The sequence below is a fragment of the Bubalus kerabau genome, chromosome 23 (assembly GCF_029407905.1).
Source record: "Bubalus kerabau isolate K-KA32 ecotype Philippines breed swamp buffalo chromosome 23, PCC_UOA_SB_1v2, whole genome shotgun sequence".
NCBI classification, from domain to species: Eukaryota; Metazoa; Chordata; class Mammalia; order Artiodactyla; family Bovidae; genus Bubalus; species Bubalus kerabau.
Genome location: NC_073646.1, coordinates 3719741 through 3822793, shown reverse-complemented (window position 1 = coordinate 3822793; position 103053 = coordinate 3719741). Strand labels below are relative to the sequence as shown.

The following is a 103053-nucleotide window of genomic DNA, read 5'->3' as shown; positions in this document are numbered from 1 at the left end:
CCCAATTGTTTAAAAATTAATTTTTAATTGGAGGATAATTGCTTTGCAACGTTGTGTTGGCTTCTGCTTTTCCTATTTTTGACTTTGTTTCATGCCCACCATTGAGAATGGAGGACGAACACGTGTGCACCTTGATGGTGGTGTATGTTGTCCCCATGATGCATTCACGTCTCAAGCTTTTTCTCCTCCCTCTAACTCTGTCTTACCATGCCCCTAACTGCAAGTTAGATTTAAACTGTCCTGTATTTTCCATAGGGAGACTCTGCAGAATCTAAAGTGTTTGAAGAATGCCTATTTATTTTCTTTATATTTCCCCCCAAGTAAGTTTGCAGTGGCTAAGCAGGTAAAGAATCTTCCCTGCAATGCAGGAGGCACAGGAAACACTTGTTTGATCACTGGGTCAGGAAGATGCCCTGGAGGAGGAAATGGCAATCCACTCCACTCCAGTATTCTTGTCTGAAAAATCTCATGGACAGAGGAGCCTGGTGGGCTACAGTGCAAAGGGTTGCAAAGAGTCAGACAAAACTGAACAACTGAACATACACGTATCTCCTTGGAAAGTACTGTTCTCATAAATTAACCAGCTGGCATTCTGGTTTATATATCACCTTTAGGAGCTTGGTCATTGTGATTCTGCCTCCTGAGAAGTGCATCTTATCTGAGTGTGCTGATGAATAGAAATTTTGAGTTTGCAAGACTCCAGACTTTAATGAGTTGACCAAGATAATGTTGGTAAGTGGTAAGTCCTGGAGACATAGCTCAGTATTACTGTGTAAGGAACTGAAAAAATAGGTCATGGCCCTGATTTGAAACTGGAAAAACAGATTCAGGCCGGGACAATATAATTAGATGTCTTTGGGAGGCATTATGGAAATGTGGAAAGAGGGGAAATCTGTCATTGTTCGTTCAGCATTGTCCAATTGACCGGATGACCCCAAAGTGGCAAATGTGAAAATGGTTCACTTGATGTATTTAGCTCCTAGTGTGAAAAAGGAAGACTCATGAGCCTTGTTAATTAACTCACAAAAGTATTTAGAGCATCTACTATGTATAAAGCATGTGTTTAGGCGCTGTGGGAGAAACAAGACTCTAGAAAATAGCCCTAAAACCAACTGATTTCCTTTTCTCTGGTAATGTTTTGTCAAGCAACTTTCTCATATCAACCCAGCTTTCCTCCCTGGGGAAAGAACACATGGACTGTAGTGGCAGGAGTGGATTTCCTTGGCAATTCTAGTGATGTGAAGGATCACAAACTGGCATTCTGATTCCAGTACCTGAGTTCTTTGCTGAGTTATGGTGTGCAGGACTGATTACTGAATTCCAGAAACTTAAGGGGTGAAGGACTAGATCATGAGACAGAGGAGATGCTTTACAGATGGACAGTCTTTCCTGGGCTCTTAAACTTGCTTAAGGAATCTCAGAGCATTCCATAACCACTGACCACACTAGCATATCCAAATGCTGGTAGCAAACCTGATGGCTGGGACTTTGGTGAAGAAATGATTTATTTTTATTTATTCATTTTTGGCCACAGAGGATGCAGGATCTTAGTTCTCTGACCAGGGATTGAACCCCTGCCCCCTACAGTGGAAGCACATAGTCTTAACCACTGGACCCAGGGAAGGTCCAGCGAGAAAATGATTTAAATGAAACTATTTAATTGAAAGAAAAATGGTCTTGGGAATTCCCTGGTGGTCCAGTGGTTAGGATTCCATGCTTCCACTCCAGAGAGCATGGGTTCCATCCCTGGTAGGGGAATTAAGTTTCCACAAGTTTCAGGGCCTAGCCAAAAAAAGAAAAATGGTCTTCCCTCAGGATTGGATGAGGCAAAAGGGAAAGTGGGATATAGACATAAAGGACAGGGTAAACAATGGCAGAGGCATGTGGGTAGGGAGTGAGGGCAGACAGACTGAAATATTAAGAAGAGACAGAGATGGAAAAAGATGATGGATGGATCAGGTGCAAAGATGAAGTTCTTGGGTTCTGGCCTGATTTTATGGAACTATATAAGATACTGCAAGTGGAGAATTAGGAAAAGTAGAATTTAGAAATGTACAAAATTCTCTAAAATACAATACTACACATGCAATATTTATTACACATAATGAATATGTAAAAATAACATGTGGACAGAAGTAACTGTGAGCTAAGTCAACAACCTCTGAGCCTCGATGGCAGCCTCTGCTCTGTTATCTGTGGTCCACAGGAGGATATTTGGTAAATAAGTGTAGAACCTAAGAAATAACACTAGCCATGGGCCAACAGCTTAGTGCTGTGGAGAATAAGCTTGTACTGGGGTTAGCACTCCTCATGTTCCCCTGGCCAGAGAGAGAATGAGAAAAAGCATGTAGAGATGAAAAGGTGGTAAATGATGAAGGCATTTTCCCTTCGTTCAGCTGACTTCTCTTCCCTTCCCCAGCAGCCTCCTCAGTGCCCCCTTCACCTCCTTGTTCCTCAGAGTGTAAATGAGAGGGTTCACCATGGGTGTAACCACAGAGTAGAAGAGGGAGATGAATTTGCCCTGGTCCTGCTTGCTAGTCTTGGCTGGAAGCAGATACCCATAGATAGCGGAGCCATAGAAGAGGAGCACCACCACCAAATGGGAGAGGCACGTGTTAAAGGCCTTCCTCCGTCCCTCAGCTGAGCGGATCTTCAGCACTGCCTGAGCTACGTAGCAATAGGAGATCAGGATGACGCTCAGCGGGACAGCAGTGAAGAACGTGCAGATGCTGTTGAGCACAGCCTCATTGAGACTCGTGTCAACACATGCCAGTTTGATCATAGCGGGCACCTCACACAGGAAGCTATCCACCCTCCGGTGCCCACACAAAGGAAGCTGCAGAGTGAATGTGGACTGGACCACAGAGTTGCCCAAGCCACCCAACCAAGCAATGGCAGCCAGCAGCCAGCAGAGCCGAATATTCATAATGGTGGTGTAGAGCAGGGGTCGGCACACCGCAACGAAGCGGTCAAATGCCATCACCACCAACAGGATGCACTCGGTGGCTCCTAGCCAGAGGAAAACATAGAGCTGGGTCACACAGCCACCATAGCTGATGGTCTTGTCTGCTCCCCACAAGTTGGTCAGCATTTGGGGGACTGAGCTAGTAGTAAAGGCAAGGTCCAGGGCGGAGAGGTTGCTGAGGAAGAAGTACATGGGTGTGTGGAGCCGGGCATCCAGGCTGGAAAGCAGGATGATGGCTGAGTTCCCAAACAAGGTCAGCAAGTAGGAGAAAAGGATGACTACAAAAAAGATCGTCTCCAGCTGGGGATGGTCAGACACACCCATCAGAATGAAGCCCTCCAAGGAGCTGCTATTGGCCCTTTCCATCTTTGGTTGCCTTCAGTCACTTGGGGAATCTGTCCAGGGAAAACCAGGAGTAAAGCAAGTGAAGAGGAAGCTGCTGGATTAGGTGGATCTGTATCGATGTGGTTCTGATGTCATTGAGCTTCGTAGTTAAGTACCAGTTTAAACTTTATGATTGCAAGCGTTCATGCAATCCTCAAATACTGCCAGTCCTACAATGAATGGAAACTTTATTCCATGTGAATATCAAATGTGAGTTATTACAGGAATGAAGAAAGTGCCTTATAAAGAACAAAAAGATTGGATCTTCAGTTCAACACAGTGATGACAACAGGATAGAAGGAGTTGACCATTGGAGCTAAATGTGGAAATTCTCAAAATACAGATTTACCCAGCCAAAGTTTTGGTGTACTCAGGGAAAGGTCGCGCAGACTTGCTGTATTTGGAAAAGATCCCCAGAAGGTTCTAGTAATTTTTTTTCCTGTCTTTTCTATATCCCTAACCAGCCCCCAAGTGAAAACTCCTAGTCTAGAAAGATGAAGTTTGAGGGAGAAGGTGATAAGTTTATAAAATCATGCAAAGAATGGGCAGCATGGGCAGACTTACTCACCAAATACAGAAGATACAAATATGTGAGTTTAAAAGAGGTAAATGTAGGACAAAACTTCACTTGAGCCCAAGCATGTGCAGGTGGAACAGGCTAAAGATAGAAACAAGGTTTACTCCAAAGGCAGTTAAACCAGTTATCGGGTGTCCATAATTAGTAAAGGATAATAGAAGATTTCAGAGGCGATCTCTGAAACTTTGAGGTATATAACCACTGTACCCACCTTAAACGATGGAGTAATTCTTAATATCTCATAAACAAAAATTACCTATTGTTAATAATGGACCAGTTGCCATCTCCTTTCATTGGGCAAGACCTAGGCTTTTCTGAAAATCATGAACCAAAGCCCTTCCCCCTTCTTTGACTAATAAATAAAAGGATCTGAGAAGAAAACAAAAACAGTATCGGGTGAGCTGTCCTCATCCGGACACTGAGGACTGGCAGTAAACGCTCTGCCTCTTCCTCTGGACCATAACTTGTCCACAGGAACCTTGGCTGCCACACCCGAAGAGTAGCTTTATGGGAGATGTTCCTCAAGGGATATGTGCAAGTGTGCCATCTGGTCCTGGTGCTCCACACAGGGATCACTTAGCCACATCTCTTGGCCAAAACCTGACGAACTGTCCTTTCCATCAGTAAGCAGCAGAAACACTGGAGATTCTGATGCTAGATTCCACCCAGAAGTGAGGCAGGAAACCTCTTCTAATTGTCTGTTTCTTTAGATCAGCAATGTAGTCCTTCTACTGAGTCAGGGATGATATTGATTTCAGAACACTTTTCAACCCTCCTTCCTTTCTCTACCTAATACCTTAAGAAGAAGTGACTGCCTATTCTATTCATTTGGGTCTTAAGGGAGCTGAGTTACTAATCTGATAGCTCATATTTCTGTTCTTCCTAACATCCATCTCCCTACTTCCTCCTACAAGTTCCTGTCCCCTTGTGTCCCTTGAGGAGAAAGACAGTCAGACAGACATGGCCTGTCTTCTTCCATAAGTTATCTGGTCTCCAGGTGGCTGATGCTTTGTGGCTGCTCAGTGATCCCCAAATTTCTTTTGGTCCCCACTCTGTGCATAACAAGGAATAAACCAGTCAGCACGGGGAAAGGACAGGGCATACCTGGAGTGGGAGGTTGCTGACCCCTGCCACTCAGCAAATTCAGGAGGGAACACCATACCAGCTGGATTCTTGGCCTGATCTGCACATGCTCCCCAAGCAAACATGACTGTAATAACTTCAAGTTTGAATTCAGCAACTTGATGCTCTTCAGGATGTTTTCCTCCCTTAAAGGGTCTCTCAACTTGTAATTGAGAGTTCTTGTTCTCAATTACAATAGTTCCCTTGTAAGCTGGAATGTTAAACTGATCTGGCACTATTCGCATTTTAAGATGAGCTCAGAGAGGACAACACTGAACTCAGAGCATGTGCCATTTATGGTGTAATTTAGGAGCACCTACATGGAGTTTGTTTGGGTACAGAAGGATTTTTAGGAATCGCTCGTGTGTGCATAGATGGTTCCCATCTTGGCCTGTCTGTAAATTTGTTTTGAACTTTCAAGATACTGAGAAAAGCAACCAAGACTTGCTTCTTAGTTAATCCGGGATGCTGTAGTTGCCCACCTTCGCCCAGGCTTCTGCCCATTCTTCCCCTAAATCTCACCACAATTCTCAGTTGGCCACTTGCAGATTAGCCTCAACAAATATGGAATTTGGAGTTGGCTTTCTCCTATTACGGAAATTGCTCCTGAGCTGTTGGCACTCCCCATATGTGGGTACAAGTTCTCAGAATTCAAGCCTTTCTTTAACATCAGCTTCAGCAATAAACAGAAAGGGAATCATAAAAAAAAAAAAAACAAATAAGGAAACCTAATCCTGAATTCCTTATCCTTGCAGAGAAGTTTTTATATATGATTTATTTTTAAATATTTAATTTGTCTGGAGACACTTGACAGTGATACTCCTGAGGGCTCAGTTTGTGCCTATCTTGCATCTAAGTTCTAAGTTCATCTTTTCATGGTGACCTGGTCAAGACTGGAGATAAGGTTTTCAATGTAGGATAACATTGTGGCAGTATGGTACGCAACGGCCACACAGCAGAATAAACTTTGCCTAGAAGGATGAAGATTGCATGTATGGATGTGAGAGTTGGACTGTGAAGAAAGCTGAGCACTGAAGAATTGATGCTTTTGAACTGTGGTGTTGGAGAAGACTCTTGAGAGTCCCTTGGACTGCAAGGATATCCAACCAGTCCATCCTAAAGGAGATCAGTCCTGGGTGTTCATTGGAAGGACTGATGCTGAAGCTGAAACTCCAATACTTGGGCCACCTGATGTGAAGAATTGACTCATTGGAAAAGACCCTGATGCTGGGAGGGATTGGGGGCAGGAGGAGAAGGGGACGACAGAGGATGAGATGGCTGGATGGCATCACCGACTTGATGGACATGAATTTGGGTGAACTCCGGGAGTTGGTGGTGGACAGGGAGGCCTGGCGTGCTGCGATTCATGGGGTCACAAAGAATCGGGCACGACTGAGCAACTGAACTGAACTGAACTGAGAAGGATGAAGTCAAGGGTGGATTTGAAGTGTTTGATGGAGTGAACAGGAATTCCACCCCCAAATCTCAGAATTCAAGAATTAGAAAAGAGGAGTATGAATCTTAAAGGAGGTAAGTATAGGATCAATAAAAGAAAAAATGGCATAGTTCATAGTAAAACTATGGAAACTATTACTCTTTAGAGGCATCACAGTATATATTAAAATTTAAGGAACATAAAGGGAGATGAAGGGAATCAATGATGTCTAGAGGGGATTCTACATCTGATGTTTGCATCAGGGAATACAACCAAGCTCCCTTAAATCGATTTCTGATGCTACTGTTGGAAAAAGAATGCTGGATGCAGGATGGCTCAGAGGGCAATTCTAATGAGCGTAGGATCTTACAAAATTAAAAGAGGGTTAAATGGCAGTACATCAAATATGTATGAAAACTCCCCACCACAAACTCAGACTGGAAAAAGCTGGAGAAGCATGGTGTTCCAGGAATAGCTCTCCGTGGTACAATCCTCTGCAAACTGAGGGCAGTTTGCAGCAGGTTTTCAAAAGGAAAACTGGACAGAGGAGTGCTTGATGTGAGGGCCAGGAAGTAAGCTTTCTGCCTTGTCTTGCATAGGCAGTTCCTTACTGGAGGGTCTTACCTGACTTGCCTGACATTTTAGAAAGGACACGGAGCATGTGCAGATTTTTAGGGAAGAAAAAGCAAGAGAAAATAGGTATTATGGAAAATGTCCAAGACATTAACTTGTTTAGGAAGAAGTGATTAAGGAGAGTTTTTTCTTTTTTTTTCTTCCAGTTAATGTTCTTGCTATATAGTGGGATTTCAAAGACAGCTGCTCGTACAGCAGGTGCTCTCCCTATCTATGAAAAGCAAAAACAGGCTTAAATTAAAAGCAAGAGAAATTGTGCTTTGACATTCTGAGATTTTGGCATGAAAAAAATATAGGCAAATTCTTTGGCAAGAGAAAAAGGAATTAAAGATTTTGCTTAGAAATTTGTCTAAGTTTAGAGATTTGTCTGACCAGGGGCACTGGGCTATCCCAAAGTCTGCCTTTTCAGCTGCGGGATTCTGTTCCTAGGACACATATGTGCACACAAAAGCGTCTTTATTTGGGGGTGGTGTGATCAGGACAAGAATTTTCCAGTTTCTCTCCTAGACATCCTAGAAATGAATTTTATCCCGTAGAAGTTCTTAATTTATAGTTTTATAATTCCCCTGTGAAGTTTAAATATCTCCCTTTCCTATCTCTTTTCTTAGCTGGTATGTGTCTCTGTGTCAGTCGTGTCTAACTCTTTTGTGACCCCATGGACTGTAGCCCGCCAGGCTCCTCTGTCCATGGAATTTTCCAGGCAAGAACACTGAAGAGAGTTGCCATTTCCTACTCAAGGGGATCTTCCTGACCCAGGGATGGAACCCGCGTCTCAGGTATTGAACCCATAACATCTCCAGCATTGGCAGGCAGGTTCTTTACCCCTATGCCACCAAGGAAGCGCTCTCAGCTGATAGAGGAGGTCACAAATGCACTTGGGGACCCACACCATGTCCTCCAAACTTTCTCCAGGAAGTAAGAACACAAAGTCAGCGCTTGTAAAAGGTCATTTCATCTGCTCCCTCTCCTCTCTTTAATTCCCCTGACTGCTCTTTCCTTATCCATCTTCTCCTCTTATACCCTGGATTCTCATTAGTAGAAATCTATGAATCTTCTACGGAAACATACCTTTGGCTTCAAGAGCCCATGTGACTGTCTCACTGTCACTGGTGCTTGCTGGATCGAGCAGGGGGGAAAGTGCGAAATTAGGAAGGAAGCTGTGCTGCGTGGCTACTCGCCTACCCTCGAGGAGGGGGCTTTTAACCATGGGGTTGGCCCTGGCCCTCTGAGGAGTTCTGGCTCTGACACCTGGAAGCCCAGCTCACTCCTGCTCATTCTGCAGAGCCCAAGGGGGGACCTCTGTCCCCCACAGGCAATTAGCACAAAGCACTTGCATGGCCAGGACGCAGGAACAAGGCAGTCCCTGAAGAACCGACTGGTTCTTTCACCTGAACTCCATCCCCAAACACAGATTACTAATTGAAATAGCAGTGAGAATAACTGCATTCCTTAAATTATTACTAGTTACATAATTTTATCCTTTTCCAGGTACTTTCACAAGATCCAGCTTAGTTCATACAATGCTTTCTATGGCAGGTGGTCTTATCCTCACTTGGTAGACAAGTAAACCAAGCATAAAATGGGAATAAAATGACTCTTTAGTGTTAAACAGTGTTTTCTCATTAGGCATAAACATACCACTCTATGCAGAAGCTAGTATTTTTTAAGTATGATTGATTTACAATATTATGTTAGTTTCAGGGGTACAACATGTTGTTGTTCCATCGCTATGTCATGTCCAACTCTTTGTGACCCCATGGACCATAGCAAGCCAGGCTCCTCTGTCCTCCACTACCTCCCAGGGTTTGCTCACATTCATGTCCATTGAGTCAGTAATGCTATCTAACCATCTCATCTCATCCTCTGCCGCCTGCTTCTGCTCCTGCTCTCAATCATTCCCAGCATCAGAGTCCTTTCCAATGAGTCGGCCCTTGGCATCAGGTGGACAAAATACTGGAGCTGCAACTTCAGCAACAATCCTCCCAATGAACACTCAGAGTTTATTTCCTTTAGGATTGACTGGTTTGATCTCCTTGCAGTCCAAGGGACTCTCATAGCATAGTGACTAGATATTTTTTATAGATTATGCTCCATTTAAAGTTATTACAAAATAATGGCTGTATTTCCCTGTGCTGTACAATATATGCTTATTGTTTATTTTACATATAGCCATTTATCTTAATTCGTTACCTCTATCTTACAGTTCCCCTTTCCTTCTCCCACTGGTAACCACTAGTTTCTTCTCTATGTCTATGAGTCTATTTCTGTTTTGATATATTCATTCATTTTATTTTTTAGATCCAACATCTAAGTGATAACAAAGAGTATTTGTCTTTCTCTGTCTGACATTTCACTAGACATAATGCTCTTTAGATCATCCATGTTGTTGCAAATGGAAGAATTTCATTATATTTTATGACTAAGTTACATAGGCATTATAAAAATATACCATACCTTCATCCATTCATCTGTTGATGGACAGTTAGGTTGTTTCTATATCTTAGCTATTATAAAGAATGTTCCTGTGAACATTGAAGTGCATACATCTTTTCAAATTAATGTTTTCATTTTGTTTTGATATATACCTGGGAGCAGAATTGCTGATCATATGATAGTTCTGTTTTTAGTTTTTTGAGGAATCTCCATACTGTTTTCCACAATTCCTGCACCAATTTACATTTCTAACAACAGTGTACTAGGGGTCCCTTTTCTCCACACCCTCATCAACATTTGTTATTTGTAGACTTTTTTATATTAATAATAGCCATTCTGACAGGTATGAGGTGATTACCTTGTGCTTTGGATTTGCATTTCTTTATGAAATGGCAACCCACTCCGGTGTTCTTGCCTGGAGAATCCCAGGGATGGGGAAGCCTGGTGGGCTGCCGTCTATGGGGTCGCACAGAGTCGGACACGACTGAAGCGACTTAGCAATGATTAGAGGCAATGCCAAAGAATGCTCAAACTACTGCACAATTGCACTCATCTCACATGCTAGTAAAGTAATGCTCAAAATTCTCCAAGCCAGGTTTCTGCAATATGTGAACCGTGAACTTCCTGATGTTCACGCTGGTTTTAGAAAAGGCAGAGGAACCAGAGATCAAATTGCCAACATCCGCTGGATCATGGAAAAAGCAAGAGAGTTCCAGAAAAACATCTACTTCTGCTTTATTGGCTATGCCAAACCCTTTGACTGTGTGGATCACAATAAACTGTGGAAAATTCTTTAAGAGATGGGAATACCAGACCACCTGATCTGCCTCTTGAGAAACCTATATGCAGGTCAGGAAGCAACAGTTAGAACTGGACATGGAACAACAGTCTGGTTCCAAATAGGAAAAGGAGTACGTCAAGGCTGTATATTGTCACCCTGCTTATTTAACTTATATGCAGAGTACATCATGAGAAACGCTGGACCGGAAGAAACACAAGCTGGAATCAAGATTGCCGGGAGAAATATCAATAACCTCTGATCTGCAGATGACACCACCCTTATGGCAGAAAGTGAAGAGGAACTCAAAAGCCTCTTGATGAAAGTGAAAGTGGAGAGTGAAAAAGTTGGCTTAAAGCTCAACATTCAGAAAACGAAGATCATGGCATCTGGTCCCATCACTTCATGGGAAATAGATGGGGAAACAGTGGAAACCATGCCAGACTTTATTTTGGGGGGCTCCAAAATCACTACAGATGGTGACTGCAGCCATGAAATTAAAAGACGCTTACTCCTTGGAAGGAAAGTTATGACCAACCTAGATAGCATATTCAAAAGCAGAGACATTACTTTGCCAACAAAGGTCCGTCTAGTCAAGGCTATGGTTTTTCCTGTGGTAATGTATGGATGTGAGAGTTGGACTGTGAAGAAGGCTGAGCGCTGAAGAATTGATGCTTTTGAACTGTGGTGTTGGAGAAGACTCTTGAGAGTCCCTTGGACTGCAAGGAGATCCAACCAGTCCATCCTAAAGGAGATCAGTCCTGGGCGTTCATTGGAAGGACTGATGCTGAGGCTGAAACTCCAATACTTTGGCCACCTCATGCAAAGAGTTGACTCATTGGAAAAGACTCTGATGCTGGGAGGGATTGGGGGCAGGAGGAGAAGGGGACGACAGAGGATGAGATGGCTGGATGGCATCACTGACTCGATGGATGTGGGTTTGAGTGAACTCCGGGAGTTGGTGATGGACAGGGAGGCCTGGCGTGCTGTGATTCATGGGGTCGCAAAGAGTCGGACATGACTCAGCGACTGAACTGAACTGAATGATTAGTGATGTTGAGCATTTTTTTCATGTTTGTTGGCTATGTGTATATCTACTTTTAAAAATGTCTGTTTGGGGCTTCCCTGATGTTCCAGTGGTTCAAAATCCACCTGCCAATGCAGGGGACATGGGTTTGATCCCTGGTCCAAAAGATCCCACATGCTGTCAGGCAACTAAGCCCATGTGCCAAAACCACTGAAGCCTGTGCTTAGAGCCTGTATTCTGCAACAGAAGCCCACACACCAACTAGAGAAAGACCACGTGCAACAGCAAAAACCCAGTGCAACCAGAAGTAACAAATCATTTTTAAAAATTAAGAAGAATGTATCAGTGATAAAAATAGTCATCCCTGAAAAAAAAAGTCTATTCATGGCGTCTGCCCATTTTTAAATTGGGTTGTTTGTTTTTTTAAATTGAGTTGTTTGAGCTGTTTATATATGATGGATATAAACCCCTTACCAGTCATGTAATTTGCAACTATTTTCCCCAATAGATTGTCTTTTCATTTTGTCAATGGTTTCCTTTGCTGCACAAAAACTTCTAAGTTTAATTAGGTCCCATTTATTTATTTTTGCTTTTTTTTAACCTTTGTTTTAGGAGACAAATCAAAAAAAATATTGCTATGATTTATATAAAGGAGTATTCTGCTACACTCTTCTATGAATTTTATGGCTTGAGGTTTTAAGTCCTTAATCTTTTGAGTTCATTTTTGTATATAGTGTGAGAAAATGTTCTAATTTCATTTTTTATACATGTAGCTGCCCAGTTTTCCCCGCACCACTTGTTAATGAAAGTCTTTTCTCCATTGTATAGTCTTCCCTCCTTTGTCATATATTAATTGATCATAAGTGCATGGATTTCTTCCTGAGCTATTTTGTTCCATTGATCTATATGTCTGTTTTTGTGCCAGAACTATGCTGTTTTCATTACTGTAGCTTTTTAGTATAGTCTGAACTCAAGGAGTGTGATACCTCCAGCTTTGTTCTTTTATCTCAAGATTGCTTTAGTAATTCAGGATCTTTGTGGTTCCATATAAATCTCAGGATTATTTGTTCCAGTTCTATGAAAAATATCATGGGTATTTTGATAGGGATTGCATTAAATCTGTAGATTGCTTTGGGTAGTACAGACATTTTAACAATATGATTTCTTCCAATCCATGAACACAAGGTATCTTTCCATTTCTTTATAGCATCTTCATTTTCCTTCATCTATATTTTATAGTTCTGAGAGTATGCATCTTTCACCTCCTTGGTTAAGTTTATTATTAGATCTTTTATTCTTTTTGATGAGAAGGTTAGTATTTTTAACTCATCATCAGGAAGTTGTTGGCTTTGAGTGTTTATTTGTGAGGGAATAGAGTAAAAGGGATTGCCACTATCTCTGGACTTAAGAGGATCATAAGTCTCAGCCTTAGACATTCACCTCATTCTATATGAAGAGGCATAATCTACAAATGATGCTAAATAAACACTTAAAGGCTAACTGGCAACCTGATTAGGCCATTAAATGTCATTGAAGATAAATTACTCCCCAAACTGCTGACTTAGAAACCATGTCACTCAACTGAGGGTAGACAGTGTCCCAGGTGCTGCTGGGGTATGGAGGCAAGCAGGATGGGCATGGTCCCTGCCCAGGGTGGCTCCCTGCCCTGTGGGCCTATCCCCAACATGACTGCGGTAACCACAAGCACCGCAGGTTTGCTGTGTGCCAGATGCTCTGCTCAGGAGTCTACACTACCATGATGACCACACTACTTCCTGTTTTACAAGAGAGGAACTAAGGCTCAGAAGTAGTAGATAATTGTCCAGGGCACATGGACTAGTTGGTACATGGCAGAGCCCCTTAAACTTTATCTCTATTTTGACTATAAAGTCCACACTCATGAAAAACTGGAGAAGGCAATGGCAACCCACTCCAGTACTCTTGCCTGGAAAATCCCATGGACAAAAGAGCCTGGTAGGCTGCAGTCCATGGGGTCGCTAAGAGTTGGACACGACTGAACGACTTCACTTTCACATTTCATTTTCATGGATTAGAGAAGGAAATGGCAACCCACTCCAGTGTTCTTGCCTGGAGAATCCCAGGGACGGGGGAGCCTGGTGGGCTGCCATCTATGGGGTCGCACAGAGTCGGACCCGACTGAAGTGACTTAGCAGCAGCAGCAGCATGAATAACTAGAGAATCTCAATGTCCATCGGTGGGGAATTCAGCAAATTATCTACCTCTGTGGAATACTGTATAAAATGTGATTACAGATCTCTGTAAGACCACTCTTTTGCTAATTCTTATTTTATTTACTTTTCCATTTTATTGCCAATCCCACTCTCATTCCCTTTCACTCTCTCATAGGCACTTCCTCTGTCTCATATGTTTGACAAGTAAGTGTTTTGGTATGCATTGTTATCCTTGTAAAACATGTAATGTTGTTTTGTGTGTGTGATGTTTTAAATTTGCTTGATGTTATTATGGTATACCTCCCATTCTGCTTCTTATCTTTTAACTCCTTTTCCCCACAATGTTATCACTTATGTTTCAAAAGATATATCCATGTTGTAATGTGGACATTTAGTTTAGTGAGTTTTCTAAAAAAATATGTATTTATTTTTATTTATTTTTTTTTGCCTGTGCCAGGTCTTAGTTGCAGCATGTGGGATCTAGTTCCCCTGACCACAGATTAATCCTGGGCCTCCTGCATTGGGAGCATGGAGTCTCCAGCCACTGGACCACCAGGGAAGTCCTTAGTTTAGTGTTTGTAATGCTTAATATGCCTTTATTCATCCATTCTATTAGGGATGAACATATAGATTACCTTAATTTCCTGCAACCACAGACAATGCTACAGTGAATGTTCATACACAGGTCCCTTTATGGACATGAGCCTCTATCACAGAGGCTCCATATATCCACAAAAACTGCCGAACTCTTCCAAAGGATGTAACAGCATACAACTCCCAAAGCTATAAATTAAGGGTCCTGATTCCCACAACCCCATCCTAGCTAACACCTACTACCACCAAATCTTCTAATTTATGCTAATTTTATGGGTATAAAATGCTACCTCAGATTAGTTTGCATTTCTCTGATTACTAGTGAGATTGACCATTCTTTATAAACATTTTGGCAGTTTTTATTTCTCCTTATATAAACTGCATTTTCACATCCTCTGCCCACTTTATTTTTATTTATTTATTTTTTTTTCTCTGCCCACTTTAATTCTAGTTCTTATATGTTTTTCTGGTTTATTTGCAGTAGATCTTAGAATGGTCTAGATAAACTTTGCCAGGTAGATATATTGTAAATACTTCCCCCTAGGTTAGTCTATGCTGACCTCTGAAGATAAATCCTTAATTTTGATATAATCTGATTAATACATCATATGACATCACATCACATCAGATAGCCCCAACAACATAGGTCCTTTTTGTATTCAGTTCAGTTCAGTTGCTCAGTCATGTCTGACTCTTTGCGACCTCATGGACTGCAGCATGCCAGGCTTCCCTGGGCATCACCAACTCCCAGAGCTTACTAAAACTCATGTCCATTGAGTCTGTAATGCCATTCAACCATCTCATCCTCTGTCGTCCCCTTCTCCTCCAGCTCTCAATCTTTCCCAGAGGCAGGGTCTTTTCAAATGAGTCAGTTCTTCACATCAGGTGGTCAAAGTATTGGCGTTTCAGCTTCAACATTGGTCTTTCCAATGAATATTCAGGACTGATTTCCTTAGGGTTGACCAGTTGGATCTCCTTGCAGTCCAGGGGACTCTCAAGAGTCTTCTCCAACACTACAGTTCAAAAGCATCAATTCTTTGGTGCTCAGCTTTCTTTATAGTCCAACTCTCACATCCATGCATGACTACTGGAAAAACCATAGCTTTGGCTAGATGGACCTTTGCTGGTAAAGTAATGCCTCTGCTTTTTAATATGCTTTCTAGGTTGGTCGTAGCTTTTCTTCTAAGGAGCAAGCATCTTTTAATTTTGACTGAAGTCACCATCTGCAGTGATTTTGGAGCCCCCCAAAACAAAATCTCTCTCTGTTTCCATTGTTTTCTCATCTATTTGCCATGAAGTGATGGGACCAGATGCCATGATCTTAGTTTTCTGATAGTTGAGTTTTAAGCCAGCTTTTTCACTCTCCTGTTTCACTTTCATCAAGAGGCTCTTTAGTTCCTCTTCACTTTCTGCCATAAGAGTGGTGTCCTCTGCAGATCAGAGATTATTGATATTTCTCCCAGCAATCTTGATTCCAGATTGTACTTCATCCAGTCCAGCATTTCTCATGATGTACTCTGAATATAAGTTAAATAAGCAGGGTGACAATATACAGCCTTGATGTACTTCTTTCCCAACCAGTCTGTTGTTCCATGTCCGGTACTAACTGTTGCTTCTTGACCTACATACAGATTTCTCAGGAGGCAGGTAAGGTGGTCTGGGATTCCCATCTCTTGAAGAATTTTCTAGTTTGTTGTGATCCATACAGTCAAAGGCTTTGGCATAGTCAATAAAGCAGAAATAGATGTTTTTCTGGAACTCTCTTGCTTTTTTGATGATCCAACAGCTGTTGGTAATTTGATCTCTGGTTCCTTTGCCTTTTCTAAAACCAGCTTGAACATCTGGAAGTTCACAGTTCACGTACTGTTGAAACCTGGTTTGGAGAATGTTGAGCATTACTTTGCTAGCATGTGAGATGAATGCAATTGTACGGTAGTTTGAACATTCTTTGGCATTGCCTTTCTTTGGGATTGGAATGAAAACTGATCTTTTCCAGTCCTGTGGCCACTGCTGAGTTTTCCAAATTTGCTGGCATATTGAGTGCAGCAGTTTCACAGCATCATCTTTTGGGATTTGAAATGGCTCAACTGGAATTCCATCACCTCCACTAGTTTTGTTTTTAGTGAGGCATCCTAAGGCCCACTTGACTTTACATTCCAGGATGTCTGGCTCTAGGTGAATGATCACACCATCATGGTTATCTGGGTCATGAAGATCTTTTCTGTATAGTTCTTCTGTGTATTCTTGCCACCTCTTCTTAATATCTTCTGCTTCTGTTAGGTCCATACCATTTCTTTCCTTTATTGTGCTCATCTTTGCATGAAATGTTCCCTTGGTATCTCAAATTTTCTTGAAGAGATCTCTAGTCTTTCCCATTCTATTGTTTTCCTCTATTTCTTTGCGTTGATCACTGAGGAAGGCTTTCTTATCTCTCCTTTCGATTCTTTGGAACTTTGCATTCAAATGGGTATATCTTTCCTTTTCTCCTTTGCCTTTAGCTTCTCTTCTTTTCTCAGCTATTTGTAAGGCCTCCTCAGAGAGCCATTTTGCTTTTTTGCATTTCTTTTCCTTGGGGATAGTCTTTGTCACTGCCTCCTGTACAATGCCACAAATCTCAGTCCATAGTTCTTCAGGCACTCTATCAGATCTAATCCCTTGAATCTATTTCTCACTTCCACTGTATAATTGTAAGGGATTTGATTTAGGTCACACCTGAATGGTCTAGTGGTTTCCCCTACTTTCTTCAATTTAAGTCTGAATTTGGCAATAAGCAGTTCATGATCTGAGCCACAGTCAGCTCCTGGTCTTGTTTTTGCTGACTGTATAGAGCTTCTCCATCTTTGGCTGCAAAGAATATAATCAATATGATTTCAGTATGACCATTTGGTGATGTCCATGTGTAGAGTCGTCTCTTGTGTTGTTGGAAGATGGTGTTTGCTATGATCAGTGTGTTCTCATGGCAAAACTCTGTTAACCTTTGACCTGCTTCATTTTGTACTCCAAGGCCAAATTTGCCTGTTACTCCAGGTAACTCTTGACTTCCTACTTTTGCATTCTACTCCCCTATAATGAAGAGGATATCCTTTATTGGGTGTTAGTTCTAGAAGGTCTTGTAGGCCTTCATAGAACCGTTCAGCTTCTTCAGCATTACTGGTCAGGGCATAGACTTGGATTACTGTGATATTGAATGGTTTGCCTTGGAAACAAACAGAGATCATTCTGTTGTTTTTGAGATTGCATCCAAGTACTGCATTTCAGAATCTTCTGTTGACTATGATGGCTACTCCATTTCTTCTAAGGGATTCTTGCCCACAGTAGTAGATATAATGGTCATCTGAGTTAAATTCACCCATTCCAGTCCATTTTAGTTCACTGATTCCTAAAATGTCAATGTTCACTCTTGCCATCTCCTGTTTGACCACCTCCAGTTTTCCTTGAATCATGGAACTAACATTCCAGGTTCCTATGCAATATTGCTCTTTATAGCATCGGACTTTACTTCCATCACCCGTCACATCCACAATTGGGTGTTCTTTTTGCTTTGGCTCTGTCTCTTCATTCTTTCTGGAGTTATTTCTCCACTGATCTCCAGTAGCATATTGGCCACCTACCGACCTGGGGAGTTCATCTTTCAGTGTCATACCTTTTTGCCTTTTCATACTGTTCATGGGGTTCTCAAGGGAAGAATACTGAAGTGGTTTGCCATTCCCTTCTCCAGTGGACCACGTTTTGTCAGAACTCTCTGCTTTTTATATTACTAAGAAAGAAATAGGAAGGAGGCACAGAACAGCCAAACAAAAGTCCCTGCCCCCAAGAAGTATGATTAACTTCTTCTGAAATAGACTTCTGTATTGTTTGGCTAAATACAATAAGAATGTATTCCTTTACAATTAGAAAAATCCAATTAGGAAAAGTTTTTAGTGTCTTTTAAATTTTTTATTAAATTAAAAAATTTTTATTTCTTTACTTTTGGCTGTGCCAGGTCCTCATTGCTGCACGGGCTTTTTTCTAGCTGTGGTGAGCTACTCTTTAGTTATGGTGAGCAGGCTTCTCATAGAGGTGGGTTTTCATTGAGGTGGCTTCTCTTGTGGGCATGGACTCTAGAGCACAGGCTCAGTAGTTGTGGCACACACACAGGCTTAAGTTGCCCTGCGGCATGTGGGATTTTCCCGGACCAGGGATGGAACCTGTGTCTCCTGCATTGGCAGGCAGGTTCTTTACCACTGAGTCACCAGGGAAGCCCCCAGTGTCTTTTAAATTTTTATTAAGATAAAATTCACATAACAAAATTCACATTTTTAACCATTTCAAATGTTCATTCCAGTGACTTTTAGTATATTCAGAAGATTGTCCAATAATTACCCCTGTTTACTTCCACTATTTTCATTATCACAAAACTCTCCACCCATTAAGTAGTTACTCCCCATTCTCCCTTGTTCCATCCTCTGGCAACCACTAGTCTCCCTTCTGTCTCTATGGAATTGCCACTTTCAGGTATTTCATATATATGGAATCATATAATCTGTGACCTTTTGGGACCTGCGTTTTTTCACTTAGCACACTGTTTTCAAGCTTCATCCATGCTGTCGTATGTATGTATCAGTACTAAATTCATTCTGTTCATTCAATCTTCAGTTGATGAACACTTGGGTAATTTAACCTTTAGATTGTTGAGAATCGTGCTCCTGTGAGCCTTGATGTGCAAGTTTATGTTTGAAAATATGTCTTCAGTTCTTTCTAGTATATACGTAGGAGTGGAATTATGGGTTCATATAGTAATTCTGTGTTTAACTTTTTGAGAAACTTTATAAGAAACTACCAAACTGTCTCCCAGAGTAGTTGTATCATTTTATTACCTCCACCAATGGATGAGTTGATCCAGTTTTTCCACATTCTTGTTACCAATTGATGTTGTCAATATTTTCTTTTTTGCTCGTTCTGTGTATCATGATATCTCACTGTGGTTTTAATTTCATTTCTCTGATAGCTATGATATTGATAACTACCATTTGCTAATTTTCCATCTGTATATCCTCTTTGTTGAAATGTCTGTTAACATTTTTTGCCCACTTTAAAACCGGGTTTTGAGATTGCTTCATATACTCTGGATACAAGTCCTTTGTCAGATAGGTGATATGCAAATATATTTTCCCTGTCAACAGCTCGTCTTTTTATTCTTATTTTTTATAACAGATTTAGTGATATAATTAACATACTATACAATTCACCTATTTATACAATGGATAGATTTGGGGATATTTATAGAGTTATGGGATTTCTTTGGAAGGAATGATGCTAAAGCTGAAACTCCAGTACTTTGGCCACCTCATGTGAAGAGCTGACTCATTGGAAAAGACTCTGATGCTGGGAGGGATTGGGGGCAGGAGGAGAAGGGGATGCCAGAGGATGAGATGGCTGGATGGCATCACTGAATCGATGGACGTGAGTCTGAGTGAACTCCGGGAGTTGGTGATGGACAGGGAGGCCTGGCGTGCTGCGATTCATGGGGTCGCAAAGAGTCAGACACGACTGAGCGACTGATCTGATCTGATCTGATAGAGTTATGCAAACCATCTGCATAATAAATTTTAGAACCTTTTCATCATCCTCAAATGAAACTTCATATCTATTACCTTTCTTGCTCAATATTCCTCCCTCTCCCTCAGCTCAAGATAACAACCAGTCTATTTTCTGCCCACAGAAATTTATCCATTCTGGACATTTCATGTAAAAATATTCATATTGTATATGATCCTGTGTGATTGGCTTCTTTGCATTATCATAATGTTTTCAAGGCTTGTTCATTTTAAGGCATAACTTAGTACTCTACTCCTTTATTTCTGAATGATATTTGGGTTGTTTCCACTTCTGAGTATTATAAAAAATGTTGCTAATGAACATTTGTCAGTGGCTTTTTGTGTAGATATGTTTTCATTCCTTTGTATACATACATAGTTATGGAACTGCTAGGTCATATAGATGCTTAGTCTTTTGAGGAACTACCAGACTCTTTTCAAAGCAGGCTTCTCATTATTCTAAGTGTCTTTCATATGAAATTTTAAAAATTTTAACAAAGTTTTTTCTTTTATGTATTATGCTTTGGTGTCATGTCAAGGAACTCGTGGCTTAATGGCAGAGTCACAAAGATTTTTACCTGTGTGCATCTAGAAGTTGTATTATTTTAGATTTTAGATTTGGGACTATGAGCCATTATGAGTTACTTTTGTATAAGGTGTGGGGTTTATTTATTTTTATATGTATATTTATTTATTTGGCCACGCCAGGTCTTTAGCTGCAGTGTGTGGGATCTGTAGTTGCAGCACGTGAACTCTTCCTGTGGCATATGGGATCTAGCTCCCTGACCAGGGATCCAACCCAGGGCCCCTGCGTTGGGAGCTCAGAGTCTTAGCCATTGAATCACCAGGGAAGTCTCTGTTTTATTTTTTAACATTCATTCATTTGTGGCAAGAGGGACCTTTGTTGCAGCATGCAGATCTTTCATTGTAATGTGTGGGCTTCTCTAGTTACCACCTGCAGCTTCTCTCTAGCTGTGGCACACTAACTCAGTAGTTGTGGCTCGTTGGCATAGCTGCCCCATGCATGTCACTGGAAGGTGGATAGATGCTTAAGCACTGGGCCACCAGGAAAGTTCCTAATGTGTGAGGTTTAGACAGAGATTCATTTTTTGCATATGGATGTCCAAACATAATTTATTGAAGTCTAACCTTTCTCTACTGACTTGCTTTTGCATCTTTGTCAAAAATAAACTGGCTACAAAGATACCACCAGGAAAGAAAACTACCAGCTGATATCTCTTCTGCATCCAGATACAAGAATTCTCAACAAAATACTAACAAACCAGATCCAACAGCTCATTAAGAAGATGATTAGGAGACCTGGCAGTCCAGTGGTTAAAAGTCTGAGCCCACAATTCAGGGGGCACAGAATCAATACCTGGTCAGAGAACTAAAGTTTCTACTATCATAATGACATGATACTGACCTAAGGGGAGACATAGACATCTAGAATAGAATTCAGTTCAGTGGCTCAGTCATGTCTGATTCTTTGCAACCCATGGAAGGCAGCATGCCAGGCTTCCCTGTCCATCACCAGCTCCTGGAGCTTGTTCAAACTCTTGTCCATCAAGTCGGTATTGCCATCCAGCCATCTCATCTTCTGTTGTCTGCTTCGCCTCCTGCTTTCATCCTTTTCCAGCATCAGGGTCTTTTCAAATGAGTCAGTTTTTGAATCAGGTGGCCAAAGTATTGGAGTTTCAGCTTCAACATCAGTCCTTCCAATGAATATTCAGGACTGATTTCCTTTAGGATTGACTGGTTTGATTTCCTTGCAGTCCAAGGGACTCAAGAGTCTTCTCCAACACCATAATTCAAAAGCATCAATTCTTTGGCACTCAGCTTTCTTTATACTCCAACTCTCACATCCATACATGACTACTGGAAAAACCATAGCTCAGACTATATGGACTTATGTTGGCAAAGTAATCTCTCTGGTTTTTAATATGCTGTCTAGGTTGGCCATAACTCTTCTTTAAAGGAGCAAGCGTCTTTTAATTTCATGACTGTAGTCACCATCTGCAGTGATTTTGGAGCCCCCAAAATAAAGTCTCTCACTGTTTCCATTGTTTTCTCATCTATTTGCCATTAAGTGATGGAACCAGATGCCATGATCTTAGCTTTTTGAATGTTGAGTTTTAAGCCAGCTTTTTCACGTTCCTCTTTCACTTTCATCAAGAGGCTCTTTAGCTCCTCTTCGCTTTCTGCCAAAAGGGTCATGTCATCTGCATATCTGAGGTTATTGATATTTCTCCCAGCAGTCTTGATTCCAGCTGTGCTTCATCCCTCCCAGCATTTCACATGATGTACTCTGCATATAAGTTAAATAAATAGGGTGACAATATATAGCCTTGATGTACTCCTTTCCCAATTTGGAACCAGTCTGTTGTTCCATATCTGGTTCTAAGGGTTGCTTCTGGACCTGCATACAGATTTCTCAGGAGGCAGGTAAGGTAGTCTGGGATTCCCATCTCTTGAAGAATTTTCCAGTTTGTTGTGATCCACACAGTCAAAGGCTTTGGCACAGTCAATAAAGCAGAAGTAGATGTTTTTCTGGAACTCTCTTGCTTTTTTGATGATCCAGGGGATGTTGGCAATTTGATCTCTGGTTCCTCTGCCTTTTCTAAAAACCAGCTTGAGCATCTGGAAGTTCACGGTTCACGTACTATTGAAACCTGGCTTGGAGAACGTTGAGCATTACTTTGCTAGCATGTGAGATGAGTGCAATTGTGCGGTTTGAACATTCTTTGGCATTGCCTTTCTTTGGGATTGGAGTGAAAACTGATCTTTTCCAGTCCTGTGGCCACTGCTGAGTTTTCCAGATTTGCTGGCATATTGTCCCATGTCCAGTTCTAACTTGTTTCTTGACCTGCATACAGATTTCTCAGGAGGCAGGTAAGGAGATATGGTATTCCCATCTCTTTGAGAATTTTCCACAGTTTGTTGTGATCCACACAGTCAAAGGATTTGGCATAGTCAATCAAGCAGAAGTAGATGTCTTTCTGGAACTCTCCTGCTTTTACTATGATCCAACAGATGTTGGCATGACCCCAGAAATAAACTCATACCATGGCCAACTGATTTTCAATAAGGGTTACAAGATTATTCAATGAGGGAAAGAAGAGGTTCTTCAACTAATGATGTTGGGTCAACTGCATAGCCATATGCAAAAGAAGCAAGTTGGACCAGTACCTCATACTATACACAAAAATTAATGAAGATGGATCCATGACCTAAATATAAGAGTTAAAACTGTAAAACTTTTAGAAAAAAACATACAGGTATATCATCATCAACTTGGATTTGACAATGGATTTTTAGATATAACACCAAAGCTACAGCAACAAAATTAAAAAAAGATAAACTGGACCTCATCAACATTTTGAAATTTTGTGCACAACAGGGCATTGTCAAGAAAATGAAAAGAAAATCTACAGAAAAGGAAAAAATATTTAAAAATCATACATTGTATAAGGGTTAATATTCAGAAAATATAATGAATTTCTTCTGCTTCTATTAGGTCCAGACCATTTCTTGTCCTTTATCAAGCTCATCTTTGCATGAAATGTTCCTTTGGTATCTCTGATTTTCTTGACGACATCCCTAGTCTTTCCCATTCTGTTGTTTTCCTCTATTTCTTTGCATTGATCACTGAAGAAAGCTTTCTTATCTCTTCTTGCTATTCTTTGGAACTCTGCATTCAGATGCTTATATCTTTCCTTTTCTCCTTTGCTTTTCGCTTCTCTTCTTTTCACAGCTATTTGTAAGGCCTCCCCAGACAGCCATTTTGCTTTTTTGCATTTCTTTCCTATGGGAATGGTCTTGATCCCTGTCTCCTGTACAATGTCACGAACCTCATTCCACAGTTCATCAGGCACTCTATCTATCAGATCTAGGCCCTTAAATCCATTTCTCACTTCCCCTGTATAATCATAAGGGATTTGATCTAGGTCATACCTGAATGGTCTAGTGGTTTTCCCTACTTTCTTCAGTTTAAGTCTGAATTTGGCAATAAGGAGTTCATGGTCTGAGCCACAGTCAGTTCCTGGTCTTGTTTTTGCTGACTGTATAGAGCTTCTCCATCTTTGGCTGCAAAGAATATAACCAATCTGATTTCGGTGTTGACCATCTGGTGATGTCCATGTATAGAGTCTTCTCTTGTGTTGTTGGAAGAGGGTGTTTGTTATGACCAGTGCATTTTCTTGGCAAAACTCTATTAGTCTTTGCCCTGCTTCATTCCATATTCCAAGGCCAAATTTGCCTGTTACTCCAGGTGTTTCTTGACTTCCTACTTTTGCATTCCAGTCCCCTATAATGAAAAGGACATCTTTTGGGGGTGTTAGTTCTAAAAGGTCTTGTAGGTCTTCACAGAACCGTTCCACTTCAGCTTCTTCAGCGTTACTGGTTGGGGCATAGACTTGGATTACTGTGATATTGAATGGTTTGCCTTGGAAATGAACAGAGATCATTCTGTCATTTTTGAGATTGCATCCAAGTACTGCATTTTGGACTCTTTTCTTGACCATGATGGCCACTCCATTTCTTCTGAGGGATTCATGCCTGCAGTAGTAGATATAATGGTCATCTGAGTTAAATTCACCCATTCCAGTCCATTTCAGTTTGCTGATTCCTAGAATGTCAACATTCACACTTGCCATCTCTTGTTTGACCACTTCCAATTTGCCTTGATTCATGGACCTGACATTCCAGGTTCCTATGCAATATTGCTGTTTACAGCACTGGACATTGCTTCTATCACCAGTCACATCCACAGCTGGGTATTGTTTTTGCTTTGGCTCCATCCCTTCATTCTTTCTGGAGTTATTTCTCCACTGATCTCCAGTAGCATACTGGGCACCTACTGACCTGGGGAGTTTCTCTTTCAGTATCCTATCATTTTGCCTTTTCATACTGTTCATGGGGTTCTCAAGTGAAGAATACTGAAATGGTTTGCCATTCCCTTCTACAGTGGACCATATTCTGTCAAATTGATAAAGGACAGAAATGGTATGGACCTAACAGAAGCACAAGATATTAAGAAGAGATGGCAAGAATACACAGAAGAACTGTACAAAAAAGACCTTCACGACCCAGATAATCACGATGGTGTGATCACTGACCTAGAGCCAGACATCCTGGAATGTAAAGTCAAGTGGGCCTTAGAAAGCATCACTAAGAACAAAGCTAGTGGAGGTGATGGAATTCCAGTTGAGCTATTCCAAATCCTGAAAGATGATGCTGTGAAAGTGCTGCACTCAATCTGCCAGCAAATTTGGAAAACTCAGCAGTGGCCACAGGACTCGAAAAGGTCAGTTTTCATTCCAATCCCAAAGAAAGGCAATGCCAACGAATGCTCAAACTACTGCACAATTGCACTCATCTCACATGCTAGTAAAGTAATGCTCAAAATTCTCCAAGCCAGGCTTCAGCAATATGTGAACCGTGAACTTCCTGATTTCAAGCTGGTTTTAGAAAAGGCAGAGGAACCAGAGATCAAATTGCCAACATCCGCTGGATCATGGAAAAAGCAAGAGAGTTCCAGAAAAACATCTATTTCTGCTTTATTGACTAGGCCAAAGCCTTTGACTGTGTGGATCACAATAAACTGTGGAAAATTCTTTAAGAGATGGGAATACCAGACCACCTGATCTGCCTCTTGAGAAATTTGTATGCAGGTCAGGAAGCAACAGTTAGAACTGGACATGGAACAACAGACTGGTTCCAAATAGGAAAAGGAGTACATCAAGGCTGTATATTGTCACCCTGTTTATTTAACTTATATGCAGAGTACATCATGAGAAACGCTGGACTGGAAGAAACACAAGCTGGAATCAAGATTGCCGGGAGAAATATCAATAACCTCAGATATGCAGATGACACCACCCTTATGGCAGAAAGTGAAGAGGAACTCAAAAGCCTCTTGATGAAAGTGAAAGTGGAGAGTGAAAAAGTTGGCTTAAAGTTCAACATTCAGAAAACGAAGATCATGGCATCCGGTCCCATCACTTCATGGGAAATAGATGGGGAAACAGTGGAAACAGTGTCAGACTTTATTTTTCTGGGCTCCAAAATCACTGCAGATGGTGACTGTAGCCATGAAATTAAAAGACGCTTACTCCTTGGAAGAAGTTATGACCAACCAAGATAGCATATTCAAAAGCAGAAACATTACTTTGCCAACAAAGGTCCGTCTAGTCAAGGCTATGGTTTTTCCTGTGGTCATGTATGGATGTGAGAGTTGGACTGTGAAGAAGGCTGAGCGCCGAAGAATTGATGCTTTTGAAGTGTGGTGTTGGAGAAGACTCTTGAGAGTCCCTTGGACTGCAAGGAGATCCAACCAGCCCATTCTGGAGATCAGCCCTGGGATTTCTTTGGAAGGAATGATGCTAAAGCTGAAACTCCAGTACTTTGGCCACCTCATGTGAAGAGTTGACTCATTGGAAAAGACTCTGATGCTGGGAGGGATTGGGGGCAGGAGGAGAAGGGGACGACAGAGGATGAGATGGCTGGATGGCATCACTGACTCGATGGACGTGAGTCTCAGTGAACTCCGGGAATTGGTGATGGACAGGGAGGCCTGGCGTGCTGCGATTCATGGGGTCACAAAGAGTCGGACACAACTAAGCGACTGATCTGATCTAATGAATTTCTACAACTCAAAAAGACAAACAACCCAATTTTAAAATGACCAAAGAGGACTTCTCTGATGGTCCAGTGGTTGAGAGTCTGCCTCCAAGGTAGAGGACACAAGCTGGATCCCTTGTCCGGGAAGATGCCACAGGCCGTGAAGCAACTAAGTCTGTGCACCGCAACTGCTGAGCCCGTGCTCTAGAGTCTGTGCTCAGAAACAAGAAATGACATCGCAATGAGAAGCCCAAGCACCACACCTAGAGAGTAGCCCTGCTCACTGCAACTAGAGAAAGCCCACAAGTAGCAACATAGACCCACTGCAGCCAATCAATCAATCAATCAATAAATATAAAACTATATAAAATAAAATGGCCAAAGGACTCAAAGAGACATTTCTTCAAAGAAGAGAACAAACATATAAAAAGCTGCTTACATCATTAGTCACTGGGGGAATGAAGATCAAAAACTTAATGAAAAAGCACTTTATACTCATTTAAATAGCTACAATAATGCAAAATAGAAAAATAGCTAGTGTTGGCAAGAAGAAAGAAAAAAAAGGAACCCCTGATGAGAACATATAGGCATACCCTGGAGATACTGAGGGTTCAGTTCCAGACCCTGCAACAAAGCAAACATCACAGCAGAGAAAGTGACAGAATTTTCTTGTTTTCCCAGTACATATAAAAGTTATAGTTACACAATACTGCAATCTTTTTTTTTTTTTTGGATCTTAGTTCCCTGACCAGGAATTGAACCCGTGCTCCCTGCGGTGGAATTGTGAAGTCTTAGCCAGTGGGCCACCAGGGAAGACCCATTAGGTATGCAATAGCATTATATCTAAAAAATGCTGTAACAATTACAACAGTACCAGCTGTAATAGATCACTGATCATAGATCACCATAACAAATATAATAATGTAACAGCTTAAAATGCTGTGAGAATTGTCAAAATGTGACACGGAAACAAAAAGTGAGAAAATGTTGTTGGGATAATGGTGCTGTTAGATTTGCTGACACAGGGTTGTGACAAACTTTCAATTTGTAAAAATGCATTATCTATGATGGGCAATAAAACAAAGTGTAATAAAAACAAGGTATGTTTATAAAATAGTTAGACCCAATAGAAAAGTTTTTTGCTCAAAAATTAAACATAAAACTGGGAATTTCCTAACCTTTTCTCCAGTGGTTCAGCAGTAAAAGAATCTGCCTGCAATGCAGGAGATACAGGAGACATGGGTTTGATTCCTGTATCAGGAGAATCCCCTGGAGGAGGGGATGGCAACCCATTCCAATATTCTTACCTAGAGAATCCCATGGACAGAGACTGGCAGGCTACAGTCCATAGAGTTGCAAAGAGTGGGACGTGACTAAAGTGACTGAGCATGCATGGGAATTCTCTGGAGGGCTAGTAATTAGGACTGGATGCTTTCACTGCCATGGCCCAGGTCCAAGACCTGGTCGGAGAACTGGAATCCTGCAAGCCACTTGGTGGTACAGCAAAAAAAATAAGTTAAACATAAAACTAAAATATGTCCCCACAGTACCCCTTCTGGGTATATACCCAGGAGAACTGAAACAAATACTCAAACAAATACTTGTATATGTACATTTACAGCAGGACTATCACAATAGCCAAAAAGCAGAAACAAATGTCTATCAACAGATGAGTGGATAAACACATTGTGTTATTCAGCCAGAAAGGAATGAAGTGCTGATTGATACATGCTACAATGTGGATCAACTTCAATAGCATTATTCTAGTGAAAGAAAATCAGGCCCAATGTGTCACATATAAGATTATGTTTAAATTAAATACTCAGATTAGAGAAATCCAGAGGGACAACAAGCAGGTTTATGATTTGCCAGGCACTATGCGGAAACAAGAATGAAGTTTTCTTTGGGTGTAATGAAAATATTCTTGAGCTAGACAGAAGTGGCAGCTGCACAAAATTATGTATGTACTAAATGCCACTTGACTGTTCACTTTAAAATGCTTAATTTTGCTTTATGTGACTGTCACCTCATTAAATATTTGCCTATAAAAATCAACTTGCATCAAAACCACAATGAGGTACCATCTCACACTGGTCAGAATGGCTGCTATCAAAAAGTCTACAAACAATAAATGCTGGAGAGGGTGTGGAGAAAAGGGAACCGTCTTACACTGTTGGTGGGAATGCAAACTAGTACAGCCACTATGGAGAACAGTGTGGAGATTCCTTAAAAAACTGGAAATAGAACTGCCATACAACCCAGCAATCCCACTGCTGGGCATACACACTGAGGAAACCAGAATTGAAAGAGACACGTGTACCCCAATGTTCATTGCAGCACTGTTTACAATAGCCAGGACATGGAAGCAACCCCGATGTCCATAGGCAGACAAATGGATAAGAAAGTTGTGGTACATATACACAATGGAATATTACTCAGCTATTAAAAAGAACACATTTGAGGCAGTTCTAATAAGGTGGATGAAACTGAAGCCTATTTTACAGAATGAAGTAAGTCAGAAAGAAAAACACCAATACAGTATATTAACACATATATATGGAATTTAGAAAGATGGTAATGATGACCCTATATGCTAGACAGCAAAACAGACACAGATATAAAGAACAGACTTTTGGACTCCATGGGAGAAGGCGAGGGTAGGATGACTTGAGAGAATAGCATTGAAATATGTATATTACCATATGCGAAATAGATGACCAGTCCAAGTTCGATGCATGAAATAGGGCACTCAAAGCCAAACTGGGACAATGCTGAGGGATGGTATGGGGATGGAGTAGAAGGGGGTTCAGGACAGGGGGACACATGAACACCCGTGGCTGATTCATGTCAATGTATGGCAAGAACCACCACAATATTGTAAAGTAATTAGCCTTTAAGTATAATAAAGAAATTAATTTTAAAAATCAACTTGCCATATTTATGTGGGTCTATTTCTGGACTCTTCATTCTATGCCATTGATCTGTGTGTCTTCCCCTTTACCAAGACCACGCTTTTCATTAGCATAACTTTAGAGGAAAGTCTTATAATCAAGTGATGTCATTTCTTCAGTTTCTTTCTTATTTTTCAAACTATTTAGGCTATTCTAGTTCTTTTATCTTTCCACATTGTATTAAATCTATTGACTGGTTTGGGGAGAACTTACATCTTTGTTATGTTGAGCTTTTTCAGTTTATGAATGTGATTTGTTTTCCTATTTATTTAGGACTCCTTTGATTTATATATTTCACCAGTGGTTTATGGTTCTCAGTATATCTAACCTGCACATGTTTCGTTAGATTTATGTCTAAACATTTATTTTTTGAAGCTATTGTAAATTACATTGTTTCCAGTGTACAGAAATAGAATGTTTTGTTTACTGATCTTGCATTCTGTGATCTTACTAAATTTACTTATTCTACTCCAGAAATTTTCGCAGGGTTAGGATTTTCCACATTTAGTCATGTCATCTGTGAATAAACACAGCTTTGTTTTTCCTTTTCAACCTGGATGTTTTTTAATTTCCTTTTCTTTCATTATTGTACTGGCCATGTCTTCCAGTACAATGCTAAACAGGGGTGGCAGGAGTGGGTATTCTTCTCTTGTTCCTTATCTCAAAAGGGAAAGCATTTGATCTTTGATAATTATGTGTGATATGAGCTATAGGCGGAGAAGGCAATGGCACCCCACTCCAATACTCTTGCCTGGAAAACCCCATGGATGGAGGAGCCTGGAAGGCTGCAGTCCATGGGGTCGCTGAGAGTCGGACATGACTGAGCGACTTCACTTTCACTTTTCACTTTCACGCATTGGAGAAGGAAATGGCAACCCACTCCAGTGTTCTTGCCTAGAGAATCCCAGGGACGGGGGAGCCTGGTGGGCTGCCGTCTATAGGGTTGCACAGAGTCGGACATGACTGAAGTGACTTAGCAGCAGCAGCAGCATGAGCTATAGGGATTTTGGTCTTTTTTTGTGTGTGTGGGAGGGGGGTATGTGGCATGCAGAGTATTAGTTCTGTGACCAAAAATTGAACCTGTGCCTCCTGCACAAAACCACAGAGTTCTAACCACTGGACTGCCAGGGAAGTCCTACGTTTTTTCTAGCAGATGATCTTTTACAGGTTTAAAAAGTTCCATTTTATTCCTAGTTTCCTGGGAATTTTGGTCATAAATGTATTTTGTCTCCATTTTCACTAAAGTGCTCCCTTTCAGTTTCTAGTTGTGCTGCACTGAAGTAAAAGGGTATCAGAGAACATAAACAGTAAACTCACTATCAATTCAGTAGTAGTTTGAATTCTGGTATTCTTCTACAAATCACCTACTGCTATTAACGGTTTGAAGTTCTCAAACAGTTGCTCCATGCATTATACCCAGGTTTTAGAGTTTGTGTCTAGGCAAGAGAAAAAGTGAAGCATGCTTACTTCTTACCTAGAAATGGAACCCAAATAATATTCATAATGGTTTGTCTCGTGCCTTTCCAATCTCTATTCATTTTATTTCTTTTACTATATTATAGGTTTTCTACTCTGATACCTAATCCCTGACTCCACAGAAGCCTTCCCAAATGTTTACTTCTTTTCAAAGCCTTCCCTTAGTCTGTCTTTCTTCTTGTCCACAATCTTCTTCCCTGTCCTACCTGTTACTATTTGTTATCTGGAAGCTGACTTGTCACCCTCTGCTTTAGTCCCTTCTTAGTTTTTAAATTGAGATATGTCACATATCATAAAATTCACCATTTTGAAGTATTTAAGTCAGTGGTTTTATTAGCATATTTACATTTCATCATCACTATTTAATACCTGAACAAGAACAATATAATTAGCAGAGGAATTTCTGGGTAAAACAGTAAGTCTATGTTTAACTTTTGAAGTTACTGCCAAAATGTTTTCTACAGTGGCTGTACAATTTAAATTTCCACCCGCAGTGTATGAGGGTTCTAATTTCTTCACATCCTTGAAAACACATCTTATTATCTTTTACAATTATAACCATGTTAGTGGATATAAGTGGTATCTCATTGTGGATTTGATATGCATTTTCATGGTGGCTAATGACGTTGAGTCCCTTTTTATGTGCTGATTGGCCATTTGTGTATCTTATTGTGAGAAATGTCTATTTAAATCTTTGCCCTTTTCAAGATTTCCCTGGTGGTCCAGGAAATGTAGATTTGATCCCTAAGCCCATGTGCCTCAACTAGAGACCATGTGCTCTGGATGCTGTGCCATTGCTAGAGAGAAGCCTGTACAACAAAGAGCCCACATGCCCCCAACTAAAACTTGATGCAGCCATAAATAAATAAATATAATAAAAACCACTTATTTTCCCTTTTCAATATTAAATTCTCGACCACTGCATTGCTTTCATATAGTATTAAATAATGCTGCTTAAGATGAAGTTTCTGACCACTTGGTGTTGATGGCTGTGAAAATTTGAGACACAGACCCAAACAAAAGCCAAACAAACAAAAAAACCTTATAGCAAGTAGAATTGCTTGTATATTAAAGTGCCTAAATTTTTGTAGCCTTCTCTGCATTTACTGAAAATGCATCTAGAACTTCTTGCCTCTGCCTTTAATGCTCTAGTCACGTTATCCATAAGAAGTTAAAAACTTAAAAATATCAAAGATACTCTCCAAATGTGAATGCTAAAGTCCACTCTCAAAAAAGTAGAGTGCCTAAGCCAATTTAAAATCTTTTAAAATTAAAATTAAGTTTTGTAAGACAGTAGAGTTGAGTGTTTCCTATTCTAGTTTGGGGAAGCTGCGATTGGTCTTGAAAATAAGGCAGAGTGATAAACTGACCACGGAAAGCCAATCTGTCAAACAAATGAATGGTTTAAATATCATACATATTGTTTTAACCATATAAAGAAACCTAGAAAATGCCCATTTTATCCCCAACCTAGCATTCTTTAGAAACAAAAATGCAAAACCCGAAATGTTTGTGAACATAAAATCCTACCACCAAAAACAATGCCCGGCACACAGAAAGTGCCCAATAAACATCTGCCTGATGTTGAATGAATAAATGAACATTCACAGTGCACATCTCTCTAAAAGTTTTCAGGAGCAAACATTTATAGGCAGAGATAAAAGAAGAACCCGTTTTTGGCAGCAGGTTTACGTAAGTGTTAATTTGGGAGCTGCAGGTGACAAACACTAGTTCAGGGAAAACTCTGAGAGATAGTGAAGGACAAGGAACCCTGGCGTGCTATAGTTCATGGGGTCGCAAAGAATCAGACACAACTTAACAACTGAACAACAACACGGGCACCAGGAATGCTGGTTACAAATAACACTTGGTTTGTTGATTTTTATAAATGTTAGATTACAGCAAGTATTATTTGGCCATGGAATGATCTTTCAAAGCATTTTCCACACACAATTCTTAACTATCAGAGCACTGGGTATTGAAGCACATTGTAACTACTTTAACTCCAGAAAGAGAATCAAGGGAAGGAATGGACACTAACCAAGAAAAAAGAGAAAATTCCTCATTTTGAGGAAGTGTGGTGCCAAATGGGGACAAAAATAGAATAGGAATATTTAATTTCCATTTCACTTTTCATCTTAGCTGTTACCAACATGTTATAGTTAAATACTAATAAAAATACAATCAAGCAGGAATGGTTAGAGGGAATTATAATAAATTCTAATGTTTTTAGTATTCATTTACACATTATTTCAATTAAAAAAGAAAACCAATTAAAGTAGGTAAATGAGGGTACTTTGAGCTCCAGGGGAAATGTCTCATGTGAATATGTTAGAGAGTTCTTGCTATTATTATTTTCTGCCACTTAATGAATCACTCTGGGGCTTGTTAAAAGTTAGCAGTTGATCATGAAGTTTCAACTTTTAATAAGTTGCTCTAGTGATCACTACAGGCATCTAGTATTCCTTGTGGACCACCCTCATTATGAGGCATATGGGTTGCCTGTGGTTCTCATAAATGAATATCCTTGGGAGGGGGAGCGTATCAGGAGGGGCCTCTTACAAAGTCATCTTGACAACTTGTTGGTCAAGCTCTGGTTGCCCTCTGAGGGAGGGAAACACAGCTCCCTTGTTCTTAATTAAGCTTGCCTCTTGTGGAGACAGGGCCTCTGTTGAGTGGGAATACTTTCTCATAGACGGATTAGGGTATGGTTGTCAAGATTTATTGATCTCTTTTAAAAGGAACTATTTATTCATGGAATGTCATACGTTTTTGCTTTAAAATATTCCAAAACAAAATAAAAACAAAAACTGGATAGGATAAGTGAAACAAAATAGGCAAAATGTTGATAACTGGTGAAGTCTACATAGGGGTTCATCATATAATTACTATGTTTGATAACTTCCATAATGAAAATTGTAAAATATATATCTATAAAAGGATTATTAATCTCCAACATTTATTATCTTAAATCAGCTACTGCTCTATGTATTAGAACTCTTTGCAGTTACAATTCACACTGGCTTAAAAAATAAAATGAAGTTATAGATTTATGTATTAGCAGCTGAAAAGTCCAGGGCAATTCTAGGTGTCAGGTGATGCTTGATCTGACAGCTCAACGGTGTCACCAAAACCTGCATCATATATATCACTGCTCTGCCTTCTGTGGTATTGTTTTCATCCTAAGGCTCACATCTCCTGTTTCAAGGAGACTGAACATCTGCTGGGTTATATGTGTCATCCTGCAAGTGTTGGATCTGCTCTAGTGTTTCCAACAAGTCGTGATGGGATCGGCTTAAGGTCACAGGCCTAATCCTGAGCCATCTTTCTAACCAAGGACAGAGAAACTCCTGGGGAGTAAATGAGTTCTGAAGTTGAAAGATCTTATACTGGACTTCAACCCACTGTTACGATTTACTTGGGTGCATAACACATCCTTCACGGAATAGCTCTGCACATCTCAGTGTTCTCTGCCTACCAGCTCGGAACCCACTGACAGAACAGATTTCCAAGGCCCTTCCAGGTCCTTTTACACACCTCAGTGTTGAGAGTCCTGGGGAAGAGACGTGCCAAGGATCTGAAGGGCCCCCTAGGACTGTGTATGCACTCAGGCCCTTGCTGAATTGCAGGCATTTGGGTCCAGCGCAAGCACTGAAGAGCAGATGTGGTGGGGGAACGTGCTGGGAGGAGAGGCAACCTGAGTGGAGGTGCTTTCCCTGGGGTGCACATGGAATCCAGTCTTCCTACCCCTGGGTGAAGCTCCCTGAGCTCCAAGCTAGAGTATTCAGGCAGCTGGAATGACAGCCTTAAGACATTCCAAGGTACCCAATGTAGGTCACCTCTGTGCGTTCCTTGACAGGACCTACAAGCTCTTTGCTTCCATCTCTTCTGAAAAAGAACAAGATGAGAACTCACAGCCATCACACATCTGTCAAACAGTCAATACCTAAAGAAGAGAGCACACTGGGACAGGGGTGCTCTGAGTGACCAAAGCTAATGTTTGGTGCCTATGGTAGCTTTTTTCTGTTTGATGTAAGTTGATCCTTGAAGGACACAGGTTTGAACTGTGAGGCCCCACTCACATGGGGAGCCTACTGAATAACTCAGTACTAAAGTACATGACAGAGAAGGCAATGGCACCCCACTCCAGTACTTTTCCCTAGAAAATCCCATGGATGGAGGAGCCTGGTAGGCTGCAGTCCATGGGGTCACTAGAGTCGGACACGACCGAGTGACTTCACTTTCACTTTTCACTTTCATGCACTGGAGAAGGAAATGGCAACCCACTCCAGTGTTCTTGCCTGGAGAATCCCAGGGACGGGAAGCCTGGTGGGCTGTCTATGGGGTCGCACAGAGTCGGACATGACTGAAGCAACTTAGCAGCAGCAGCAGCAAAGTACATGATCCATGCCTGGTTGAAGTTGCAGAACCACAGATCCAGAGGGCCAGTGGTAAAATCATACACAAATTTTAAACAGTCCAGCAGCTGGCACCCCCAACCTACTCCATGTGTTGCTCAAGAATCAACTGTATTTTCATTCTTATATTCATTATAAGTCAGTTTTGTGCCCAACACTGAAGATTCAAGGCTACACAGGACAAAGCCACTGCCCTCTTGATGCTTATATTCTAATCGATGCAGATAGACAAAAACAACAAACCAAGTAACTCTACTTTGTGATACATGCTGTGAAGCACAGCACTCAGAATGGTGAGGGCAGACAGGACTGACTGAACAAGAGTGAAGGTCAAGAGAAGATAAAGCCCTTGTGCAAGCTTGGGTTTCAAAATGTGGGAGCTGTGGAGAGATTCAAGAGGAGAATATTGTACAAGCGCCTCTTAATTCAAAGAGTAAGGACTCGGGAACTCTCTGACAGTCCAGTGGTTAGAACTCCAGTCTTTCATTGCCAAAGGCGCAGGTTCAATCCCTGGTTGGGGAACTAAGATACCACAAGCCACGTGGTGCAGCCAAACAGATAAAAGACCGGAAATGAGCCTCTCCTTTAAGGAGGATAAATAGCTTTGATGTTGGGTAATGCTTATCATAGTTACGGGATGAAGGAAACATTTAAAAAACATTTCCCTAACTACACATAAGAAACTAAATTTAAAAAAAACAGAAAAGAAAAAAAAAAGTGGTGGGGGACTTCCCTGGAGTCCATGGGTTAAGAGTCCTTGCTTCTACTGCAGGGGGTAGGGAGGCAAGTTTGATCCTGGGTTGGGGAACTAAGATCCTGCAAGCTGCACAATGCAGTCAAAAAAGAAACTATTGTTCCTTACTCTACTAATATTAAAAATATGCATATTTATTTATTTGGCTGCGCCAAGTCTTAGTTGCAGCATGCAGGATCTTTCCGTTGCAGCATGTGAACTCAGTTTTGGTATGTGCGATCGAGTTCCCTGATCAGAGATTGAACTCAGGCCCCCAGCCTTGGGAGTGCAGAGTCCTAGCCACTGAATTACCAGGGAAGTCCCAATCTGCTAACATTTTTTTAAAGTTTGCTTTAAAGCTTAAGATATCTAACTCTTCTCTTCATGAACATTAAATATCCGTCACTTTTACATTTTTTTCAGATGCTCTGAAACTGTTTGGTGTACAAGTCATTGTTGTTCAGTCGTTAAGTCATGTCCAACTCTTTGCAACCCCATGAACTGCAGCACACCAGGCTTCCCTGTCCAAGTCATAGACAAATACTTAGTGTGGGAATCATGATGTTGGAAATGTTACATTTATTGGCTTAAAAACTCCACAGAAAGTCTTCTTACTAAGTTCTTCCTTGAAGGTGCAGGGTATTCAAATACAATAAACCTTTACATTTTTGTGCTAGTGCTTAGACCTGAGCAGTTTGAGATTCATCATCCTACAGTGGTGGAAATGAGAAGTGATTCTGATAGCTTTCCTACATCTGAAACTGAGTGAAAGACAAGAGCTGGCTTACATAATTCCTCTCACAAGAGCCAGACGGGAAAACAGCTTTAAGTGAAGCGCAGGCACTATCATCATGGATGAATTATACAGGAGGAAAGCCTGACAAGATGCCTGACTGTGGAAAGAAATTCAGTGCAGCCCAGTACCCTTGTCTGCTGGAGAATTCATACACAAAGAAACCCTACATGTACATTGGGTTTGGTTGATGCTTTGAACAGTGCTCCAGCCTTGCTCCCCACTGAACCCACACAGGGAAGAAACTATAAAAGCGCCAAGTGTGGAAGAGATTCAGCAACAATATGCTTTTGTAACTTGTTTGAAAAGAAACCTAGAAATAGTGTGTGGCTAAAGCTTCAACCGGAGAAGGCAATGGCACCCCACTCCAGTACTCTTGCCTGGAAAATCCCATGGATGGAGCCTGGTAGGCTGCAGTCCATGGGGTCGCTGAGAGTCGGACAGGACTGAGTGACTTCACTTTCACTTTTCACTTTTATGCATTGGAGGAGGAAATGGCAACCCATTCCAGTGTTCTAGCCTGGAGAATCCCAGGGATGGCAGGGCCTGGTGGGCTGCCATCTATGGGGTCGCACAGAGTTGGACACGACTGAAGTGACTTAGCAGCAGCAGCAGCAAAGCTTCAACACTTTCTACTGAGGCACTTTAAAGACTACACAGGAGAGAACCCACAGAATGTTGAGGAAGCCTTCAGCAAATAATCAGTGAGCCCTGTAGGGAACACTCCTGAGATAAAAGCAATGGGCAGCCTTGATCCATTACATGTGAACAGGAATGAGTCAGAGAATGCACAAGGTGCTCAGTAAACACTGGTCTGTGGTGTGAAATGGTTCAGTGAACATCTGAAAAACCCTTTACAGTGTTCAAATCTTCTGCATTACTCCCAACTGTCCAGATGGATAGAAAAGAAAGAAAAGTGAAGTCCCTCAGTCATGTCCAATTCTTTGTGACCCCACGGACTGTAGCCTACCAGGCTCCTCCACCCATGGGATCTTCCAGGTAAGAATACTGGAGTGCATTGCCATTTCCTTCTCCAGATCTTCCTGACCCAGGGATTGAACCCAGGTACTCTTGGTAGGCAACACTTTATCATCTAAGCCACCAGGGAAGTCCATTGGCAGATCGGTTTAAACCCCTGACGGGATTTCTGCCATAAGTCATAAGAGGTCACTGTGGAACCAAAGAGCAGGGCTCCTCACTTGCCTCGCGCAGGGCATGTCATTCATTCACGTAAGCACACTGTAGAGTTAAGTAAAGTACAGCAGAAAACATGTTCGCTAGGAGAACAAAGAACTAGAGCTCCAAGCATCCTTACCTTGTTCTGAAGAATCGAAAAGGCCACTTAGGATTGTCTCAAGTTCTCCAGCAGAATTAAACACTGTTCTGTTTCAAAAGCTGATCGAAACACCAGAGTTTTCGTTTCCAAGCTCTCCTCCTGTACTTCCCCTCTAGTCAAGACAGTGGAAGTTCTCAAGATCAGCTTGAGGTTACAGTCAGCTTAATGGCCAGAACTCTGGGTATGCAATGGTCCCAGGACTGTGACCACTGGGATGCACCAGTGCAGAGAAGGTGTCAAAGATCTAGGGGCTAGACTAGATCAGTGATCTACTTCTCAGAAGCAACCCTGGAGCCACCTGTAAGGCTGTTAACTGAACACACAAAAAATTAAGCACCTTCTGGTTTGTCCTAGAAATCATCTGGTTACAAAGGTCACATTAGCGAGACTGAACCCAGGGTCAAGTCTGAATTCATTTTTGAACCAAGGTTCAATAGTTTTAGTTTTATATTGTTGTTTTAGTAATCAGCTCTCATTCCTGTGATGAGGTATCGAAATGCCTTCTAACTTGCACATATCCAACCCAAATTCCAAACATAAGGAATAAGACACCGTGCTGCTAACTAGTGGCTAGGACTTTCCCACTGGAGGTTTCTCATTCCCCAACTGGACTGGACTGCTCCTGTGATCCTGTCCAAGTTTCTTCCCAACTGTCACCTTTCAGTCCAGGGAGAGAAGCCACATTCCTCTTTATACTGTGGGAAAATTTGGTGACTTGTGTCCTGGTTCTCTGAGGCACAACTCACAAAAGGCACAAGAGGTATTTAACAAACAATCACTTGAAGTCTACTACATTCACATGAAGAATGGAAGGAAATCCCTACCCCATCTCAAGCCCACTGATGGACAGAAACCCTTCCAGTGCATGAGGGGCTAATGGAGCAGTGGTGCAGTGGAGGACAAAGACAAAGTGGAATAAGGTCAGGGAGAGGGAGAGATGGTTGCCTCATTCACTTCAACAACTGACCTCTTATTTGTTTTGGGTAAGCAATCCAGTCTTTCTTTCCCATCACCTACAATCTTGTAAGCTCCTATGTGTTTCCACTGGTGTTACAGTTACATCGTCTCAGTGGAGCATCAAGAGGAAACTAGATCTCTTCCGAGGACCAAAGACCAGGCAGAATGACAAAAGTTTCTGAGCTCTACCAGAACAGCCAGCCCAATTAAGACAGGTCACGTTATGCTGTAGAAACACACAGCACCAACATCCCAGTGATTTAACACAACAAAAGTTTATTTATTGTTCCTACAAAGTGCATTACAGGTCTGGCAGACCATCTAGAACAGATACCTCTCCCCAGTGTGGGAGGTCAGCATTCCAGACTGTTCTGATCTCGTAGCTCCTATGTGCTTACATGACTGAGGCAGAAGACAGCACAAGAGTCCTGTACCAACAAATAAGTGCTTCAGTCAAGAAGTGAGACTTCTATACAACCCACTGCTCAAAACTATCTCAGGACCCTTTCGAACCAAAAGGAGCAGAAAAGGATAACCACTCCCACCCCCACCCCCCTCTTTTTTTTGGCTGTCCCACATTAGCTTACAGGATTCCAGTTCCCCAACCAAGGACTGGACCCAGGCCCTCAGCAGTGAAAGTGAGGAGTCCTACTGGACCGCCAGGAAGTCCCAACCACCCCATTCTTACTGTTCACTGGGATACAAGCTCCACAGCAATAAGCATTTTGCTTATTGTGGACAAGTCTCCTTGTCCACTATCATATTCTAAGCTTAGAAGAGTACGTGGGAACTTCCCTGGTGGTCCAGTGGTTAAGAATCTGCCTTCAAATGCAAGGGACGTGGGTTCAATCCCTGGTTGGGGAACCAAGATTCCACATGCTTTGGGGTAACTAAGCCCGCTCACCACAAGAGAAGCCTGCACACTGCAACAAAGACCCACTGAGGGGGAAAAAAACAAAAAGGCTTGTTGAAAGTCTGCTCTTCAAAAAAACAAGTACCTGGACACATAATGGGACCTCATTAAAACAAAGGCATGAATGCAGTGCCAGCAACTAATCCATAGGTGTATCCTGGGAGAAGAGACAAGAGTTCCAGGGGTGTTAAGACCAAGGGTGTTGGGTAAGATCTATGCAGAGCTGCCTGTGCTTAGCAAATAATTCTTGACAGAGTTCATCTTGGGGAAGGAAATGAAATCTTGCTGACAGCAACACACCAACAGATCAGGTGACTAACACCATAAAGCACTGAAGCCAAGGGACAAATCAACTGAGCAAACCACCACGAGTGCTCACCTCCTGGGAGCTCCAACAGCCACAGATGCACTGGCTCCTTCAGTGCGGTCAGTCCACCCAACACACCACTGCGGATCAGAGAAAAGGAAAGGACGTGGACACTGTCTGAGACCCCACTACCAGCATGGCCGTTAGATACTTTTCCTTCATCAATCCCTCTAATCCTCAGAAAACCCTGAGTTGAGCTTTATCTCTATTTCATAGAGAAAATGAAGACTTATGCGTGTTTCAGTAACCAAGAAATTAGAGTTTTATAAACTTGAAACAGATCCAATGTCATCCAGGCTGACTGGGCAGGGACAACACACAGATCAGTCCAACTGATCCTGTCTTCAGGCCTGACTAGTTACAGCTAAGTGACAGCCAAAGGATCTGCTAGTTATGGGGTCTTAACAAGTCCCTAAATCTCTCTGAGCCTTAACTTCCTTGTTTCTAAGAGATATGTTAGAGACATTATTTAACTCCTTTCCTAACACTACCCGAAAGCTCTAGAAGGAACACATCTGAATCAGGGCTGTAGATAAAAAGGTATTATAAGAAAACCCAGGATCCAGAGAGATTCTCAGCAGTCTATGGTGTGCTGAAGTAAACAGAAACAGAAGATCCCATGTGTTTAACAGTTTATTGTCAGCCAAGGGAGGTGCGGGTTCACCCACCTTCATCTACCACTTAGCATCAGCTCCCAAACCTTTGAACTTGGTCTCCTGCTCCCTGGATTCACAGACCACCATGCCCAGTGACCCACAGGATCCTCCCTACTGCACACACTCCAGTTCCCAGACAAGCATAACCCTCTCCTTGTTCTTAATAACAAACAAAAACCAAATTAAAAAGCAAACAGACAAAAAACTGAGAAATTGTTCCTGAATTCCCATTAATATCCATTTAGGCCTCAGAAAAGTACTCATGTTCATGGCTCTTTTATCCTATTGGCATTGTGAGGTAAGGAGTCTAGTTTATTACAGAAAATTCTTTACATCTATTATGTTGTTGTTGTTTAGTTGCTAAGTCGTGTCCAACTCTTTGCAACCCCATGCACTATAGCCTGCCATCTAATATACACTGAATGGTAAAAATTCCAATTCATGTCCACATGACCTCATTAGAGATATTCTCCTTTTTTCAAACATCACCAATGAGAGGTATGATGGTGCATCAGTTCACCTGGCAGATTCTCCACCAATAAAGTAAATTATTTCATCACAGTAAAAATTGTGCTAAAAGGATTCCAGAGGTATAGAAATAAAAATTCATAAAGGAAGTCAAAACCGTGTCAATTTTGCAAACACTGTCCAATGACAAGAGTAAGAAAATTCAACTTGGTTTCTGGAAAACTTCATGTTAAAATTCATTTCTGTCCCAAAAGACTATTGAAACTGCTAAGTCGGCTACCTGAAAGACAATGTATGTCATCAAACACGTATATTACTGCTTTTTATTTTGGAAAACTATGCTACAAATGTTTCTATCATATGTGCTAAACAGTGGCTGGAAGATCAATGAAAAACAATATTTACCTCTGTGACCACAGAAGACTGGTGATCATGACTGCATCTGCTATTTGAAGCTGGTGTTGCTATTCTGTCAGCTACAATCCCAAAGCTTTTTCCCTTACTCGGGTTCTTAGAACACCTATTTTCCTAAGGAATTCAGTGATAGTTCTGTGTAAAAACAGTAAGTACTACTACTAACTACTACTGTTTCCTCTCACAGTCAACCCTAACTTCTTTCTGTGAAACATGATGTTTATATCACCAAATTTTCCACTGGTAAAAAATTCTTCATGCTTCTTAATTTTGAAATTTTTCATAAACTTTAGGGTTAAACTCTGGTTGGTAAATTTTTTAGACTAAGAACACTGGATAAGCTTTTCTTCATTGGTGTCAATCCTGGTGTCAAAGTTTTGAGCATTCACTGATGCTTGCATGTGTTATAGATGGGTTCTCCGGTGTTTAATAAGGTGGGAATTTTGACTGAATTTTTTTCCACATTCATGACATGTAAAGGGCTTCTCTCCTGTGTGAATTCTTTGATGTGTGTGGAGATGTGAATTTTGACTGAAGCTTTTCCCACACCAGGAGCATTTATACGGTTTTACTCCTTGGTGTGTGGTTAAGTGCTTATTAAGATCTGACCTCCATCTAAACCTCTTATCACACTGCTGACATTTATATGGTTTCTCTTCAGTGTGAATTCTTTGGTGCTTAATAAGGTCAGAACTAACTCTGAAGCTTTTCCCACATTCCTGACATTTAAAAGGCTTCTCTGCTGCACGTTCTTTCTTATGAAGCTCCATAAGTTTCAGCAGCTCTTCCTCCCACCAGTTGGAAAGTTTATTTCTTTCCTTCACTGGGAAATCTTGGTGCCATTTCCCCAGCCTATGCACATCACCATGATTTTCTTTGCCCGTTGTTTTCTGATGAACATTCACACTGGCTTTTTTTGATACTATGTCTCCCGGTGCTTGTATTTCTAAGTCAGAAAGACACATGAGCTGATGATTTTCCATGTCATTTTTCAGCTTTATCTCTGTTGGAAATAAACATAAGAATCAGTCTACTGTATGTCAGAGCAAGATAAATATGGGGATAGAAAAAAAGCACAACATTCACTGATTTTAAAATATATATATAGGGAAGCAGAATCTTAAAATGTTAAGCCCTTGGAAAGGTTCCTAATCCAGGTGCATTTTTCCTCTTACCATGGTATTATTTACCTGAAAGCAGCTCTCCAGGATTGTCTTTGAACATTGGAGATCCTTGAATATATGGCTCTTCCCCTTGCTCTAAATAGGAGATCACTTTAGGTTTGGGGAGCACAAATAATGCTGTGAAATAAAAAACTGAGGTCAACGACCAGAACTAATAATGGTTCACTAATTTCAGACTACTTCAGGAAAAGCAAAAGATACTTTAACCGTTTGTTACCCTGAATGGTTAAATGGATACTCTCATATCCAATATTAAGTTTACAATATACTGCATTTGTGAGTGGGCATGAAAAACAAAGACTGAGAAAGGAACCTAAGCTAGATCGACAGGAATCCAGTGCAAATTCCACATCTTCTTTTTTTTTTTTTTTTTTTAATTCCACATCTTCTGACACCAATTCTCCATATTCAACTAAGGAGTAATCAAACTCCAGAGCCTGCAGGAAACACAGACTGGTGCTATTACATCTTCAGGAAGACTTATACTGGATAAGACCAGGTTTAGGGGAGTTGATGTGAAGGTCAATGGGCATTTATCATGCACAAATGATACATGCCATCATTATACTAACTTTTTATTTAGTTCTCAAGCACCAAACACTGGACTAGAAAAGATTTCTACCACTCCCATGGCTCACTGGTTCACATTCAGGTGCAGAAACAGGCAAGAATTACTTAGTGAACTTACTTCAAATTGTACTGCCAAGTATGGAAAGTATTCATTACTTAGTCATTCCAAAAATACGCACTGAGTGGTTATGGTGCACCAGGCACCCTCTATGTACCAGGGACATAGTGGAGAATAAGCCAAATCCCCTGCTACCACAGAGCTTATCATCTCATGCAGAGTCAGACACTCTAACATCAACAGACAAACAAATGTCAGGAAGTGATCAATGTTTTAAAGGAAACTAAGGAAGGGTAAGAGAACATTTAAGATTCTGTTTCTGTGATGCTATTTTAGATAAGACTGTAAAAAAAGCTTCTTTTAGAAAATGATATCTGAGCAGAACCCTAAGGTGAGTTTTGTCATGTGACAGAAAAGTGTACCAGGCAGAGGGTAAGAGAAAGAAATCAGCATTTCAAGTCCATGAAGCAGCAAGATGACAAGAGTGAAGAATGAAGCAAGAGCACAAGTGGCAAGAGATGACAGCAGATGAGAAGCCAGACCTTGGAGGATCCTGGGGGCTGTGGTAAGGAATTTGGTTCTAATACTGAATATATTGAGAAGTTATCATAGGTTGTTCTTTTTTTTTCTTTAAAGTTCTACCAGCTTATTACTACCAACCCATCTCCCTCCACCCTCATGCATGTGTGCTCAGTCATATAACCCCATGGACTGCAGCCTGCCAGGCTCCTCTGTCCATGGACTTTTCCAGGCAAGACTACTGGAGTGGATTGCCATTTCCTTCTCCTATGACAGGTTTTTAAGCAGAAAATGTCGTGATCTGATTAGGCTTTTTTTTTGGCCAGGTCATGCAGCTTTTGGGATATTAGTTCTGCAACCAGGGATTGAATCCACACTCTTGGCATTGAAAATGAAAAGCCCTAACCAATGGACCAAGCCAGGAAATACCCCATGATTAGGTTTTTAAAAGACTCCGGTGCTCGCTTCGGCAGCACATATACTAAAACTGGAACGATACAGAGAAGATTAGCATGGCCCCTGAGCAAGGATGACACGCAAATTCGTGAAGCATTCCATATTTTAAAAAAATAAATAAATAAAAGACTCTGGCTGCTGTGTGGAAAACTGAGGGTGGGAGAGCAGTAGTGGTGGCAATGGGTGCCAGTAAGAAAGTACTGAGGTGAACCTTGTGGCTGAGATGAGGATGTGAACAGCGCAAGAGGCTGAGACATGATCCAATTCAAACTACACTGTGATTGTGGAGCCAAGATGATCAGTGATGTGTTAGTAGTAGGGCATGATGGCAACATCACAGTAAAAAATGATCCAGGGGTTTTCTGGCCTGAACTTTAGGTTAATGGTTGTGTCTTTCAGGGAGACAGGAGAGAGTAGAGCAAAGCAGATTTGAAGGGAACAAAAATTTTGGATAAGGAATGAACATGTGAACTTGGCAGAAGCTCCAGGGTTTCCAGATACACCTTTCCTGTGGTGAACCACTATCTGAGAATCAACGAGCTACTGAAACAGAGATTCTCTCACGGGGGTAAAAGTAAACCAAGAATGTGACAGATTAGTCCATTCCTGTGCAAAGGGAAGAGGAGAATTTTTACCTAGAGAGATGACAGTCTCATAGTTCTCATGCATTACGTCATTGTAGAGGGCCTTCTGAGTGGGATTCAGTAGTTCCCATTCTTCCTGGGAAAAGTATATGGCCACTTCCTCAAATGTCAACAAACCCTAAAGAAGAGAATGGCTTTAACTCAGAACTTGCCACTTGAAAGACAGCCCAACCATCTGGCCCATGATTCGTATGTTAGCCAGATATTAAAGGAACAACACATGATACTTTTTAAAGTGAGAAGGCAGAAAAGAAAGAGGGAAGGGATCAGTAATCCCAGGAGGTACCCAGTTCCCCTGGGAGATCATCTGAGTTAACATGCTTTTGAACACCTGCTGGGCAGGGTGGGTCACAGACAGCAGGGAGAAGCAGCCCCAAGAAGCTGGAAAGCACAGCTCACCTGGGACTCAGGCAAGATGAACTCAGGTGCCACTGTCCAGTGTTTAGTGTTTGTTTCCTCAGGACCGGCTAGGATCTGGTAGGTAGGTACCACTGTGGGTGAAAAAGCACCACAGAAATTTCTCCTCTGTTTTTAAACATACTAGGCTTATTTCTCGGAGAAGACAATGGCAACCCACTCCAGTACTCTTGCCTGGAAAATCCCATGGATGGAAGAACCTGGTAGGCTACAGTCCATGGGGTCGCTAAGAGTCGGGCATGACAGAGCGACTTCACTTTCACTTTTCACTTTCATGCATTAGAGAAAGAAATGGCAACCCACTCCAGTGTTCTTGCCTGGAGAATCCCAGGGACGGGGGAGCCTGGTGGGCTGCCGTCTATGGGGTCGCACAGAGTCGGACATGACTGAAGCGACTTAGCAGCAGCAGCAGCAGGCTCATTTCTAAAATGTAAAAGATTCCCATGTTTTCAGGATTGATGAGATACCTTTACAAGTGTGTGTGGTATCTAGAAATGGCTCTCTCCTTGTGAATAAAAACCACTGAATCTACCAGCCCCTAAAACAGGTTCCCTAATCTTCCTGAGCAAATTTATGAAAGGAAAAAACCTGTTATCCAGTCATGACATGAATTGAGAACAAAATACTCAGGGAATCTAGTGTACAGTAAGAAAAGCTGCTTTAGCTTTTTTAAATTTTTTATTGTTACTTTTTGCCTGTATACAATTTTATTCACATTTTGTCACTGATAACCCCTTAATTCCTTCTGTTTTTACAAGGACAGGTGGGCCCAATCCTCTTTACTTTTCTAAAGAACTGAGTTCCCAGTATCATTACCAGGGTTCTGCGGTTGGGAGATTTCTGTGTCTTAGACCAACCCCCACCCTCAACCCCACATGACCTATTCTACCGCCACCTGGGGGGCATCCTGATTGCTAATGTAGCTGCATTAGTAGATCCACAGGGCAGGGTAACCAGAAAGTGCACACACATTCTGGCTTAAATTATATTCCACCTCCTAGGAGAAGAAAAGTAGCATGAAGATCCTTACCCCTCTCACATACGGGCTCAGGTTCTTTGTGGGTATTCCTGCTCAGTGGTTCTTGTAGACCCTGGTGTATATTCCAAACTTCTTCCTCCAGGGACATGCCCACTGGCTGGGACTCTGCTGGCTTCAGCTGGAAGCCTGGGGCCTCTGCTGCTTCTCCCAAGAGCACTGCCTCCTTTCCCAGCTCCTGGACTGCAACCTAGAAATAACCCCCATACTTGTTACCACAGAACTGACTTTTGGTTTGGGCTTGATGGGAGAGGGAGGAAAAAGCAGAGTGCAGACTGCAGGGAAAGAGGGAGACGCTGAAGGAAATAACACAAAGACCTAGAGATACCAGCCACCAATTTTCCACAAGAACGATCCATACACAACATGGGAAAACTGGGAGAAACCAGTAAAGGGTGTGGTTACTGCAAGCTCTCCAAGACAGCAGTCCCACTCCCTGAATTCAGGGCAGTTCAGCCCACTAACAGGGTTGCACAGGCCACCTGTTCTCATGCTGCCTTGACAGGCTTTCTCTCCCAACTTAGATCCTTGCCTTAGTGGTTTCCTGTCTTCTCTCAGAAGATTAAGGAATTGAATTTAAAAGTTGTCCTGTCAGCCACATTTCCCACATAGTCAGGAAAGATTCTCACAGACAATGGGGATGAAATGGAGAAAAAAGCAGGTAAGAGTAATGGCTCTGTCCTATCCCCAAATGATTCTGATACAAAACATGTGCCCTCCCAGTATTCACAGCGGGCCTGAGGCCAGCTGGTGAGCTGTCACCTGCCCAAGGGCATGTCCTGGATCCCCACTCAGAGCAGAGTCAGGACCAACCACTGAGAGAGGGCAGTGGAGGCTCTCGCCTGTGGTACAGAGGACACTATCCCTCAGGGTCTTTCTTCTCTCAGCTACTCTGCTGGGATTTCAAATCTTTCTTGCCCTGTGTTCTTTCTTTTTCCCCTTCCTGGGCAGTCGTTCCCTAGTCGTTTGGTTTGTTCCTTCTCTATCGTATCTTCACTCTCTTTTGGTCTCTCAGAGTCCTTTCTTTTCTGATCTGCCCTGAACTCTCCAGCTCCTTAGTGCTTTTTGTATGTTTCTAAGAATTTGAGGTCCATCTCCGTGGCCAAGCCAGACTAGGCTCATTACCCTTAATACACCCTGGCTCCAAAGACAGGAAAACTCAACTCTGTCCCTAAGGCCAGGGAAGTCTCTGCCAGGATCTCTGAATCCTATGGGCTGACTAAGGCTGCGGTCTGTGCTTTCAGGTCCTGTTTCACAAGTGTTAAAGGAGCAATACAATAGTGACTTAATCCATTTTTTATCCCAATTAATTGCCCCAATATATCCACCTTCACTCTATTCCACTGCACATCAAGAATCTTTCTCCTAACCCATTCCTTGTTTGGCCAGTTTCCCTTTGCAAGTGTTCTATGAGGACCACAGCCTCCTTGATGCTCTGTGGATGTTGCTTCTTTATGAGTGTCTGGGTGTTCCCAGGCACAATGGTCAGGAACTGCTCTAGCACCACAAGTTCCAAGATCTGCTCTTTTGAATGAAGGCGATGGCATCCCACTCCAGTACTTTTGCCTGTAAAATCCCATGGATGGAGAAGCCTAGTGGGCTGCAGTTCATGGGGTTGAGAAGAGTTGGACACGACTGAGCAACTTCACTTTCACTTTTCACTTTCATGCACTGGAGAAGGAAATGGCAACCCATTCCAGTGTTCTTGTCTGGAGAATTCCAGGGACGGGGGAGCCTGGTGGGCTGCCGTCTATGGGGTCGCCCAGAGTCGGACACGACTGAAGCGACTTAGCAGCAGCAGCAGCTAGCCTCAGCCACCAATGGCATAATTCCTGGAGCTGGTCACCAGCATCCCAGGGTCCAGCTGCTTCATGACAGAGGAAGTTCCCGAAGTGCTGGTGAGACCTCTCAGGAGTGAGACCATCTGTCTGTGGGGCATGTTTCTTATGCTGACTGGAGTTCTCTGCCACGAGTCCCTTGGTCTCCCACAGAGCCCTGAAATGAGCATTCAAGTACTTACACACCTTCAGATCTACTGTCTTCATTTTGATCTAGGAACAATTCTGCTCCTGTGCCAGATACACCACCAGCTCCAGATCTGACAACTGAAGCCCAGTCTGGTCTGGAACAAAATCAATAAAACAATCTTCTTCCTAAGGCATTCAGGGCAGAAAAAAGTGCATGTCAGTAAGATGCTGTCACATGAACTTTACTATCTGCTAGTTATAATGAGAAAGATGAACTTTAAAAATCAACTGCCAGGGCCATGTTTTTCTACTTTCTATTATTCAACTTAATACAGCATAGCTTACTGAAGACAAATTCCAATAAATCACTTTGCCTTTAAAAAAACAATCAGGAAAAGTATATGGATGAGAAAACTAATACCCACTGGCTGCAGGGAGTTCAGGGATTATCCAAAGATTTAACTGAAAAACTTCCTATGTCATTCTCTATTGTTAAGGAAAGATGAGGAGAATATTCTGAGTTTGTCTTAAATTTTAACATATTGTCCTAGTCTGTCTTTAGTAAGAGGATACAACTTCTATAACCTTTGTCCTTTTGGGAAGATGAAAGCCTTCACTTCCTGGACCTTTTGAGGTGCTCCTTTCCATTGTATCAAAACTTGTAGGAGAGCTGCAACAATGAGACCAGAGCGGAAAGAAAGTAATTAGGAAAATGGAGCCTTATTCTTCTGAAAAAGCATCCCTCAATAACTAGTTGTTCAACATTTATTTTGGCATTTCTTTGCAAGACATATAAAAAACACTATGTAGAAGATTTATATCCGTATTTTAAATTTCTCTTGACCTACGAAAAAACTACAACTGACCCTTGTTCACAAACTGTTTATTCAAATGTCAAGTGGTGAGACTTCCCTGTGGTCCAGGGGTTAAGAATCCTCCTCCCACTGCAGGGGGCCTGGATTTGATCCCTGGTCAGGGAACTAACGGAGAAGGCAATGGCACCCCACTCCAGTACTCTTGCCTGGAAAATCCCAGGGACGGGGGAGCCTGGTAGGCTGCAGTCCATGGGGTCGCTAAGAGCCGGACACGACTGAGCGACTTCACTTTCACTTTTCACTTTCATGCATTGGAGAAGGAAATGGCAACCCACTCCAGTGTTCTTGCCTGGAGAATCCCAGGGACGGGGGAGCCTGGTGGGCTGCCATCTATGGGGTCGCACAGAGTCCGATACGACTGAAGCGACTTAGCAGTAGCAGCAGGGAACCAAGATACCACACTCCCCAGAGCAAGTGAGTCTAGTAGGTAACTAGGGAAAGCCCACCGGCTAAAAAGCCCGCACGCTGCAAAGACCCAGCACAGTCAAGAGATGAAAAAAAAAAGGGAGCCCACGTGAGTGGCCATTACATTCAACTGCTACTGATTCCTTTCAGATTCTCCAAGGGTCCTTTAGACCTCTAAGCGATGCTGGTGGGGGTGGGAGGAAAGAGCTGTCTGTCTCACTTTCCCTGAGATAACCAGAAGAAAAGGCACAGATTCTGCCCAGGAAGCCGCGGTATCCACAAACGACCGGCTCCTGATGGCCGGCCCGCTAAGGGGGCGCACGGGACACTAAACAGGCTTTCGCAACACGGAAGCTGATCTCTGAGCCTGGGCCTCTTGTTTCTCCTGCGGTCACATCAGCCAGTAAAGGAAACACCGGTGGAGGCAGCAAAGTGGACACGACGCGGGGCGCGCCCGCGAGCACTGGGCCTACGGGCAGTATCCGAGAGGCCTCCAGCTGCGCGGCACGGGGCACGACCCGCGCAAAAAGTGCAGAAAGCAGCCTCAGGAGCCTGACGGCGGGCCTAGCCCGGGTCAATCCGGCTGCCCGGCTCCGAAACGCCCCCGGCTGCCCAGCAGCGGCGGGGGTCTCTCGGCGGCTTCAGAGCTGGTGCCGAACTGGAAGCCGCCTCTAAGTTACCTCAGACGGACTGGCTTCACGGAAGCCGCTCCCTCTTCCCAGGGCTCAACCGCAAGTCGCCTCCAGTCTAACAGAGGTTCTGAGGAGGACTGCCCCCGCCTCGCCGCCTAGCGTGCCACTCAGAGGCTAGAGGCGGGGGGAAGAGGGGAACGCCGGGTTCCTCTTAGATTCCCCGGGGCCGGAAAAAAAAAAAAAAAAAAAAAAACAACAACAACAACAACAACAAAAAAAACCCAGCGAACCGGAAGGGGAAGTGACGTACTTCCGGAGAGGGCTCCGCAACGCCCATTGCTTTATCAAGGCTGCAACAGAGGGAGCAGCCTGTCAGCGGGAAAGAATTGATGCCGCGAAATCTCAGGCCCTTGGAGCCTGGGGTCCCTGCATGGGCGCCGCCCTCTCGCGGCCATTTCTTCCTCCATCGCTGCAGGTGGCGGGCGGTAACCCATCGTCCCGCCGGGTGCAGCCCCCGTCCCTGCCGGTACCCGAGCTGGGCTCCCGCCGCTTCTCACAGCCTCCTCCAGTACCTGGTGTTTACCTAAAACAATAAAATAGCCTGTTATTTTTGTCAGAAAAATTAATTTGGGGACAATTTAGGGCTGGAATATGTAAACTCGCAACTGTTAGCAAGTCTGGCGAACGTGACTCAAGAATCCAAAGGAGCAAAATGGGAGGAGTATAGTGGGTTTTCATTGGCTGAGTTTTGACAATCTCCCATTAGCAGGTATTTTGCTGGGCCAGTAGAAATTCTTCTGGTGGGTAGAAAAGTAAACCTTCTTCCTGTTGCTGATGCAATTGATGTCTAGAGGTGGGGCATGATATCTGCTCCTTTGAGCTCTGATTCCATTTTAAATAAGATAGTAATTTTCGCAAAGGCAGTTTTGTCTTATTAATCTGCTTTGTGAGAGGTGCAAACTAGACACTGAGATGCAATCAAAGTTCCCACAGCTGACTGAGCACTGCAATCCCTCTGTCTTACAAGATACATCAAGAACCAGAAGATTCTCACGTACAGAGATGACTTGGATCATTATAATGTGTGGGGAGAAAGCTTGAGTTCTACAGGGACAGATACCTCCCTTCCTTTGTTCTCTGCAGCCAAGATCTATTGAGAACTCTCCCTCCTTCCTTCAAAGGGGAAAAAGAAATCTGTTCTCCTAAAATCGGGAATCAAAAATTCCCTGGCAATCCAGTGGTTAGGACTCTGCGCTTCCACTGCAGGGGGCACAGGTTTGCTCCCTGGTTGGGGAACCAAGATCCCACATACTGCACAGCGTGGAGAAACAAAAATAAAAAACTGGCATGGACACTGATGAGGAAAACAAGTGCTTAAGCAGAAGCTAAATTAAGCTTCTCCACCTTTTTTCAACTGCCTGTCCCCTCACCGAGGCCATCTCCAATATGATTTCCATTCTCTTTCCATGCTCCCTTTCTCACCATGCCTTCCTCTGCTGGGTTCTCACTCCAGATGCTGCACCAAGCTCACTGCCTTCTCAATGCTTCATTTCTCACCCAGGTTTGGATCTCCCTGTGCAGACCATCAAAAATTACTTTCAGCTCCAGGATCCTATACCTGAATGCAGCTTGGGGTCCAACCATCATGACCAAGGTTCCCAGAGCTGGCTCAAAGCTTGTGAGGCCCAGCAGTTGCTGAAATGGGAGAGTCCGAAGAGCTGGTGGGAGCTCTCCAAGTTGCCAAATTCAATCCCCACAATGTGGATATAATCAGGCTGACAGACGAGTTACCTAATGGAAATCAAACAGGCCTTGACCATCAACTAGATACAGTTTCCAGTCCCAGCTCAACCCATACTAATGATGTTGGGGAAAATACTGAACTTCTCTATGCCTCTATTTCTCATCTGAGCATAACAATACCATGCAGCACAGAGGAAAAGATTAGAAATGCTATTTGTATAGCATCTGGCCCAGTGCTTGGCACTTAGAAGGTGCAGAGTAAATGGTCTGGGTTGGTGTAAGAGAAGTACCATCTTATAGGAATTTTAAGCATATCTCACTATTTGACATATATTAATAGGTTTAACGTATGTCATCCCCACAGAATGTAAGGTTCTTGGAGAGTGGGTAATTTGTTTCATTGGTGAATCGCAGCACCTCAAGAAGTGTCTGCCGCTGCTAAGTCACTTCAGTCGTGTCTGACTCTGTGCGACCCCATAGACAGCAGTCCACCAGGCTCCGCCATCCCTGGGATTCTCCAGGCAAGAACACTGGAGTGGGTTGCCATTTCCTTCTCCAATGCATGAAAGGGAAAAGTGAAAGTGAAGTCGCTCAGTCCTAAAATAAACATTTGGCAAATGAGTAAATGGGTGAAAAAAGACAAAGACGACTAGGGTCTTCACACCTGTTTTACTGACCGGGTGTCCAATACTCAAGCATTATAAAGAGTACAAACTAAGTTGAAAATTGGTTTCGGCTGAGATGTCCCTGAGATCGGTCTCCCCTTCGTTTTCACTCCCATGGCTCTAAGGTGGGATTTCTGAACTTCAGCACTACTAATATTGGGGGCCGGACAGGTATTTGTTGTCTTGCGTGCCCCGCCTCTATTACACTGCAAACACCTGCGGTCAGAGTTTGGCTTTCTGCACCAGAGGTACACGGCCCTTGCTCAGCTACATTATCCACCTAAACACCAGAATTTGTTTCTGCGGGGTAATCTACTCCACAGTCTAGGCGCTCTCTGAAGACAAGGAGTTCTGAGCTGTCTTCGTGTCCCCACTGCCCAGCACGAGTGCCATAAGGCCTTGGTGAACCAGTGCTTTATTCGCGTACATCACAAGAACAAGAGGCTCAGGGCCTTTCAAAGGCGACTTCACGGGGAAAGGGAGGGACAGGGCGAAGAGCGACAGGGCCCACACACCAGGCTTCCGAGTTCCCAGGCCTCTCCAAACAGAGGAGGTTGCAGCTCATGGTCACTGAGTGTCTTCCCGTTCAAGGATCCGAGACACGACTACAGCCTCAGAGAGGAGGGAGCTGCAGGGCTCGGGTCCGCCCACCGGGAAAACCGCCCTCAACGCAGTCAGTTAACCACCAGGCCGTCTTTCCCAGAGCGCGGGAGCTGCCATTGTGCAAGCCATGACTTACAAAAAGTCTGGCGCATGCGCAAAGGCTAAGCCGGAAAACAGCGGCGAGGAGCATGCATAGCCCTCCCCGACTGGTCCCGCCCCTTCGCTAATCGACAGCAGTCTTACCCAATGAGAAGATGGGATCCTCGTTGCGTCATAACCTATTTAAACCGCTTATTTGTTAATCCTTCAGTTCAGTTCAGTCGCTGAAGCGTGTCCGACTCTTTGCGACCCCATGAATCGCCAGGCGTTTCAGTTTGGGCGCTTCTGTTTCTCTTATTTTGAAGGGTCCTTGTGGCACCTGTTCTCCCTCCGTTTACAGACGAGACAGCCACAGTAGTACTACCGAGAATCACTGCTCTTCCTTCACTTCTTCCCATAATCAAACACAATTCTGTCCCTCTCTCCCCCACCCACTTCTCTTTCCTGTCAATATAGCCATCCAATTACCCTGCTGTCTAAATAGGGAGGCAGGGAATTCCCTGGTGGTCCAGTGGCTAAAGACTCTGCGCTCCCAATGCAGGGAGTGTGGGGTTCGACCCTTGGCAGGGGAGCTAGATCCCACATGCCGCAACTAAAAGATCCCACGTGCTGAAACTTAGAGTTCACGTGCAGCAACTAAGACCCTGCTCAGCTAGTTAAACAAATAAATAAATGCAGGAAGATATCCTAGAACGTTAGGAACCTAGAGACTTGGGAACCTTGTTGTAGTCTGCAAATAATTAGCTGTGGTAGCCAGTGGATCTCTCTCGCACTTTGTTTCATCATCTATAAAATGAACACAGTAAACAGGAACACTGTAAAGATCAAAACAGATGAACATGGTTAAGTCCTCCCATTTATTTAGGACTTGTTTGACTTCATGTTTCACTAGATTTATAACTATTTAATTTTTTGAAGCTATTGTAAACTATATTAATTCCAGTGTATAGAAACAGAATTTGTTTGTTGACTTTGCATCATGTGATCTTACTAAATGTACTTACTCCAGAAACTCTGGTAGGGTCTTAGGATTTTCTACATTGACAATCATGTCACCTGTGAATAAGAACGTTTTGTTTTTCCTTTCCAATCTGGATGTTTTGTATTTCCTTTTCTTTCTTGAATGGACTGGCCAAGCCTTCCAGTACAATGCTAAACAGGAGTGACAGGAGTGGGTATTCTTCTTTTGTTCCTTAGCTCAGAGGGAAAGCATTCAGTCTCTGACAATTAAGTGTGATATGTACAATAGGGTTTGTTTGTTTTAGGCAGCAATCAGGCTGAATTTAATGATGGAGAGCTGGGCCAGAACATACACAGACCTCTGCCCATCCCCTTGACTCATGGCCTCTAGAAGCCAGAAGCAGCCTGGAGGGAACTGTAGTTCCTCCCCAGGCAGGTAGCCATGGTCCGGTGGACTTTGTGCAAAATACTAAATGCTAATTTGGCATTGAGGGCCAGCTCTAGGTGATCCTTTGTGTAGCCAGCCCCAGGATGGGGGAGGGTGGCGGAAAAAGAGGTGGGTTAGGAGGCCCCTGGCCGAGAGGAGAAAAGGGGACAAGAGAAAGGAAAATGACCCCTGTTTGGGAGGCAGGGGGGATATAGGCACAGGGCTAGTTTCTGAACATTCCCCCAGGGCAAAGGGCAGATATCCGAGTGCTGGAGATCACAGGTACTTGTCTCCAATGCCCTTGAAGGTGAAACTGCTGTGGACATCACTGGCACTGGCATCTGTACCGGGAGTGCCAATCACCCGCAGGTTCACAGCACTCAGCTTGTTTGAGAGTTTGACCATGGACTCCCGGGTGGCATCTGGTGACTCAAGCAGCGGTGGTGACTTCACGGCTTGCTGGCTGTCTGAGCATCTCAGGGTGCCCCCCACCCGCCGGTGCACCATCTTCCTGATACTGCCGCCAGATTGTTTCACCATCAGTTCATCTACCTTGGACTGCAAGCAGATACTCATCATGATAGCCTGGGGGCTGGTGATGGTGACCCACTGTAGCTGGTCCTTGCTCATGAGGTATTCAAAAGCCAATTCCAGGTGCACCTCACCCCGGGAGAGGCTGCTTGTGCCTCAGCTGGGCAATGGCACAGAGGAGGTGACCCACCAGCATCGCATGCAGGTGACCCGGAAGGAGACTTCACGGAGTTGCTGGCCAGGCAGGCAGAGCTGGAGGCTGAGCTCACTGTTGCCTGCGCTCACCACCACCAGACAGATAGTCCTTCTCTGGGAAGTCAGCCATACAGGCATCGAAGCGCAAGTAGCCATAGTGCCACAGTGTCTGGGCCAGCCGCAGGAACTCCTTCTTGGAGACCTCCTCCTGCAGTGATTTGAGCTGCTACTGTTCCTTGGCGACCAGGATCCACACACGCTTAATGTCTGCTACCATCTGAGCATAAAGCAGGTTCAGGCCAACCCGGTTCTCCATGACATTGTCGTCTTAGGTAGAGTCCAAATAACTCTTCCTTAGCACAATCTTACACTCTTGACTCTGAAGACTGGTAATAGACACATAAGGCAACTCAAACTCTTGCAACTTCCGTACAAACGAAAGGGCTCCATCCTATTTTTCTCGAACTAGAAAGAGACTGAAGTAGCCGATCAAGTCATCTGGAATATCCAGCTTTGCAGCCACACCCTCCAGGACATATTCAGTCTGATCTGAAGTTAGCACGTTGACCAGAACCCTCTGCCCGTTGCTGAGCAGCATTTCCAAAGAGACCTCTTCTGTGAGGACCTCCTGCTGTGCCCGACGAAGGAAACTATTGAAGGTCTCACTGCTCCCAAGCAATGGGTCTTCCCGAAAAGCTTCCATGTATTTCTCTAACTGCTCTCTCCTGTTTCACTCTGCCGGTGTCAAAGCCAAAAGCTTTTTGGCGGGAAATGCAGGAAGCACATTGGCCCCATATTCCTTCCGAAGCTGCTCGTGCAACCCCAGGAGCTGCCTGTTGCCCACCCAACAGTGCAGGACTCCAATCACGTGAATGTTATAAACCACGTTGGCTGAGCCGCCGCTCTCCTCGCTGTGTGACTCGGTTTCAGGAATGGAAGAGTACATATTCCCTGCAGCAGGGCCCGGCCGGGCTCCGGACTGAGGGGCGAAGCGGCTTTGCACGCTCGCCTCCGCTCCTCAGCGCATCTCCGCTGTCTCGCTCGCCATTTGCAGAGTGCAGGGCGGGGTGCTTACAATGGGTTTTTTAAAAATAGATGCTCTTTGGGAGTTCCCTGGTGACCTAGTGCTTAGGATTTGCTGCTTTCAGTGCCATGGCCTGGGTCCAATCCCTGGTCAGGAAACTGGGATCCCACAAGCTGTGGGAAAATTAATTATAAAAATAGATGCTCTTTTATAGGTTGAAGAAGTTCCATTCTTTTCCTAGTTCCCTGAGTTTGTCATAAACAAATGTTGTATTTTTGTCTGCATGTTACTACAGTGTTCATTTCCAGGTTGCTAGTTGTGCTAATCTGAGGTAAAGGAATATCAGAGAACATAAATTGTAAATTCACTATCAGTTCTGTGATGCTTTGAATTCTACTGTTGTTCTCCAATTCACCTGCGATTAATAAAGTTCTCAAATAGCTGCTCTATGCATTTTACCCAAATTTTTAAGGTTGTTGTCTATGTGAGAAAAAAGGTGAAGCATGCTTATTTTAACTTAGCCAGAGCTGGAACCCTAATACTATTAGTTTTTCTAGTGCTTTTCCAATCTTTATACGATATTCTTTCTTTCGTGTATTACTGGTTCTCCACTCTGACACCTAATCCCTGCCTCTGCAAATCTTCATAAATTAGTTTACTTCTTTTCAAAGCCTATACTTTATCTTCCTTTTTTTGTTGTCCACAATCTTCTTCCCTGTCCCACCTGCTAGTATTAATACTGAAGTATACTTGTCATTAAGGAAATGCAGATAAAAACAGCATTATGATACATACTTACATCCCTTGTCACTTTTTAAATTGTGATATAAGATACATAATAAAATTCACAATTTAAAGTATTTAATTCAGCAGTTTATTAGTATATTTACATTTCATCATCACTAATTTCAGAACATTTTCATCATTCCCTGAAAAAGCCCCGTATCTTTAGCAAACTCGACCCCCTGCAGCTTTCAGTTCCTGGAAAATACTAATTCACTTTTGCTGTCTAAAGATTTGTCTATTCTTGATATGTAATATATGTGACCTTTTATGTCTAACTACTTTCACTTAGCATGTTTTCAACATTCATCCATGTCATAGCATGTATCATAATTTCCTTTATTTTTATATTGCTAATAATATCCCATTGTACAACTATAACATTTTGTATCCATTTATCAGTTGGTAGATTTTGGGGTCCTTTCTACTTCAGGGCTACTGTGAATAATGCTGCTATGTATATTCATATATAAGGTTTTTTGTGGACATAAGATTTCATTTCTCTTGGGTATATACAATGCTTAGCAGTCGAATTGCTGGGACAAATGGAAATTCTATGTTTAACTTTGGAAGTTACTGATCAAATGTTTTCTTCAATGGCTGTACAATTTAAATTTCCACAAGCAGTGTATGAGGGTTCTAATTTCTTCACATCCTTGATAACATGTATTAATCTTGATTATAACCACATTAGGGGAGGTTAAGTGGTATCTCAATGTTTTTTTGTTTCTTTGGCGAATTGTGAGATTTTATTTTCCCAATTAGGGATCAAACCTGGGCCCTTGGTAGTGACAGAGCCTTAACCACTGAACTGCCAGGGAACTCAGTGTGATTTTGATTTGAATTTCCCTGACAGCTAATGATGTTGAATGCCTGTTTATATGCTGACTGGCCAGTTGTATATCTTATTGTGAGAAACGTCTACTCAAATTCTTCAATAATAATCTCTCTACTACTGAGTTTCTTTAGTGTCAAGTAATGCTTCCTGAGATGATGTTTCTCATCATTTGGGGGTTTGTAGTTATAAAAACTTGACACAAGCTTTAAAAATACTCTTTTGGCAAGTAGGATATAATTGCTGATATACTAAAGTGCCCAACTTTTCCTAAGAGTTGGCTTTCTGTCTTCATGACTTACTGAGAATGTAGCTAGATTTCTTATTTCAGCTCTAATGCTCTAATTATGTCTCTACTTTTAATATTTTCTTAAAAATTATTGGAGATGCTCTCCAAATTGTGCAAATCCACTCTCAAAATGTAAAGAGTTTAAATCAACCCAACCACATTAAAAAAAAAAACCAACAAAACATTAAGGTATGTAAGACAGTAGAGTTGTGTTTTTCCTATTCTGTTTTTGGGAAGCTGTGGTTGGTCTTAAAGGTAAGGCAGAGTGGGAAACTGACCATGAAAAGCCAAAGTGCCAAACAAATGAATACAACAAATATTATACAAATTGTTTAAACCATGGAGAAGGAGCCTAAAGAATGCCCACTTTATCCCCAATCCAGCATACTTTAGAAGCAAAAATGCAAAACCAAAAATGTTCATAAACATAAAATCTCAGCACCTAAAACAATGCTCCTGACACATAAGTGCTCTATATCAATATCCGATGTTGAATGAATAAATGAACATTCACAGTACATATCTCTCCAACAGTTTTAGGGAGCAAACATCCACAGGCAGAGATAAAGACAGAACCAGTTTTTGGCAGCACAGTTAATACATCAATTTGGGAATTAAAGGTGATAAATCCTAACTTATGGCACCAGGACTGGTTGCAAAAAACATTTTGTTAATTAAGTCAATAGTTATAAAGTAAGGTAAGCTGAACTGGCCATGAAGGCATCTGTCAAAGTAGTTTGCACCACACTTCTTGACTATTAGAACACTGACTGCTGAAGCACAGAATAATAACCTTAGAACAACAGAAAGAGGATCAAGGGAACAAGTAGACACCAACCAGGGAAAAGGAGAGAAACTTCATTAAGAGAATGTATGGTACTAAATAAGGAAAAAACTAGAATAGGAATATTAAATATCCACTTCATTTTTCATCTTAGCAGTTACTGAAATGTGATGGTTAAATGCTAATTGTAAAAAATACAATCAAACAGGAATGCTTAGAAGGAAGTGGATTATAAATTATAGTAAAAAGCATTTTTACTATAGTATTTTTAGCATTCATTTACACATTATTTCAAGAAAAAAAGAAGGAACACCAATGAAAAGTAGGTAAATGAGGGCACTTTTTGAGCTTCAATGTAAATGTTCCATATGAAAATGTTAAAGAGTAATTACTATTATTTTGTTCTTTGATGGCTTCTAGGAAACCAACAATTAACTATTACTACTGAACTCTTAATGAGTAAATCACACTGGGGCTTGTTAAAAGTTAGCAGTTGATCATGAAGTTTCAACTTTTAATAAGTTGCTCAAGTGATCACGACAGGCATCTAGTATTCCTTGTGGACCACCCTTATTATGAGGCATCAAGGCTGCCTGTTGGTTCTCACAAATGAATACCGTGGGGTGCGGAGGAGACCAAGAGGGTCCTCTTATAGAGTCATATTGAGAAGCTGTTGGTCAAGTTCTGGTAGCCCTCTGAGGGAGGAAAAGACAGCTCCCATGTTCTCAATTAAGCTTGCGCCATGTGGAGACAGCCTCTATTGACTGAATGAATTCTTTTTCATAGACAGATTAGCGCAGAGACTATCAAGGATTTTTTATGTCTAACGAAGAAACTATTTATGCATGAAATGTCATAATGTCTGAGATTGGCTTCAAATATTCCAAAACAAAATATTCCAAATATTCCAAAACCCACCCACCCCAAACAAAATAAAAACAAAACAATGGAGTGGGTAAATGTAAAAACTGGCAAAAATTTTAAAGCCTATATAAGGGTCATATTATTTTCTCTACTTTAGATATTTTGATAATTTCCATAATGAAAGAATTAAATAAATAAATATATATATATATATATATATATATAAGAACACTGTTCCTCTCCTACATATATTATCTTAAATCAGTTATTGCTCTCTATATTAGAATTATTTCAGTTACAATGAACAGAAATGCCAATCACACTGGCTTAAATAATAAGAAATGTATAGATTTATGTAGCTGAAAAGTCCAGTGCAATTCTAGGTATCAGGTGATGCTTGATCCTACAGCTCAATGGTGTCTCTAAAACCTGAGTATCACCCTGCTCTGTCTGCTGTGGTGTTGGCTTCATTCTAAGGCTCACATTTCTCCTGTTTCAAGAAGACTGTCAACCTCTACTGGGTTACATGTGCCATCCAGCAAGTGCTGGATCTGTTCTAATGTTTCCAACAAGACAGGCCAGGTTATGCTGCAGAAACACACAGCACCAACATCCCAGTGTTTTAACACAACAAAAGTTTATTAATCCTTCCTACAAAGTCCATTACAGGTCTAGGGAACTCTCCAGAACAGGTACTGCTCCCCATTGTTGGGTGCTTGGCATTCCAGACTGTTCTGAATTTCGTCTCCTCTTCTATATGCTTACATGGCTGAGGCAGGAAAAAACAGCATTAGGGTCCTGCACCAACAAATAAATGTTTCAGCCAAGAAGTGAGACCTCTGCACACAACCCACTGCTCAAAATTATCTCTGGACCCCAACTGCAAGAAGCAAAAACATCTAACCATTCCCTTCTTACTGTTCACTAGGATACAAGGTCCATGAGGATAAACATTTTGTATCCTTGTCCACTACTGTATCCTTACTTTAGAAGAGTACCTGGGCACATAACAAGATCTCATTAACTTGAATGAATGAATGTAGCACCAGCAAGAAATCCAAACCTGTATATATTGGGAGAAGAGACAAGAATCCCCGGGGTTTAAGACCAAGGATGTTCAGTAAGATCCATACAGACCAGAGCTGCAAAGCTACCTGCGCTTAGGAAATAATACTTGCTGGAGTTCATCTTAGGGAAGATAATGAAATCCTGCTGAGAGAGACACACCAACTGGTCAGGTGACTTACACCATAAAGCACTGAAGCCAAGGAACAAATCAACTGAGCAAACCACCACAACAAGTGCTCAGCTCCTGGAAGAAGCTGCAACAGCCACAAATGGATCTGCTCCTTCAGTGTGGTCAGTCTACCCAACACACCACTGTGGCTCAGAGGAAAGAGAAAGGTGTGTACAGTGTCTGAGACCCCACTATCAGTCAGATCATCAGGTGCTTTTCCTTCATCAATCCCTCTAATCCTCAGAGAACCCTGAGTTAAGCATTATCTCTATTTCATAAAGAAAATGGAGATTTAAGAATGTTTCAGTAACCAATCAAGAAACAGGCATGTTTTACTAGCTAGAAACAACGTATCATCCAGGCTGGCTGGACCGGAACAACATATAGATCAGTTCTGCTGATCCTGCCTTCAGGCCTGACTGATGCAGCTAAGTGACAGCCAACAGACCCACTAACTATGCGGTTGTAACAAGCCTCTGGATCTCTTTAAGCCTAACTTCCTTACTTTATAAAGTCAGAGATTTGGGAGAGATAATTTAACTCCTTTCCTGATTACACCTAGATGCTCTACCAGGAACATATCTGCATCACTGAGCAGATAAAAGGGGGAGTTACAAGAAAACTCACAACCTAAGGAGATTTCTAGCAATCTATCAAATTCGTAACCTAAGGCTGTTACCTGAAAGGATGAAGAAAACAGAAGTAGGATGTCCTTGCCTGCTTAACAGTTACAGTGTAAGTTAACCAATGTAGAGGTGCATTTGTCCATCCTTGCCTGCCACCCAGCATTAGCTCCCCTTTTGGGAACTTGGTCTCCAGCTCACTGGATTCCCAGAATAACATGCCCAGGGAGCCACAAGATCCTGGTGCAGAAAACACTCTAGTTCCCAGACAAATGTAACTCTCTCCTTGTTCTTAACAACAAACAAAAACCAAATTAAAATGCAAACAGATAAAAACCTGAGAAGATGATCCTGAATTCCCATTAATTTCCATTTAGACCTTGAAAAAAAGTGCTCATTTTCATGGCTGTTTTATCCTATTGATATTGTGATATAAAGAGTCTAGTTTCTTTTACTGCAGAAAGTTCTTCTTTACATGGCTAAAGATTCCAACCTGTTTCCATTCTATCTCCTTCTTAGAGGTGCTCTCCCTTTTCAAGAGGCATAAAATAGTGATTATTCACCAGCAGAGAGGCATAAAATAGTGATTATATGTGTTCATCTGGATAGAATCGATATTGCTGAAGAAAATATTTCATCAGAGTAAAAATTGTACTAATAGGATTCAAGAGCTGCATTTGCTAAAAAGTTAACCAAGGAACTCAATGTCCAAATTGGTGAACAACGCCCAATGATGGGACAGTTAAGAAAATCCAATTTGGCTCTTCAAAAGTTTTACATTAGAATTCATTTCTGCCCATGAGATTATTGAAACTGGCAAAACTGGAAGACAATGGTATGCAACTAAACATGCATATTATTGCTTTTTGTTTTGGAAGACCATGCTATAATACAAATGTGTCCATCATATTAAGTTTGAGTGCCTTGGGAAATCAATGCAAACCAACAATATTTACCTCTGTGGCCAAAGAAGATTATTTCATAGCTGCATCTGCTCTGCAAAGCTGAATTTGCTGTTTTGCCATATACATCCCCAAACAGCTTTTTGCTTTACTCAGAATGTTCTTAGAACACCTCTCCTGCTAAGGAATTCCCTGGAAGCTTTTAGTAAAAATAGCAAGTAGTGCAACTACTAACAAATCCTTTGAAGAGTCAACCTTGATTCCTTCTATGAAACATGTTTATATCCCAAAGTTTCCTGATGAAAAATTCTTCATGCTTCATAATTTTGTATTTTTCTTCACCTTAAAGTCAAGTTCCACTTGATAAATTTCTTTAGACTGAGGACACTGAACAAACGTCCCTTTACTGGTGGAGTTTCTGGTGTCTAAGAAGGCTTGAGCGTCTGCTGAAGTTTCTCCTGCACGTGGTACAGGTGTAAGGCTGCTCACCTGTGTGAGTTCTCCGATGTTTAATAAGGTGGCAATTTTGATTGAATTTTTTCCCACATTCATGACAAGTAAAGGGCTTCTCTCCAGTGTGAGTTCTTTGGTGTGTGTGGAGATTTGTCTTTTGACTGAAGCCTTTCCCACACCATGAGCATTTATATGGTTTTATTCCTTGGTGTGTTGTTAAGTGCTTATTAAGATCGGAGCTCCACCTAAACCTCTTATCACATTGTTGACATTTATATGGTTTCTCTTCCGTGTGAACTCTCTGGTGTTTAATGAGGTCAGAGCTAACTCTGAAGCTTTTCCCACATTCCTGGCATTTAAAAGGCCTCTCTGCTGCACGTTCTTTCTTCTGAAGTTCCATAAGTTTCAGCAGCTCTTGTTTCCAGGTTGAAAGTTTCTTTTTTTTCTTCACTGGAAAATCTCGGTGCAATTTCCCCACCCTATGCACATCACCATGATTTTCCTTGCCAATTGTTTTCTGGGGAACTTTCAATCTGGCCTTTCTTGATGCTATAGCTACTGGTGCTTGTATTTCTAAGTCAGAAAGACATAGAGACTGAATATTTTCAGTGTCATTTTTAAGCTTCAGCCCTGCTGGAATAAACGTGAGAAACAGCTTACTATATGTCAGAGCAAGTAAGCCATAGTAAATGAAAAGAAAAACTGGACAAACACTAATTTTTAAAAAAATAGATAAGCAGAACTGTAAAATGTGAAATCCTTGCAAAGATTCCTATCATGGCACATTTCCCTTCTTCCCATGGTCTACTTACCTGTAGGCAGCTCTTCAGAACTGTCCTTGAACTCCAGGGGTCTTTGAACCCATGGCTCTTCTCCTTGCTCTAGACAGGAGATCACTTTAGGTTTGGGGAGCACAAATAATGCTGTGAAACAGAAAAACTAAGGTCAAAGACTGGTAACTTAACAACAGTTCACTAATTTCAAACTATTTCAGGAACAGCAAAGGATGCTTGAATAGTTTACAACACCAAATCTCATATCAGGTTTATAACATACTTCATTGGTGGATGGATATGCAAAGTGGAGACTGAGAAATAAACCTGAGCTGGACCAGTGAAAAAGATATAGGTTACAGAAACATAGTGCATGATCCCCATCTTCTGCTACCAAGAATATCCCACATTCTACTAAGGTAGAATCAAACTGCAAAGGCTGCCAAGAAATACACACACTAGTCCTATTAACTATTCAATTCAGTTCAGTCACTCAGTTGTGTCCAACTCTTTGCGACCCCGTGAATCACAGCACACCAGGCCTCCCTGTCCATCACCAACTCCCAGAGTTCACCCAAACTCATGTCCATCGAGTCGGTGATGCCATCCAGCCATCTCATCCTCTGTCATCCCCTTCTCCTCCTGCCCCCAATCCCTCCCAGCATCAGGGTCTTTTCCAATGAGTCAACTCTTCGCATGAGGTGGCCAAAGTACTGTAGTTTCAGCTTCAGCATCAGTCCTTCCAATGAACACCCAGGACTGATCTCCTTTAGGATGGACTGGTTGGATCTCCTTGCAGTCCAGGGGACTCTCAAGAGTCTTCTCCAACACCACAGTTGAAAAACAGGAAGACTTAAACTAGGTAAGTCCAGGTTCAGGGGAGTCAATGCAAAGGTCCGTGGGTGGGGTATCAGGCATAAATGATACATGCCATCATTACTTTTATTTAGTAAAAGTTAAACAAAATAACTAAATAAAACTAACTTTTTATTTAGTCCTCAAGCACCAAACACTGGACTAGAAAAGATTTCTACCACTCCTATAGCTCACTGGTTCACATCCAGGTGGAAGAAACAGACAAGAATTACTTAGTGGACTTTCTCAAAATCTTACTGCCAAGTATGGAAAGTATTCATCACTCAGTCATTCCATAAATTTTCCATAAATATTCCATAAATATGCCAAGCACCAGGCTCCCTCTATGTGCCAGGGACATAGTGCTAAATAAATCAAGTCCACTGATCTCACAAAGCTTATATTCTTGTGCAGAGTGAAACAATCTAACATCAACAGACAAGCAAATAAAATGTCAGGAAGTGATACATGTTTTGAAGAAAACTAAGGGAGGGTAAGAGAACATTTTAAGATTCTGCTTCTGTGAAGCTACTTGAGATATAAAGTTGTATAAAAAGTCTCCTTAAGAAAGTAACATCTGAGCAGAACCCTAAAATGAGGGTTTTGTCATGAGGCAGAAATGTGGGCCAGGCAGAGGGAAGGAGGAAGAAATGAGCACATCAAGTCCATGAAACAAGATGAGTAGTGTGACTAGAGGGTCCAGAGCAAGGGCACAAGTGGCAGGAGACAACAGCAGGTTGGTGAGGAAGGGCCAGACCTTGGAGGGTCCTGGGTCTTGGTAAGGAACCTGGATTTATTCTGAACGTTATGAGAAGTTATTGTAAGGTTTGAAGCAGAAAATGTCATGATCTGGTCAGGTTTTTAAAAGACTCTGGCTGCCACATAGGAAACAGACTGTGAGAGGGCAGGCAGTGGGTGCCAGGAAGAACGTACTGAGGTAAACCTCAATAGAGATGCTGCTACCTAAGACCAGGATGCTACGAGCCCAAGGAGCTGAGATGTGACACTCAGGCTACACTGTGAGGTGGAACCAAGAGTGCTAGACTTAGTGGGGTATTATGGCAAGATCAAGGTAAAGGATGACTGGACATTGCTTGTTCTGAGCAAGTGGATGAATGGGGATGCCTTTTACAGAAATGAGAAAGATGTAAGGGCAAGTTTAGATGGAAGAAGAGATCAAGAATTCCAACAGTATAAAGAATGTGTACTGGGGAAAAGCTCCCTGGTGATCTGGTGATCCCTGCCCACACCATTTTATTGAGAACCAGTCAGCTACTAGAACAGAGACTCTCGCACAAGGGTGCATTCTCAGTATGCCAACAACAGGACAGTTTAGTCCACTCCTAGGCAACGTGAAGGGGAGAAACTTTACCTAGAGAGATGACAGTCTCATAGTTTTCTTGCATTACGTCATTGTAGAGGGCCTTCTGAGTGGGATCCAGTAACTCCCATTCTTCCTGGGAAAAATACATGGCCACTTCTTCAAATGTCAACAAGCTCTAAAGAAGAGAATGGGCTTCAGCTCAGTACTTGCCACTACAGAAGCAGCCCAATCTTCTAAGCCATGAACTACAAAGTAAGCCAGTCACTAAAGGAACTAATAGCACATGAATTATTTTAAAGCAAGATGGTAGAAAGTAGGCAAGGGATCAGCAAACAGCCCAGGAGGTACTCAGTTCCCCAGGGGGAACATCTGGGACACCTCTGAGCACCTGCTGGGCAGGGCATGTCATGGGCAGCAGGGAGAGGCAGCCCCAAGAAGCTGAAAAGTACAGCTCACCTGGGACTCAGGCAGAATGAGCTCAGGTGCCACTGTCCACTCACTGGTATTTGTCTGCTTAGGAAAGGCTAGGAGCTGGTGAGCAGGCACAGCTGTGGAAGAACAAGAAAATTTCTCTCCCTCCCATCTTTGAACATCCTATTCAAAAGTATAGAAGATCCTGATTCTTTCAGTTGAGATAGAACAACTTTAAAAGTGTTACATGGTACCGAGAAGTTAAACAAGCATCATTTTAAACAAGCATCTACTAGCTTGTCAACAGGTTTCCCAGTTGACTCTTCAGTTTTCACGAGTGAAGTTAAGAAAAGGAAATCTTGTTTTTTTCTTTACATGACATGAATTCTTCAGAGTTAGACAAAAATTAGAGGTGTTGTACAATGCAGTACTGAGTCCAATGTGCCAGGTACAGAAAATCCAAAGGTCGGAATGAGTTTGGTGAGTTCAAGAAACAGCAAGACCAGTGTGGCTAAAGAGGACTGAGCAGGGCAGGAGTGGCAGACTAGGGGAGGAAAGTGAAGAGGGGCCAGAACTTGGGGGTTCCTGGGTGCCTCTATAAGGAGTTTGGATTTATTTTGAATGTGTGAAAAATCACAGTAAGGCTTTGATGTTGAGCCATGTTCTGATATAAACTGGTTTTTTAAAGGATTCTGGCTGCTGTGTGGAGAACAGACTGCAGGCAGGGAGGAATGCAGGCAGGGAGGAATGCTGGCAGGGGGTGCCAAGTATGGAGGTGGACATTATTAGAGATTGCCGCTGCTTACACCACAATGCTAAAGCACAGGAGGCTGAGACTTGGTTGGACTCAGGCCACACAGGAAGGTGGAGCCAAGAGAACTAGTGATGCATTAGTACTACCAGGGTTGGAATAGATTGGTGCAAAGGATGACCACAAGTTTTCTAGCCTAAAATACTGGGTGAAGGAAAGAGAAGAGAAGAGCGATTTTGAGGGAAAAAGAGAAGGATCAAGTTTTAGGATAAGGAATGAGTATGTACACATGTTAAAAGCTTGCTGGTGATCTGGTATACCTTTTCCCTGCCCACACCATCTAGTTGAGAACCAGTCAGCTACTAGAACAGACTCTCACAAGGGTGCATTTTCAGTACCCCCCAAAACAGGACAGATTAGTCCACTGCTGCGCAAAGGGAAGGGGAAAAAGAAACTTTACCTAGAGAGATGACAGTCTCATAGTTTTCTTGCATTACATCATTGTAGAGGGCCTTCTGAGTGGGATCCAGTAACTCCCATTCTTCCTGGGAAAAATACATGGCCACTTCTTCAAATGTCAACAAGCTCTAAAGAAGAGAATGGGCTTCAGCCAAGTACTTGCCACTTCAAAAGCGGCCCAATCTTCTGAGCCATGAACTGCATGGTAAGCCAGTCACTAAAGGAACTAACAGCACATGAATTAATTTTAAGTGAGATAGTAGAAAGGAAGTAGGCAAGGGATCAGCAAACAGGTGCCCAAAGTCCTGAGAAAATCTGGGTTAAGTCCTCTGAGCATCTGCTGGGCAGGGTGGGTCATGGGCAGCAGGGAGAGGTAGCCCAAGATTCTGGAAAGCACAGCTCACCTGGGACTCAGGCAAGACAAGCTCAGGTGCCACTGTCCAGTCTTTGGTGTCTGTCTGCTCAGGAAAGGTTAGGATCCGGTGAGCAGGCACCACTGTGGGTGAAACGGAGCCATAGTAAATATTTCTTGCTTATGTTTCTAATATGCTATGGTCAGTTCTAAAAAATAGAAGACCCTGATTTTTTCAGGATTGATGAGATGTTTTATAAGCATGTGGTGCACAGAAATGGCTTTCTCCTTGTTAATGAGAACCAAGTATCTACCAGCCTCTACAACAGGGGCCCCAGTTTCCACAAGCAAAATTAACAAAAGAAAACTCTTTTTATTATTTTCCTCTGATGACATAAATTGGTCACCTTGGCAAAGTTTAAACATATTTGCAAATGAAGTACTCAAGGACTCCAGTGTACAGTAGGAGATAGTTTTTAAATCATTTATTACTTTTTCCTTGGTACACAGTAGTATACACATTCTATTACTAACATTCTATTACTATCATTCTGTCACTAACCACCCATTCTGATCCAGATTTCTTCTGTATTTTCAAGATGAGGTGAGCCAGACCATCTTTACTTTTCTAAAAACAATTGCCGGTGTTATTACCAGGGTTCTGCAGTTGGGAGATTTCTGTATCTTAGACCAACCCCCACCCTCAACCCCACATGACCTATTCTACCGCCACCTGGGGGGCATCCTAATTGCTAATGTAGCTGCATTAGTAGATCCACAGGGCAGGGTAACCAGAAGTGCTCACACATTTTGGCTTAAATTATATCCCACCTCCCAGAAGAAAAGTAACATGAAGATCCTTACCCCTCTCACATACGGGCTCAGGTTCTTTGTGGGTATTCCTGCTCAGTGGCTCTTGTAGACCCTGGTGTATGTTCCAAACTTCTTCCTCCAGGGACATGCCCACTGGCTGGGACTCTGCTGGCTTCAGCTGGAAGCCTGGGGCCTCTGCTGCTTCTCCCAAGAGCACTGCCTCCTTTCCCAGCTCCTGGACTGCAACCTAGAAATAACCCCCATACTTGTTACCACAGAACTGACTTTTGGTTTGGGCTTGATGGGAGAGGGAGGAAAAAGCAGAGTGCAGACTGCGGGGAAAGAGGGAGACGCTGAAGGAAATGACACAAAGACCTAGAGATACCAGCCACCAATTTTCCACAAGAACGATCCATACACAACATGGGAAAACTGGGAGAAACCAGTAAAGGGTGTGGTTACTTCAAGCTCTCCAAGACAGCAGTCCCACCCTCTGAATTCAGCCCAGTTCGGCCCACTAACAGGGTTGCACAGGCCACCTGTTCTCATGCTGCCTTGACAGGCTTTCTCTCCCAACTTAGATCCTTGCCTTAGTGGTTTCCTGTCTTCTCTCAGAAGATTAAGGAATTGAATTTAAAAGTTGTCCTGTCAGCCACATTTTCCACATAGTCAGGGAAGATTCTCACAGACAATGGGGATGAAATGGAGAAAAAAGCGGGTAAGAGTAATGGCTCTGTCCTATCCCCAAATGATTCTGATACAAAACATGTGCCCTCCCGGTATTCACAGCGGGCCTGAGGCCAGCTGGTGAGCTGTCACCTGCCCAAGGGCATGTCCTGGATCCCCACTCAGAGCAGAGTCAGGACCAACCACTGAGAGAGGGCAGTGGAGGCTCTCGCCTGTGGTACAGAGGACACTATCCCTCAGGGTCTTTCTTCTCTCAGCTACTCTGCTGGGGTTTCAAATCTTTCTTGCCCTGTGTTCTTTCTACTTTTTCCCCTTCCTGGGCAGTTGTCCCCTAGTCGTTTGGTTTGTTCCTTCTCTGTCGTATCTTCACTCTCTTTTGGTCTCTCAGAGTCCTTTCTTTTCTGATCTGCCCTGAACTCTCCAGCTCCTTAGTGCTTTTTGTATGTTTCTAAGATTTGAGGTCCATCTCCTTGGCCAAGCCAGACTAGGCTCATTACCCTCAACATACCCTGGCTCCAAAGAGAGCAAAACTCAACTCTGTCCCTAAGGCCAGGGAAGTCTCTGCCAGGATCTCTGAATCCTATGGGCTGACTAAGGCTGCGGGTCTGTGCTTTCAGGTCCTGTTTCACAAGTGTTAAAGGAGCAATACAATAGTGACCTAATCCATTTTTTCTCCCAATTAATTGCCCCAATATATCCACCTTCACTCTATTTCACTGCACATCAAGAATCTTTCTCCTCACCCCATTCCTTGTTTGGCCAGTTTCCCTTTGCAAGTGTTCTACCAGGACCACAGCCTCCTCGATGCTCTGTGGATGTTGCTTCTTTATGAGAGTCTGTGTGTCCCCGGGCAGAATGGTCAGGAACTGCTCTAGCACCACAAGTTCCAAGATCTGCTCTTTTGAAAGAATCTCTGGCCTCAGCCACCGACGGCATAATTCTTGAAGCTGGTCAACTACCTCCCGGGGTCCAGCTGCTTCATGATAGAGGAAGTTCCGGAAGTGCTGGTGAGACCTCTCAGGACTGAGACTGTCCGTCTGTGGAGCATGTTTCTTATGCTGACTGGCATTCTCTGCCACAGGTCCTTTGGTCTCCCAAAGAGCTCTGATCTGAGGGTTCAAGAACTCAGCCACCTTCAGATCTACTGTCATCATTCTTCTCCAGGAACAATTCTGCTCCTGTATTAGACACCCCACCAGCGGCTACCTCTGACAACTGAAGCCCGATCTGGTTTTGAATAAAATCAATAAAAGGATCTTCTTCCTAAAGCACGGAGAGCAGAAACAAGCTCACGTCAGTAAGATATTGTCACATGAACTTTATTACTTGCTACTTATTATGAGAAAAATGAACTTTAAAAATCAACTGCCAGGCCTGTGTTTTGCTCCTTTTCTATTAACCAACTGAATACAGCACAGCTTATTAAAGACAAATTCCAATAAGTCACTTCTTCTTCTCAAAAGAAAAAAAAAATCAGGAAAGGTTAGCAGGTGAAAAACCTAGTACCCACTGGCTCCCACGAGTTTTGGGATTATCCAAATATTTAACTCATGCACTTCTTATGCCATCCTCTCCATGTCAAAGAAAGATTAGGAGAATATTCTGAGTTTCTCTTAAAATGTCAACATATCATCCTAATCTTCTGTCTTTGGTAAGTGGGTACACTTGTATTACCCTTATCCTCTTGAGATGGAAACCTTCGCTTCCTGGACCATTTGAGGTGCTACTTTCCATTGTGATTACTGCCAGGAGAGCTGAAACTATGAGACCAGAGTAGAAGGAAAGTAATTAGGAAAACTGGAGCCTTATTTTCTTGAAAAAAAGCATCTCCCAAGGGAGTCTCCTGGGGGTCCAGTGATTAAGAATCCACACTTCCAGTGCAGGGGGCAAGGGTTTGATCCCTGGTCAGAGAATTCAGATTTCATATTTCCCAAAGTACAGCAAAAAAAAAAAAAAAAAAGGCTCCCCACAAGAAATCAACTAACTGAAAACATCCTTGACATTTCTTTGCAAGATGTGTAAAGAAAACTATGCAGAAGATTTATACGTGTATTTTGAATTTGATCTAGGAAAAATTACAGGTGACCCTTGTTCACAAAATGTTTATCCAAATGTCAAGCAGATAAAAAAGGAGAGCATGTGAGTTGGTGATGATTACTTTAAGCTTTTCCAAGGGTCATTTAGACCTCTGAGCAAGGCCTCGTGAATCTCACTTTCCCTGAGGTTACCCAGCAGAAATGGCACAGAAATTCTGCCCAGGAAGCCGCGGTATCTACAAAAGGCCGGCTCCCTATGCCCACTAGGCTCAGGGGGCACGGGGGACACTTAACAAACTTTTGCATCACAGAGGCTGATCTCTGAGGCGAGGACTCTCGTTTCTCCCGCGGTCACATCAGCCAGTAAAAGAAACGCCGGCGGAGGCGGGAAAGTGGACACGACTCGGGGCGCGTCCGCGAGCACTGGGCCTGCAGGCAGTGTCCGAGCGGGTTTCAGCCGCGCGGGCACGGGCGCCACCCGCGCAAAGGGTGCAGAGCGGCCTCAGGAACATGACGTCGGGCCTCGCCCGGGGTAGTCTGGCCGACCGGCTCCGACCAGCTGCCTTGCAGCGGCCGCGAGCAGTGACAGGCGTCTCTCGGCGTCTCCGGAGCCGGCGCTGAAGGGGAAGCCGCTTCCAGGTTACCTCAGACAGCCTGGCTTCGTGGAAGCCGTTCCCTCTTCCCGGGGTTCAACCGCAAGCCGCCAAGCGTCTAACCGCCGCTCTGAGGAGCACAACCCCCGGCTCCACGCCACTCAGAGGCGGGTCCTGGGGCGCAGGTCTGGAACCACTTAGGCCCACCCAGCCGCTCTACCTCTTCTGCCTGTCCGCCTGGCGCCAAGATCGGCACTCCAACCGGAAGCAGAAGGGACGCACTTCCGGGGACGGGCCCTCGCAGCCCCGCTTGGGACTCTAGCGCTGCGGTTCCAGGCGCGGCTGGGGTACCTCCTTCGGCTCAGAATTAAGCCCTGACAGCAAGAAAGGGTTACCGACCGCCGAGTCTCCAAGTCCTTCCAGCCTAGAGGGCCCAGCGCGCGACTCGACGCCCGGGTGTCGCTGTCTCTCGTCCCAGCTCTTTGAGGCTCGTGCGTCCAGGTCGTCCCTGTGTCGCGTTCGGGCTGCCGGCGGAGTCTAGTGATTCAGATTCGTCCTTGAGGGTCGCCGTCCCCTTCCGCGCGTGGGGCCCCCGACCTTCCCGCGGCTTAGCGGGCGGTGTCCGAGCGCGGTCCCGGGGCTCGTCGCATCTCCGCCAGTACAAGTCCGTTTTGTCCCGGTCAGCATCAACGGCCCCTGGGCGGGTGTGTACCCGTTTCAAGGCGTGCGTACTCACACAATTCTGTTTTTTCTTGTGAGGTAGGTTTTTCCTTGTGCAGTAGTTTCCTTTCCTAGAGCTCCTTGACAGAGAATTGCGAGCTAAGGAGTTCAAGGTCAGGTAATTCATCAATGGGGGTGTTCCAGTGGAATTTAGGGTCCTTTTTCCTATCTTATGTTTTTTCCACCAGAGCGCGCTCCCCGGAGGCTGGGGCTTCTTTACTTTATTTATGTCTTATAGAGTTTCCTGGGTAATGTAGGCATTCCATAAATATGTACTGAGTCATATTTATAGGAATCTGAGTATCTCAGGTTGTCCGCTTTCAATTGTCAGCCAAGTCTAGTCAACTGGCTACCACGTGTAGCCAGTGTTACAGAGTCGGTAGGACGGTGCCTTTGATTCAAGAAATCTGGGAAAAGGACTGAGACAATTTAACAAATATCAGTAACACAGGTAGGAAAGAGTAACACATAAGCTGAACGCTGTGGGAGTTCCAAGGAAGTGAAAGTTGATTTCGGGGTAGGGAAAAGTTACAGAAGTCCTTGAGGGATTTGCCCTGCAGCAGAGAGTTGGGCCATATTCCAGGCAGGGGGAAAGGTAAGAGCAGTCTTGAAAGCTTCAGAGATGAACATGTGAGAAAATCTTTAGTTCTTTCTTTTTTTTTTTTTTAACTCAATGTAATTAGGGTATATTTAGAGTAAAAGTTAGAAAATGAGTTCTTGTACTTCTACTATGGAGCCTGGAATGGAAGTGAAGAGATTGCATTTAATAAAATAAAGTAATAAAGAGTATCATTTGAGGGTTTTTGAGGGAGGTTCTTCCAGGGCAGCTCATCTGGAGCTAAGTTTAAGGTGGGAACAAAAATAAGAGACCATTACCAGGTCATTATGCTATTTTTGCTTTTAGGTAGACTGGTGTTACACTCCAAGGCATAGATCTTGATTCTTTTTGAGTGAGAGAAAAGGATTAGACAGAGGTGATAATAGTATCTGCTGGGAATTTCCTGGTGGCCCAGTGGCTAGGGCTCCTTGCGTCCACTCTTGAGGGCATGGGTATAGTCTCTGGTTGGGGAACTAAGATCCCACAGACCATGCAGCATGGCCAAAAAAAAAAAAAGTATCTGCCTAAGTCACTTGAATATGTTTCAAAGCAGGTTCATTTCCTTAGAATTTCAGGTTGTGACTTAAGTCTCTTCAAAGTAGTTGCTGTTTCCAGTCTCTCAGAACCAGTGGGCAGTAAGTCTGCCACATGTAATTCAGAGCATTGAGATCCTCATCGTCTGGACCAAGCTGAACATAAAATTGGAATTTGTTAAACTGAATAAATGGAGCTCTGCCAGCTGTGCCCCTGAGTGTCACTGGCAGGCCTGATTCATAACATGGGTAGGGAGCTGGTTACTGAACACAGGGAGAAGAAAGTGGGAAAAGAGACCCTCTGAAAGGAAGAAGAGGAAAGAAGGCACAAAATACTGAATTGTGAATGAGGGCCCCTGATGACTGTTGTTTGAATGTTAAGGATAAGGGCCACAGTTCCTTATTCTTGCTGAGGAAGCCACTAAAGTCCCCTGAAAATCTTTCCTTTTGATTTCACCTTTCTCTGCCTGGGCACAGTTTGAGAAATGATGAATGTACAGCTGGAAAGCAATGAAAGCATGCAGTTTATTCTGAGACATCATACAACTGCCATAGCAGGCTGAATGTTTTTGCTGGGTGACTGGCTGGGTTTAATGGTGCTGCTGTTGGCTAACAAACACTCTTTCCTTTTTTGGTTTATAATAGTAATCACCTTAGTTAGAGCTGCCTTTTTTTAGAAGGTTGCTTGAGCTTAGCCTGTCATTGGCTTCACACCCTATTCATTTTTGTATTCTTTCTTGAGCCTTAGTACTCTGTAAAGCAGTTGACATTTCTTGCAACAAATGTTAGAGGAAAACTAATGGTCTGGGTTCTTCTAGGTGAGAGGCTTTTGAGAATCCTGTGTAGTCAAGAAATGAATGAAAGTCAGTCAGGCTTTGCCCTAAAAGAGAAGAAAAATAACTGAAATACCAATCATTTTTCTCATTTCTCTGACATACTTTTCTTTCTTCATAGCACCTGGAATGGATAAAAGTGGCAGTTTTGTTACTTCCCATGAGGTTATGTATCTGGAAGGAGAACCATGAAATTAACCTAGAGTAGGACATTTCTAAAGGCATGGAATGAATGGCTTTGGGCAACACCAGGAGGACTTAAAAGGAATATTTGAGGGTGCAGAGCTATAGAAGAGTTTGCCAACAGAAGGATTTATGGGAAACAGAGATAAGAATCGTCAATAGAGAAACCGTTTAAATTTCTTCAAGCCGTGGAAAAACTGAGTCTTGGGTCAAATTAAGTAAAATCTATGCTGAAGAGAAATCAAATAAAATCTCAAATGGAGAAAATGTGTTACTGAACACTCAATGTAAATTTAGGAAAACAATCTCAAGGACAAATCTTTTACTTTTTTTACTATTGTAAAATTTTTATAAAACTTTTGGGCTCATCTCTAAGAATTGCCATGATGCTGAAACTTGATAATATCCCAAATATGGAAGAATTTATTATAAATAACACTTGAAAATACACAAAATGTACACAAGGAAGAATATCTGAGAGTGGAAAAGTGCCAATAACATACATTATTTGTAAACTTAACAGATTACCTTGGTAAACATAAGAAACACTCAAGTTAAAGCTTAGTCTTTGGGAATGCTATATTGAATGCAGTAAAAGTTGGATTTCATTCATATGGGCAAAAACTTTCTTCTTTGCCTAAAGATAGTATACTACTGTTCCTGAATTCCAACTCTCCAGACATCTCACTGTCAGGGTGGCTTTAAGTCTTTATCCAGGTGGACGGACTGCTGCCCAGTGACCACTACAGGCAGAGCAATATGATTACTGCTTTCCTTTCTGGCAGTGAGGAAAATCAGCTTGTTTCAGGAGAGGAGAAGCCACACTGCATCTGTTACACAATATTATTCTTTCCTTGCCTTTCAGGCTTTCATCCTTCCTTCTGAAGCACTACTTTTTATTGAGATTTATCTTATTTATCTTAAGTCTGTTCTTGTGAGCAGACCTTTTTTCTCACCTTTTTTCTTCCTTTTGTGTCTTTTCCTATATTCAGTTAGGGAGAGTATGCAGGTATTCCTGTTATTCCTGACTGGTGCTACTGTAAAGAGAGAGGAAGAGAACAAGCAGCATTCAGAAGCAGGGTTCTGAAGATTGATCACCCATGTCTTGCAGTAGCAACAGCTAGACAGGACCTTGGCAGTGGTAACTCTGAGTTCAGACCTTTACCTCTAGACCAGCACTACATGAGCCTTTATCCCTTTTAGGGATATGTGTACCCTTCAGTATAAATGCCTGTGCCTTCTGGAAGTTTGTGCTAGTTTTTGGAGGGGATGGGTTGTTTTTTTTTTTTCTTTTTTTTTTTTTTTTCCTAATTAAGTCAGGCTTCTTTCTTTTTACCTCTATTGATTTTTTGAAACCAAATTCAGTATGAATAAGAGAGGGAAATATACAACACTGAATTTGGAGGAGAAAATGAAGGTTCTAAGTAGGATTGAAGCTGGAAGATCTCTTAAAAGTGTAATGGGTGAATTTGGAATCAGTAAGTCAACATTTTATGACATTAAAAAGAATAAGAAATTGATTTTGGACTTTGTACTGAAGCAGGATGTGCCATTAATAGGGGCTGAGAAGAGAAAGAGGACAACAGGAGCCAAATATGGCGACGTGGACGATGCTGTCTACATGTGGTACCAACAGAAACGCTCCGCTAGTGTCCCTGTGAGAGGTGTGGAGCTTCAAGCTGCTGCCGAGAGATTCGCACAGTGTTTTGGGTGAACAGACTTCAAAGCTAGCACTGGTGGGCTTTTTAGGTTTCGAAATAGGCATGCAATTGGGAACCGAAAATTATGTGCAGAACAAGTCCTAAGTTCAGCTTCAGAAAATGTTGAGTCATTTCGACAAAAACTGTCCATGCTTATCAAAGAAGAGAAGTTGTGTCTTGCTCAGCTGTACAGTGAGGATGAGACTGACCTCTTTTGGAAGTCAATGCCAGAAAATACTCAGGCAAGCAGAAAAGATATTTGCCTGCCAGGGAGGAAAATAAACAAAGAACAATTGTCTGCTCTTTTATGTGCAAACGCAGATGGTACTCATAAGTTGAAGTCAATCATTATTGGAAAATCAAAGCTGCCCAAAAGTGTAAAAGAGGACACATGTACATTACCTGTGATATACAAACCTAGTAAAGATGTTTGGTTCACCAGAGAATTGTTCTCAGAATGGTTTTTTCAAAACTTTGTTCCTGAGGTCAAGCACTTAATGTCCTAAGATTCCAAGAGGAGGATGTCAGGGCCTTGTTACTTCTGGACAGTTCTCCAGTTCACCCTTCTACTGAATTACTAACCAGTGAGGATGGTTGAATAAAATACATGTTCTTTCCCCATAACACTTCAACCCTATTTCAACCAATGAATCAAGGCGTGATCTTGAGCTGCAAACAACTTTACTGGTGGAAGCAACTTGAGGAAAATCTTGTAATTTTTCAAGAAAGTGATGATGAACAAGAAAAAGGAGAAAAATTAGTTTCCAATATTAAAATCTACAACCTAAAAAGAGCAGTTTTTAACTGGGCAAAGAGTTGGGATGAAGTAAAGCAAATAACGATAGCAAATGCATGGGAAAATCTTCTTTACAAAAAGGAACATGAATATGATCTTCAAGGCTTAGAAGATGGGGATTATAGAGAAATTCTTGAGACATGTAGGGAGTTGGAAACCAAGCTGGATGACAATAGGGTATGGTTCAGTGTGGGTGAAGAAGAAAAGGGTAGCCCCCCAGAAACAAAAGGTGGAATTATAAAGAAAGTTGTTCAAAAAGGAGCTGAAGAGGAGGCTGATGAGTTTAAGTTATCAGCTGTAGGAAAGAGTTTGGACTACTCTACTTGACTTTGTCAATGTCACACCTGAGTTTCAAAGGTTCCATTTTACACTGAAAGAGATGCAACAAGAAATAATCAAGAAACAGTTCCAGAATAGAATCCATTCTAGAACTGGTAGGATTTTGAAACCGAGGCCTCATAATATTAAGTATTCCTTCAGTGTGCCTTCAACTTCTGGTTGTAATAATTAGATGTTGTGTTTAAAGATTTCTGCAATTTTGTGATGATACATGAACTAGACCTGTTGTGGATTGTCATTGTTTTTATCAACTGACCTCACTTTGCATAGCAATGCCCATTTATATTGTTTATAAAATAAACAATTTGAAAGGAATAAATGTTTTTTTTATATATAAATATGTTATTTAATCCATTTTTTTTTCTACTTAAGGCAAAGGCTTTAAATAAGGAATTACTGTCCCAGATTATGGGTGGAATGGATGTGAGGAAAGCATTAAAATCTAAATATATTCACAGCATATAACAAAGCAGCTATAGTTATGCTGACTAGTTATTTAAGAAGGTAAGGACAGACTTTTCAATGTAATGGTGTGACACACTGCTCTTGTAAATGGGTTACCACCTACTTAGTGTTTGTTTTTCTCTTATTGTGGAAGTAACATCCCAATTATAAAAGACAACATAAAAAAGATAAAAGCACTCAAATTTTATTGACTAATGATGGACTGTCAACACTTTGGTATATTGCATGTATCTTTAAAATAGGTAAGTTACATTGTAAATACAGTTTTGTATCTTATTAACAATTTTGTTATTTACAAATTAGCATTTGTTGAGACATCTTTCAATCCTTAGGGTAGAATGGATGGTGGAAGAAGTTGAGGGGGAATGTCAGATGAGCATACTGGATAGCTCTCAAGTTCATGGCATTAACATCCATTTTTACCCCAGTGTTCATAAAGTCTCAGAATATATGACCTGCAGTCATACTCTTTTCAAAAGTATTCATTGAGGGAGTTCCGTGGTGGCCTAGTGGTTAGCATTCCAGACTTTCACTGCCACGGCCCAGGTTCAATCCCTGGTCGCCATTTGAGACCCCACAAATCCTGTGAATAGCAACCCCCTCCCCGAAAAAACAGTATTCATTGATTTTGCAAATTTCACGTTGTTGTGCTGGGTATTTAGGAATAGGAACAAGCCACAGTTGGGTGTGTGAGAGCCAAAATGAGTTCACAGAGGGCTTTATGAGTGCTTGGATAATAGGGAACGGGCAAGTGTGACTTCTGAGCTGGCCTTTGAAGTGTGGGGGAAGCAGGGGAAAGGCAGTCTAGGCAAAGGGGAAGTGAGCACAGGCTCTCTGGTGTCAGAATGTATGTCCCTGGGAAGCGTCGAGGTCCCTGGATGGTTGCCGTAGGGGCGACTAGTGGAGACCAGAGCAAAGACAAACCAGGGACAGATTTTCAGTGCCCCTGGAGGTCATCCGAAGACTTCGGCCTGGATCCACGTGAAGTCCTGTAGGCGCTGCATCCTGAAGGTCTGACCTCAGCTCCACTTCCTCCTTACTGCTCCTTTCCTAGTCCAGGGTGCATCCACTCTGCACCTGTCTCCTTGGTCTCCTCTGCCATCAGTTCCCCATCCTGTGGCCAGAGACAGCGAACTAAAAATTGAAGAGGTGCTCCCAGTGGGCCGTGGGCCCCTAGGCCCACCCTTCCCCGCCCGAGACCTGCCCACCCGTACCAGCTCGCCTCCTGCTGGACCACGAGGGAGGGTCTGACTGCGGGTGAGCGCGCGCACCTGCGGACGGGGAAGCTTCGGAGAGTGTAGTCGCGCCGCCAGGAACTTCTCGCGGTGGAAGGAGGGGAAAACTGTGCTGCTCGGCCGTCCTGGCCCTGCGCCAGGAGTCAGAGCCGAAGACTGGGCGAGGTCCGGGGCGGCCCGGGCCGGGCCTGCGCGGAGGGCGGGCCTGAGAATGGGCGCAGCCAGGCAAGGCCCTGGAGGGCCAGCGAGCGGGGCGCGGCAGGTGCGGACTGCCTGCGCAAGGCGGCCCCAGGCCCTCGTGGAGGGGGAAAGGTTTGCTGGGACGCGGCCGTCGAGCACCCCCCGCCCTCAACACACACACACTAGTCCTTGCTCCTCCCGGGCCGGCTCGGAGCCATCCTCGAAGGGACCAGCTGGTGGGGCTCACAAGGTCCTAGGCGCGCTGCGCCCGCTCCCAGATGCCGCCAGAAGCTAAGCTGTGGGACCCGCAGCCTCGTTTTTTTGCCTAAACCTGAGAAAGGACTGACGTTTTGGCTTCTGGAAATCTTCCTGAAGACGAGAGCTCCTCAGAGAAACCCAGGCTCCTCGCTCTTGTTCCAGTGGCTGTGGCAGGGTTCCCAGACTTAACCTGGCCCCTCTCCCAAGAGAATGGGAAACAGCCTCAAGAGAAGCTTCACCCTCTGATGGATTTAGAACGTTTTCCTGCCTAGAGGGGAAGTTGGGGTGGAGAGGCAAAGACAGTTTCTCCTCTTTAGGTCCTAAACACATCCTGGCGTGCGTGCGTACGGTGTGTGCAGCGTGCACAGTCGCGTCGACTGTGAAACTCATGGACTGTAACCCGCCAGCCCCAGCCGTCCCTGGAATTTTCCAGGCATAAATACTGGAGTGGGTTACCACTGCCTACATTTCAGAAACTTAGCATTTTCTCTTCTCATCCTTTCCACCTGGGGAAATCTCCCTGAAGCAGGTTTGGATCCTGGTGAGCCATCAGTTTTGGTTTCTTAACACAGAAGTTTCTGGGATGCTCAAAGTGTTTCAGTGATGAATTAAGGACATTCACTTGTTTGTCAGAGATGGTGTGGGGGGTGAGGGTAGGCCTGAGTCATTTTTCATTAACCATTTTGTTGTTGAATTTCCCTGGACCATTCTGTCTCCTAACTGCACTGAAACGTGTTCTTTCATAAATGGGGTAAAAACTCAGTGACTGCTGATGGCTCTTCCTGGAAATAAAAACTAAGCAACTTAGTGCTGTTTTATCACTCTGTCTGGTCTCTGGTGTTATGGGGCTTTATCCCCTTTGTCGGGCCTGATGCTTCTAGATGGCCTCTGCCAGACTTTTTCACATTGCTTATGCATGGTACCAGGAGCCTTTCTGGTGGTTTCAGGCACTACTTTTGCTACAAGGGTATGAGACTGTTGCTCAGGGCCAGTCCACATCTCCCAAGCCTCCTTTGTACCCATCTGGACTGAGGGGGGAAGGGGTCTTTATTGCCCCAGTGTTAGTTTCTTTTTGACAAAACAGCCAGCTGGAATCTCTTCTGGTTTCTTTCCCAAGAAGACTAGTGGGGTAAAAGTAGGAGTAACGTAAAAGTATATATACTTAACCTTCCCTTGCAATGCCTTCATGGGACCCTACTGTAAGGACCTCTGACCTGCTTTTTCAAATATGACTACAAGAAAAAACAAAATACAAATATGACTACAAAGTCATCAATCCTGCCTGTAACAGTAGACTGCTGCTGCTGCTAAGTCGCTTCAGTCACGTCCGACTCTGTGCAACCCCACAGACGGCAGCCCACCAGGCTCCCCCGTCCCTGGGATTCTCCAGGCAAGAACACTGGAGTGGGTTGCCATTTCCTTCTCCAATCCATGAAAGTGAAAAGTGAAAGTGAAGTCGCTCTGTCGTTTCCGACTCCCAGCAACCCCAGGGACTGCAGCCCACCAGGCTCCTCTGCCCATGAGATTTTCCAGGCAAGAGTACTGGAGTGGGTTGCCATTGCCTTCTCCAACAGTAGACTATCACCTGAATATTCCTGCCAGCGTGGTCTTTTTTTATCCCCCAGCTGCACCCGAGTGGCTTGCAGGATCTTAGTTCCCCAATCAAGGATTGAACCCGGGCCACGGCAGTGAGTCCTAACCACTGGACCGTCAGGGAATTCTCCAGCTTGGTCTCACATTGATCTCAGTACCAGGTCCTTAGAAGAAAAGCAATTTCCCAGTTTTATACGTCCACAAGTGGCACAAATAGATGAGTATTTTATGTTCCAGGCTCTGCGGTAAGTGTTTTACATGCAATACTTTGTGACATCATCTCATGAAAACAAGGCAAGAAGAGCTCTGCATACTAAGTTTGTTAGAAGGGGAGCTGGACTGGGACTGGGTGGTCTCCTCTTGGAAAGCCTTCTTGTGCCAGGAGTGAACACACGAGGGGCCTCTTGCTCTGGCTGTAGTACTCCAAGTAGGAGCAATGCCACTTAGAGCACATCATGAGATCTGTATGGGTGATATTATAGGGCTTCAGGGGTAAGTGGGGTTCTAAAGGGGTGCTTTCCATTTTTATGAGGTCCACAACCCACATTAAGTTACCGTCTTAACCAGAGTGCTTAGTAACATCAACTTTATACCACCCACCCATTTCATGGCATCAACAGCCACAGCAGCCTGACCTGCTTCCACCACTTTCCATCCCACATGAATCTCTTTCAAATCCTCACCTCCCTCCCCTGGCGCCCAAGCCCCACACTACCACTGCTCTCAAGAGAAGGGGAAAGAAATGAAAGACAGACATAAGAAAGGGTGAGGAGCATGCAGGGGTACCTCCCTCACTCAAGAGTGCTATATTTAATTGTTGCCAATGGAATATTTCATCTTTTCCTCCTGAAGAACAGCTAATTTGGTATCTTCCTCCAGGGCCAAAACCTGCAATGTTTTCCTGGCATCGGCATTTCCCACTCCTCGAATTTTTCTGGTATCTTTTCCACAGAAACACAATCCTGAATTCCTATTCCTGATTCCCCATTGTAAAATGTAATGTTTTCCCCTAATAGTTTTGCCCTCTCCCCCAAGTCTCTTTCCTGCTGCTGCCACTAAGTCGCTTCAGTTGTGTCTGACTCTGTGCGTCCCCATAGACAGCAGCCCACCAGGCTCTGCCGTCCCTGGGATTCTCCAGGCAAGAACACTTGAGTGGGTTGCCATTTCCTTCTCCAACGCATGAAAGTGAAAAGTGGAAGTGAAGTCGCTCAGTCGTGTCCGACTCTTAGCGGCCCCATGGACTGCGCCCATGGGATTTTCCAGGCAAGAGTACTGGAGTGGATTGCCATTGCCTTCTCCGAAGTCTGTCTCCACTCATGGGCAATAACTCAGTCATACCAGGACCATTTTTTCTTGGTAACCATTTCCTAGACCAAAATAACTTGTTTTTGAAGAGCCAGATCTTTACTTTGCAAGAAAGCAAACATTCTAAAAACAATCAAAAGGCACGTTCACTGCTGTACTCTAGAGAAGGAAAAAACACTCACAAAATTTAAAGGACACCTTTATGACATCACCCGAAGCAGCCACTGGGCTTGACCCTTGTTTCCACATAGCGATCTCAGCCTAGAGCCAGCCAGGGCCACACCTCCCTCCCTCCACCTGTCTGTTGTCACCTTTTTCAGAACCTTCCTTAGCAACAAGTTAAGACCAGAAACAGAAAGCAGGTCCTCCTCCCAAAGTGGACAAAGACAGATCAACATAGCGGACAAGACAAAGGCCCTCAATGATGAGTCACACGTTCATGTTTCCTGAAGATATTTATTAACATCCAACCATATTTTCAACAAGGGTGGGCATGATTCCTAACTTCCCCAGGATCCATGTTTTCAAAGTCTCCCAGGGAACCCATCTTCCATGAACCTTCTGAAGACTCGATCTCTGCAAAGGGTAAACTAATTCAGACTTATATAGTTTCCTCTGCCTATTTCCGGGCAGACCTGCAAATTCTGTCTATTTCCCTTAGGTCTCTTGTTCCTTTTTGTTTGAGGTGACAATTACATTAGGACCTGCCAGTGACCAATATGGTCAGGTCACTGACGGTGGGTGCCCGGGACCGCCTATGCACTTCCCAGCCAGGCCTTCAGAAGAGCTGCAAGTCACCACCAGTATTTTGGTGCCTCCTGCTTTCCCAGGAAACCTGATTGCTCTTCTTTGCTCTCAAGGGCCTCAGGAGCCCAAATATTCCTGATGAATGTCCCAAGTGAGGAAGCAGTAAGTCCGTGGATTCCCAAAGTTGTTGGGATGGACACAGGGCAGAATAAGGCACCCACATCACAAGCTGGCTAAATATGATGGGGGGGATAGTGTCCTGGGACAGGAAGTACTTCACAGAATTCCAGCTTGAGTGGGTCACCTCAAAGACTTGCTATTCTCACTAATTCCAACAGAATTCCTTTTCAGTTTTATGCTAATCCTTTGCTGCTTCTGTACTTCCCTCAGAAGGACCCTGCCCTGCAAGGGCAGGGTAATTACTCGATGGGTAAGGAATATGAGCTCTGAATAACAGGCCCCTCTGAACAGGCCACCTTATCTGGGCCCAAAAGAAATCCCATTGTTTCTATCCAGTGTGAGTTCTCTGATGACTCATAAGGCGTGAACTCCGGGAAAAGCTTTCTCCACATTCAGAACATTTATAAGGTTTCTCTCCTGTGTGGGTTCTCAGATGACGAATCCGATTGGAGCTGTGAGAGAAACTGTCCCCACATTCGTGACAGGTATAGGGTTTCTCTCCCGTGTGAATTCTCTGGTGCCTGATTAAGTTGGATCTATGAGAAAAGTTTTCCCCACAGAGGTTACATTTATATGGTTTCTCTCCTGTGTGTGTTCTCTGGTGTCTGGTGAGGTGCATGCCCTGCCGGAAGCTTTTCCCACAAGTCAAACACTGGAAGAGTTTCTTCTCTGCTTTGGGGTGGGTCCCCGGATTTGTAAGAAAGAGCGTGCTGTCCCTCACTGCTTCTCCACACTCAGAGAAGGGGTACAGCCTCTCTTTCTCATGAGTTCTTTCGTGAATAACAAGGTGTGAACTGCGAGAGAAACTTTTCCCACACTCAGCACACTTATAAGGTCTCTCTCCCGTGTGAATTCTCTGGTGCCTGAGGAGGTTGGAACTGTGAGCGAAGATCTCCCCGCACTCAGGGCACTTGTAGGGCTTTTCGCCTGTGTGCGTTCTCTGGTGCCTGTGGAGGTTGGAGTTGCAAGAGAAGCTCTTTCCACACACATTACACTGATAGGGCTTCTCACCTGTGTGGGTTCGCTGGTGGCGAGTCAGGTGGGTATTCTGACTGAAGCTTTTTCCACACTCGAGGCACTTATGGGCTTCCTCTCCCAGGTGTGCTCTGTGTAGTGATAAAAAGTGTGGATTCCCACCAAAGATTTCAGCACACTCCACACCCATGCACAGTCTTTCTGCTGCATGTATTCTCTGGTGCCTAATCAGGTTCGAGTTGTTAGAGAAATTTTTGCCACACAAGGGACATAAGTGGAGCTTCTTCGGCTGCAGTTCCGTTGGTCGTCCCAGTTTTTTGCAACTTGTGGCCCCCACTAAGGACTGCTCCATTCGATCCTCTGTGGGAGGCTCCCAAAGCTTTTCTGCCCTGTCCCGAGGCCTTCCCTGCTCAGGACTCCAGGGCACCTCCCCTCTGGCCTGGCCAGGCAGCAGTGCCTGACGGTGGATGCTCTCAGGGGAAACAGACTGAGCACACTCTTGCTGGTTCTCAAATTTCTCTTCCCCTGGAAGAGCAAGAGAAATCAAACCCCCATGTTATGTCTATGCAGGAGAAAAGGAAATCCCATGCGTGATACTGCCTGTAGGTCAGAAGTTCAGAAGGCCTCGCTCTCCCTAGGTTTCCCATCTTTCCCATTTTGGTAACTCACTCTAGACAGGCAGCCATATGAGGTGTGGGGACATCACTCAGGAATGAGAGCTCAAACCAGCCTCGAATTCCCTTGTGGGGGCCCTGACCTCCCTCTCCAACTGAGCCCCTGGCTTCTGTCCTTTGGGAAAAGTGTGGGATGGAGCAAGACTGGGATAAAAGTGGGCAGGTGAACCCAGGAATGAATGCCTTCTTACACTCTGCACCCTGGGAACCTCACCTGCCATCACTGGGATGGAAGTGGGCAGTGGGGACAGGCTAGCCTTACACCAAGACCCTCAAATACCTTATTCCCAACAGCCGGAGACTAGCTGGGCAGGCTGCTCAGCTGCTTTCCTTACCTGGAGCTGGGGTCCTGGAGCTCAGACCTTCCTTGCAAGTCTGGACACTGGGGTGCCAGGGCTTTCCTCCATGTTCCACCTGGGTGCTCAGGGCCTCCTGACTGGGAACCTGAGACTCTGACCACAATGAAAGAAAAGGATTTCTATGTCACCACTTTCCTCAACCAGACAAGAGAAACAAAGACAGTCTTGCTCCCTGCCTTCAGTGGATGGATACGGAAGGTGCAGTAAGTCTGACAGCAATTACTTGGAACATAAAACTATTCCCACTGTTACCTCCAGAGAAAGAAATTAGATGAGGGAGACTATGGCTTTTTTCTTCTTACACTTGTGTGGTAGTTGGGACTTTTTGCAATGACAATGTAAAACATTTGTAATTAAAACAACACTCAAATGCACATGGTCAGAGTGGTCAGTTCCTTGAGGAATCAAAGTTTAATACTGTGAAAGAGCCTTGACCTTATGAAACTAAGTTGGGACAATTCCAGAAGGAAAAAATGTAATATGATGGACAATCAGAAAAGGACCTGGGACTCTGAGATTAAAACCCTAAAGAGCCATCCTGTGTTATGCTCACTCCAACTCCATCAAACATGGACTTTTTTTAAAAAGGTTAGTCCCAAGAACTCGTGATCTGAACTCTTCTTATTTAGCACTCACTGAAAGAACTGTGCTCAACTTAGGGTGCCAAGCCACAGCACAATGACAGAGACCCTGGAGAAGGCCCCCGCGCAGGCAACCAAACTTCTTTTCTACCAGGTATGCATCAAGATAGCTACAATGGTAACATACACAGTCCTGTTTTTTGTTTTTAAGATTCCTTCAAGTTTTTATTATGAGAATTTCTATACATGCAGAAAAGATGAAGGAATTATACAATACCCACACACTCTCCACTTAATCCAACAATCAGTTTTTGGCCCTGTTTTACAGACCTCATTTTTAATCTCTGCATAATAGTTCAACATAAATGAAGATGCACCTTAATTTATGTTTAAATTACTTATACCCGTTTTGAATATATATCATTTCCAAATTTCTACAAAGCTTTCCCCCTTCCTCAGTTTTCAAGGACTGGGACAGTCACTAAGCTAGAATGTTGATGCCAGTGCCCTGAAACCTGTGTTTTGGGGGAAGAGCCCAGAAATACTAATGGAGCACAGAAAACATAAGTGAGGTAGGAAGAATAAGCATTTTTAAATTTCAAGGTATCAGGAACTTGGAGCCCCACAATATTCTATGGGTGATGCGTGGGAAGTGGGGATAGGGGGGGTGGTGAGCATCACTGGATTTGACTTGTTCTGCCCTGGTAAGTTCATCATGGCTCGGACTCCCTGCCCTCATCTCTGGCAGCTGGGGCCCTTAAGTATGCCAACTATAGCACTTGACAAATATTTAACTGATCTTAGTCCAAGGGACTTTAGGCAAAAGCAGGTCTCCTGGCCAAACTCAGAACTTGACACACAGGAGGCAAGTGGCTAAGGGACAGGACCCTGGTCAGAAATGGCTCAGTCTTCATCCTTGGAAAAGAAGTCCTTACCCAGTGAGTCCACATTCTCATAACTCTCCTGCACCGTGTCCCGGGAGAGGGCCCTCTTACTAGGATGCTGACGCCCCCACTCCTCCTGGGAGATGTACATAGCCACGTCCTCTAAGCTCTCAGGCAACTGAAATAGCACAAGATCACCTTTAGGCCCTAAGGCACCAAGAACAATTCAAGCAGAGTCACAGGTTAAAGGGCAAAACCCAGGGGTGCCAAGGACTCGTTTCATGGGGAAGAAGGGTGTTAGGCCTACAAGTGAAGTGTGGAGGAGACAAACAAAGAAGGTGGGGAGGTGCATGTGGTGAGGTGGTAAGGATCCTAAGTGGCAAAAGGACCCCACCCCCACAAGAACAACTAGGGGGAGACAATGAGAACTTCCACATCACCTGGGGCCCAGTCAGCTCCTTGTCTTCCATGTTTCCTTCGGGAGGAAAGAGAGAAAGCCAGGGAGCAGATAATGCTGAAGGTGACAGAAATGATGGTGAGAATGGCATTCTTAAATCTTGGCAACCCAAGGATTATCACAACACAGTGTCCACTGTGCCCTGACACCCAGACTCTGCTAGGAGGACCCAACACTGAACAGAAGGCAACGGAGGGATAATAAGGCGACACCCAAAACAACGGAGTACCAGCAGTCTCTCCTGCTGGCCCAAGCACTCAAGCCCTCATTCACTGAGCTCTAAAAGTCTCTCTTCTGCATACAAAAAGACTTCCTAAGAGATCCCCCTCCCTTCACCCACCCCAAGAGGAATCCAAACCACTTCTAGATCTTTTACTCATATCTGGGGACCCTCAGGTCAGAAATGCTCCCTCCTTGGCAGTGAGGCTGCATCCTGCCAGTGTCAGGGGCAACCCCAAAGCCCCTCCTCCCTCCCGCTTGCCCAGATAACTGTTCCTCACCCCTCTCCTTTACAGTCTGAGGGTCCCTTTTGGGGTCGGGGCCTAGCAGCTCCTGCAGCCTGCGGCCAGGGCTTCGCTCAGTCTCCATGGGCTCCAGCTTGAAGCTCGGTGACTCTTGTGCTGTTTCCAGAGGCAAAGGCTCCTCCAAAAGCATTTCTGTTCCCCGCCCACGGTTTGTGACCTGGGAACCAACCCACATCACTCATCATCACAACAGGGCCCAAAAGGAAGGGACATTAATACAGAATTCTGAGGGCAAGCCTTCAACAGAGAACGACTGGCGTACCCTTTAGATCCAGCAAGAGAAGGAGTTACACTAAAACCAAACTTTTCTGATCCTGTGTACACCTGAGAAAATGTGTGTGAGGGGTGGGGTTCGGGGGGATTTCACTCCCAGGGCACACCTTCCCCACTCAGGTCCTGACCCACCTCACTCCCTCTCACTTTCACCCACCTCTTCTAGATGCATCCACTCCTCACTACTGGATAAGGTAAATCTGGGTGGCCCTGGGGCATATGGCCTCAGAGCTTCAGTTGCAAACTTTTTAAATTCCACTATTAACTGCCACCCAGCTTTGTAGAGATTAGACTGCAGACTGTAATGTAACAATAGCTAACAGCTATTAAGCACCAACTCTAAGCCAAACGCGTGATCAAACTACATGCTGCTCTCTCTCTAATTCTCAAAACAACCTTAGAGAGGTATTTTAACATTCTTATTTTGCCAGCGGCAAATCTGAGGCCGGAAGAAATTAAGTAACTTGCCCAAAGTCCCAAAGCTAGTGTGAAGCAGAGGGAGGATCTGAACCTGGCAAGCTAACTCCTGGGCTCACTCTAACGCAGAGACACTGCTCCAGGGGAAAACAGGGCACTCTTCACTGTCTGTCAACTTGGAGCAAATCTGGAGAATGAAAGTTCCTCACTAATCTACAAAAAGTCTTCTTGCCCATATAAGATCTACTCAGAGCAACCAAGTAAACTGGTATGGGCAACTGGGGCCAAACAAACCGCATATAAAACAGCTCTTTATCTTACCTTCTGTCTCAGTCTCCCAAGTTCTTTCTGCATATCCTCAACGAGAGTCACCGCTTCCTCGCCGCTCTCCGGGTGCAGCTCCTGCACCCTGCTCTGGATCTCCTGGGGCAGGATGGTCAGGAACTGCTCCAGCACCAACAGCTCCAAGATCTGCTCCTTGGTGCGCATCTCCGGCTGGAGCCACCCGTGGCAAAGCTCCTGGAGCCGGCTGAGGGCTTCCCGGGGCCCAGCGGCCTCTTGAAAGCGGAACCGTCTGAAGCGCAGGTGAGAGGCCTCCGGGCTGGGACCTGGGTCTGGCTGGGGCAGCTCCTGGCTCCAGGCGCTGTCCTCCTCCAGTTTTACTATCAGGAGCCCTTCCCGGTCCTGGAAGCCGGGACCCGACGCCATCTTCAGGCCCCCAGACCGCCTTGGCCGCGAAACCAGCTGCGCACGCCAAAGACGCCCCTGGCCCAGCGCAAGGATGGCTGGAGTCCGCAACAGCCAGGTGGCCCGGGGCTCCAAACCCTGGCCGAGAAAGCTGGCTCCAACCCTGGCGCAAACGGCTCCTGCGCCTCAGCCTCAGTTGCTCGCGGGCGCCGCCGCACCGCCCCTTGGCCCGCCCCCGCCAAGACCGCCCTAGAACAGGACCTGAGCTCCACGCCTTTCACCTCACAGGACTCCGCGCTCCGCACCCACGCCGGAAGTCTCAACGCGGGTTAGGCGTCAACAACCAATCGGAACTGCTCAGGACCAACTTCCGGATTACGTTCTGAGAACTCTAGCGCCCATTGGTTCAGGTTTCGCCACACACTTACCGCTGACCAGTCAGAAGAAAATATTTGCCTGTGGGGGCGGGACGAAGGAGGGGCCAATTGGGGTAGGGAGACTGGACCGTCGCGCGAGCCCGAGATCCCAGAAACCTTAGGGGCGAGATCACTAGGTCGGTTAGTGGAAATTAAGCTTATATCGGGTGCGACGGGTAGACCGGCGGGGTACGGGGGTCAGAATTCCTCGGAAAGCTTGAGTGCAGACCTCCGAGTCACGCGAGACCCCTTGCTTTTGAGTGTCGGGGTGGGCCCGAAAATCTAACTGTGGAGAAATTCTTCCCCCACAGACAAGTTTTGAGAATCACTGCCCTGGTCAAAACGGATTTCAAGGCGGCCCTCACCCGCTAACTTAAGGGAGCTGCAGGAGAGGGCTCACCTGCCCAGGAAGCCTCGGGGGCCAATTGAGCCACGGTTCACTCGACCACCCGCTCGGTGCTTGGGAGATGCGGGGAAGAGTGGCCCCGACCAGGTCAGCGCTGCCGCAGAGCTCTCAGGGAGACGCCGTCGACGGGGCGGCGGGGCCCGCGCCTGCGCCCTGAAGGTGCTGGCGCTATGGAGCCCGGCGCGGGCGCAGTCGAGGGGAGTGTTCTTGTGTCCCGTGGCGCTCTCCTGTCAGTCCAGGGTCCCACCGCTGGCGGCTGGACGTTCCTCAGGGCCAGTCGGGACCCATCCTGCACTGGCTTCTCATTTTTAACTTGTCGGGGGCGTGCCTTTTTCATTGTCCAGCCCTGCGGGGCCAGGTCGTTGTTCACCTCCCTTGTAGGTCCACCGTGAATTTTCACAGTGAGAGGTGAAAGGAAGGTTGATTTCTTGGCCGGTGCAGTCCAGGCTTTATGCTGCTGAGGGGAGGGCTGCCCAGCAGTGAGGCAGGTGTCCACGGCCCAGACCGGCTCAGCTAGTCCATTGCCTCCAGCGAGGGTTGTTAGTCTTGTGGTCTCAGCCGATTAAAGGGTCGTGGGGTTGAATCGTGAAAAACAGTAATCGTTTGCCCCTGCTGACATGCATCTGGATGCTCATGGCACACAAAATTGTAGGAACTAGACACTGTTATTATCATCCCCATGTACAGTGTCAGTTAAGTCACTTGCCCAGAATCACAGTTTAGTCTGTCGTTAAAGTTCAGGCTGCCGTGACCGGAAAGGGGGTGTGGGGACGGAGAGGGGCAACTTTCAACGACAGGATGGAAAAAGCCAGAGAATTTGGCTTTTTGTTGTTCCACTCCAGAGAAGAGGTCCACAAGCCGCTGTGGCAGATGCAGACCCAGAGGCCTCCTGGCACACAGGCTGGTATATGTCCCTTTCAGAATCAGAGTCCTCTAAGACTTCTTCCTCTCATGTTTTAACATTCACATTTCAGGAGACAGTAGATTCTAACCTAAAAACCACTTCTCTGGCATTTACTCTGTCATCTCAGACAAGTTATTCAATCTCGTTGGGGGTGTGTGCTCAGTCCCTAAGTGGTGTCTGACTCTGCAGCCTCATGGACTGTAGTCCGCCAGGCTTCTCTGTCCATGGGATTCTCCAAAACAAGAATACTGGAGTGGGCTGCCAAGTCTTATTTAATCTCATTAAGCCTCAAATCTCAGTTCCTTCATCTGTTTTGAGGGAATACTATACCCACCTTATAATATTGGGTGAAGATTAAATGGGCTAAAATATGTGGGATGCTTAGAATCATACCTGGCATTTACTATGAACTCAATATTAGCTGTGACTAATGTATAGCTTCCCAGGTGGCACAGTGGTAAAGAATCTACCTGCCAATATAGAAGAGAAAAGACACGCGGGTTCGATCCCTTGGCCAGAACGATCCCCTGGAGTAGGAAATGGCAACCCTACAGTATTTTTTGCCTGGAAAATTCCATGGACAGAGGAACCTAGAGGGCTACAGTTCATGGAGTTGCAAAGACTTGCACATGACTGAACACACACACGCAATGCACAGCAAATTCCTGAAGGCTTACCCTATGTTATAGAAAAGCTACTAGGATTATTATTACAGATGTGGGGCATAGTAATGTTTGCAAACTACACATACCTTGAGATGGTAAGAATGAAGGATGAGGGGCTTCTCTGGTGACCCGCTGTTAAGACTCCGACAGGTTCGATCCCTGATCAGGGAAATAAGATCCTGCAACCCTCATGGTGCAGCCAAAAAAAAACCCAAATCAAAACAAAAATGATGAACCATTTGCTATCCAAGTTCCCTTTGATTTTAGGTTAACAGGTACTTAAAGCTAGAGAGATTTTCAGTTATTCACAATTACCAATAGTATTCCTCCATTTCTTTGAGTTCTAGCTATAGTCCAATAGAAAAATAGCTTTTATAGATGGTATTTTATAGTCAAATAGCAATTTGATGGGGAGTGGGGTTACAGGCCAACAGAATTATACAGGTTCATTTGGGGCAGGAGTTCTCAACCTAGGGTCCATGAAATTCTAGAGCAGCAGTTCTAACTACAATAGAACTTCCTATAATGGTGGCTACTGAGCACTTAAAATGCAGCTCGTGTTGCTAAGACCCACTAGGTAGTGGCTCCCATCAACAATTCTAGAGGGTCACGTGGATGGATTTGGAGATTTTATAAAACTTTTGATATTGTACAGAAAACTACATGTGTGTGTGTATTTTCTAGGAAGTGAATCCATGGCTTTCATCAAGTTCTTTAAATGATGAAAAAGATTAGAAAACACTACTTTAAGGCTTGGTGAAAAGTAAGAGAAGTAAGTATGCCCTTGAGTAACCACTGTTGATTTTACTTTCTTAAACAATTGGTAATTGAACAGTGCAGTGAGGGTTTGGGGCTCTAACTCTCTGCGCAGTGGAAAATTCATGTATAACTTTACAGTTGGCCTTCCATATCTGCATCCATGGATTCAGCCAACCAAGACACATGGATTGTATAGTACTGTAACACGCATTTAGTGAAAAATTCCCATGTGAAAGTGGATTCATGCAGTTCAAACCCATGTTGGACAAGTTAACTATATTTTCTTGTCCTTAGCTATCAGTGGCTCCCTATTTTGTAGAAGAAAAAATAATTTTGAATTTCAGATTTAAAGAAGCCCTACCACTCCGGGTCTTAGTTCTCATGGGTACTGAATTCTGTCTCTGGAGCTGCTTTCAGTCCTTGCCTGGGTCCCATAGATTCCTTTGTACTCAAGGGGGTGGGGATGGTAGTTGTCTGTGCCTGGTTTTCAAACTGACAGCTGATGAAATCTACAATGTTAAGAGACCCTGATACTGGGAAAGACTGAAGGCAGGAGGAGAGGGGATGACAAAGGATGAGATGGTTGGATGGCATCACAGACTCAATGGACATAAGTTTGAGCAAACTCCAGGAGATGGTGAAGGACAGGGAAGCCTGGTGTCCTGCAGTCCATGGGGTCACCAAGAGTTGGTCACAACTGAGCGACTGAACAACAACAACGTTAAGATGTTCAAGTCTGTGCTGTTTGGTGCAGGAGCACATAAGCAGCTCCTGTCATTCTGAAATGCTCTTCCTGACTCTCACCTTAGGATATCCTGGCCTGCAGGTTTCTGCCACCTAAGCCTTTGCTATTTGCCACTCTCCCCAGTTTTGATTTTTCCCCATTTAACTACAGCTTTCCTATGATCTATGACTTCAGGCTTGTCTTGACCTGTAATACATTATTCTTTGATCCCATGCTTAGCTTTGAAATCCAAACAGAAAAATAGTGATTTTAAATGGCATTTCATTTGAAACACATTTTATTTTTATTAATCTTAATCATATTTCCCTTCTCCATGAAAATATAAAATAAAGCATTTTGATAAAATGTTCTGAAATTTAAATTTTCTTTCGAGTTAACATTAACCAAACAAGCTTGCTAATATTGTTTGGTAATGTTAATATTTAATATTTCCCTCTATTTGGATCTTAAATCACTATTTATCAACCTACATTTTATTCCAGAACAGTAAACACTGTAAGATGTGAGGAGGGAGAGGAAGGGACACAGAAAGAGGGAGCAAACCGTAACTGCTCCAGTGACAAAGGAATGGTAGACGTGGCAGGAAACTGAGCTGGAGAAAATTTTACTAGTTGTCCTCAGATTGCCAGAAACAATGTTAAGATAGTTGTTTTCGTTAATTTCAAAATAATCCACTTCTAGACTTGATGAGCTGAAACATGTAAAGGTTATTTTTTGCTGGTCACCAACCAGCCCAGTTCAGATACCAATTTTTATTTGAAAATCATTTAACTGAAATTAGTCCAGGACACAGTTCCAAAACTCCCACTTTCACCTCTCTCTCTTTTCTTGGGACTCAATAAGACAATGCTTCTCAGCCTTAAAAGACTCAGAATTTTAGCAAAATTTACATTTTAGTCCTAACTTAGATAATTCTAATATCAAAATATTCAGAAGATAATATATAAAGCTAACTTAGTTTATTGATTTTAACACAGAATTAACTGCTCTTCCATAGACTGGAGGACAACAGCCTTAAGCCCAAAAGGAGCCTTCCACTTGTTTTAGTTTTGTCCTAATGTTGAAAAACTGCCTGACAGAAGTTCCAGGTGAAATAATCCAAACTGAAAACAGAAATCAATATAGAGGTCATCCCCAGAATTCAGTCTGAATTCAGAAACACCAGTGGGGACCTAAACTAACCTGCTTCCTGTCTTTATCATGGCCAGGATGTCCAGTACCAAAACTGGCCTGAGCTTCCCCAGGGAGCAGAGAAGAGTTATGGGTGAAGAAATTGCAGGATTCCAAAGAAATGCAACAGTGATTTGACTTCAAGATAATTGGGTGTTCAAGGAAAGAAAAGAAATTTCAGTCTTAATTGGAAGAAAAAGTTTTGTGATCTACTTAGAAGTTTTTATCATCCCATGACTGGTTTAACACAACTCTTTCTCCTTGGATCAGGGTGATATGTTCAATTTCTACTTCTTCTCTCAGATTCAGAGAGAAAATGAAGACGCTTCTTCAAACTAGAAAAAGAAAAAAAAACCCTGTGAACTCTGCATCCATTCATTGTTAAATGGGGATGTGTCCCATGGTTCTACTTTACACAGAGAAAAAGACTAAAAACATCTAGAAAGTTAGCATGGAAATCCCCAAAGCTTATAGATCATCATAACCACTCTACAGAGAGAGAAAACCCTAAGAGCTCTAACCTGGAAGAACCTCTTGACATTGTAAGACCTACTGAGCACCAGAGGATTCATTCAGGAAGGGAGCCTCACAAGTGCCCTGGCTGTTAGAAGCTTCCTTCATTCAGACATTGGTAGACACAGACATCTCCACATAGGAGAGACCCCATGAATGCACTATAGTTATGAAAAACGATTTGACAGTGTGTTTTAAGAATATTTAAAATATTTCCTTTTTTCGAATATTCTTTTTAAGAAAAAAAAGTTTTTTTCCGAAAATATTTCTCCCACACAGCATGTGGGATCTTAGTTCCCCAACCAGGGATCAAACCCAAGTGCCCTGTAATCAGTGGACCACCAGGGAAGTCCCTGTTTTACCTCTTTTATCAAGCAGTTTCATATCTGAGAAACAATTCTGAGGGGAGAAAACAAAAACAGAATTGCAACAATAAAAATATAGTCGTTACACAAACCTTCACCCCCACACACAGACCCCCCAGTGGTTCCCCATTGCCCTGATAATAAAGCACAGATTCCTCAACAAAGCTGTAAAGACCTTCAAGGTGCAGGCACTGAACTGCGGCAGCAAGCCACTGCAGCTGACCCTGCCCCTACCCCAAGTCAGAATTAATTTCTTTGGGGCTCCCTGTTTCCTTTGGCTTCCCAGGTGGCGCCAGTGGTTAAGAATCCACCTGCCAATGCAGGAGATGAGGGTTCCATCCCTGGGTCGGGAAGATCCCCTGGAGAAGGAAATGGTAACCCACTCCAGTATTCTTGCCTGGAAAATTACAAGGACAGAGGAGCCTAAGGGGTATATAGTCCATGGGATCGCAAAGAGTCGGATGTGATTGAGGCCACACCTGAAGCCTCCCTGATCCTCCGCCCGCTCAGCCTGGTAGTTAGACCGACTGATGCCCCTCCTTGCCTGAATAAAGGTAACCTCTCTCGGTTGAGGTCGTCTTCCTTTCTTCATTGCCTTGTCTCAAACTATACATTTTTGGTGCCGAAACCCGGGAGAGGGCAAGGCACTTGCCTCTCTCTCTCTGACGTTTTCCCCCATCCCAGAGCCTGGAATCATGAACGGTGCAAGCCTTGTCCTAAGGTTTTATCCGTAACTTATGTACCCCCAGGCCTTTGGCTCTATGCCCCTCTGCTCTCTCTCTGACGACCTCCGGAACGGGGAATTCTTGCCATTCGACCACTCCACATCCAACATTCCACTCACTCCAGCCCCTAGATTAAGGTAAGATCTCGATAGTGTTCTAGAGGTACCTAGAATGCTGTCCTCTCCGGGTCCCGGGGACCCCCAGCCTAAGGCCACTTTGTAAGTGATGGTGGGGGACGCTCCATCTCGATACAGAGCTCTCTTATAACTCCTATTGTGACTATGGGTGATGACCCAAACTCACAACAGGAGCCTCTGCTTGCCTCCCAATCATGGGGTCTGGTCAATCTATCCCAAAAGATTCCCCTCTGGCCTGGGTCCTCAAAAATCTCAAACCACTCTTACTCACTGAACTCAAAGCTAGCCATTTAGAACAGCTCTGTATACAGATCTAGCCTCAGTACCAACTGGACAATCAAAATTGCTGGCCTGAATTCGGCACATTTGACTTTTACATTCTTCAAGATCTCACTGACTTCCTTAAACGGAATGGCAAGTGGTCGGATGTCCCATATGCCCAAGCCTTTTGGGCCCTTCGGAGCAGGCCCTCCCTATGCAAGGGTGCATCCTTATATGCACCTTGCCTCCCAAATAAAAGGACCCCTCTTCTTCAACTAAACACCGATGGTGACCTTCCACACCCCTGGAGTTCAACCCCGAGGACAAGCCCCCTCCCTACCAGCCACATCATCAAACCCCCGCCTCCCTCTCACCAAACTCACCTACTGACTCTGAAACCTCTCCTGAGTCTCTATCAACCCCGTTACCCCATTCCTCCAATTCCCCTTCCCCTCTTCCCTCCCCCGCTGCCACATGATCACATACCAAACACGTTTCCCCTAAGAGAGGTGGCGGGACCAGAGGGCCCCACCCGAGTCCATGTGCCATTTTCATTCAGACATGAGCCAGATAGAAGAAAAGTTAGGATCGTTTTCTGAAAACCCTACCAGATACAGAAAAATAATTCCTGAGGCTCACCCAGGCTTATAACCTCACACAGAGTGATGTATATTATATCCTAAATGTCACTCTCACTCCAGATGAAAAAGATCGTATCTGGCAAGCGGCAAAAGCCCACACTGATCACTTAAATAACCAAGACCAGGCTAACCCAGTTGCTGATGAGGCAGTGCCTCAATTAGAACCCCACTGGACATACCAGCCCGGTGACCCAGGCATTAGGAGACTCAATCACATGATCACCTGCCTCCTAGAGGGCATGCAGAAAAATGCTCATATCCATGTCAATTATGATAAAGTCAGAGAAGTCACCCAAGGGGCGGGCGAAAATCCAGCCTTGTTCTTGGCACGCTTCACTGAGGCGGTCCAGAAATATACCAACCTAGATATCACCACCTCTGCTGGGTTACTCTACCTTCATGTTCAGTTCATCAGCCAGTCTGCCCCTGACATTAGACACAAGCTTCTACAACTAGAGGAGGGCCCCAAGAGACCCGAAGAGACCTTCTAGAAGTAGCCTTCAAGGTGTTCAATAATAGAGAGGAGGAGGCTAGGAGAGAAAAAGACCGTGAGAGAAAGGCTAAATATGCCTTTTCGGCGGCAGCAATTAAGGGAAGAGATCAACCCAGCCCAAGTCATCCCAGACCAGGGCTTAAGATCTCCCCCGGACCCTGCTTCCAATGCAGCCAATCAGGACACTGGGCAAAGGCATGCCCAAACCCACAATCCCCCCGCAAAGGCGTGCCTGACCTGTGGCCAATGGGGACACTGGAAGATGGACTGTCCCCAGAGACGGCCTGGCGCCAGGTCCCTACCCCCCAGACTTGGAGGATGGAACGTCCACAGGGACCCTCTAGTACCCCTGGGGAGGTCCCCACTTCTCCCCAAAACCCCAGCCCAACCCTACGAGAGTTGTTCCAATGACGGGACCCAGGTTCCAGCCCCCCAGCCCATGCCCCGAACACGGGCTCAGAACTTAGGGTAGATGGGATAGTGGCCAGGAAAAAGATCTCCTTCATAGTAGACACTGGAACCGCCTTCTCTCTCTTAACCTCCTACTCTGGCCCAACCCAAAACTCAGAGCTCACAATCAAGGGGGTCCCTGGAGTCCCCTTAAGCCCCAAAATCAGCCCTCCATTACTCTGTCAATTTGGAAAATCGACCCTCATACACTCATTCCTCATAATGCCTCAGCGCCCAGTGGCACTCCTAGGGAGAGATTTGTTATCCAAATTAGGGGTCTCTATTACCATACCCCCTCTAGAGGCAGTCTCTATGTTCTACATGCAGATGGCACCCAGACCATCCCCATCCCCTACTCCTGATCTTCCCTTGGATCTACCCACCGTAGACCCCTGAGTCTGGGATACTGATCACCCATCCATAGCCAAACATCATCCCCCAGTCCACATGACCCTAAAGGACCCCTCAGCTATAATCGTCCAACAACAGTACTCTCACCCCGGAGGCCCACAAGGGACTTAAACCTATCACTGACCATCTTCTTCAAGCCTCCATCTTAATTACTACCCATTTGCCACACAACATGCCCATTCTGGCAGTAAAGAAGGGACCAAACTCTTGGAGATTGGTCCAACATCTAAGAAAAATCAATGAGGCCATCATACCAACATTTCCAGTAGTCCCCAATCCTTACACCTTTCTGTCCGCCATTCCCCCGACTACAACCTTCTTCACAGTATTAGATCTTAAAGACTCCTTCTTCAACATCCCCCGCCACCCCCTCTCCCACCCCCTCTTTGCCTTCACCTGGCAGGACCCCGAGACTCATGTCTCCCAACAACTAACATGGACAGTTCTTCCCCAAGAGTTCAGAGACAGCCCCCACTTTTTTGGACAGGCTTTACAAAAGGACCTATAGACACTCGACCTGACCCCTAGTTACCTCCTCCAATATGTAGATGACCTCCTCCTTTATAGCCCAACCCAAAAACTTTGCCTCCAACATACTGCCAAACTCCTTGAGGCCCTGGGGTCCTGGGGTTATCGGGTATCCCGATCCAAGGCCCAAATAGCCCAGACAGAAGTCACCTACCTGGGACTCTCAGCCCACCAACAAAGAACCATTCCTCCAGGCAGAATCCAGGCCTTAACTGACTGTCCGCCTCCAAAAATAAAACAGGAACTCCTGTCTCTTCTCAGCCTCCTAAACTTTTTCCATATCTGGATCCCCAATTTCTCCCACATTGCAAAGCCACTTTATGAGGCAACCAAAGGGTCCTTAGAGGAACCCCTCCTCACTAGCCTATCCTATTCGCCAGCTCACCCAGAGCCTCCTCTGAGTGCCAACTCTCCACCTGCCAGGTTACACCAGACCATTTTTCCTCTGTGCACATTCCAACCAAGGACAGGCCCTGGGGCTTCTATGCCAGAGGGCCGGAGACAACTGGGCTCCCATAGCCTATTTATCAAAACAACTTGACACGGTGACCAAGGGGTGGCCTCCCATATACCAGCCATGGCTGCCATCGCAGCCCTGGTGCCTGAAGCAAACAAGCTCTCTAGGCACACCCCCTTAACAGTCTGTTGCCACACACCCTCCGAGACCAACTATCACACCGGGCTTTTCTCTCCCTTCCCTCTTCCAGGGTACAAATTCTACACGTCTTTTTCCTTGACCCCCAATTCTCATTCTCCCCCTGCCAGTTTATTACCCATGCCTTCTATAACAGGCCCTCCCCTACATAGCTGCAGTCTAACAGTGGATCTTACCCAAAATCCCTTCCAACACTTAACAGATCAGCCCATCTTAGACCCTGACACCCCACACTGGTTCACTGATAGCAGCTCTCAAAAACCCCACCCTTCGCGGCAGGATATGCCATCATTCAAGCAGATCTTCATCATGACCACGGGACACAGATAATTGAAGCCTGACCTCTGCCACCTCACACCACCTCCTAACAGGCAGGACTAATAGCTCTCACCCGAACTTTGACCCTGGCTAAAAATCGAAGAGTTAACATCTACACGGACTCCAAATATGCCTATAATATACTCCACTCAAACATCCTGATATGGAGAGAAAGAGGGTTCCTCACCCAAAGGGGATCCCCCATTATTAATTCAGATCTTAACCACAAGCTTCTAGAGGCCACACTCTCACCAAATAAAGCCACCATCCTCCACTGTAGGGGACATCAAAAAGGAAGTCTCATATCAACCTACAACAAAGCCGCAGATCAGAAGGCAAAAGAGATAGTAGGTCTGTCCCATCTCACTCTCCAGTCCCCCACCATCTTAGCCCTGACCCCATCCGATCCTTCCACCACTAGAGAAATCCTCTCCTGTCTACACTCATTCTTTCATCCTTCGACCAAGGTACTTCAGCAGTTCATCTGTAACCACTTCCCCATATCGACTGCTGACCAACATTATTTATCTAACCTTACCCGCTCCTGTCAGGCATGTCAACGTACTAATCCCAATTCCAACCTCAAACCTACATCCTTCCCAACCCATCAAATGCGAGGCAGCCTCTCAGCACAAGACTGGCAGATAGACTTTACTCATTTGCCCCGGGTTCGTAGAGTTCGATACCTCCTGGTCCTTGTGGACATCTTTTCGGGATGGGTAAAAGCATTTCCCACAGCAAACAAAAAGAGCCCACACTGTGGCCCAGGTCCTCCTCACAGAAATTATCCCCAGGTTTGGCCTACTTTCATCCCTACAGACTGATAATGGCCCAGAATTCACGTCCAGGGTCACCCAACAAATTGTCCAATTCTTACAGATTCCCTGGAAATTTCACATTCCATACCATCCCCAGTCCTCAGGGAAGGTAGAAAGGATGAACAGGATAATCAAAGAAACTCTCACCAAATTATCCCTCTAGGTACATCTGCTGCTACTGCTGCTAAGTCTCTTCAGTCGTGTCCGATTCTGTACGACCCCATAGATGGCAGCCCACTAGGCTCGTCTGTCCCTGGGACTCTCCAGGCAAGAATACTGAAGTGGGTTGCCATTTCCTTCTCCAATGCATGAAAGTGAAAAGCGAAAGTGAAGTCACTCAGTCATTCCCGACTCTTAGCAACCCCATGGACTGCAGCCTACCAGGCTCCTCTGCCCATGAGATTTTCCAGGCAAGAGTACTGGAGTGAGGTGCCATTGACTTCTCCAAGGTACATCTAGACTGAACCAAACTGTTGCCGATTGCTCTCCTCAAAAGACGGGCTTTGCCCAGAAAATCCCTTGGGTTGAGCCCCTTTGAAGTGATGTACGGAAGGCCCATGCCCGCCCTGGACTTCCCCCTGAACCTCCTCCCCTATCAAGCTCCCTACACTCCTCTCTGATGGCAGAACTCTGTGACGCCCTCTGGAAATACATCAACCACAACTTGCCCGCCCCTGACCCCCAAGCCCCCTCGCCCCCTCTACAGATTGGGGATATTGTCTATCTGTCTGACAATCCCCAGGGTGACCTCACCCCAAAGTGGCAGGGACCATTCAAAATCATCCTTCTTACCCCAACAGCAGCTAAACTCGAAAAGGTCACCTCTTGGGTACACATCTCTCACCTAAAAAGGGTTATTTCCGATCACACTAACGCCTATCAGGTCTCCCTCACAGGGCCCACCTCCATAAAAATCACCTGACGACAACCTCTGTCGACCATCCAAGAAGACACTGAATGACCTGGACACTCCTCAACCTGCAACTGTTTCTGACCCAACTACTGCAAGACCTCTGGACCAGCACCCCAACAGGAACCTCCTTTGAAGACCTGACCACACTGGTTCTCAAGTGTGGCTTCAGGGAACCTGCTACAACCTAAGTCCAGACGAGATTGATTTCTTTACTCTCATTCTCTACATCATTCTATATATATCCTTATGAACATTCTTCCTTTTCAGATTCAAGCTACCACAAACTCGAGGCCTTCTGCCTCTTGCCTCTCCCCGTCTTTCTGGCCATAACCGCACTCTTAACCTTTGCTATAGGCCTACCAACCTTCTCCCCTGGGGACTGGTCACCCACCCTATGTCTCCTCGTCGGCATCGCCTACTGCGTTCTACTCCAAGGGTGCTATGTCCTCCGCGCTGCCTAATGAACAGACCCGTTACTCCCCTGTTCCTTACCCTTGTCACACTCCCCTGCCTTTTGGCTAGTCCCCGCCCCTGCTTAGACATTTATTCCTATGTTCATTCCTCATGTTATAATGAGGCCCGTAAACCATGCACCATGAACATCGAGGGGG

The 103053-nt window shown here is 44.0% G+C and overlaps 4 protein-coding genes, 1 long non-coding RNA gene, 1 other non-coding gene and 1 pseudogene across 15 annotated transcripts; 2 read left to right on the top strand and 5 right to left on the bottom strand.

The window, feature by feature from the left end:
• Positions 1-2392: 2392 nt before the first annotated feature.
• LOC129637915 (olfactory receptor 2C1) lies at positions 2393-3660 on the bottom strand. 2 transcript variants are annotated; one of them, XM_055562238.1, is made up of 2 exons: positions 3637-3660; positions 2393-3301 (listed from the first exon to the last, which is right to left on the bottom strand). In XM_055562238.1, exons 1-2 carry the CDS (start codon positions 3658-3660, stop codon positions 2393-2395), a joined length of 933 nt encoding a protein of 310 aa, XP_055418213.1. The 2 variants fall into 2 exon arrangements, with proteins under 2 accessions (XP_055418213.1, XP_055418212.1); XM_055562237.1 differs by lacking the exon at positions 3637-3660 and having other exon boundaries at positions 2393-3331.
• Positions 3661-38282: 34622 nt separating this feature from the next.
• LOC129637914 (zinc finger protein 75A-like) lies at positions 38283-50812 on the bottom strand. 2 transcript variants are annotated; one of them, XR_008707631.1, is made up of 7 exons: positions 48728-48856; positions 46698-46893; positions 45650-45741; positions 45242-45368; positions 43010-43120; positions 40294-42822; positions 38283-39429 (listed from the first exon to the last, which is right to left on the bottom strand). XR_008707631.1 is itself a non-coding variant. In XM_055562236.1 (7 exons), exons 2-7 carry the CDS (start codon positions 48746-48748, stop codon positions 42224-42226), a joined length of 1146 nt encoding a protein of 381 aa, XP_055418211.1. In that variant the 5' UTR covers positions 48749-48856; positions 50631-50812; the 3' UTR covers positions 38283-42223. The 2 variants fall into 2 exon arrangements, 1 of the variants encoding a protein (XP_055418211.1); XM_055562236.1 differs by adding an exon at positions 50631-50812 and having other exon boundaries at positions 38283-42822.
• On the top strand, positions 44608-44714 carry LOC129638250 (U6 spliceosomal RNA). Its single transcript, XR_008707757.1, has one exon. It is a non-coding gene; the product is annotated as a U6 spliceosomal RNA (small nuclear RNA).
• Positions 50813-51047: 235 nt separating the features above from the next.
• LOC129637911 (zinc finger protein 75D-like) lies at positions 51048-72972 on the bottom strand. 6 transcript variants are annotated; one of them, XR_008707630.1, is made up of 11 exons: positions 72705-72972; positions 70768-71287; positions 69389-69584; positions 68577-68668; positions 68174-68300; positions 67008-67099; positions 66600-66726; positions 64412-64522; positions 53506-54478; positions 52201-52373; positions 51048-51165 (listed from the first exon to the last, which is right to left on the bottom strand). XR_008707630.1 is itself a non-coding variant. In XM_055562230.1 (9 exons), exons 2-9 carry the CDS (start codon positions 71176-71178, stop codon positions 54396-54398), a joined length of 1239 nt encoding a protein of 412 aa, XP_055418205.1. In that variant the 5' UTR covers positions 71179-71287; positions 72705-72972; the 3' UTR covers positions 53136-54395. The 6 variants fall into 6 exon arrangements, 5 of the variants coding, with proteins under 5 accessions (XP_055418205.1, XP_055418202.1, XP_055418203.1 ...); XM_055562230.1 differs by lacking the exons at positions 51048-51165; positions 52201-52373 and having other exon boundaries at positions 53136-54478; XM_055562227.1 differs by lacking the exons at positions 51048-51165; positions 52201-52373; positions 53506-54478 and adding an exon at positions 61005-64232.
• LOC129637912 (sorting nexin-17-like) lies at positions 54492-60548 on the bottom strand (annotated as a pseudogene).
• Positions 72973-83827: 10855 nt separating the features above from the next.
• On the bottom strand, positions 83828-90768 carry ZNF263 (zinc finger protein 263). 2 transcript variants are annotated; one of them, XM_055562225.1, is made up of 6 exons: positions 89784-90768; positions 88749-88929; positions 88232-88305; positions 87843-87969; positions 86303-86419; positions 83828-85818 (listed from the first exon to the last, which is right to left on the bottom strand). In XM_055562225.1, the coding sequence occupies exons 1-6, from the start codon at positions 90168-90170 to the stop codon at positions 84647-84649; spliced, it is 2058 nt and encodes a 685-aa protein (XP_055418200.1). In that variant the 5' UTR covers positions 90171-90768; the 3' UTR covers positions 83828-84646. The 2 variants fall into 2 exon arrangements, with proteins under 2 accessions (XP_055418200.1, XP_055418201.1); XM_055562226.1 differs by lacking the exons at positions 87843-87969; positions 88232-88305.
• LOC129637916 (uncharacterized) lies at positions 90634-95986 on the top strand. Of its 2 annotated transcripts, XR_008707633.1 has the most exons (4): positions 90634-90702; positions 90877-91058; positions 93225-93312; positions 95253-95986. It is a non-coding gene; the product is annotated as an uncharacterized LOC129637916 (long non-coding RNA). The 2 variants fall into 2 exon arrangements; XR_008707632.1 differs by lacking the exon at positions 90634-90702 and having other exon boundaries at positions 90777-91058.
• Positions 95987-103053: the final 7067 nt, after the last annotated feature.

What these genes read in the sequence shown, in the direction of transcription:
- LOC129637915 (XM_055562237.1), bottom strand. Translation starts at nt 3,331, where the DNA reads ATGGAAAGGGCCAATAGCAGCTCCTTGGAGGGCTTCATTCTGATGGGT.
- LOC129637911 (XM_055562227.1), bottom strand. Translation starts at nt 71,178, where the DNA reads ATGATGACAGTAGATCTGAAGGTGGCTGAGTTCTTGAACCCTCAGATC. An exon ending in CTGGCCAAACAAGGAATGGG is followed by an intron (nt 69,585 to 70,767) that starts GTGAGGAGAAAG and finishes GGTTATTTCTAG; the next exon opens with GTTGCAGTCCAGGAGCTGGG. An exon ending in TGAGACTGTCATCTCTCTAG is followed by an intron (nt 64,523 to 66,599) that starts GTAAAGTTTCTC and finishes TCTGTTTCACAG; the next exon opens with CATTATTTGTGCTCCCCAAA.
- LOC129637914 (XM_055562236.1), bottom strand. Translation starts at nt 48,748, where the DNA reads ATGAAGACAGTAGATCTGAAG. An exon ending in TGAAGACAGTAGATCTGAAG is followed by an intron (nt 46,894 to 48,727) that starts GTGTGTAAGTAC and finishes GGTTATTTCTAG; the next exon opens with GTTGCAGTCCAGGAGCTGGG. An exon ending in TCATCTTGCCTGAGTCCCAG is followed by an intron (nt 45,369 to 45,649) that starts GTGAGCTGTGCT and finishes TCTCTTCTTTAG; the next exon opens with GGTTTGTTGACATTTGAGGA.
- ZNF263 (XM_055562225.1), bottom strand. Translation starts at nt 90,170, where the DNA reads ATGGCGTCGGGTCCCGGCTTCCAGGACCGGGAAGGGCTCCTGATAGTA. An exon ending in TGAGAATGTGGACTCACTGG is followed by an intron (nt 86,420 to 87,842) that starts GTAAGGACTTCT and finishes CATTGTGGTCAG; the next exon opens with AGTCTCAGGTTCCCAGTCAG. An exon ending in CTCCAGGACCCCAGCTCCAG is followed by an intron (nt 85,819 to 86,302) that starts GTAAGGAAAGCA and finishes TTGCTCTTCCAG; the next exon opens with GGGAAGAGAAATTTGAGAAC.